The sequence below is a fragment of the Convolutriloba macropyga genome, chromosome 5, assembly GCF_964194025.1.
Source record: "Convolutriloba macropyga chromosome 5, txConMacr16.3, whole genome shotgun sequence".
In the NCBI taxonomy this organism is placed as follows: Eukaryota; Metazoa; Xenacoelomorpha; order Acoela; family Convolutidae; genus Convolutriloba; species Convolutriloba macropyga.
The window spans coordinates 25442811-25572311 of record NC_134472.1 but is presented as its reverse complement, the minus strand read 5'-3'; the positions used below and the strand labels follow the sequence as shown (position 1 = coordinate 25572311).

General features: G+C 34.5%; 1 protein-coding gene across 7 annotated transcripts; it reads right to left on the bottom strand.

Moving 5' to 3' along the window:
* Positions 1-10333: 10333 nt before the first annotated feature.
* On the bottom strand, positions 10334-92755 carry LOC142339900 (uncharacterized). 7 transcript variants are annotated; one of them, XM_075390250.1, is made up of 22 exons: positions 92643-92755; positions 90436-90569; positions 86914-87178; positions 81872-81983; positions 81130-81426; positions 80415-80657; positions 79674-79850; positions 74922-75188; positions 72527-72702; positions 59380-59502; positions 51899-52100; positions 47906-48123; positions 36886-37149; positions 35038-35786; positions 33941-34002; positions 32194-32346; positions 27736-27947; positions 19783-19876; positions 19059-19367; positions 18595-18734; positions 14764-14932; positions 10334-10631 (listed from the first exon to the last, which is right to left on the bottom strand). In XM_075390250.1, exons 1-22 carry the CDS (start codon positions 92662-92664, stop codon positions 10463-10465), a joined length of 4557 nt encoding a protein of 1518 aa, XP_075246365.1. In that variant the 5' UTR covers positions 92665-92755; the 3' UTR covers positions 10334-10462. The 7 variants fall into 7 exon arrangements, 5 of the variants coding, with proteins under 5 accessions (XP_075246365.1, XP_075246366.1, XP_075246368.1 ...); XM_075390251.1 differs by having other exon boundaries at positions 59380-59478; positions 72530-72702; XM_075390252.1 differs by having other exon boundaries at positions 10473-10631; positions 14753-14932.
* Between the last annotated feature and the right edge of the window lie 36746 nt (positions 92756-129501).

The window sequence follows — 129501 nt, the reverse complement described above, 5'->3', positions numbered from 1 at the left end:
CTTCACATGTACACTTATAAAATTTTTGATGTTTTAAATTAGTTTTTTGAAAATTGAAATGAACGAAGTTACACCATTTTTTTAAATTTTACGATTATAATTATCTCTAAGTTCGCTACTACGCTATGACGGTAGTTGCACAATTTTTTGGAACTCAATCTGAAATATTTAAAAAAACTTGTTCCATACTGTGAACGAATCAGAAAAAACGAATCAGTATATATATATATATATATATATATATAATATATATATATATATGTGTGTATGTATGTATGTATGTATGTATGTATACATTTTTTAACTTCACATGTACACTTATAAAATTTTTTGATGTTTTAAATTAGTTTTTGAAAATTGAAATGAATGAAGTTACACCATTTTTTTATGTTTTACGATTATAACTATCTCTAAGTTCGCTACTACGCTTTGACGGTAGTTGCACAATTTTTTGGAACTCAATCTGAAATTTTTAAAAAAAAACTTGTTCCATACTGTGAACGAATCAGTAAAAACAGGAATTCTTGGAGAATTTTACAAAGTTCTCCACAGTTTTATGTATCCATATATTGTAGAATAAGAGAATCCAAATTCCTTTTGGATAATTTTATGTGTTAATTCCAGTGTTTTTTCCCCATGATGTACTCGAATTTTGCTCCAGAAAAGTTTTAATCCTAAACTAATAACTGTAGTCGATTCAATTGTTTCACCATTGATTAAATCCTTGAACAAAAATGTGGCCATATCTATGTTTTTGGAATAGGAGATATGGTGAAACCTCTACTTCGAAAATGTCCATGAGTTCTCCCTGTTCATAATCAAACAGTTCTTTCTGGAACGTTCAATGAACACCATTAATAATTCTGTTTTTGTCTTGTCTTTATCTCCAAATTATGCTAATATTTTTTATTCTTCTTGTTTTTTGACAATTTTTTTTCCAGTAAGAAAATGACATTGAATTGATATTGAAAAGAAACATAAAAGTTTGATAAAATTACCGGTACGGTCAACTGAATTTTTTCAAAAAAATTCTGACATGCTTAGGATCTTAAATTTTTTTTGAGTTCTCATAGTCAGCTTGTTTGCGGCCATAATTTTGAATAATTTTTTCTATTGCATTGAATATAACTCTATATAGATCTCTTATTTAAAATGATTTTGTATTATTAATTAAACGTGAAGTTTACAAAATAAAATTGATTTAAAGTCATTTTATCTTTATAATTTTTGCAAGTGTGACGATGATCATTTAAGGCGATAAAAACACCTTGGGTGGCCCTGGGGGTATCAATTAAACGACTTCCCACTGGGCCTTCCTAGCATGAAAGTTTCTCATGACCGATTGCGCAGTTTTGATGTGCTATGCAAAATTGAATTACTTATTGGTTCATGATACCCTAAAACTACAAAATACTAAAACTTAATAGTCAATTAGACGTGGTGATTATCCAAGGCTTGGATCGGGTCCAATTTATCAAAAAATTCAGATATGATGACCTATTTCATTTCTGTGGTACGCAAATTTTCACATTTCCGACAATTGAACGCACTTTTCTGCCAGTCCTAATTGCTATTATACTTAGAGCAAAGAGAGATTTAGATGCGTCTCATACATTCGTATCCAGATGTGAATCTGTTTTCCAATATGTCGCTATGAGCCAGCTTGTTTGAAAAAACCTTCTTTCATCAGTTTCGTTGTTTGGCTTAGATACAACATTAGTTAAAAATTTGTTTCAAGCAAATTGTATGTGTGATGTTCAGTTTTTTTGTTGACTTAGATGTAGCAATTGTTGAACTGTTTACTTTAACCAAATTTTTTGTTTGATGGTTCAGTATCATTGGTGGGTACTTTTTTTACTTATATAAATTTATTGCACACGTCATTATTTAATTCAAATCAATTATTTGGTAAGTTTTTCTTTTATTTTCGTTAGAATCGTGTAAATTAATTGATTTTGCATTAAAAATATCCGAAGATTAGGTAGTTTTACGATTTAATTTTATAAAACTGAAAATCACGCAAACTACGCAATGGCTAAACAAAAGATCATCATGTCAAAAGAAATAGGCAAAAGGTCTCGAAGAATTGGCGCAAATAAGATAAAAATTCATAAAAAAATTTTCTTCTCTTATAACAAACACAACGAAAAATCAATGAGAACTAAATTAATAGATCAAACAATAAAAAAAAACTAACCTAAAACCAGCGAAAGACGAAAATTGCTATGAAAAACTGAAAAAGATTTTTAAAAGTGCTTGAAAGGCATTCAATGGGCAGAATGGCAAAAATAGCTCAATACATAATCTAAAGGATTAATATTTGCTTCACACATTAAAAATTGATACATACTTTTGTTAGCTAAAAAGATTGCGAGAGAAACAGTTTTGGCAGAAAAAATATTAGTTAAACTAAGAAACCAGTCTGGAAATGCCGCACGTGATCAAAAAATATAGCTCGCTTAGTGGAAATCTTTTCAATTACACTTCTCCCTTTCAGAACATTGCATGAACTAAGCAGCTCTCTCCATCGCTCTTCTTTTAGATTTCAATCAGCAGATTGATATGAAGCATTGTTTTCACGTGCGGCATATGACTTTACATCCTGTGAAAAACGAAGTCATCGATTATAGAAAATATAGCTCGACGAACTCCGGAAACGTTTCGAAGAAGACTTTGCCAAAAACCAACATGTCGAATGTCTAATTTCTGATTGCAATGAGCATCAAAGAAGAGAAGAAACTATCTTAATTGAAATAAACAAATTAAATAGAATAATTTAAAAAAATACAAAATATCAATTAATTTTTCAATTTTTTACAGATACAAATTTAAGAGGCAAACAAAGTTTCAAATAATCGAGAAAACCTAATTGCACAAACAAATCCAGACAAGCCAAAATAAGCGCGAAACATCTCTAAATTTGAACTAAAGCAAAAAATGATAGGAAATTAAGAATAATTGTACCATTTTTTGAAATTCAAAGAAAAAGTTGCTTGGTGCCAAAGAACCTGTATTTAATTTGTAATAAAAAAGACCCAAAAGTATTGAGCTTGCTTTCAGAAACAATTAAAGCAATACTACACAATAGTGTGCTAAAAATGCTAAAAAAGCCTTAAAACCGGAGATCTAGTTGAAAAACCTTCAAATTCGTGTAAAATTCTCTTTCATTGCCAATAAACATTTGCTATTAAAACAACCTCAAAACTATAACTTTTGTCTGAAATAATATTTCAGACCACAAAGAAGTTTCAAAAAACAAAAAAAATCGCTTGAAAAAGCAGCAAGTGAACAAAACAATTGCTGGCTTAGCAAAAATTTTTTCACACCTACATTTTTCGCAAAATACAAATATAGCTGGCAGATTGCCAGAAAATAGCCGCAATAGATTCGTAGATCAGCGTTCTAAAAAAACAGTAAAAAAGACAAACCCAAAAAAAATGGTCTTTTCATTGAATGCTGATCTGTTATATTTTGATTAAAAGTCTGCATAAGTTATTGCTGCCTCTATTAACTGATCTCAAATAACCTACATTTAGAGTGACACAAACCCATTTGACCTTATCTCTTTGAATTAAATTAAATAAAAGTCAATATAAAATGGAGGAAGTCATTTTTGAGATCGAGGTAAGTCAAGTGTGACCAAAAATTTAATCACGCGCATGAATAAAAAATTTGCTCCACAAAGAGCGAAAAATGACGTCTTACATGCAATTCAGTTGAAATTGCATGAACGAATGAACAAAAAGTGGCTGTGACGTCGTATGGTCGTAACAAAATTCATGACGACGAAATCAAAAAAAAACATAGCAGGACAAGTCCTGACGTACAATTCAAAGAATTTTCATTGACTAAACAAAAAAACTAGACCTAGAATGGACTCTGAGTGAATTAAGAAAACCATTTAAAAAATCAGATCAAAAAATAAGAAAATAAAACAAAAAAATCAATGTCAAAATGCCGCATGTGAACAAAAAAACACTAGCGAGAATTGAAAATTTAATTCAAACAAAAAAATAGGCCTAGAATGAGCTATGAATGGATTGAGAAAACAATTTAGAAAAAAATCCGATCCCAAAAACCGAGAAAAACAGTAAAAATCAGAGTGAAATTGATGCATGTGAACAAAAAACCACTACCGAGAAACCGAATTTTTGTTCAAACCCAATTAGAGCGAAAAAAATTCACGCCACAAAACCACTTGCTTTTTTGCTGCATTTCCTGTTTCGGCGTGACCAAAATCACTACTCCAATTCGACTTCAAAAATCATGAAAATGTGTGAACAGATCTTAAAAAAAACATAGCCGGAAGAAATCCGGAAACGACTCGAAGTGAAAATCCATTTAAACGCCATCCAACAAATCATCAAACAGAACGTGCCTTCACTAATTCATAATTATCTTGAAACAAAGTCTTGAAACAAAAAATTAAAAACAATAAAATCAAATCTGTTAAAATATGATAAAAAACTTGATCAAATTTTGTTATAATTTGAGATCCCGAAAAAACTATCACTGCCAAAATAACTTCATGAAAACAGCAAAACAACTAGTACTTAAAAAAACTACTTATGAGAATTTTGAAAACTACTCTAGGCTAAAATTATGGAAAAAAAAGCTCTTAAAAACAACTTTCACTGAAAAAACTGGAAAAAGTTTTCAAATTTTTTAATATTTCCAAAACATATAAATCCAAAGGAAAATTCCTTTTGGCAAATTAGGTATCCAGATGCTCGCAAAACAATGGGCAAGTCATAATAGGCCAAGAAACTTGAACTAATAACAGAAGCTAAAAACAGAAAAAAAAGAAAAACTGCAAAAAATTAAGAAAAATAGTGCCAATTTTCGCCATTTTTTTGTCATATTTCTCAACAAAAAAACGATTCTTACCCACAAAACTGTAACCATTTGTTATCATAAAATTGCTCAAGTAGAAGGGGTTTATTCAATACCCATTTGAGCCAGTAAAACAAAATAATAGTAAAAAAAAACGCAAAAAATTAGCCTGAAAACAAAAAAAGCCTCCGAATTATCATAAAATTCTTATTAATTTCCAAAAACCTTCAAACCACTACCGAAATTAGCCTAAAATTAAAACAAAAACATAACCAAGCCTCTTAACCAAAACAGATGAAAAAACTGCTTTAGAATGCCGCACGTGAACAAAAAAATTTCCCTCGCTTAGAGAAAATTTTTTCAAACATCAATTTCTCGCTCTTTCAAAAACAGCGGTATGAACAAAAACCACTCTCTTTTCGCTCTGCTCTACACTTTTGTTCAGCGCCAAAATCACTCCAATGTTTTCACGCGTTCCATTTCCCGCTTCAAAAATCACTCCAATAAAATTGATTGAAAAAAGGACTTCTCCAATACTCCTCTTCGAGTCGTAAAACGACAGCGCCCCAATACAATTCAAATTTTTCGAATTGTAAAATAAGAGAAGGCCAATAATAGCCCCAGATATCGCTGTGCGGCTATTAAAAAGAAGAAACAAACAAAAGAACCGTTTTTTTCTGCTCCTCGAATTTGTTCTCTGAAACAGCTTTTTCAACCTTTATTTACTCCCTGAACATCCGGTTTTCTTGCTGCCTTACCAAACAAACTTTGAGTCTCAAAAACAGATCACGATAACTCCTCTTCGAATTGTAAAAAGACAGCACTCCAATACAATTCATTTACTTTGAATTATAAACAAAAGGAGAGCGCCTAAATTGTTGACGTTGAGAGGCTGAATGCTGCTATTAAACATACCCGGCAGATTGGCGGAAAATAGCCGCCATTGATTCCAATAAGCATGATTGGGATTGAAATCACAGAAGATATTGAAAAAAAAGATTTTTGTACAAAAACATTTCTTTAAGTCCGATTTATTTTGATAGCATTTCGTAGTTGCACATACTTCTGTTTCTTAGAGAGAGGCTACAGGGACTATCAAAAACAATAAGCATTAGAGAGAGGTAACTAATATTTATAGGAACGACGTTCAAATAGCGGGCATCTAAAATTGGGCTTTATGGGTTTATCCCGTTTCTATTTCTGACTTCAATTTTTTATACTGACTCTGTTCATTTTGAATTGCTTTGCTGAGCAACTGATGTTTTTAAACTGAATTGCTTTTAGCAGAATGAGAGAAGAGAGAAACTAGTCTAAAGAAGTCAAAAAGATTTCACGCAAAATGTTGAAAAGGCGGCAAAATGAGGTAAAGCAAAACTTTTTTTATTCGACGAAGTAAAAAAAAAAATAGCAGGACAAGTCCTGACACACAATTCAAAGAATTTTCATTGACTAAACGGGAAACTAGACCAAGAACGGACTATGAATGGATTGGGAAAGCCATTTCAAAAAAAAAATCCGATAAAAAAAATCGAAAAAACTGTAAAAATCAAAGTTAAATTGCCGCATGTGAACAAAAAACCACTAGCGAGAAATCTATTTTTGTTCAAACACCGTTCTCTCACTCTACTTTAAAATTAGAGCGAAAAAAATTCACGCCGCAAAGCCGCTCGCGCTTTTTTGCTCCACTTCCTGTTTCGGCGTGACCAAAATCACTAATCCAATTTGACTTCAAAAATCACGAAAATGTGTGAACAGATCTTAAAAAAAACGTAGCAGGACAAGTCCTGACGTACAATTCAAAAAATTTTCATTGACTACACAGAAAAACTAGACCTAGAAAGGACTATCAGTGAATCAAAAAAACCATTTTAAAAAAATCAGAGCAAAAAAATAAGAAAAAAAAAACAGAAAATCAATATCAAAATGCCGCATGTGAACAAAAAACCGCTAACGAGAAATGAAAATTAAAATTCAAACAAAAACCTAGGTCTAGAATGAGCTGCGAATGGATAGAGAATCCATTTAGAAAAAAATCCGATACAAAAAATAAAAAAAAAACAGTAAAAATCAGAGTGAAATTGCCGCATGTGAACAAAAAACACTAGCGAGAAAGAGAATTTTTGTTCAAACACCGTTCTTCACTCTACTTTGAAATTAGAGTTAAAAAAAATCACACCACAAAACCACTTGCTTTTTTGCTCCACTTCATATTTCGCCGTGATCAAAATCACTACTCTTGTTTGACTTCAAAAATCGTGACAATGTATGAACAGATCTTAAAAAAAAGACAGCGCCCCAATACAATTCAAATTCTTTGAATTGTAATAAAAAACAGCGCCGACATGAAAATGCATAATGCATGGGATTTTTTCAACACATTATTTAATTTGTAGCAACGGCCTGTAGCCCAATAGTATAGACCTGCATCAAAAATGAAATTTTCAAATTGCTTCAATCTATATTGATGAGTCCCGTTTCTGTATAGCGAGTTCTTCTTATCATGGTAGACGTTTTCTCCTGTCAGCATTCGCATGATTTTCTTTCAGTGGTTAATCTGTTCCTATGCCCGTGGAGCCCGTAATATTGCTGTTGGAAAGTCCGCCTGTGTCTTAATTACGAACTCATGTATTTGGTTTCGATTTCGATTTTGCTCTCCAAATTTTGCTCCAAATCTTAATTTATAACTGTCCAATTTTTGTGATCGCAGTCAGTTAGGTTTTCGGAGCTGATATTGAAAATGGATCTGGTGCTTAAAAGTCCTTTCATTTCTATTACCTTTTTTTTTGCTCTACTATTGCTTTATTCACCTAAAAGTGATTTAAAAAAAACACATTTTTTGCACACCCTAAGCCCTTAACGAACAGTAGAGCAGAAGATAGTAATCTTTTCAGTCAAATCTCCGCCAATCAGAGAATGAGAAGACTCTGTCCTCTATTATATAGAGAATGCTTGTATTAGTCTTATATTACATTCACTTCCATGTGTACACCATGGACTTCGAAAACATTCAAATATCTTGTCGTATTAATTGAAGTTTATCTTCAGTGTTTGCCAGAGTCAGTTAGTCATATTGAGTAAGCCAAGTTTACTTCAGCCCACACCTTTAAATCTTCATTAGTAGGCATCAGTCGTGTGGTCAAAGCAAAATCTGCTCTGATTAGGTTAATTACAAGCTCAGAATCGTGGAATGGTGACTTTTATCCGCGAACACTAGTTTCAAAATGTAAGCTTTTTATAAGATAAAAGTTGTCTATTTTCACGTCACTCTTTTCCATCTTGAAAAATGGTTTCCCCCAAACGCGATGATTATTACAATTGGCTTTTGCGGACATTGTCCACTTAATGGTCCATAAAGCAGCTTTCGTAAAAGTCATTTGCTGTACATTAATTTCATCTGTCTCGTGCTTAAGAATCACACTGATCTACCCTAATGTTGCAAGACGTTTGATGATTTGTTGCATGATTTCTGTTACAGGTCTGGGCGGCTTTTTACTTTAGAACCTGCAAAATCCATTTGAACATCTCATTTTGTTCAACCAGAGTCTCGAGCACAGAACCGAATTGCATTCGTTTGATACAAGTCAAAATTTCACCAAACTCCAGCCAAGCCATACACCCTTCGGATTGAATGATGTCTTTTGTTCTCCGATTGTATCTCTCCGGTCGCCCAGACTATACAGAAAACTAGACATTGAACGGACTATGAATGGATTGGGAAAACCATTTAAAAATCCGATCCAAAAAATCGAAAAAACAGTAAAAATCAAAGTGAAATTGCCGCATGTGAACAAAAAACCACTAGCCAGAAAGCGAGTTTTTGTTCAAACACCGTTTTCTCACTCTACTTTAAAATTAGAGCGAAAAAACTCACTCTCGCTTTTTCGATGCATTTCCTGTTTCAGCGTGACCGAAATCACTACTCCAATTTGACTTCAAAAATCATGAAAATGTGTGAACAGATCTTAAAAAAAAACATAGCCTGAAGAATTCCGGAAACGATTCGAAGTAGAAATCTGACTATTCTCACTAATAAGATGCAACACCAGCATATTATCAATCCACAGACAGTGTAACCATTTCACAAATAAAAGACTGGAGAACTGGAAACTTGACAAAGGACCAAATCAAAAAATAATATTCTCTAAAGTTCCAAACAAAATTCTCTACAAAAAGATAACATGCAGCTTCCCATCCATAACTCATAGAAATCAAATAGTTATATATTTGGCTAGATCAATCGCCCACCTAGTACTTGCAGAGAAACGTTAAACAACAAACTAAAAAAAAGACTAAGAAAAACTCTTTAACGAATTAGAGATTTGTAGAATTTGTTTAATTGAAAACTACCCTGCTAAGCTCTTTATTGAGAAAAAGTTACCCACAAAAACATTAAATTGGAAGAAATAGGCAATAAACTTAGAAAAAAGACAAAAAGTGGCCAAATTTGCCCTGATTTACTCGATTTTCTTTAACAAAAACAACTCGAAACTAATATCAATCCAAATGAGAGACGTCCAAAAGAGCTACAACAACTGACTTCCACTAGAAAACTCACCAAATGCAATCAAAGGTTGAGTAAGAACAGAAACGACATTTAAAACCTAATTGAACAAATAAAAAACGAGAAAAAGTACAAATTTTTTAAGAAAAAATAAAGCCAAATAAAGTTACTTTGAGCAAATAGAGCAATGAAATGCTCGCGAAAAAATGGGCAAGTCATAACAAGCTAAAGAAATTGTCTACAATTAAAAAAAAAACGAAAAAAAAGCCAAAAATTTAAAAAAGTGGTTAAAAAATTCCTAATTTTTCTGCCATTTTTCTTCAGAAAAAATGTTTTATAACAACAAAATTGTAATCAGTTTGTATCCCTGATGATCCTTGAGTAACGAGCTTCTATGCAAATCGCACTTAAAGCAGTAAAACAAAACAAAAGGCCAAAATATATTAAATTGCGTCGAAAAATCCACAAAACTGATCAAAAACCTCCAAATTTGCATAAAACTCAAATTAACTACTTGAAACCTTCAATTCCTATCAGAACGAGCCCCAATCTAATACAATATCATAATCAAACCTCATAAACAAGAAAAATTGCAAAAAAACTGCTTTTAAAAGCCGCACGTGAACAAAAAAATTTCGCTCGCTCAGAGAAAATTTTTTCGCATATCAATTTCTCGCTCTCTCAAAAACAGCGGTATGAACAAAAAACCACTCTCTTTTCGCTCCGCTCTTCACTTTTGTTCAGCAACCAAATCACTCCAAATTTTTTCACGCGTTTCATTTCCCGCTTCAAAATTCACTCCAATAAAATTGATTAAAAAAAGGACTTCTCCAATACTCCTCTTCGAGTCGTAAAAAAAGACAGCGCCCCAATACAATTCAAATTCTTTGAATTATAAAAAAAATAGGAGCGCTATAATAGCCGGCTGAGAAGACGAGGGCGGCTATTAATAAACAACTTAGTGGCATTGACTTTCCTGAGAAAAAAATTCAATCAGGCAACTTGGTCTTGTTCAGCTTATATTACTTATTATTTATAGTTAAGTACAAGGTCTTAAGTACAAAAAACTCGATCGTCTTGCACAGAGGAAGGCAGCTACAAAATATATTTTTTCACAATTATTTAGAATTACAGCACAGTATGTCTTTTTCTGTAGAAGCCTTGTCGTTCTATAGGAAGCATCCGTCTCAGAGTCATTATTTCAGTCATCTCCAATGAGGGTAGTCCTCGTGATCCTACGGGAGGAACACTTGAAGACCTCCGACTCCACATCATGTCCACAAGTCCAGGAAAGTCTCTGTCCAGTTACAGTTTTGTTTCCATTTCCAGTTTTTTGTTTGAGCGGACCGGTTTTTGTGTTAATAACACTTTGATCAAATAAACAAACTGGTCACTCAAGTAAACGAAACTTTGCAGAGCTTTAAATGTCTTGAGAAAGCATGATTTACAATTCGAAACAGCGGGCCAAGGATTTGAAATATCGCTCGAAAAAGCGTGGTCGAAACATTTTTAGCGGGACACTAACGTAAGCACCAGTACCATGGGTGGGGCCAATATTGCATGGAGTATTGCCAAAATAGGCGTATGAATAAAAACGTCAATGATTTCAGGCTCACAGCAATAACATGACATCTGCAAATCAAATCATATAGCTTTTCGCCAATCTTTTAAAGAGAACAAAAAATTCGAACATAGTCGGCAGATTGCAAGAAAATAGCCGCGATAGACGCTTGTGGCCTTCCATGAATTGAAACAACTAAAGGAATAAGATAGACAGATCGACCACCAGTCCTTTGGTAGATCACTAAACTTTTTGGATTACATGCGGACTGTCAATTATATGACTCATACGGTCTCTAAGGAAAAAGCCCTAAAAGCGATTTTTCAAAATTAACATTCAAAATCAAAAACTCAAGACTAATAATCAAGCTTTAGGGCATAAAAGTTTGGCACTAATTAGATGCACACTATTAACTAGTAAATGCTCACAAATTTTAAAAATTCATAAGAGAGTTCAGAAGTTATTTTTTGAGTGAGGTAAGTTACGCAAATGACCTAAAAGCATAAAAGACGTTACGTACACAAACTTTAATTGCAAAGCAGTAGAAGTCAAAGAAGTCATTGAAAAAGTCAATTCCAAGAAGTCAGGTCGTAAGAAACATCGACGGAGACGAAGAAATTTAAAAAAAAACAATGTCCCCAATAAAAGCCGCTTTCGCTTCGCGGCTATTAAAAAAAGAAGAGATAAATTGACCAATTTTTTTCTAATTTTTTTCAGTGTCACAAAGTGTTCTAATTCGACGTGGTTTTGGTTGAATTCTAAAACTATACTTAATTCAGCTTCTAAACTGAAAACTTATAAGCTTATTACCAATGTCAGCTAGCAAACACTCTAATGAACTTTGATAACCTAATTCTCAAGGAATTATTGACCGGGCTTCATCGGTTTGTCCCGTTTCTTTGATTTTGTTCTTTTAACTTTGACTGTATTCACTATCTTGCGTAATTCATTGAGTGAATGAATTTAAAAACCACTCAGTTGACACAGTGGGTGAGGTAAGTCAGAAATCAAATGTAAAAGTGGTGACTTATGTAAAACGAAACACGTGATCAATAAATAAAGCGAATTAAAAAAGGAGAGCGGCTAAATAATAGCCAATTGAGAGGCTGACGGCGGCTATTAAAAAGACAGACAAATCGACCAATTTTTTTCTGTTTTTTTTTCAGTGTCAAAAAGTGTTCTAATTTGGCGTGCAGTTTCAGTTAGATTCTATAAATACACTTAATTCGGCTTCTAATTTGAAATCAAATAGAATAATACCCATATCAGCTAGCAAACACTCTAATGAACATTGATAACCTAATTCTCAATGACTTAGTGGTGGGGCTTTATCGCTTTATCACAATTTTTTGAATTTGCTCTTTTGACATTGACCGTATTCAATTTATTGCGTAATTCAATGAAATGATAAATGATGATTTGTGTAAAACGAAAAACCTGATCAAAAGGTAAAGTGAATCGTAAAAAAAGGAGAGCAGCTAAATAATAGCCATTGAGAGACTGACGACGGCTATTAATCAGCAGTAACTCTAAAATTTATAAAACATAGCCAGCAGATTGACGTAAAATAGCCGCGATAGACGCTTGGGGCGTTCCATGAATTGAAACATCTAAAGAGATTAGATAGACAGATCGACCACCAGTCCTTTAATAGACCACTAGATTTTTTGGGTTAACTTTGGACTCTCCTTTTTATGAGACACATAAGCTTTATAAGGAGAAAGCATTGATGAGGTTTTTCAAAATTAGGATTTTTTCCATTTGATTCTCAGCTGAGTGGGCTTATATTATTTGCCCACTGATATAAGTGGGCAAATAATATAAGTGGGCAAATATTATTAGCCCTTCTGATGCACGTGCAATATTTTTTACATAACGACTTACTATGTAATGGCACGTGCTCTGTAAGGGGGGGGCGCAAAACGCACTTGGCCTTACTTGGATGCGCACTATTGATTTTTAATAGGTTAATGTTCAAAAAATTTAAAGTTCCATAAGTGAGTCAATTCCAAGAAATCAGGGTAAGACGAAACAAAAATCTGTTAGACAAAGTAAAAAAAATATAGCAGGACAAGTCCTGAAATACAATTCAACGAATTGAATGAAAAACTCAGACGTACTCTACTTGAGCAGATCAGTTGAACAATGCCAGCCAGAATACAAATAAAATCATCTCAAAAAATTCAGAAACTAAAAGAATCAAAACTAAACAAAAATATACTCATTGCTAAAACTCTTGAAGCTTTTAAACCTCAGGCAGTATTTTTTCCCTTTATAAAATCTATTTCAAAAATATATTCAAAACCAATTTTTGTTTTTGAATTTGGTCCAGTATTATATCTGCAAGACCTGCAAACAAATTAATTGGCCCTTGAAGATCAATTAACTCGAAAATGAACAAAAAACATTAAAAAAAAACACCGGCCAATTATAAAGAACTGTTGCTGAAAATCGTGATATAAATATCTTCAGAATCATTTCTGTGTCTCTAGAGGCTATCCATTAGCCCAATTCCAAGCTGTAAAAAACTTATTGGCTCATAGATCGAGAGGCAATAATTTTTAGAAAAATCTCAAAATTCAAAAAATAGAAATTCGTTCTATTAAGATGTTGAAAATTGTTCAATTGTCCCCTAGCAGCTATCTAATAACAAATTATCAAACCCTGGATGAAGTTAGCTGGCTACTGAGGCAAGAAAAACTGAATATAAGACAAATTTTTTGAAAAAAACTTGAAAGAAGTAGCAAATTTCTATCAAAAAATTCCAAAATTCGAAAAGCTAAATTGTTGATAACAAATCCATTGAATCCCGCAAGCATGCAGTAACAACTTTTTTATCAGACTGTGGAGTAATTTTTCTGTCACTTGAGAATGAAAAATTATCAAAAATTGACAAAAGCTTTTGGAAGCCTTGAAAAAATTGCAAATTTTATATTAAAAAATTCCAAATTTCGAGACATTAAAATGTTGAAAACCAATCCATTTTTACCAGAAACCATGCAGTGCTCTATTGTTAAACCACAAAGGACAGGACATTTACTGGTCCATGAATATGGAAAAACAAAAAAATGACAAAAATTTTCAAAATATTTGAAAAAAATTGCAAAAATTAGTACCATTTTGCCTGTTTGTATTTGTAGTACCAAAACATATAGCTCATAAGAAGTTATTTTGTCTCGCAAAAGGCCTTCATCAGTTTTCAAAAACTTCAACGTATATCTAAAACAAAAAAATCAAAAAAATCACAAAAAACATGAAAAATTTCAACATTTTGAGCCCGAAAACTCCTAAAAATGACCTTTAGACCTTTAATTAAGGCCATCCCAGCACCTGCACCACTCGAAGCACTTGAAGGACTACTGAAGATCGCTTTGGGCCTCTAATGAAACTTAATGCCCGCTGAGCTTTACCTGTTTATCCCGTTTTGAAAGATCAAAGTCATTGAAAAATGTGTGAACACATCTTAAAAAAAAACACAGCTTTGAATTGTAAAAAATTTAGAAGCACTGTAATAGCCGCCTGGAATCGAGGACGCGGCTATTAATAATACCGAGCTGCTGCATGTCCCTTCCGATCAGACAACTGTTGCCATAAAATCGGGATCAAAGTGTTGGTACCCAAAATTACGGAGTGAAGGCCACTATTATCGTCGACCGTAATAGTGACGTTTAATCTGTGACGTCACCTTCTTTGAATGTTTTCAGATACGTGAAACTAGATCGAAAATAGCAGAGTAGAAGGTGAAATGTGCTCGCCTTTTCGCCTTTCCTTAACATAGTCTTTTTTAGCGAACATGCTAATACAATTTACATTTGTAAAGATCTTTAATGGTTTTGCGGGTTGCTAGGAAACATAACGGGAAAACTGCCTTCGATAGTCAGTGTGATGCTCAGTTTTACAGAAAGGAGAATTGAATTTGCGAATGAATGAATTGATGTCGCCAGCCCCCTCACAGCAGGACCCTGGAACAGTCTGGTTCGTTCCAGTGATATAGTTGGCACAAGGACAGCAGGGACTAGTGTTGTTGAGTTGGTTGCCTGGATACAACAATTAAAGGTCATCATTTTTGTTAACAGACATCTATTTTCCCTCATATTTTCCTAAATATGTTGTCTGTCGATGTATGTGACCTGTTGTCTGAATAGGGAGAAGGGACTGTTAGTGGAACAAAAATTCTCAAAACGGCTTGTCATTTTTTTCCAGCAGTTCCTAATTTCTATGTATTAGAACCTAAGCTACTGTTCAAATCCAATAATTGAAAAATGAAGTCAACCCTTTAAAACAGAAATCAACGTTCAAAAACTAAGGTCAAATGTACAAGTCATGAACAAACTTGTTTCAGCTAAAAAACAGCATAGCCAGTAGAATACCAGAGACAACTCGAAGCGTTCAAAAGAGACTAAGCAACAAAATTTGTTAGTCTAATAAACTTTAAAGTGTTCCATGTAAAAAATGCAGAATACCAACACTCCTCTTCAAGTCGTAAAAAATACAAGCACGTTTACAATAATTGCTTCTCCTCGAGAAAATGAACCATAACAGGAATGAACGTTAGGAAAGAAACATAGCCAGCAGATTGTCGGAAAATAGTGGAAACTTGCCGATTTCAATTGATTTTGCCCTTTCAATCTTGATGGTATTAAGATTACGTCTTAAAAGAAGCTTTGGGAACGGACCTAATCACACACGTACACTAACTGAAATTGCCTAGACATAAGTGAACAAAACATTTTTTTTTGGCAAAAATCTTTAAATAGCTATTAATCGAATCAAACGATCGCCAAGAATAAACATAACCCACTAACGTCGGAAGGATTGCTCTCGAACGACTACTGGGAATTTTTATCTATCATAGTCGGGGGAGGGGGAGTCTCTAAAATTACTAGGGCTTCAAAATTACTAGTCTCTAAATTACTAGGGGTGTTCAAATGACGTCCTTAGGGGTTTTTATATGCCACTAAAACCAATAATAAAATTAAAATTGCAAAAAGTGACACCAATTTCGGCGCACTTTTCATATGACTTTTAGTAGTGACCTGCCGCAACCGTTCAGCTGGTTAAAATTGTGAATGTGAGCAAAATTTAGACAAAAAAAAAACGAAAATGTCCAGGGCACAAAACTCTCCTGAAAAGTCAATTCGGTCATGCAAAAATTTTGCATAAAAACAACCCACACATTTACAATAATAGCTACAAGTTCATTCGAGAGAAAAAAATTGTTCAAATCCTCGTAGACTTTGTAAAAAAATATAACAAGTGATAATGTGTCTAATATGAGAAAATGACAAATTTTGCTCAAAATTTCATTTGAATCGCCAAATGTTCTCAAGATGGAATAAGAAGCTCCTAAGCGGTCAATTATTAAGGAACTTGTGTGCAAAAGATCACTTCGGCCGGAAAATTGAGAGTTGAAATGAGGATATTGTTATCGAAGGAACTGCACATGATGAAGAACCTTTGCTTAATGAGCACATACACGCACAATTTTAAACATAACCGACTAACGTCTAGTGAATTGCTCTCAAACGACCCGCGAGCGGTTGGCTTCATCAGTAGCTAGCCACAGGGGTGAGGGTGCTCCGTGGGGCTGGGGCAACAGTAGTTTGGGGGCAACAGCGGGGGGATGAATCAGTGGGGGGGGGGGGGGGGGGGGGGGGAGGTTCTACAACCTCTAAAAACCGCCCTTCACACCATAAGTTTTAGTCTCCACAACAGTTTCTATGAATAGCATACCTGGTGACTAGTGAGCTAAAAGGCTCTAAGATCACTTAATGCCCGCTGGGCGCTACCTGTTCATCTCGTTTTTGAGGACGAAAAGTCCAAAGCGTCAGACGAAAAATTGGTCAAGCGAAAAATTGCATAAAAAGAAGAGGACCGACAGGACTAATATAATTGCTACAAACTTCGCTTGAAAGCAATTAAACATTTCATTTTCTCATCTTTTATTTTTGTTCTGTCAAGTTCTAGAATAAACGTTTGAAGTTTGCATCAGAACCAATCGACTGGTTGAAGAAATGAATCACGACAACTCCTTCACATGTCTAAGAAATATTAGCACCTAATAAATAGCCGATTCAGTATATGATTGTGGCTATTGAAAATTAAATAATTAAAAAAGTTTTTTGATATGTTTTTAAGCATTTAAATAATGCTGGTAAGCAAGTACGGTATATATTTTTATAGCCAGCGTTGCATCATGCGTCAACTAGAGGGCTCAACTTCTCAACCTTTATGTTAAGTAACTCATTTTTTGTTATTGTCTTGATTGAGTTTCCCTTCCAGGCCTTGTCTTTCTATAAGCAAAAAGATCAAAATAGACAAATCTGGTACACAACAATTCGACTCGAGTTCGATTCTCGTAACCAGATAATACAACGATAATGACAATAAACACAGTCTCTATATATTTCATTTATGGAAGATGAAAGTAGAAATTTCCATATGAAACGCTAAACATGATGGCTTTGCAATAACTATTACTTTGCAAAAAATATTACCTTGCAATATTTTTTGTCACAATTTCTCAAAAGAAAGAATATTGCTCGCAAATAATTATTTTATCTGAGCATGTTTCAGAGATCAGTATATGACAACATAGGTGCTTTCAATCAGTTACTTTGGAGTTACTATGCGTCCTGCAGCTTGGTGGGCATATGACAACCCCTCGGGTGAACAAACTAGCACGGATTCCTCTTTTGTTTCAATTGAAAATTTTTACGTCAAAATAGTTGCAGCATTGAAATATCGGCACAAATCAACACATGAAGTATTTCAAAACCAAGAACGTAAAGAACAAAATTCAGAACGCCTTTCGAAATTTTGTTCACAAAAAATCAGAAAGGAACATAATTGTAAAGAAACGAAATGAAATAAATGAAGTGGAAAAATTCTTAGAAGATATAAAATATTTTCAAATTAGAAGAAAATTTTTCTCTAGTACTGCTCAATAGAGTATCAGCGAGTTATGCTAAGAAGGCTAAACTTAAGCCGTTTTTCTAAACGACTTTTAGATAAGCACGTTATTTCTTTCAAGTAATGGCGTTAAAAATTTAACTGTTACATGAGTAACTTCGGTACGGAAATAAAGTAAAGGAGGTTACGTGACTATGGCAGGAGTCACTAAAAGTTTCTGCGCTCAATCGGAGCCGCATAGCGGTTGGAGATGCGAAAACAGAGTTTCAAAGTTGATCCTACAGAGTCACATAACTTTACTTTAAACAAGCAACTTGCACGTTTGAAATTGCCGAAAGTTTCATGGAAGCCGACTTATGACTATCTGTAACTTTCTGCCATTTGAACTCATGGCACTGCAAACGTTAGAAATATGAAAGCAACAAAATTGCATCAAATCGTTGGATCAGTATAGCGCACATCTCAGAATTAGGCATATTAAAATGATTGCAATTTATTATTTGGTTATTCACGAGGCGTAAAGTGATTTTCCAAAAGATGATAAAAAGGACTGTGTAGAGTGAGCGAGTTGTTCACTCTTCAACAAATGTAAACGTTCAACTCTCAATTTACACTGAAAACTGCTTGCTTTTGAAGAGCATTTTCAGTACCATTTCTGTCGCTTCACATCAAAATTAAGGAAAAAGGAAACAGGAGTGGTAATAAAAATGCTCTTCAAATGCAGGCAGTCTTCTATAAATTGAGATTTGATCGTTTAAATTTGTTACCCACAGTAAGAGAACTTTACCACTGTTCTGTTGTCCTTTTCCCGTTGAAGTAAATGAGCTCATTTTACGACATTGTTGTTTGGTTGTTGCATTATTGTGACAGCAGCCAGAGCGCATGTTTGTAGATTGAGACATGTTCTTTAGACAAGCGTTTTCCAACCTTGTCCGAACATTTGTTTTGCTTTAACTATTCTGACTGGAACAATAATTTCAGAAATCTGGCAAAAAGACAATCGATCTGAGAGTTTAATATGTTGAAGACCAATTTTTATTCTGATATGGTGCTGGGTTTAATTGTAAATCAATTCAAAACAAATCAAATCAAGTTTTTCATGTACTTTAAATGCTTCCTTTGGCTAAAAAACATCTACTTTTTATTGTTTTTTTCCTGTACCGAAAGCCCTTAATGTAATTTACGTTCAAGACAGTGATTTTTTTTTGTATAAAAAACTATTGAGATATTCAACAAATGTTCGCACCGTACCCATTACCCCCATTTACACTACTATCGACACTTCTATTGAATGCAGTGTTGTTATATTCCGCAATTGCTGACAATGACCTTCCAGAACCATAAATCGTGTCCTCGTTCTCTTGTTCTGCAATCCTAGACGACATTGTCCTTTCCATTTGACTGTTTTCAAGGTTATTTGGTGTCTGGGTACTAGAACTTAGCGCCCGTGAGTTCTGCAGATTAGAACAATTACATCTACAGCAGTCATTACTAGTGCGCAGGATTGATCTGGCTGGCATGGTTTGAGAAGATGCAGTGACCACGTTTGAGCTTGGACACCTGTAGTTGAGATAACACAGGTTGTTGATAAAATTCAAGCATTTTTCAAAAAACTCTTATCATATAATCTAATACAGCAATGCTCTCCCGTTATTACAGCTCGTAAACTTACCACTATCAAATTATTTGTCAAACAGCTCTCAGACACCTCCCCAGCTACTAAAAATTACGTGTCATAAAATAGTTTATATTTATGTGAAAACAAGACATGTGCGGTGCCCTTGGTGGTTGCATATATTCTGCAGCCACTAAGCTGGGAGGAGAGAAAAACGAAAAGATCCGAATAGTATTCATGAGTCAATAGTTTGAGATTCATTGTGCAATATTTTTTGCACAAATATATCTGATATTTTGGAATCGGTTTTAAGTGGGTACTTATAAGTTCTTATAAGGTCTCGAAAGGTATAAAGTTTGCCTGCACGGAATGTTCGTAATTGCGTCTTCACTTGGCTGGGCTGTTTGAGATGTCTGATCATGTTTTAAGCCACCCGAGAATTGATCACCTTCCGCTGAAACAAACGTATGCTTTCTAACTAAAATTGACTCCTATAGCAAATTATGAAGGGATTTTTGAATTTGTGAGCCAAGGAAATCCCTATCGTAAATATGCATTTAAGCCAGATTATAAGTGAACTTTAACAATAATAATGATTTTATTGTCAACTCAGAAAACAGCCAGCCAGCAGCATTGAGCTAAAATAGGTTTACTACTGTCGGAAAAAATCACCAGTTGATCTAACGAACAACTTTGAGATTTTCCAGTATGTTTTGGGTGTGTTCCCCTCCTCCTTCTCTCAACCGGGCTGGGGACCGGCTACGGCGGAGTTACAAACAACTATAGGAGATTTTGAGAAGAGAGTTAGGTAAAAAAAACCAAGCTCAAACTCAATCTCCAAACACAACAAAGCATAATAAATAGCTAAATGACTATAAATGACTATGACTATAAAACAAATGACTAAAATTCGTTATTCGTGAAATTCGCAATTTTAAATTCGAAAACCCAACTTTTTTTTGCCAGGCAAGCTATACCAAAAATTCTTTTTGTTTTACACTCAAATTACACTGGCGATACTCCATAACGAGTTTGGTTTGATTTGGACAACTCCTTGACCCGATGAAAAAGACCTATTTTTAAAATTCGCAATTCACGAAATTCGCAAAATTCCGTATGAAAACTACCTTTTTTTCCTAGACAAGCTATAGCAATTTTTTTCTCCTACGCTCTACCTACACAGTAGACACTCCATACCAAGATTGGTTCAATTTGGACAAATTTCGGATCCAATCAGAAAACATGCCCGGGAGATTGCCGCAAATAGCCGCTGTTGATTCCAATAACTCTATTGGGATTGAAAGAAAAGAAAATATCAACAAAATTAGATTTTTGTATAAAAACATTTTTAATGCGATTTATTTTGATGTCATTTCGTAATTCAACATACTCCTGACTCTCAGTGAGAGGCAAAAGGGTCTCGTATCAGTATCAATAAGCATTATAGATAGTAGATAAAACTTATGAGAACGAAGTTCAAGTACCGGGTATCTAAAAATGGGCTTTATGGGTTTATCCCGTTTCTATTTCTGACTTTTATTTTTTTTAATACTGATTCTCTTCATTTTGAATTGCTTTGTTGAGAAGCTGCTGTTTAAAAGGAATTTGAGCAGAATGACAGAAAAGTGAAACTAGCCTAGAGAAGTCAAAAAGGTTTTACGCAAAATGTCGAAAAAACAGCAAAATGGGTAAAACGAAAATAAGTTCGACGATGTAAAAAAAAATAGGAGCGCTATAATAGCCGGCTGAGAAGTTGAGGGCGGCTATTAATTAGGAAAACTACGATCAAAAATAGCCTCGCTATCTCTTCGAAGCTAGTAATAAGTAATAGCTGTAATTATTTTTGGTAATCCATCAATGTTTAATCTATGGTATGCAGTTGAAAACTAATTGAGACAAAAACTTCCAAAAATTAGGGATGCTAGCATTGGGTTGGGGTGGTGGATGAGAGTGGTCAAACTCTTGAGAATAAGATCCATCCAGGCACCACCTGTTAATCCCATTTTTGATGACCAAAAGTGAAACGGTGAAACAAAAATAGCATAATAAACATAGCCAGTAGAAAATTGAAAACAACTCGTATTGAGTCATTCAATCTAAACCAGAAATTTATAAACTTAAAAAAATCATAGCTAAAAAATCAAAAAGAAGAATTAACAAAAACACTATCTGTTTAGTAGATCTGACTACAAAAAGTTTTTCAAAACAATTTTTAGTTCAGTGGTTTGATGTAGCGTCGGGATGGTAGGTGGGGGTGGTAGATTGGATTTTGGGTGAAGGAAGGTGTTGCGTGCTTTGTGTGGAGCGGTAGAAGTGTGTGTGTGTGCGTGCGTGAGTGTGTGTGTGTGTGTGTGTGGGGGGGGGGGGTCGGTAACGTGGGGGGTTGGTAACGTGGGGGGTTGATACGTGGGGTTGGGAAATAGCCTGGGAGGGGACCATAAATTTAGTGGATGGGCTGTGAAGAAGGAGGTGTGTGAGGTGCCTGTCGTTCGGAAAGCGAGGGGGAACCACTTTTATGGGATGTAAAATGCTCGAAATGTCTTTGACTTTTGGTATTACAAGTAGTCGCTAATTACTCTTTCTTAGTAACTAAGCAACTCAGGTTGAGACGGAAATAATTATTCCGGACAGTCCAAGACAGAACGCGTCCATACTTAGATTGTCTCAGACGGAAAGTTAAATACAGAATTGTGTGACTTTGTATAAATTTTCCGTGTTCATGTCCACTTTCAATCGTCACCAGTTTTTCGTTCGATTACCAGGTTTTTGTGAGCTCATCTCCTGTCTTTCGAACGTTCACCAGACCGCTTGTATTCTTTTTAAAAAGTAAAATTGATTGGGTCGATGATTTTCAGTGGACGTGAAGTTCAAAGAGCAAAGAGTTATTCTTCTAGAAAAGATTCATTTTTAAATTTTTTTTTTGGAATTTATTTGCCTGAAATGTCTAGAAAATAATTGTTTTGTTTTATATTTTTTTGGGAGGTTTTTGTTTCTTTCTTTTGAATTGAACCCAATGCTAAGTATCAAGAGAGACCAAACAAAGAAGCATGGTATGGAAATTGCCTATTGTAAATGTGTCGTGGTCGATAACACGGGTCAAAGAATTCAAGTTGAATTTTAAAATAATTTTTGAACTGAAAATAGACAAAAATTAGCTTGTATTTATAGTAGTTATGTATGCGAAAATATACAGAGATAGTTTAGATTAGCTAAAAATATTTTACAGGATTGGCATGTGAATAGATCCTAACTACGAATCCCGGAGTTGGTTTTCTTTTTTTATCAACATTTCATGAGAATCACATGTGGCTTGGGTACATTCGAGTTCATTAGTTGGAGGTCGCTGGATGTTAGAAATTTACTTCTGACATATGATTGATAGGTCAATAAAAATGATAGCGCCAAAACAAAAATAGAATTAAGTTTAGTTTTGTGGCCATTACTTGTCAACACAGCAAAAAAGTTCGTCAGTTAAATTTTTCTTTCGTTCTTTGAAACTTTACTAAAGAAAACTTCAAAGTTTCTTGATGTTTCTTTGAAACCATCACATCCTCCCTCCTTTTTTAAGCAAGTCTGCGGGTAGATGATCTACAATTCTGTCGGGTTGTCTTCTGTTTCTTGTTGATGCTCGTGAAGGCTCTGAAGTTTCGGTTTGTTGGTGCTCTGCAGATAATGTGGGTGCAGAAGCTTCATCTTGAAGTGAAGTTCCCACATCTGTGTTCTGAAGTTGTTGCTCTGATTGAGATATTGTCTCCTCCACTGCTGGTTCAGTTTTCACATTGTCCTCGTTTAGTCTCGCAATTTGGTTGCCGCTCATTAGAATAGTCAGTGCTGAGTTTTCGGTCTGTATGAAAGATGTGTTGAAGCCCTTCCTGATGATGAACGTAGCAGGAACTGTCTTTGTCTTTTCGTTGGCCTTGAATAGAATGGGTTCGCACAGGTCGAATTCTGCTACTGCTGGTAGTCTCACTCTGGGTCCCAACAAGAATTCAACTGGATTTTTGCCCCTAGTATTTGAAGTGTTGCGATGTGTCATCAGTGCCCTTTGCAGGAATGCTCCAAATGACACATCAAGCTCGGGACTCCACGCTTGAAGTGCCCGCTTCACTGTCTGAAATGCTCTTTCAGCTAGTCCATTAGCTTTTGGGTGATAGACAGGCGATTCCATTTTCTTAATTCCCAGTGATTTAAACCACTGTTTAAGGTCACTACTTACAAATGCAGGACTATTATCAGATGATAAAGGTTTTGGTATTCCGAATCTTGCAAAGATTTGACTAAGATATATTTTAACTGTTCCTGATGTTCTATTTCCAGCAGGGAAAGCTTCTATCCAACTAGAACCCGCGTCAACAATTACTGAGATATTACCTTGGTCCTTAACATAACCCCAGTCCATGTGGAGCCGTTCCCAAACATCGGCTTCTGGGCACGTAGAGACTGTTTTTCCCAGGCTAGGCCTATTCATTTGACAATTCTTACATTTAGTAACAAAGTGTTGAACGTCTTGGGTAATGCCAGGCAATCATGCTATCATTCTGATTGATGCATTCTTCCCGGGATGTGTCTCACGCGCTTTTGCCAAAAGCAAGTGTCGAAGTTTGGGTGGAATGAAAGGAACAACACCTCTGAAGATGATTCCATTATGTAAATTAAGTGCATCTTTCTGTTGTTCGTATCCTTTTTCCACTTCTGAACATTGTTTCCAATTGCCGCTTTTCGATTCGTTTCACTATGTCCTGGAAGAGTCTATTTTTTTTGCAAGCTCAGTTTTGATTTCTGCTTGGGTCACCAAATCACTCTGGGCGAAGAAGATGTTATTGATTGCGAAGCACACTCAATCGTTGTCTGATTCGTCTTCGTCAATCCATTCTGCTCAAAGCATCCGCATGGGTTACCAACTTAGTCGAAATCCATCTTGTGATTCTCGCTGATGCTGTCTTCGCGATCTCCTCGTCTGGTGCAAAGAGATGTTTTAGTGGTTTGTGGTCATTCTGTAGGGTAAATCGTCTTCCAGGAAGGAATTGCTTAAGTCTTGTGACCACAAACACAATTGCCGGTGCTTCCCGCTCTATGTTCAAGTAATTTTGCTCCGCTGGAGTCAATTTTCTGGATACATAAATGACTGGATGTCCTTCTTGCGAAAGAACCCCGCCAATGGCTTTTTCAGAGGCGTCAGTGCTAACTTTTGCGTCTTTTTGTAGACTATTTGGCTGTACTATTTGCTTATAGACTATTTGGGTTAGCACATAATTCAAAATTTATGTCTTCAGAGGCTTTTTGTTGCATTTTGCCTAATGCGAAATTGCTAATTCTCATGTTTTTTAGTGGTAGCATTTTTGTTGCAAAATCAGGAATTATTCTTCTGTAAAAGTTAGCTTGCCCAACAAACGATTCGATTTTTTTCTTGTCAGTTGGTGCTTTTGCAATTTTTCTTTTTCAACAAGTTTGGGATCTCCTGCTATTTCCTTCTTTGAAATGGAGTATCCAAAAAACTAATGCTATCGACTGGTTTTGAGTTAGATTTGTTTCATTAATAGTAAAATTTTTCTCACGTAGTCGACTCTTGACTGCAAGCATTCTCTCGTCGAACTGCTCCTTATAGTTCCATACACAAATACATCGACTGGAAAGATCACAACACCTTTGATTCCTTTGAGTGTTGATTCGATGCAATTCTGGAAGAATGAAGATGAGTTTTTCAATCCCTGAGGTAGTCGGCACATCTTGAACAGTCCCTGAGATGTGTTGATTGTGCATATATCTTTTGCTTCTTCGTCAAGTTAATTTCAATAGTAGGCATCTGACAGGTATGAGGCCCCATGTATTTTGTGGAAGAACGTCTCCATGTCTGGTATTGGGTAGTCCTCATCCATGAACTTGCCAATGATGTGCACTTTCAAGTCCACGCAAAGTCTCAGTTCTCTACTGTTCTTTCTCTGCCACACCACTGGAGATTCATTAGTGACTCCTCCTGATTGTACCGCTTCAAGGATGCATTGTCTGACCATTTGTTCCAGCTTCTCTGTGACCTTGTCATAAAGAGGTAGAGGTATTTTTCTGGCTTTGCAGAACATTGGCTGTGTTCCTGGTATCAGCTTCACATGAGCTTTGTTACCCTTCACAGCAGGTAGGTGCTTGGCTGTGATGTTGTTCACGCCGTGCTTGGGTAGAAGGTCTCTACCAAGTAGTCCAAATTCTTTATCAGACTGCACAACTGCTAGTTGTTTTTGCCTAAGCCTGCTTCCGTTCCACTCAAAGTCACAATAAGTGATCCCAGAAGCATTTATTGATGACTATCATAAGCTTCGAGATGTTTTATTTTACCATCCAACTGAGGTTTACCAAGCTCAGTCCCTATTTTTGATGATATCATTGTGCTATCTGCACACGTTTCTACCTGCTTTCTTACTTTGCAGTAATTTGTTGAGATATATTTGAAGTTGATATTGAAGTTTTGTTCTTCAGTATAAAACATTCCCATCTCCGAAAATGGAGATGCTTGCACTGAAGAAACATTTTCTTCTTCGCAAAAGCTATTCTGTTGATTGTACTTACCTGAATTTGGTTGGGGTTTGCTTCTACACTTTTTTGAGAAATGTCCCACCTTTTCACAGGTGTTGCATATTATACTTATCCCTGGACAGGGTCTGCTAGAGTGTGATTTACCTCCACACCTGGTGCACATGTTGTTGCTTTTAATGGCAGCACTATTTTTCATTTGGTTTTCGAAAGGTGTTTTTGAAGTTGAACCCAACTTCTTCTTTCACAGTAAAGGGCTTATTACCTGATGAAAAACTTGCAAAAGCCCTTGCTTGACTACTGAACTGTAAGCTCTAGGTCATTTCAGTAACCGACATTGCTGGTTTTGCTTTAATACCGTCTAGTAGTCTAGGTTTTGCTTCAGGTTTCCTCAAACCTGAGATAAACTATATTTTTACTAACTCCTCTTCGGGGCTGGCCGCTCTTTTCAGTTTTTCGAAGTCACAATAGCGTGCTTCTTCCAATAGGGTGGGCAGTCACAATAGAGTAGGCAGGATAATTGCATCTTGCCCGCACATACTAGGGAAGAGATAGGTTACCTGTAGATCCTGTACAGTACCATCGGTGTTGACCTTGTCCTCTTTCTTCTCTGCGTGACACTCCGCCGCAAAAGACATAATCCACGCAGTAGCTGATTCTGCATTGTGTAGATGCAAAAATTGTCTGTCTGTAGCTGGTCTGGACATCATTGTCGTGGTCCATAACACGGGTCAAAGAATATAATCAGTTGAATTTTAAATTAATTTTTGATCTGAAAATATACAAAAATTAGCTTGTATTTATAGTAGTTATCTATGCGACAAAATACAGACAAAATTTGGATTAGCTAAAAATATATTACATGATTGGCATGTGAATAGATCTTAACTCCGAATCCCGGAGTAGATTTTTTATTTTCATCAACATTCCACGAGAATCATATGTGGCTTGGGTATATTAGAGTTCATTAGTTGGAGGGCGGTGGATGTTAGAATCAGGTTTCTGTTGGTGGGAAAATTTACTTCTGACATATGATTGATTTGTCAATAAGATAATGATAGCGCCAAAACAAAATTAGAATTGAGTTTAGTTTTGTGGCCATTACTTGTCGACACAGCAATAAAGTTCGTCGGGTAAGTTCTTCTTTCGTTTTTTGAAACTTTAATAAAGAAAACTCCTAAGTTTCTTGATGTTTCTTTGAAGCCATCACAAATTGGAGTCTGAAATACCAACAATTATTCAGAGTTCACGTCCTGATTTTAGTGCGTCCAAGTTGTGACTTTCGCGCGTTAATGTCCAGACTTTCGTACGTTGACCAGACCTTCTTGCATTCAAATTCAGATTTTCGGGCGTTCACATCTCAACTTTTGTGCGTTCATGTTGAGACTTTAGTGCGTTTCTCGATGTTTCCAGACTACATCGAGACCCACTCGTGCGTTGATGTTAGCCTGAACATACTTGGTTCCGTCTGTAACATCAGCCTGGGCACTGCTAAAACCAATGTTCGAAAACAGAAGCCAACGTTCTAAAGGAAGTCAACGCTCGAAAACAAAGTCATGAGTTCAACTGATGAACAAACTTGCTTCAGCTAAAGGAAACCTTTTGATTACCATTACTCCTTGGAGATGAAAAAGTCCACGGGACTAACATAATTTCTTCAGACTTCGTTTAAGAGCAATAAATAATCTTATCAGGCACTTTATTTTTAAACCCATTTCTTAAGGTACCAATTAGCTTCAATGAGAATTTTGAACAAAATTAATGAGAATTTTGAACTTTAGCTATCCCAACCTTCTTTTGAGCCGTAGAGACTCTTTACAGGACAACACTTTTTGCATTCACATAAGACAGGTCTCTGAAAATTTGCCGAATTGATAATAGGTCTCTCGGCTGAGCTTCTAGGAGACTGCCGGCTCAATATGGCAGATGGTTCTTGCCTTCTGATCTGGGTTGTTTGACGAAAGTCACTAGAATTTCCACTGAAGCCTCTATTGTATTGATCTCTGTGATTGCGTTAACATTCAGTATTTCCAACTTATAGAAAATTCCAACAAAAGCTGTGATAATTTTGTAGACCTAAAGTTTCAAAAAATCACTAGAAAAGAACAAAACATAAAAAGGCACTGTGACTTCCCAATTCGACAAAGAATTAAGTCTTGTTCTCAAAAGCTTTTGGCTTTTGACAGTCAACCGAACACATGTCAGTACAAATACAAACAGAACAGTTTTGGATCATGGTGTACCAAAAGTGGGTGTACCAAAAAACGACCTAAAAAAGTTAAAAGTACATCTCATTTCTGAAGGAAAACTAGAAAACTAGTGCAAAACTAGTCAAAGTCATTAAAACCAATATCAAATTAATAGGCAAACGTTTACATTAGAGGATTTTATACAGAAAACACAGATTTTTTAGAACATAAATGAGAGTAAAAAGTAAAATGAGGGCAAATAAGGTTGCCAATGATTGAATTTTTCTAAAGGTCGTGGAAGAAAATGCCCCTATGTTCATTAAAACATATAACTAAATCGTCAGATCTTCTGACCATAAAAAACAATCAAAACTTTCGTGAATACAGCCAAAGGAGAATGTAAAGAAAGAAAAATATACTCATTGCCGGAAAATAGCCGCCTTTGACCTCACTGCCCGATTTATATGGGAATAATAAAGAGAAAAATATACGGCAGCCTAAATATCTCTAGGTTCCAAAGAATATTCTAAATTGGTTTGCAGTTTCATTACACTCATTGTTTTCAAAATTTTAAAAAGCGTTATAATTTGGTCCTGATTTGTAGCACTCAATATGATGAATTCAACCTCTAAATTGGAAGACTATAAGCGTAGTACTAGAACCAATTCACAGTACAATTCACGAAATTCGATATATATATATATATATATATATATATATATATATATATATATATATAAACATATACATATATATATATATATATATATATATATATATATATATATATATATAAGGTCGTCAAACATTAGGCCCTAGTGCAGTGGTATCATTGGTTTATAGCGTTTATAGCGTAAATTTGATGTATCAGTTACAAATTCCATTCAGTTGAAACAGGGGGTGAACTATGGCAGAAGTCATTTGTGAAAATGTTGCCTTCTCTAATACGAACAGCAGCTGAATCAAATATAAAAGGGAGAGCGCCTAAATAATAGTCGTTGACAGGTTTGCAGCAGTTATTAATAGGTAATATCAAAAATTAGTCTGAAGGCACGAAAAAATTTTTGTTGTGAACCGGAACAATTAAACTTGGCCGGCAAATTGCCGGAAAATAGCCACCGCTGACACACTTGATGCACATCGGGATTGAAACGGAAAAAGAAAAAAAAGAAAAGATGGAAATTGATCGAATTTTTTTCTGTTTTGTTTTCAGCGTCAAAAAGTCGTCAAATTTGGCACGCAGTTTCAGTTAGATTCTAATTGTATACTTAAATTCAACTTGTAAACTGAAAGCTAAATGGCTTACTACCAACTTCAACTAGCAAGCACTCTAATGAACTTTGATAGCATACTGCACTATGACTTAATGACCGGGTTTTATCGGTTTTTTTCATTGACCGTATTCACCATATTGAGTAAGTCAATGCGAGAAAAAAAATTAAAATCCATTCAGTGAAGTGAGGTTGAAACAGTGAGTGAGGTTAGTCAGAAGTCAAGCGTCAAAATCGTGACTTATGTAAAACGAACAGCGTGATCAAAAGGTAAAGCGAATTAAAAAAGATAGCAGGACAAGTCTTGATGAAAAATCGAAAGAATTTTTATTGAATAGAATTTTTATTGACGAAAACAAGACCTAGAACGAACTATGAGTGAATTGGGATAACCATTTCCAAAAAATCAGATCAAAGACCACTAGCTGGAAAAAGAAATTTGTTTCAAACAAAAAACTAGACCTAGAACGAACAATGAATGGATTGGGAAAACCATTTAGATAAAAAATACGATCTAAGAAATAAAAAAACAGGAGAAATCAAAGTGAAATTGCTTCATGTGAACAAAAAACACTAGCGAGAAAGAGAATTTTTGTTCAAACACCGTTCTTCACTCTACTTTGAAATTAGAGTTAAAAAAAATCACACCACAAAACCACTTGCTTTTTTGCTCCACTTCATATTTCGCCGTGATCAAAATCACTACTCTTGTTTGACTTCAAAAATCGTGACAATGTATGAACAGATCTTAAAAAAAACATAGCAGGACAAGCCTTGACGTACAATTCAAAAACTTCCATTGACTAAACAAAAAGCTAGATCTATTAGTGACTATAAGTGAACTGGGAAATCCATTTCTAAAAAATTCAGATAAAAAATTTAAAAAAAACAGAAAATCAAAGTTAAAATGCCACTTGTCAACAAAAAAGCACGAGCGAAAAAAGGAAAATTGGTTTAAACAAAAAATCTAGGCCTAAAATGAACTATGAAATGATTGGGAAAACTATTAAAAAAATCCGATTCAAAAAATAAAAACAGTAAAAATTAAATTGAAATTGCCGCATGTGAACAAAAAATCACAAGCGAGAAAGCGAATTTTTGCTCAAACACCGTTTTCTCACTCTACTTTGAAATCAGAAGTAAAACATTTCACACCCCAAAACCTCGCTTTTTTGCTCCTTTTCATGTTTTGGCATGATCAAAATCACTATTCCAATTTGATTTCAAAAATCAAGAAAATGTGTGAACAGATCTTAGAAAAAAGACAGCGCCCCAGTACAGTACAAATTTTTTGTATCATAAAAAGGAGAACATCTAAATAATAGCCGTTGAGAGGCTGACGGCAACCATTAAATAGATTTAATTTAGTCTCAAGAAAGGACCTGTTGGGGGCCTCAATGAGACCTGTTAATCAAGATACTAAAAGATTGGAGACAACTAAGAGACAGAAAATCAGTAAACAGATTAACAAAGCAAATGTTGTCGAAATCCTTAAAACCCTGCAAAATGTTATACATGATTGAACATAAAAAATGCATCTACTAATTTTTAGTGAGAAACAACGTGGTATTCATTGACCAGTCTAAGTAATGTCACAACAAAAAAACTTTCAAAACAGTTAGAACTGAAACAACTGGCTGTCAGCAATTGAAAAGATTGGGCATCAGAGTCCTTTAAAACGCTAGAAATAAAATCAAAATCTCAAAATGCTTCAATTATTTAATATGAAATTTTTAAGAACTATCATTCACACAATGAGTTTATCTCTGCTAAACAAGTTTAAATTTATTAAAAATGCTTTCAAACTTACAATTCAATAATGATTGATTAATCAGGAGGATTTTAAATCAGAAAACTACTCAGCAGAAAGCCTTTTTACACCAACTCTTCCCGCTCTCTCTCTCTCTCTCTCTCTCTCTCTCTCTCCCTCGCTTTCTCTCTCTCGCATTGTCTCTGTCTCTCTCTCTCTCTCTCTCTCTCTCTCTCTCTCTCTCTCTCTCGAGGAAATTCTAGATCAGACTCAAAATAATTTCAGTATTTTTGCAACAATTGAATCTGCCCAATTGTCAACTGCCCAATTGATTCATCCGTTTATTTCACTAAGCCAATCAGAAAAAAAAGGTTAATGATTATAATTGAAGCTAAAAATTTATAGATATATATATATATATATATATATATATATATATATATATATATATATATATATATATTTCGTAAATCATCCGAATTTGCCCATCCAAATTAATTGTTTTCCACAGCCAATATTATATCGAATCTCTTCAATCAATGAACTACTACACAACAGACAAACAAAAAATATAAAGATCTAAAGAAAGACGAAAAAGAAGAAAGTAAGAAAAAGATTGCAAATAGATTGCGTATCGTTTTGCAAAATTGTCTACAGTCATATATACGCTTTGACTAAATGTGTCATCCCAAACATTTGTTCATTGAAATTTTCCTATGACATCTGTTTGTAATCAGTGAATTCCAATTCGTCACAAGAAACGTCAAAGATCAAAAGATAACCAGAAAGACAAAAATACCAAAATGAGTTTAGAAAAAGACAAAAACTTATTTTGTGTCTGTAAATACTGCCTATGTAACATTCAAGTATGTAACATTCACTGAGCATCTTGAGATTTAAAATTAAAATTTAAGACTGAAAGAGGACTGAAAAAGCGTAAAGTATATTTTTTGTGCAAAGTATAAGAATAGAAGACATTTCAGAAGACTCACAAAACGCTTTAAATATTCATTGAATTGGATAAACTGAATGCGATTACTGAAAACGAGGAGTGTTTCCGACAGATTGAAGGTTGCTTGGTGATCGTGGGGAGCGATAACTCTCGTTTCGGTTTTGAAAAGCGTTGTCTCTTTTGTAGGTTGCATCACTGCAAGGCGGCCCAAATTTGCCCGATCGGGAAGGAAAGCTGCGACTAAAAATGAAAACATGACCGACTAAGGTCGGGCGCATTACTCTCAAAGTACTGGCAGGCGTTCCGCTTCGTCAGTACCTACTCGCTGCAGTTTAGTAGAGGGGCTACCTTAAGTTTAATTGAGGGGGAGGGGCTGAGCGGAGTGGGAGGGGGTGTCAAGAACGTGCGGAGTTACGGTTACAATGAGTGGTGGAGGTGGAAGAGGGGGGATTGGGAGGTGGAAATGAAATATAGGAAGGGGGTGTGTGAGGAAGGGGTGGAAGATGGGTGGTTACCCATCTTCCACCCCTTCCTCACACACCACTCAGGGGGGGGGGGGGTGGGTGCTTGTCATCGTCACTCTAACAATCGATTTTGTTTGAACAACAAGCCTTTTTTCGGAGTGAGAGCAATTGAAATCACTCCAAATCCAAAAGAAGTGAGTGCGTGAAAAAGTCACTTGAGAAGTCAAAGATTATTGCGTAAAATTGACAAACAAATTTTCAATAATTGCTTCTCATTCGAGAGCAATTATTCATGAATTTATTTCTGATCATTAGTTTTGGTGGATTGTGTACTTAGAGACTAATGAGCCGCAAAGCTCTAAGAGAGCTGCAAAGCAGCCTAATGAGTGGATTTTGCCAGTTTATCTTTCTGATAATCAAAAATTTAAATCTCTCCTATTAAAAAACAATCAAAGAAAAAAACTGCATAGAAAGCCAACACAGACGATATTAAATGTTACATTGTTTGTGGAAGAGAAATTAATCAAGTTTGCTGCATAAAATTGCGATAAAATTCTGCGATGTTCTAATTAAATAATAATGTTGTCATCTGTATTCTTGAAAATTTCATTGAGCTAGCTTTTTGCATTATTCCTTCCGAGTTTTCTTTCAAATTTTTCAGCATTCTTTTGAATTGTTTTTAAAAAATCGGCATAAATTTTCAGAACCCAAGTTGCCCATTCTATACAGAACTTTGCAAATTTACAGATGGTTTTTCATTAATATTGCTGTCTTTGTAGTGGAAAACTGTACAGGTCCTGTTTAATCCACGAACGAAGGTCTCAAGCCTGAAATGGAAAAGGAGGAAAAACGGACTTTCAATAGTGCACTGGAATTTTTTCCAAAAGTTGACCATATTTAGAGTTAACTGGGGAGCTTTCCCACAGGTGTCTGGCTATTCAAGATATTGTTCAAGATTGAATGCCGGCTTCTTCTTAGAATGGTACGTGCAACATTTTTCCACGTTTAGTCAACCTGGAATTAGTTATTATGTAGATGGAGTGATCCAGCTAAAAATTTTGGATGGAGAAATAGGGGGTCCGAACCGCCAAAACTGCCAGTTACACCATGATTTGATGTCTTCTCAGCAGCTTCGATGAATTTCACTCTTAGACTGGTAGAGCTCTAACTGTCTGCGCAGCGACTCAATGTCCTTCGGGTTAAAATTGTGAGATGAAAAATCGCTTAAAAAGGCCGCAGGAGTAATATAATTGCTACAAAATTAGTTTGAGAGTTAGTTAATCACTACAGAAAAGACGTACATCTGGCTACTTAAGTAATGGTATCATTTAGGCTTAATATGGAATAGCATTGAGATTCTATAGACTTACACACATATTTGCGAGCTTCGCGGCGTCAGCGTACATCTGCAAGGGCTTGAATGACCTGCACTTGAACAAAAATTGACAGAGTTTTTACGTAACATTTTTTGAACCGCTTTAATTCCTGGTAATTGGAAAAAATTGGAAGTAATGTATATCTCCTCCAAGAGGGAGCTTTGATATCCAGTTATGTCTGAACTAGAGCTCAAGAAGGCCTCAAAAAAGAGGAAAGAGTTTTTCCGGTTACACCCCCAACGAAACCCGGGTCGAGAAAAAATTGGAAAAATATGTAAGATAAGCGGTTAAAAGTTAGTTTTTTCACCGCAAACTTCGTACATAATTTTGCGGTGAAATGCGGTGAATGCGGTGAAATTATGTAAGTTCACCGCTAGAGTAAGCGGTGATCTTACAAAAATTCACCTCAATTCACCGCTAAAATATGTAATTTCACCACCCATACAAGGGTTCAAGCCTCTCACCTCCTGCATGTCATCCACTTCTTCTTCCACTGCGCCATCTCTCACTAACTTCTAATTCTTTTGTTTTGAATATAAATCAAATTAATTCAACTTTCTGTAAAACATGCGCGGTGAATTTTTGTAAGTTTTTTAGCGGTGAAATTACATATTTCAGCGGTGAAATGTGGTGATTTTTGGTAAGTTCACCGCTTACTCTAGTGGTGAAATTACATAAATTCACCGCTTAGAAAAAAGTGTCAAAAATGTAAGACTAAGGGGTAGTTTTAGTGGCATGGTAAATCTAACAATTCCTCCCTTACTCCCCATTAATTTCACCGCATTTTTTGCCGATCTCACACAAATTTAACAATTTTTTCCAAGCGGTGAATTTATGTAAGTTCACCGCATTCACCGCTTTTCTTATAAAAACTTCCGCAGTCACCGCTTATCTTACATAATTTTCTGCTGAATGGCGGTGACACTTCGACCCGCGAAAGTAGCCATAAAATGCAGATATCCTTTAAGCATACGAATACGTATGAACTATAATCTGATGGCTCTTTCTCCAGGGCATTTATTGAGAGAGTCTCAATTAGCAATGATAAATTGTATCTATATGCTTGATTGTTCAAAATAAAGTCACTCACTGTTTGAGGCGTTGACTCGAGGAGAGCTCGGATAGCGCGGAGTAGCAGTTGTGTCCTGAAATGTTATCCTAGTATTACGGCTTGTATCCCCATTTGATCCATGAGTGTCCATCGAACCCATCTTAGCACAAGAGCCAGAGCAGTAATTTCGACGACAACATTCGAAATCTGCAGCAGTGGATCTTTCGGTATCAACTTTACCATCGGTGGACCTCCTCTGAGCGCACATGCTTTGACAATTATTTTGACGACAACACTCAAACTGATTTGATCCATTCGTTCTAAACCCGTCAGCAGCGGAGGCGCGCTGGGCGCACATATTTCGGCAATTATTTATACGACAACATTCAAATTGGTTTCCATCCGATTGAAAGTTTGTACTCCTGTCAGTTACAGAGTCCCCTATAGCGCACAAGCTTTGACAGTTATTTGTACGACAACATTCAAATCGCTTTCCATTTGATTCGAAACTTTTTGGCCTGCCATCAACCGAGTCCCTTTGAGCACACAAGATTTGACAACCATTTTGGCGACAGCATTCAAACTGGGTTCCAATTGATCTCATTTCTCGGAACTGAGGTTCTTGTCGAGAGACACAGAGGGAATTAAGACGAGAGTTTGAAGGATCGCTAAACGAGTTTGGGTTATTAGTCGGGTATTTTGATTGGGGTTGTTGGTTGTTGGGTCGATTGAAAGGGTTTGTGCTACAGAAACAGTTTCCCTCCGATGTGCCGCTGAGAGACTCAGATGCTGAAACATTTGGTGAAATTACTAAAAGATAAAAGGGCGATATTGATAACAGTGAGTTGATTTTCGTTTTTAGTCCTGAACGCGCCTAATGTCCCTAGTTACTACCAAGACTGATGCCCCCGACGGAAATCAAAATAACTTTTGATTAGGTCGTCATAGACCAAAATGATCTCCAGTCAGACTACCTTTTCAATCAAAACGAACGTCGTGTCTGCGAGTAGTTGAGTTGAATCCGACTTAAAAACAAACTATACTGCAATTGGAAGGCATGCGCTCGAGTGTGGGTCTGAACATAGTTTATATAAGCTGGGCTATACAACCTGGGTACAGCGATTTAGTTTTAAGCAGCCTAGTCTTGAAAGATATCAAAATTTGATGAATGGGACTGCTCAAAATTCAATTTTCATTAAAAGTTGATTTTGAAGTGCAAAATTTTGCGCCAACCATAATCTGATAATCTTGAATATTGTGGGAGGCATGAAGACTTTCCCAAGCAGTTAAGTAAAACTGTTGAAGATATTGGTTGCTATTTAAATTTAGCATTCGTTAAAACAGATTACTGCTTCCACAAAGCCACAGAGGTGGATTATGTACCATATATATAACAGAAAAAAAGTACTAAAGCCAATTGAATCGTCAAAATTAGACAAACTGATCCGCAATATTTTATCTAGGTCAAGTATTTTTTAAGCCAACGACTTTTAATCCGAATTGACTTGCAGGACATGTGTGCGCAGTCACTGCTTGCCCTTGTCGGGCTCGGGTGAGCGGTTGGCTTTGTCAGTAGCTGGCTACGGTTTGGAGAGGCTAGCTTTAACCTAAATGAACGAGGCGTTTGGTGAGCCAGCGGGGATGGGGAGCTCACCGGTTGGTGGCGGGGGCGCGGGTGTGAAGGAGGAAACTCTAAGAACCGCCCTTCCGACCATAAATTTATGTCTCCAAAACTGTTTTGGTAAATTGCATACTTATAAAAAGAACTTACAAAAGAGCCAGACGAAAATTCGGTCAATCGAAACATTGCATAAAAAAGACCACAGGAATAATATAACAGCTACAACCTTCGTTTGAGAGGATTTAAATAAATTTATTGTATTCATACTTTGGGTTGAACAATCGCAACAGTTGCAACTGTTCATAGTTGCACTAATTTTAGTTGCATCACTATAGTCTCCGTCAGTGTCCTCCCGGACGCCACAGAAGCAGCGTCCATTGCTGTCAAAACCAATTTCATCAGAGTTCACTTGTGTACTGGTGGTAGCCGTTGCTGTTGAGCAAATGCACGCTGCACTTTTGTGAATAAAACCTAGGTCTTCTTGATGATCCAATTCATTGCACTGACAGCAATCACACCGCAAATTCTGGTCTAAATATGTATGAAGGAATATGTATGGAAAAGTGCTGCGAACAAACTATAGAAATGAACAAATTAGATCTGAGCGATCATTGGAGTCTTCAACCACGTCTTGTCAAATGCCTCATCGTTTCTGCATCAAAAAGCAAAAGTTCTTCAAAATAGAATGAAACGACCGGCTTAAAACTCTAACTCTCGTAATAACATGTACCCTAAAAACAGCCTAAAAATTATTGAAAATTGATTTTGAGAGGCGAGTACAGCAAGGAGGCTCGTTAATGTGCTTATCTAAATTTTTGACTTAACTGTCTTTTGACTCACAATTTTGACAAAAAGATAATCATAAATAGATGTTTGAGTAAAAAAAAAATCGTTACACAACCAAACTAATAATTGAACTAAATAATGTCATGCCTCATTACAACGAGATTGCATTGAAAAGGCCAGGATAAAAACAACAACAAAAAAAGCAAAAACAAAATTTTCACGGCGAAAACTCAAAATCTAAATTTAAAAGCAACTAGCAACAACGTCAAATTACAATCAGACAAAATTCTAAAGACACAAATTTAATTTTTCCTGACTACTTAGCAGATGGGATTTTTCTTCAATGAGTCTAGGTAACAAGTTGACAAAAAGAAGAAATAATGAGGTGAAATTCAAAAATCAATCAACATTTTTTAAAACAAATAATTTCAAGTCTTAAAGATCATTAGCTCTTAATGAAATGATTCGTAATAAAATTGCTAAAAAATCGTAATGGAACCAATAATATCTGTCTTTGGTTAGACTAAGCCATGGGAACGGACTTTAGATGCAGAAAAACTCAAAAAATTACGAACAACAAATTGCAAACACTGCGAAAACACAAATTAGTGAAGCCATTAAAATCATTAGCTTTTATCTGAAAATTAGGTGTTTTTATTTCTTTTTCCATTCATACTAAATCAGCTAAAAAAACCGAATGAACAAAAAGTTCAATTGAGCCACATTTAAAAATCATTGGGATCTCTTAATACGCGATAGTGATAAAGGTGGAGAAAAAGAAACACCAATACACCACTCACATAAATTTTTATGAAAACGCATATTGTCCGCATAACCAAAACATAAGTTACGTCACAGTATCAAATAATCATGAATAATGTCATAGTACCATGTTAATTTTTAAAATACGGGGAATGGTATGGGACCTATCAATGATGAGAATAAGTTACAAGTTGACCAAAACGACAAAAAACCGAAAAAATTGAGAAATCCTTCAAAATGCGTAATAATATAAACTTTAAGACTATTCCCTATATACTGACTGCTTCAGGTAACATTATTCAATCAATCTTCAATTACAACCTAATGAGACCGGTCGGCATTTTACGGCTACCTAAATAATAAAAAACAGGCTAAAACAGCAAATTCAGAAAAAAAATTGAGCAAAAAGTGTGGAAGCCATGTAAATATGAACGTTTAAGCATAAAAAATTTTGTACTTTAATTTCTTTTAATAGCATTGTAATTCGTTTTTAAGAATTTGACTCCAATAAACATGAACAAATACATTAAAACAACGAAATTTATTGAAGAAACCCATAATATCAAGGCCATTAAAATCAATAGCTTTCAACGGAAGCTAATAAATATGCTAAGTTATGCCTCAATAACACAACGTGAGCGTTTGTCATTCAAAATTTATCATTAAGACAGTACAAAAGGTCATTGACTATGAAAATACCAACAAAAACAAACAAACAAACCAATTCCAAAAAGTAAATAGAAAAGTGCGAAAATAAATTGTCGAAGCCGTTTAAACCGTAAGTTTTTTTCTGATAGATTTATGTAGGATTTATTGGACGTCCTCTGTAAGTCAATGCAACTAAAAATATGAGGATAACGTGTTAAGATGCCAAAAGGAACCATTATTACAAAAAAATCTAAAAATTGAACAAAAAAAATTATTAAAACTCGTGCATCGAAATCATAACACCAATAGTTAGAACATGAAACCGCTAACTAGATTCATTTTGGTTGAACTAAAAAATTTGGTTTGGTCATTACTTTGACTGACTTACAGTTCTAGAGAAAAATTTTATTATCGGTTAATAAAAAAAAGCATCTCGAAAAAGCATTTTTAAAGTCTCAACAAATATTAAATTCAATAGCTTTCAACGAAAGTCAATGAGTACGCCCAGCTGTCTCTCAATTGGCGAAAAAAGATATTTCATATGCATATGTAATCAATAAGACATAAGAATAACTATTGGCTATGGAAACAACAATAAATGCAGGCAAAAACAAAAAAAAATCAGTGGAAAAATGTCCGAAGATAGTGTCGAAGCCATTTAAGCCAGAAGGCTTTCTCTGAAAACTTTATCCATTATCCATTGAACATCTCCTCTAAATTATTGGGAGATATAAAGGTCAGGATAACGTGATAACATTTCAAGAGGGATCAATGGTACGAAAAGATCCAAAAAAATTTTTTTTAAAATTTTGAAATCATGTGGCAATGAAGTCAGATAACAAATAGTTAGAAGATGAAAACACTAACCTGATTAATTTATATTGCAGTAGAAAATAAGTGAGTCCTGTTATTACTGAAACTGACTTACTATTCACGAAAAGAAGTTTATGATCGGCTAATTTTCAAAAATTTTCTCTAAAAATCATTTTTTAAGTCTTAACTGCCATGAAATTCAATAAAACATGAGCAATTCCTTGGAAACTACTTTGTTCATTGGTTTTTATTAGACTGTAAATCCAGTTTGTCATTAATGGACCCTCGGTTTGAAAAGTGACTGGTCTCTAGATGACTTTAAAAAAGAAAAAATTTGAAAAGTTTTCTAAAAAAAAGCTCTTCAATAGATTTCGAATTTTTTTGATAGTAATTTTACCTGTAAGACCAGAACTAGATTTTTTATCGCCTTTCGTGTTCTAGGAATTCAAATTGGACTCTTTTTGTGGCGTGAATTATTAGTTTTATTCAATATTTTTTATAAAAATTTTCTTAATTTGAAGAAAAATTACACTAAAAATGAACAAAATCCTGGTCGGAACAATAATAATCAAGGGACCGTAATTGATTCCAGTAGGCAAACTTAAACAAAATCCATTTAGCTGGAAACCGGGATAGCTTGACAAGAAACAGGCAAAAACAAGGTAAAACTTGCCAAGATAATGAGATGGGACTTGCTATGAAAACATTAAGGTATGTACGAACTTGCAAAATCTTTCAATGGGTATCAAGAAACAGGATCCTGGCAAGATAACCAAGAAAAATTAACCATGGCACGACAAAAGATAACAAGCTGTAAGAAATTGGAAAGCAGTTTCAGAAAGATTTAGCACAAAATCATAAGATTCAGCAAGAACTATAAATATTTATAAGGAATTGTCCAAAAATTTTGAAAAATTCCGCACACGTTAGTTTAATATCAAATAATTGAGCCTAATTTTTCCATTAAAATTAAACGCTAAATGGATGCAAGCTCAGTATGTACATAGTACATTTCCTAAACGGAACCTCCACCAAGAACGACCCAATTAAATTTCATAAAAAATTGAAGAAAAACACCTATCAGATTGTCGGAAAAAAGACGATGTTGACCTCCTTGACCACCGTTGAGATCAAAACAGTTAAAAAAATTAAATAAAAACTTCAAAAAGTCTAATGTTTTTTTTTCGGATACTTAATATTTCGCTTAATGGACATATGAAATAAAACCCCCCTTGCACACTTCTTTTTTAAACATAGTAATGTGGTAAGATGCTGTATAACAGCGCACAAACATTAATTGGCGTATAAAAACAGTTTAAGTGCTTGAAAGTGTTCTTATTTCTCCTGCAGTTTCATTATATTTAAAGAACGCTAAATTGGAGAACGAGAAAATTAATACTAAAATCATTTAGCAAAACATTTCAAGGAACTTGGACAACTTTATGCTTGAAATCTTTTTAATTATTGGTTAATACCATTTCTCCGTTCTGCCTTTTGATTTTGAAGTTAGTCGAGTAAACTTGCAGAGAATTAGGAAAACAAAGATGGACTAAACATGAATTAAAATCCAAAGCCTTAAATATACTAAGGATCTGATCATCAGCTGTTTTTCAGCAAGATCCACCTACATAACTAAGCAGTGCATATGATTCTATATATCCAACAAGGAGGCTCGGTAATGTGCGTACGCACATAATGTTCCGACCCCGCTCATCCACATTCTTGACTAAATTTGCTACCAATTGATGAAGAGATAGAAAACTTTCAAAACCATACAAATCGTTCAATAAACAGCCAATGAAATACGGAAATACGACGCAATGCAAAAGGGCCGATGGAAAATATTGATAAGAGGATTACTAGGAAGGACCAAAAATAAAAATCAAATAACAAACATTATTTACGACCAGAACTATAATAAAATCTTTGATAAAATATAATAACCAAATCTAAAACAAAAAAAATCATAACAAAATTAATCTTGAATCAGATAAAAATAAAAAAATAAAAAAACTTAAACTATACTTCATTAGAAGAAATATGGGACTGGTTATCAGGTCGACAAAAAGAGCAAATAGGTGCGAAGTTCAAAAATACTTTTCCGTTTTTGAAAAAAATTAATTTCAGTTATTAATGTCAATAGATTTTAACTGAAACCACTAAAATGTTAATTTATATCTACATAGGAAGCAATTGAGACATCATTATCCAATGTTTGATTGCGCCATATTTCAAAGCCAATGGGATCAACAGTTATTGTTTTAATTTAAAAAGAAACCAAAATTCCTTTGAAAGGTACAAATGTATAAAAATCTAACATTTTATGAAATCTCGTAGTAACAGTAGTAATAAAAGCTGGGAAACAAGTGTTTGAAAATAAATACGTTATATGTTTTAGCTCACTTTAAGTGGGTTGTGACTTATGTTGACTGAGACTGCGCTACAAATCGAACAAAAAACTTTAAAAAAGACGAAGCTCAAAAACCCGAACTTATTTTTGAAAACTAATATTTTCAAAAATCAAAACAGACTTAGGATTACAACAAAAAATTAATTAATCTTAAACACCTCAGGAAGCCCTTTGGGCCTGTCAAAAATGAGACTAAGTCACCAGCCCACAAAAAAACAAATTCACAAAGAAATCAAAACTAAAAACAATTTTACGACATGACACTGTTCATGGCACTCTAATTATAAGATGTTCCCTGCAAGAACTGTAAAGCATCATTTTCCTTTCATCTAAACATCCATGAGTTTTTCTCATAAAATGAGTACTTAGACATGACAACGAAAACCCCAAAAATTGAACAGTAGAGAAATCTCCAAAATTTGTTATGAAAATAAACTGTCGAAGCAATCGGTCACAACGTATAAACAAGCGCAAAAAATTGTTTGAATTAACAAAAGTAATTGAGACTTCTGATGATTGAGATACATAATGACAAAAATAAAAGGAAAAAGGAGACAGGTGAAAAAAATCTTTGAATTCAATTTGAAATCATTCTTTTTTTTGTTTAATTTAATTTGAAAGTCATTAAATCAAACCGCTACAAACTAAAATCTTTTACTAGGTTGAGTTATTTGTCTTAGGGAAGCAATTAAGATCTATCGTTATCGAGTATATGGCGTACAACAACGAAAATAAAGACAAATTTAGGCAAAATCAAAAAACCACAAAGTTTTGCGAGATAATTGTTTATCAGCCAAAAAAGCATAAAATTTTCAACAAAAACAATTAACATATCAAGATACGCCTATGCCAACGTTTTGCAATTTCCATACGATGCCTTTTTTTAACAGGACTTGTCAATATTGTGATAATTTGACAAGGACACAAAATGAACTCATAAAAATTGCAATTATGACATACAATAAAAGAAAAATTGAAAATGCATAGTACCAAAATAAAGAAACCTTTAGTTGAATATAAAACTGTTACCGAAATTAATTTAAAAATCTTGGATTCTGCCTGTTTTCACTGAGACTGCCTCGGAAGTTGAGAGAAAAAAGAAAAAAGTGGCAAAGTTCAAAAATCATTGAGATTTTCTCAAAAAAATATATATTCAAATTCATAACAGAAATTAGAAATTAACTGGAAAAATTGTGTAGGTTCTTTTATACAATCTAATAATTAACTGGATGTTTGATTGGGCACACTAAGTTACTGAACTACGAAAATCATAAGAAATGAAGACAAAACGCAAGAAGTCCATACAAATTTTACGAAAACAATTGGTCAGAGCCATGAAAACCTTGAGCTTAATTCTAAAACCAAAATACAATCTCGTTGGGTCTCGTTTATTTTAAACAGTGTCTGTCATTAATAGCCCTGATTCGATTTTCTTGTCCCTAATTTACGTAAAAAAAACATTTACATAGCGGAAATTTTTCGAAAAAAAGGTCGCGCCCCTTAAAAATCTAAAAAAAATTTATCATATGGATCCATGGTGAGATGAAGATCAACCCAGATTTTGCTGCGCGTCAGGAAAAACACTTACTTGTTCAATTCATCGGTTTTGAACCAAAATTTTCCAATATATCAAAAACAAATAATGAATTTTGTATAATTATTGAGTTTATATTTCCAAAAACTGGCAAAATTATAGTTCCAGAAGTTCTTAAAGCGAGTGAGAGTACATTGAGCTCTCTTTCTGAGATCACGAGGGATTCGTACGCAGTTTTTAGGTGTCTACGTCCAGCAAATTAAAAGGAAGACTAACATAGAAAAACTGAAAAACTACAAAAGCAGAAATATTCAGAAAAAAATTGCTCTGCCCAATTAAAACCTAGTTTTTTTACTGTAATGATTTATGGTGAGATCAACCTTATGGTGCACGTCTACGAAGAAAACAATTAATTGTTGAAATGGTTGCGAAATAGACTAATTCTATACAAAATTTTTCAGTTTGTCAAAAAAAATGCGTTTTGTATAATTATCGATTTAAAATTTGCAAAAGATGGCAAAATTGTAATTTCAGAAGTTTCCTAAAGCCAACGACGGGAGTACAACCAGCTCTTTTTTGAGCTGAAGACGAATATGAGTGTAGTTTAAAGGTGTCTACTTAAACCAAATTTAAAGCAAGTGGTCTAAAAAGCCATTTTTCGACGAAAAATGTCTGAATTTTGAAAATTTTGGCATAACTTCTAGCCAAAGAACTCGGATCCAACAGTTCATCAACCCTCCTCTGTCTTTGGAGATCAAATGAATAACAATGCAGTTAACAATTTTAACATGTTTAAGCAAAATTGACGAAAATTTTGTCAGAATTGACGAAAATTTGGCAAAAAGGTGAATAAAAACGGGTGAATTACGTCTAATATTCACAAAATTTTAAACCTCGATAACTCCCTATGAAAAACGAAAATTAAAAAAATCTTTTTAATTCCATATTCTACGCCGGACGAGCTTTCTGATGATACCAGTCTCAACTCTCTACGATGAATATATCGATCGGCGAAAATTGACTGAACAGAAAAAAAACCCATTTGAGTATATAGTTCCTCCCTCCTCAGAGAGGGGTCGGAACAAAAATAGACAAAAAACAATCAACATCAAAGACATTTTAAAAGTTCGTTTTCAAAAACTAATTTTACAGCATTTTATATAGAGTTGACACTGCGCGTCCGTAGAGTTAGTGCCCACTGAATAACGCTGATGGAAATGAATAAAAGACATTGACAAATGCGCAGAAACTGCATTTTAGCTAAAGCAATTTTTTTTGAAAATTAGGGGCCTTAAAGTAAGAAAAAACACCAAACTACGTACTATACTTCTTTATCACGGCATAAAATACATTTTTCAACAAATTGTCAATAAAAATCACAGCTAAAAAAAGAATCTGATAAATTGACAACAATTAAGTTACAAAAAAGTCAATGAGAACAGTTGATTTCAAGACTAAGCAATAAGATCACAAGAAAAACTACGAAAACAGGCTTGACACAAAGTTCCAAGAAATTCCTTGAAAAGGAATAATTTCAAGTCATAAAAATAAATGCTGTGAACTGAAAACTATTATCAAATTCATTCATGATTAAATGGTAGCGATATAAAACAACGGGACTGATTTATATGCAAGCATTGCAAAAAAAGTGTGCTAAACTCATAACATCGCTATAAATTCAAGAGAACAATTTTAGTCAAATGATGGGCGTAGGGTTGAGGGATTGACGAGTGAAGGAGAGTGGACGCGTTTAGTACTAAAGGATAATGAGTGCGCGGGGGAATGAGGGGGGAATTGACAGAGGGGTCAAAATCTTTAGATAAAGAACAGCATTTCACATCATTAAACTGTCTCTTCAAAACAGTTTTGGTTAATTGCATAGTTAGAGGCTAGCAAGGCTCTATGAGAGCTGCTCAGCCACTTAATACTCTCCGAAATTTCTCTGTTCATCCCGTTTTTGAAAATAAGATGTCAAAAGGGTCAGACGAAAAATCAGTCAAGCAAAAAATCGTATCAAAAGAACACAGGTATAATCAGTGTCTACTTTAGTCCACTTCGTTTGAGAGCATTTAAAAACGCTAACTGTGAAAGCCCATCAGATGTTGCCTCAATAGTAATCGATGAGAATTTCCATTAATGAGACTAAGTTAATATAAAACAGGACTTCTAAACTTTGCAAGATCCAGAGAAACACTGATATTTTTCCGGGAAAAAACGTAAAAAAAACGTAAAAAAAATTTTTCCGGGAAAAAACGTAAAAAAAACGTAAAAAAAGCTAAACTCTCTTCAAACGAGTTGAAACTATTACATAGCTTCTTTCAGGCGTCATTAGAGAGCCAATGCGACCTGTCATTGACGAGGTTAAGAGAGAGTACAACAAAAAGAACTACAGAATCGGGCAAAAGAAAAAATCACTGATATTTTTTGGTTGGTGATAGATTTGATTTGTTTTTGGCGTCTAGAGACGGTGACTTTAAAATTTTGTAATTCATATAAATGAGAAAAAATTGGGCTTTGAAATTATATTATATGGCTAATTTCCGAAAAATCGAGTTTACCTACGATTTTCCGGGACTTTTTCACGACTCTGTTTATTGTTCACAAGAGCAATTAAGTCTTTGAAATGGGCCCTAACTACTTACAAATAAAGTTCGGGCAATAAAGTTATAGGTTAATAACATGTTCAAAATAGTGGAAAAACTTTACTCTTATCCGCGAACAATCGTGACATAATTTAAGTTCTTTCCACAATATAAAACATAGCCGACAGATTGCCCGAAAATAGCCGCGATAGATGCTTGTGCCCTACCATGAATTGAAACAACTAAAGAAATAAGATTGACAGATCAACTACCAGCATTTTAAAAGACCTTTAGATTTTTTGGGTTAAATTCGGACTGTCATTATTATGAGAAACATTTGCTCTACAACGAAAAAGCCCTAATGGAGTTTTATTTTCAAAATTAATGTTCGATATTAAAACTCAAGGGTCTATTTCTCAGGAATTAGGGCATATAAGTTTAACACTACTTAGATGCACACTACTGACCTTTAATTAGTAAATGTTCATAAAACTTAAAGTTCCACAATAAATGAGTTCAGAAATCATTTTCTTGAGTGAGGTAAGCCACGCAATTGATCTAAAACCAGAAATGACGTCAAGAACACAAATTTTCACTTCAAAGCAGTAGAAGTCACTGAAGTTATTGAAGACAAAACAAAAATATGTAAGACGAAGTAAAAAAAACATAGCAAAACAAGTCCTGACGTACAATTCAAAGAATTTTCATTGACTACACAAAATTTTAGACCTAGAACGGACTATGAGTGATTTGAGAAAACCATTTCTAAAAACATCAGATAGAAAAAATTTTAAAAAATCAGAAAATCAATGTTAAAATGTCGCATTGAAAAAAAAAACAAACCAATAGCCATAAATTGAAATTTGAATCAAATAAAAAACTAGGCCTAGAATGAACGATGAATGGATTGGGAAAACCATTTAGAAAAAATTCCAGTCCAAAAAATCGAAAAGGAGTAAAAATTAAAGTCAATTTGCCGAATTTTTGTTCCAACACCGTTTTCTCACTCTATTTTAATATTACAGCAAAAAATTTTCACGCCGCAAAACCACTCGCTTTTTCGCTCCACTTCCTGTTCCAGCGTGACCAAAATCATTACTCCAATTTGAATTCAAAAATTATAAAAATTTGTGAACAGATCTTAAAAAAAGACAGCGCCCCAATACAATTCAAGTTCTTTGAATTGTAAAAAAGATTAGGAGCGCAATAATAGCCGCCTGGAATTGCTGACGCGCCTATTAATAACCACTTTTCATTGTCAAAAGTGGTAGTATTTGAATCCTGAAAAATGGGGACACATTTTGGTCACTTGATTTCATAAAAAAATTTTTTTTGAAACTTTCTCGACATTGGCCACCTAATGTTCTATTTTATCTGCAAATTTTTGATATCAGTTAATTTTATGCCATTGATTCCTGGCGAGAGTTTTTGCTTTATACTTTTAGATTTCTTGTTGCACAGTTGGCCGCATTGAACAGATTTTGCTTTCAATGCAGCCCAACGAAAGAAAATGACGAATAACGGTTTCCCTCATCTTTACACATTTGCAATATAACAATTAAATGTAACTAACTAACTACTGGAATGGCTAAATTCTGATTAGACTGGGCAAACCATTATTTGCGCTTAAATTTACACTAGTTTGTCCAAGTATGCCTATCAGGACCAGGAATTTGGTTTTAAGATGGAGAGGAGGGTTCCTGATTACAGGTCTCTAGGAGAAAAGAAAAAGATTTTAGTCTTTTACTTAACCTGTTCTGAAATCTCCATCACCTGCCACAAACGTCTTGTTGTAACTGAAGTGGTACCAGGACATTCCTGTGCTGTCATCGAACACTCGTGTTACTTTTGGCTCCATTCTGTAGGTTGTACTACCCCCTCTGTTTGTACCCAAATTACCTCCTGAGCATTTACAGTCACTCATTCGGCAACAAGGAGGGGCCGCTTCTGTCACTGATGAGTTGTTCGTCCTAAATTATTCAATACTTGGTTAGCTGGAAATTAGAAAATGCTTTGAATGCAAAGAAAATTTAATAACCAAATGAAATGTTGAGCAAATTGCATTTAAAACCACGTCGGGAAACTCAGAACAGTTATGTTTACCCAGTTTGAGGCCTCAGACAGAAACTCGCTTTGTCCAGACTCAGATGAACTCACGGCGGGGGTATCGTGCGTTCAAATTTACATAGTCCGGAAACACGGAATAACGCACGAACTAAAGTCTGGACATAGGTTTTTTCCGTCTGGGATCTTCCGTACATAGACATTTTTCGTCTGGGACGGTCTGGGTCTTGTCATATCGACTTTCCGTCTGGGACCTCAACCTGGGTATTCTTTTCCAAATTGCAAAACATAGTCGTCATAGCATTTATGGTAAATCATGTCATTTGGGGGTAGGGTTGGAAGGGCTGGACGAGGTGGGTTAATATAGCCAGCTGAAGGAGGATGGAATGGAGGAGTGGGGTGGGGGGGGGGGGGGGGGGGGGTGGGACTGCCCTTCACTCTAAGAAATTTTTCTTAAAGAACAGACTCAGTCAATCGCATAATTAGAGTCTAGTAGGGACGTAAGGCTATGAAAGAGTTGCTCGGCCACGTAACGCTTATTTGTTCGAGGCGCTACCTGCTTATTTGTTTTTCGAGGACGAAAAGTCAAATAGGTCAGATGAAAAAACCGTCTGGCGGAAATTTGCAGAAAAAAGACCATATGACTAAGATAATTGCTAGAGACTTTGTTTGATAGCAATTTAAAAAAATAATCTCACGGGAACAAAAAAAGACAATCCTGGAAGCCAAATTTTGTTCAAACGTCGTTCTATCATTCTACGTAAGAATTCGAGTAACTTAAAACTTCACGGCGTAAGTTTGCCATCTTCATTGCTCTACTTCTTTTGTTTGTAGACGTCACGAAAATAATCACTCAAGCATTTAGAACGAACCCGACACAGAACCCAAAAAAGTAAGAACAGAAGTCAAAATGCCGTACGTAAGAAAATAATCGCAATTCAGAGAGCAAGTTTTTGTTCTTCTTATCACTTCAGCTCAAAGTTAGAGTAAAAAAAAAATTGGCCAAAAATTTATCTTTTTTTTCGCGCCACATTCCTTTTTTGCGTGACCAAAATCACAACTCAAATTTGAATTCCAAAATCGTTAACATCGCAAAGATATGTTAAAAAAACAGAGCTGAATGGTTCTGAAGATGACTAGAACAGTCCTTTCTATCAAGAAAACTACATTCTGAGTGAACTATTACCTAAAAAACCACCCAAAAACTGAGAAAACTTAAGTCAGAAAATCAAAAAAATAACCCCTACAGCCACTTACTAAAGAGCTTACTAAAGCTTTGTAGTTCTCAAGCAAAAACATAACCAACTAACTTCGGGCGAATTGCTCTCAAACGACCGGCGAGCGGTTGGCTTCGTCAGTAGCTAGCCACGGTTTATTGAAACTGGCGCTAGCTTGATTCGACTTTTCAATTTTTAGTTTTCTAGCTTTGTTAAACAAATCAAATAGAAAACTGATATTTGCAAAATATTGCAAAATTTAAAATAAAAGCTTCCAGATTTCGCAGTGAAAATGTTAAAAACTAATTTTTATCTCCTGAGTTATGTCAAGTAACCCATCTGCAAGACTTGAAAAACTTCGTTGGCCAGTAATGATAGTTAAACTCAGAAAAGGACAAAAACACTCAAAATTTTGAAAACAATAGCAAATTTTAACAAAACCTTGCAAAAATTCAAGACTTAAAAATCTTCAAAACCATTTAATTGTCTCAAGATACTATCCACTATCACTATTTCAAGCTTTAATTAGTTTTCCTGGCTCAAAAACATCCATAAACTTGGAACATGATAATAATTTTTCGAAAATTTAAAAAAAAATAAATTTAATCAAAAAAGTGCTAAAACTGGAGTCATTAAAATATTGATAACAAATCCATGAGTCTAGAAAAAATGCGACAGTTTTACATGAAGCCTTGGAGGAGGTCCCTAGGACCCTGGTGCCGGAAAAAATGATAAAAATGCAAAAAGATTCAAAAAAATTGAAAAAATTGCAAATAGTTTTAAAAATTGCTGACATTAAAATCTTGAAAAACCTTCCATTACATTTGGAAGCTATGCAGTAACCTCAGCTCAAACTCTAGAGGAGGTTATGTGCCTGTTGATGTTGTAGAAACCCAGAAAATGGCGAAAAATTAGAAGTTGCAAAAAAACTGCTAAAATTTGTGATAAAAGTTGTACCTAATCCATGGCCAACAAACATTTTTCAGTAACTCATTATCAAACCCTAACGCAGATTTTGTTTCATGCTGAAAAACTTGAATACATGAAAATAATGACAAATAAACTGTCAATAGCGATAATAAACTGACAATATATGCTAAAAAAAATTAAAAATTGCAATGTTTGTCAAGAAAAATGCCAAATTTCGTGGTGTTAATTCTCGAAAAAGAATTCATTAAATTTAGAATTTATACAGTACCTACTTTTGAATGCTAGAGTAGGTTTCTCGAGTCTTGAAAAACCTAAAAACCAACAAAAACATGACAAAAATGCAAGTTTTACAAAAAAAAATGATAAAATTTGTCAAATTAAAATATTGAAAGCTATTCCATGGCAAACAAAATTGTTTCAGTATCTTATTATCAAACCCTTGAGGACATTTTCTGAACTATGCGTCCAGAGAGAAGTGGATAATAAAATTTACATGTCAAAAATTGGAAAAAATTGCACGTTTTGTCAAAAAAAGTCTAAAATTCGTGATGTTAAAATGCTGAAACCATTCCACTACCACTAGAAACAATGCAGTAACCTAATATAAAACCCTAGAGGAGGTTTCTTGACACCTATTGGTGTGTTTCTGATGGGGAGGGGGTGGGCAACAGGGGTGGGGGACAACAGCGCGGTGGGGGGTGGGGGCAATAGGGGGGGGGGGTGGTCAACAGTGGGGGTGTCGTCAACCTCTGAGAACCGCCCTTCACAGCATAAGTATAAGTCTCCAAAACAGTTTGAGCTGAAACAGAGCTGAAATGCTGTAAGAGCACTTAATGCCCGCTGGGCGCTACCTGTTTATCCCGTTTTTGAGGACGAAAAGTCAAAAGCGTCAGATGAAATATCGGTCAAGCAAAAAATCGCATGAAAAAAAGACCGACAGGACTAATATAATTGCTACAAACTTCGGCTGAGAGCAAATAAAAATGGAAAATGTCAAGAAGTAGGTCTAAAAACTGTCACCAAATTTAACAAACTCTGCCATACTTCTCAACAAAAACACTGTTGGATAGAATTTTTTTTATCAATTTGCAAATAATAATTGCTAAAATCAATTAAAAAAGCCTATAATACGCAAAGCAGTGTAAAAACTAGCTTAAAGCTCCCATTAATTAACTATAAACTTCAACGCACTATTAAAATCAGCCGAAAAATTATTTCTATATCCAATTGAAACCTAACGGAAAAAGCGTTAACACAACAAAAAGTGCGTTAAGAAGCCGCAAAAAATTTTTCGCGCCTGTTTCTGGCTCTCTCAAAAACAGCAGTTTGAACAAAAAACTACTCTCATATCCATCCACTCTTTAATTTAATTTTTTCAACACTCAAACCACTCAGAATCTTTATAGGCATTTCATTTCCTGCTTCAAAATTATTCCAAAAAAAGATAATAAAATAAACACTTAAAGATAGCGCTCTAATATAATTAAATTTCTAACAATATCCTTGCTACTATTAATGATATGAATGCACAAACCATCTCCTTCTGTCACGTGGGATTGTGTTATTTTCGTCCAATTTGGAGCTTAATCTTCGATCTGAACCGACATTTCCACGTGACCAAAGTGACGCACTGTTTCTGTTACTTTTTGCCGTTGTCCGGCGTGCATTCGACTGACGTGCTATACTGCTAGGACTGGATTTTCTTCCAGTGTCTCGGACAGAACTATGTCTACGACCTAGAATGTCGCAAAACTGCTTCCTGTTTTTCAGCCACCAAATTGAAGTTGAATGTATTTTTTTGCCCTAATTTATAACTCATTTTTTTCATATAGTTTAATTTCGTCGAAACTTATTTCACAGGTCTGCGAAGTCAGGTCTGATCGGATCGAACTCGACTGAACCGGGGCGTTAATATATCAAAATTAGGGGATCTGGAAAGCAGTTTGAGCAAACGAAAGTCCTCCCAGGCTGTGGTGCCAGACCGAAAGTAGATGTCCAGACCGAAATTAAGTCACAAAAGGGGCGTAGTGCGTTCAAAATTACACGGTCTGAAAACATGAATGAACGATATAAAGTCTGGAATTTTCTCTATATATTTGCATGGATGTATGCATATAGATGTATGCATATATCGATCTATGAAATACATGAGCGACATAGTGAGATGACCTACAATTTCCATTTACTAAGCAATAAAGCTAAAAGACATCTAAGAAGTTGAACTGAAATTGCCCATTTTGAACAAAAACCAACTATCGGAACTTTTAGCTTAAAAAAGTAATGCACCTTAGAATTCAAATGAGAAAAACCGTTCTTCTCCACGTCCTATTTCAAAGCAAAACTCAAAGCAATACCTCATGCTTACGGTTCTAAAGAAGAAACTAAGGAATATTAAATGAGCCAGCTCATTTTGTTCTCTACAATATGCTCGAAGAAAATTTTTCAAAAAAAGCAAGAAACTACTACCTGTAATTCAGAATAAAACGAAATTTCGTCGTTTAGTTGGTCAGTAAACCCCTCAATGCCTGGCAGAAATTTATTGAACAACAATTAGAAAAAGCAAAGAAAGAACAAATAGCCTGTTTTTTATCCCTTATTTCAATGTAATGTGCCCTGTCAAGCTTCCAAGTGGCGCTTCTTGGTAGCAACAACTCTAAAATGGATTTTAATTGAGGGCTCAACAAGAAAATCTTTATAGCAAAAAATATAATTACACGAAACGGAAAAAAATACAAAATATTTGGTATAAGTTTAAACTCTTGAAGAAAATCAACTGTAAATATAAAATAAAGCAAATCAAAAAACAACCAAATTTGACAAAACAATTAATTCCAACTTAGAAGTCCCTAAAAAGTACACAAAACGAATCGAAGAATGTAAAATTGGATTCAGATGGCCTCCAAGGCAACAAACCTAATACTAGTTGAGATAGTTATGACAATCACATTTGACTGGAACAAATAGAGCTAAAACTAAAGAAAGCTGCTTTGAAATGCCGTACTTACTTTTCACCCTATTTTATTCACCTTTACATAGACGGCAGATTGCCGGAAAATAGCCCCGAGAGGGCCTTATGGCCTTGCATTGTATTGAAACAACTAGAGAAATAAGATAGACAGATTGACCGCTAGTCACTTAATAGACAATTAGACCTTTGGTTAGATATGGGTTTTCATTCCTATGAGACACATACGCTCCCTAAGGAAAAAGCTTTAATATAATTTTTCGATAAACTCAAGACTCTAATACTCAAGAATAAGTGCATATACGTTAGATGCACACTACTTATCTTTAACTAGTAAATGTTCAAAAAGTTGAAAGTTCATTAAATAAGTTCAGAGGCCATTTTGTTGTGTGAAGTAAACACGCAATTGACTGAAGAACAGAAAAAATGACATCTCGCACACACATTTTAACTGCAAAGCAGTAGAAGTTGAAAAAGTCAGTGATCGAAACGATCATCGATGGAGACGAAAAATATGAAAATTATTGCAGGGAAAGTCCTAAAATAAAATCCAAAGAAATTAGATAGCTTTAATCTGACAAAAAAGTTAGCTGCGTCAGATGTCCAAGGAGAAGAATAGGTTTGATACCTTTGAGATTAAGCAATTTTACCACAAGAACAAACAAAAACAAGCAGGACTAAAAAATCATATACAATTTTGTTTACACGGTCATTATCAAAATAAAACTTCTATGAGCTCATGCCACTAATTAAAATACATTATTTCTGGTTATCAACCTATGAAACCTGTCATTAATGAGGCTGAGTGATGAGACAGCAATGAGTTCAAAAAATACTCGCAAAATTAAAAAAAAATTCACTAGAAGTTTTTTTTTAAAATGGGCAGCGTATAAGTAAAAAAACCAAAAATTATGAATTAAAAAGATTTTGAAAAATAAAACTTAGAAAAAATTAAACAAATCAATGAAAACTGTCATTATTGAGACAAAGATATGAGAAATTAAAGTTAACAACTAAAACTCGCAAAACTCAAAAAGTCTATGATATTTGAAATCATTCGTTGTCAGAGTCATAGAAGGCATCATCTTCGAACAGAATTATTTTAATCCACTAAATTAACCCCTATCAGCAACCTATGAGGCCTGTTATTAATGAGAATAATTGAGAAGACAACAAAATAACAAAAGTACAAAAAAACTAAAAAAATTAACTCATAAATTTTGAGAAAGGTAGTGTCAAAGTCATGAAAACTAATAAGCTATTAACTCGAACCATTAATTAGGTTCTTTCGCGCCTGGTTTTCAACCAATGACACCTTTCTTCGATGATACTAAGTGATAAGAAAACAGAACAATTTTTTGAAAGTGGGCAAAATCAAATAATCTCTAATGTTTTTTGACAAAAAAGTGTTCAGGTCATAAGACGTTTCAGCTGCCCCTTGAAGAATTCAACTGGGCGCAATTTCAACTAGGCGCAACTAGAACACATTTGTATCGTATTGAACTCACTCAAGGAAAAGAAACTCTGAAAACAGAAGTAAAATTGACGCACGCGAAAAAAAATCACGCATTAAATCTACTCTAATTTTTGCTCCCTTTAGTACTTCAGCGTGATTAAAATCCCCACTCTAATTTGACTTATCACTAACTTGAAAAAATTGATAAAAAAGTGAAAACATTAATAAAAGACAGCACACCAATACAGTTCAAATTCATAGGATTGTAAAGAACCTCGATGTTCCAATAATAGCCGCTATTGCTTCGTGGAATTTAAAAATGCGTCATGAACAGATAAAAAATTTTTAGTTTCTCTGCTCTTCAGCAGTTTGACCTAACCATTTTATGTTCACCAATTTCTTTTCCTTGTTCAAATACGCTCCAAAAAAATTGCAATAAAATATACGTTCCACCATTACTTCTCTTGGAATCGTAAAAAGAAAGCGTGAAAATGCAAATCAAATTCTGTAAATTATTCAAAAAAGAGCGTCTAAAGAATAGCATATGAGAAGCAGATGGTGGCTAATAAAATTAAAAAAAAACCTGAGTGAAGTCTGCCGCAGAAAATTTTAGTTAAAGAAGTAGCGAGGGAAATATTTCGGTTTACTAAGCATGAACAGAAACAGGAAGAAATTTAGACTTTGTCCACCGAGTTGAGTGTTTGAACGTGTAGAAGCTCTCGTTGGCACTGAGAAGCGGTTGTCATCATCATCATCAACATCACCACCACTATCATCATCATCTAAATAATTGACTCATGTCAACACAGCCGCAAAAACGCTAGGAGTGGACGAAAGCGTAAGCCGACTGTCAATATAAGCCGTTCGTATTGAGATTCGGAAATGTATTACACAAAGGACCGAATAAAATGGGCTTAACTGATTCATTGAAACCCGGGTCGACGTTTTTGGTTGAATTTTTGTAAATAATGCGGTGAATGCAGTGAATTTTTGTAAGAAAATATTTCTTCGCTTTTCTTATATAAATTCACCGCATTTCATACAAAAATTCATTGCACCATCTTTTTTATTAAATTAATGGAAGAAATGCGGTGAAAGCACCGAATGTGGTGAAAAAAAAAATTCGCCGCATTTCACCGCCTTTCATACAAAAATTCACCGCATTTCTTACCGAATTTCACCGCTTTTGCTTTCAACGTTTACTCAATCTGGTTTAAATTCACAAAAATTCAAAGAACTCAGTTGTCGCAGTAGAATAAGGAGTTGACGGCATTCAGGAGGTCAGAGGTTCGAACCCGTGTAAGGACAATTCCTTTTTGTAAGCATACTGAGAACGCGGTGAAAAGAAATAATTCAACGCGATTCACCGTATTCACCGCAAAAAGATGTAAGAAATACGCAAAGAAACTTTTTTTTCACCGCATTTCACCGCATATCTTACAAAAGTTAACCGTAAAACCTCGACTCGAGTTAGATAAATTTTTAGCGGAATCACAAGTAACAATTTTATTGGGCTCGTAAGGCGTCTAAGTATTCCATGTTAAGGATGAATATGATCATCAAATTGAAACAATTCAGCTAATGTAGATTAGAATTGTGTCCCAGCTTTTCAAAGAACATCTGGATTACCTCTAAAAATTAAAAAAGAAAAAAAGAAAACAGTCTTTCTGGCTATCAACGTTTTGTTCTAAGATGTTAGAAAAAAGAGGCTAGCCGCTATAAAGACTGGAAATCCTGAACTACAAAACTTCAATGCCAAAAAAACGATGAATTTCAATACAAAATATAAATATGCTTGTTGCGAACTGAAAGCCCATTCCATAAGATGTGGCGGAGCACGTTGTAAAAAATTGAGTGCAGTCAAGAATTGAGCACATCAGATTAAACTTTTTTAATATCAGGTCGAAATAAATAATTTAGGTTCATCAATTTTGTCTGTGACAAAAAGGTGTTTTATCTTGTTTGTAGAAATGACTGATTTATGTAGAGAGCTTGGTTTTGCTTATAGGTAGCTCCAGAGGGCAATGTTGAACAAGCCACGAAAATATTCGGTCTCGAACGTTCTTCAGGCGCTTTGCTAAAAAGCTCACAATTTGTTGAACCCGTTTTTGAAGACCAGAAGTCAACTGAAATCTGCCAACAGGGAAAAGGAACCCTCTTAAATATTTTGGCTGAAAAATAAAGAAAATCAGGCACAAATTTATATGAATGAAATCATAGCCTGTGGAAAAACGGAAACATCACGAAGAGTCGTCCAGTGCAATGTATTTTCTAAACAATCGTTACCTAAGTCAAACGTTTAAAAAAGAAAAAAGATACAATAAAAAGATAATTTTCTAACTACACAAACTGCGCTATTGATAAACAGAAGTTCGGAAACAGAAACCAGAGCTCTCAAGCAGAAATGAACATTTGAAAAAATTGACGTCAAAGTTCAAGTCTCAACTCATGAACAAAAATGCTTCAGTTAGGACACTTTTTCTTAAACTTTTTTGTTGAAAATGTTCTGACAGAAACATTCAAGAATTTAAATGCCGATAAGACAGAGATGTTATTCTTTACAAATCATACTAATTCGGATCCTTTTTGAAGGCTTTGAAGGCTACCTCGGAGTTTTCTTCTGAAGGCGAAGTTATCAGACCAGCTCATGCATGTGATTATCTGGGATTACAAATTGATTCAAACCTAAACTTTGAAAATCACCTAAACTCAGTTTTAAGCAAAATGGCCAATGTAATTCATTCTTTGTATCTTGTAAGAAATCAAGTACCTTTGAAAGAAAAAAATTGATGTTTTCAAGTCAGTTGTACTCTCTCATCTTTCTTTCGGTGCAGTATTCCTTCAAACTCCTACAGTGAAAAACATACACCGCATAAACAGGCAAAAAAACTGGGGAATAAAAATTTGTTACTTTCGTCAAAAATTTGACCACTCCATTGATCTTCTCATTAAGGATCGTATCCTGCCAGGCGAAATGTTTATCTCAAAAGTTAGCCTAATGAAGCTACAAACAGATATAAGACAATGGGAAACATCCGAAAATTTTATAATGTTTACTAGTTGCCATAACGCTAGACAAAACAAGAGAACAAATCAAATTATTATAAAAAGGAAAACGAAAACGAAGTGGAGTAACAAATCTTTTTTCTTGAAAAGCGTTCAAAAATGGAACAAATTGCCCTCTTCAATAAGAACCTTTTACAGTAAAACTTGCTTTAAAAATGTTTTAACCGAGTTTTTGCTCGATCAACACAAGAAGATACCCGTTAATAGACAAATAGGAGCCTTTAAATCTTTTTTTTACCTATGAAAACGAACAGCCACAATTTGAAGAGTATTATATTAATAACAATGCTGATTAATTTATTTAACATTTTAGAGCATGTAGATATTTGACTTTAGGGTTATAGTCTGAGTAATTTACATTTATGTTTTGCTATCAGCAGTGTTAATTGAGCTGAAGAAAAAATTTACGGTCGTGAAATGTTAAAAAAATCGCGCAAAACTCAAAAAGTCTATTATATTTCAAATCATTTGTTGTCAGAGCCATAGAAGGCATCATCTTCGAACAGAAACAATGTAATCCACTAAAATAACCCCTATCAGCAACATATGAGGCCTGTTATTAATGAGAAGAATTGAGAAGACAACAAAATTACAAAAGTACAACAAAACTAAAAAAATTAACTCGCAATTTTTGGAGAAAAGTAGAGTCAAAGTCATGAAAACTAAAAAACTATAAACTTGAAGCATTGATAGGTTCTTCCGCGCCTCGTTTTCAACCAATGACACCTTCTTGATGATACTAAGTGATATGAAAACAACAATTTTTTGAAAGTGGGAAAAATCAAATACTCTGTAATGTTTTTTGACAAAAAAGTGTTCAGGTCATAAAACGTTTCAGCTGCCCCTTGAAGGATTCAACTGGGCGCAGTTTCAACTAGGCGCAATTAGAACACATATGTATCATATTGAAAGCAGTCAAGGAAAAGAAACTCTGAAAACAGAAGTCAAAATGACGCACGTGAAAAAAACTGACGCCTTAAATCTACTCTAATTTTTGCTCCCTTTAGTACTTCAGCGTGACTAAAATCCCCAATCTCATTTGACTTATCACTGACCTGAAAAAGCTGAAAAAAGTGTGAACACATTAAAAAAAGACAGCACACCAATACAATCCAAATTCATAGGATTGTAAAGAACCTCGATGTCCCAATAATAGCCGCTATTGCTTCGCGGCTATTAAAAATGCGTTATGAACAGATAAAAAAATTTTATTTCCTCTGCTCTTCAGCAATTTGACCGAACCATTTTATGTTGACCACTTTCTTTTCCTGTTTCAAATACGCTCCAAAAATTTTGCAATAAAAAATACGTTCCACCATTACTTCTCTTGGAATCGTAACAATGCAATTCAAATTCTGTTAATTGTTAAAAAAAGAGCGTCTAAATAATAGCATATGAGAGGCAAATGGTGGCTATTAAAATTAAGTAAAAACCTGAATGAAGTCTGACAGAAAATTTTAGTTAAAGAAGTAGCGAGGGAAATATTTCGGGTTACTAAGCATGAACAGAAACAGGAAGCAATTTAGACTTTGTCCTCCGAGTTGAGTGTTTGAAAGTGTAGAAGCTCTCGTTGGCACAGAGAAGCGGTTGTCAACATCATCATCACCACCACTATCATCATCATCATCATCATCATCATCATCATCATCATCTAAATAATTGACTCATGTCAACACAGCCGCAATAACGCTAAGAGAGTGGACGAAAGCGTAACCGTCGGATGACCAAAAGCCTACTCTCAATATAAGCCGTTCGTATTGAGATTAGGAAATTTATCACACAAAGGACCGAATGAAATGGGCTTAATTGAATCATTGATTCCCGGGTCGAGGTTTTTGGGTGAATTTTTGTAAGAAATGCGGTGAATGCGGTGAATTTTTGTAAGAAAATATTTCACCGCATTTCTTACATAAATTCACCGCATTTCTTACAAAAATTCACTGCATCAATTTTTGTGTCAAATTAATGAAAGAAATGCGGTGAAAGCGCTGAATGCGGTGAAAAAAATAATTCACCGCATTTCACCGCATTTCGTACAAAAATTCACCGCAGTGGAATAAGGAGTTGACGGCATTCAGGAGGTCAGAGGTTGGAACCCGTGTAAGGACAATTCTTTTTTGTAAGCATACTGAGAAATAAATAATTCAACGCGATTCACCGCATTCACCGCATTTCATACAAAAATTCACCGTAAAACCTCGACCCGAGATAGATAAATTTTTACCGAAATCACACGTAACAATTTTATTGGGCTCGTAAGGCGTCCTAAACAATTAAATCAACATGGGATTTAAAAATCTAAGTATTCCATGTTAAGGATGCAAATGATTCTCAAATTGAAACAATTCAGCTAATGTAGATCAAAACTGTGTCCCAGTTTTTCAAAGAACATCTGGATTACCTCTAAAAATTGAAAACGAAAAAAGAAATCAGTCTTTCTGGCCTTCAACGTTTTGTTCTAAGATGTTCGAAAAAAGAGGCTAGCCGCTATAAAGACTGGAACTCCTGAACAACAAAGTTTGAATGTCAGAAAAGTCTATGAATTTCCATATAAAAAATAAATATGCTTGTTGCGATCTGAAAGCGCATTCCATAAAATGTGGCGAAGCACGTTGTAAAAAAAAGTGCAGTCGAGAATTGAGCACATCAGATTAAACTTCTTTCATATCAGGTCGAAATAAGAAATTTAGGTTTATTATTTCCGTCTGTGAAGAAAAAGGTATTTTCTCTTGTTTGTAGAAATAACTGATTAATGTATAAAGCCTGGTTTTGTTTATAGGTAGCTCCAGAGGGCAATGTTGAACAAACCATGAAAATATTCGGTCTTGAGCGTTATTCAGGCGCTTTGCTAAAAAATTCACGATTTGTTGAACCCGTTTTTGAAGGCCAGAAGTCAACTGAAATCCGCCAACAGAGAGAAGGAACCCTCCTGAATATTTTGACTGAAAAATAAAGAAAATCAAGCAAAAATTTGTATGAATGAAATCATAGCCGGTAGAAAAACGGACACATCTCGAAGAGTCATCCAATGCAATGTATTTTCTAAACAATCATTACCTGAATCAAACGTTTAAAAGAGAAAAAAGATACAATAAACAGATAATTTTCTAACTACGCAAACTGCGCTATTGATAAACAGAAGTTCGGAAACAGAAACCAGAGCTCTCAAAGAGAATTGAAAATTTGAAAAAATTGACGTCCAAGTTCAAGTCTCAACTCATAAAGAAAATTGCTTCAGTTAAGACACTTTTTCTTACACTTTCTTGTTGAAAGCGTTCTGACAGAAACATTCAAGAATTTTCCGATAAAACAGAGATGTTATTCGTTGCAAATCATACTAATTCGGATCCAGAGTTTTCTTTTAAAGACGAAGTTATCAAACCAGCTAATGCATGTCATTATCTGGGATTACAAATTGATTCAAACCTAACCTTTGAAAATCACCTGAACTCAGTGTCAAGCAAAATGGCTAATGCAATTCATTCTTTGTATCTTGTAAGAAATCAAATACCTTTGAAAGTAAAAATTGATGTTTTCAAGTCAGTTGTACTCTCTCATATTTCTTTCCTTCAGTGGAGTATTCCTTCAAACTCCTACAGTGAAAAACATAAACCGCATAAACAGGCAAATTAACTGGGGAAAAAAAGTTTGGATTTTCGTCAAAAATATGCCAGCCGAATTGTTTATTTCAAAAGTTAGCCTGATGAAGCTACAAACAGATAAAATAACCGACTAACGTCGGGCGAATTGCTCTCAAACAACCGGCGAGTGGTTGGCTTTGTCAGTAGCTAGCCAAGTTTTTATGAAGCTAGCGCTAGCTTGAATCGACTCTTAAACTTTTAATTTTCTAGCTTTATTAGAAAACAAATCATTAGTCAAAAATTTGCAGATATTGAAAATTTAAATAAAAAACTTCCAGATTTTGCAGTAAAAATGTTCAAAACTGTTTTTTTCTCCTGAGTTATGTCCAGTAACTCATCTGCAAGACTTGAAAAACTTCGCTGGCCAGTAATGATAGTTAAACTGAGAAAAGGACAAAAACACTCAAACATTTTGAAAACAATTGCAAATGTTAACAAAATCTTGTTAAAATTCAACACATTAAAATCTTCGAAAACATTCCATTGTCTTAAAAGACTATCCAGTATCACTATTTCAAGATTTAAATTTTTTAATGGCTCAAAAACATCCATAAACTTGGAACATGATAATAATTTTTGGAAAATTTAAAAAATTATATTTTATCAAAAAAAGTGCTAAAGCTGGAGTCATTAAAATATTGATAACAATTCCATGAATCTTGAAACTATGCGACAGCTTTTCTTGAAGCCTTGGAGGAGGTCCCTAGGATCCTGGTGCCTGATAAAAAGTCATAGACTCAAAAAATTGAAAAAAATGGAAGTAATTTTAAAAATTGCTGATCATAAAATCTTGAAAACCTTTTGCATTACATCTAGAAGCTATGTAGTAACCTAAGCTCAAACTCTAGAGGAGGTTATGTGTTTATGTGGCTGTTGAGGTTGGAGAAACCAAGAAAATGACAAAAAATTTCAAAAAACTTGAAAAAAATTAGAACTTGCAAAAAAAACTGCTAAAATTTGTGATAAAAGTTGAAACTTATCCATGGCCAACAAACATTTTTCAGTAACTCGTTATCAAACCCTAACGGAGAATTTTTGTTAGGCTGAAAAACCTGAATAAATGACAATAATGACAAATAAACTGACAATAGCGATAATAAACTGACAATAAATTCAAAAATTTGCAAGTTTTTTAAAAAAAAATGCTGAAATACGTGGTGCTGAAATCTGGAAAAACATTTCATTACATCTAGAAGCTATGCAGTAACCTAAGCTCAAACTCTAGAGGAGGTTATGTGTTTATGTGGCTGTTGAGGTTGGAAAAACCAAGAAAATGACAAAAAATTTCAAAAAACTTGAAAAAAATTAGAAGTTGCAAAAAAAACTGCTAAAATTTGTGATAAAAGTTGAAACTTATCCATGGCCAACAAACATTTTTAAGTAACTCGTTATCAAACCCTAACGGAGAATTTTTGTTAGGCTGAAAAACCTGAATAAATGACAATAATGACAAATAAACTGACAATAGCGATAATAAACTGACAATAAATTCAAAAATTTGCAATTTTTGTAAAAAAAAAATGCTGAAATACGTGGAGCTGAAATCTGCAAAAACATTTCATTACATTTAGAAGTCATACAGTAACTACTTTTGAACCCTAGAGGAGGTTTCTTGAGTCTTGAGGCTGGAGAAACCTAAAAACCAACTAAAATTTGAAATTGCAAGTTTTATCAAAAAAATTGATAAAAATTGTCATATTAAAAAACTGAAAGCTATTCCATAGCAAATAAAAGTGTTTCAGTAACTTATTATCATACCTATAAGGACGTTCTCTGTCCTCTGCTTCAGGAAAGAAGTGGATAATAAAATATAAATATCAAAAAAATTGGAAAAATTAGCACGATTTGTCAAAAAAATTCGTGATGTTAAAATGTTGAAACCGTTCCACTACCACTAGAAACTATGCAGTAACGTAATATAAAACCCTTGAGGAGGTTTTGTGACACCTAGGGCTGAAAAAACGCAAAAAATTGACAAAAAATTTTCAAAAAACTTGAAAGAATTTGTGAAAATTAATATAAAGTTCCGTGTTTTTAGCGATCGGTTGTTCGTCAGTAGCCACGGGAGGCGCGCGGGGGGGCTGTACACTGGGGGTCTGATGGTGAAGGTGGGCGTGAAACAGTGGGGTGGGGGGGCAACAGCGCCGTGAGGGGGGGGGGGTGGGGGCATCAGGGGGGGGGGGGTTACTAGTGTGGGTGTCGTCAACCTCTAAGAACCGCCCTTCACAACATAAGTATTAAGTCTCCAAAACAGTTTGAGCGGAAACAGAGCTGAAAGGCTCTAAGAGCACTTACTGCCCGCTGGGCGCTACCTGTTTATCCCGTTTTTGAGGACGAAAAGTCAAAAGCGTCAGACGAAAAATCGGTCAAGCGAAAAGTCGAATAAAAAAAGACCGACAGGACTAATATAATTGCTACAAACTTCGTTTGACAGCAATTAATAAGACAAAGGGAAACATCCGAAAATTTCAAAATGTTTACTAGTCGCCATAACGCTTGACAGAACAAGAGAACAAATCAAATTATTATAAAAAATAAAACGAAAACGAAGTGGATTAACAAATCTTTAACCTTGAAAAGCGTTCAAAAATGGAACAAATTGCCCTCTTCAATAAGAATTTTTTACAATAAACTTGCTTTAAAATTTTTTAAGCGAGTTTTTGCTCGATCAACACAAGAAAGTACCCGTTAATAGACAAATAGGAGCCTTCAAATCCTTTTTTTACCTATGAAAACGAACAGCCACAATTTGAAGATTATTATATTAATAACAATGCTAATTAATTTATTTAACATTTTAGAGCATGTAGATATTTAACCTTAGGGTTATAGTCTGAGTATTTTACGTACTTATGTTTTGCTATCAGCAGGTTTAGTTGAGCTGAATAAAAAAATTACGGTCGTGAAATGCATTCCATATTACGTAATATCTGTGAAATCTGTACAGATAAGAACTAAACCTAGGAAAAGGCTGAACAGGGTTTATTTATAGGGCTGTATATAGTAGAATTTTCAGTACAAACAATTTTTATAAAAAAACGGAAGAAAAGTTTCGCTCGTCAGTGATCGATTAAATCATTGATGGAACCGCCAGCACCCACTTAGAAGTAACTAAAACCAGCAGTGGTTAGAACTACTTCATAGAATGGATATACATCAGCAGAAAAACAACATTTTGATTAGAACAAATTTTCTCAACTGTGTCTGGTTTGTGCATTACAACGGTTATATTTTTGCGGCTAAACGTAATTGTTGTTTTTCATTATTACAACAAATTAGTTGAGTTGAAGCACATTTTACACTGAACATGCCTCTAATTAACGGTTCACGTATTGCCCACCATCATTTTAACTAATTTTTTAAAAATGTTTCCGACGTGTGCTTAATGTGTGGGTTGAGAATTCAACTAAAGGAACCTCAAACTTCAATTTGATGCCGATTGAGGATTTGACAATTGAGGATGCCGATTGAAGTAAATTGCTGCCGATTGAGGTGTTCATTGCAATGCGTATCTTTTCCACAATTCCCGTCTAGATTGTTATCAAATGAGAAAAAGTTTTTTGCAATCGACGCGCGCACTAATCTTATAAACATAACCGACTAACGTCGGGCGAATTGCTCTCAAACGACCGGCGAGCGGTTGGCTTGGTCAGTAGCTAGCCACGGGGGGGGGGGGGGGGGGGTGCACCGGGGGCTGATGGGGGCAGCACTGGGTGGGGGGGGGAGCGCGGCGGTGGGGGGGGGGGTGGAGCCAATAGTGGGCGTGGGGGGTCAACAAGGGGGGGTGTCAACCTCTAAGAACCGCCCCTCACACCACATAAGTATAAGTATAAGTCTCCAAGACAGTTTGAGCTGAAACAGACCTGAAAGGCTCTAAGAGCACATAATGCCCGCGGGGCGCTACCTGTTTATCCCGTTTTTGAGGACGAAAAGTCAAAAGCGTCAGACGAAAAATTGGTCAAGCGAAAAATCGCATAAAAAAAAAGACCGACAGGACTAATATAATTGCTGCAAACTTCGTTTGAGAGCAATTAATAAAGCTTATAATAAACTCCCAATTCAACTGCACTTAATGCCACAATTAAATAAACATAAGTTTCAATAATTGAAACTGAACGCACCAAAAGGAAACTTTCTGCGACCAACCATGAAGCAGCATGTGTGAGGAGATGACCTCATACTTAACTGTATAATAAAGGTCTAAAAATACTCAGGAGAAAAGTGGAAATAGTCACCACTGTTTCCCATGATGCCAACTGAGATCAAACTCCGTAAATCGCCGAAAAACATCTGCCATTGATTGCCATTAACCCCGATCGGGATAAACAGAAAACGAGAAAACTGAACAAATTATTGCTCTACAAAATATTTTTAAAGTGCGAGCTAATATAAGCTACTTTAATTGGATTTCGTAGTAAAATCAAACTCATGTTTCCTGAGCAGATACAGCTGTTAGTATGAATACCATTACAGAGTAGACCAGGTAACTAAGACTGATTAGAACGAAGTTCAAATATTTGGCATCTAAAACTGGACTTTATTGGTTTATCCAGTTTCTATTCTTGGTTTCATTTTTCGCTTTCATTTTAGATTGCTTTGTTGAGCAAATGCTGTTTAGAACTACTTTGAAAAGAATTAGCGAAGAAAAAATAGCCTAGAGAAGTCAAACACAAGCGCCAAACGTTTGGTGAATTGCAATCTAACGCCGGACGAATGGGTGGGGGCAGCAGGTGTTCGGGATTACGTGTTGAATGAGGCGCAGAGAGTGAAATGGGCGGAGTGGGGCAACACAGGGAGGAATTAAGGAGAAGGGAATTCAAACCTTAAAACCGCCTTCACACAATGTGTTTATGACTAAATGTTGGCTTATTAGTGGTGGATAGGGGTTGGTGGTTAAATGGGAGGACGGTCAAATTTTCAGAACAGCTCTTCAAAACATCAATGTATGTCTCATGATCCGTTTCGATGAGTTCTATAGGTAGTGCTCCCTAAGGCTCTAAGAGAACTCAATGTTCTGCGGGCCTTAACTGTTTATCCCTTTTATGAGGAAGAAGAGTCAAATGATCAGATGAAAACTTGGATCCGAATCAAGCAAAAAATTGCAAAAAACGACAGGACTAATATATATGCTACGAACTTTGCTTGAAAGCAATAAAAATGGTCTCACGCAAAAAATTTTGGTTAAGCACAACATTTTTTGTTCGACCAATTAGAAAGAACATGGCACAAAAGTCCATAACATAAGGAACTTTTACTTATTCAAAATGTAGACTTAAAAGTGACAAGGAATTTGGGAAACAATTTAAACCAATTCGATCAAAAAATGCCGGAAAATGAATTTGAATTCAAGTACCGTTTTTCAAATCTAACTTAAAATTGGAATCAAAGCTACTCACTCCATAAATCCAATCGCTTTTTGCTCCTTTTTTAGTATTGGTGCGCACCAATGTGTTATTTTAAAAATAGGATCACTCAAAATTGATGAATCTTGATTCAATTTGAAGTCGTACTTCAACGTTCATCAGTATGTGTGATAAGATTTTAAAAATAACATCGATAGAAGATTCCAGTTTTGGTTTGAAAAAACCTGATTCAGCTGGAAAAAATCGAAGTATGCAAGCTTTGATAAAATTTTCCTGAATTTTCGGAGACAGATGCAATTCCGGAAAAGAAATTATAGGTAAGAACATTAAAAGGCAAAAGTAACTTATATTATTTTAACAATGTTTAAAATTGGGGCGTCACAAAAAACATTCAATCAGTTCATCTCTGAGTTCACATATCTAATGTTTTTGCGTTTTCTCTATAATAACAGCTTTCAAAAAAGAGTTTATTAGCAATTTAATGATAACAACGACAACAAAAAAATCAAAAACCAAACAAATAGCACAAATCCTGGAACTGATTAAGGCATCTAAAGAATCAGTTTAAAAAATAATCCGATTAACAGTCATCATTTCTCTGTGGCCTTTAAAAATTGAATACAATTTTTAAAAAATAGATACCAGAGCATCCAAAACAGCAAGTGCAAAATGTCAAGTTCAGAATAATGAGTTCGCCACAGAATTAATCTTAAAAGCAAAAACAGTAAAAAAAAATTAGAAAAATTTCTGAAAAAAGGTAAAATAGGTAAAATGAGGTTAATTTATTCATTTTTTCATAAAAATAATCAAAAATTGTAAATCATCAACTCAGACGTTGCCTTAGTTAATACAGTTTCTAGGTACAACCATACATACCTCAATACAGTGCAAAAACTTGTATTACATTACGGCATACTGATGTAAGTATGCTTTGTAAATTATACAAAAATTGCTAAAAGTGCTTCCAACACGGTAAAACAAGGAAACTGCGTAGGAAGAACTGCTTTAAGTTTAATGACGAGTATTTGGCTTTTTCAGTAGCTATCTGAGGTTTAGCGAGGCTCTTTCAGTCTAAATGAGGGGGGTGTGAGGTGAGCGGGGGGAAGGGGGAGGTGGTGACATGTGATAGCAGGTAGGTGAAAAAGTGCAGGTGGAATGAGTCGGAGTTTTTGGAGTGGGCTTGGGGTGAGGTAGTGGCTGATGGGTTAGTGGTTAAATGGGAAGACAATCAATATGCCAGAACAGCCCTTTTCACCGTAATGTATGTCTCATGAAATCTTTCGATGATGCCTATACTTATAGGTACTAAGAGACTAGAGCGCCGTAAGGCTCTATAATAACTCAATGTTCTCTGAGCCTTAACTATTCATCCCGTTTGTGAGGATGTAAAGTCAAATAGTCAGACCAACAATTTGTCAAAAGAAAAATTGCATACAAAACGACAACAGGACAAATATAATATCTCTTCGAAATTTGTCTGAGAACAATTAAAAAGGTTCAAATATTTTAACCTCTATCTCAATGAGAATAGCATTCAAATAGCTCTGCTGAGCAACAACATCTTTGCACTAGATTTTAAATGATCAAATGTTGGTAGCAAAAAATTGTGTATACAAACAGCAACAAAACTAACGTAATTGCCGCCAGAAGCATAAAATAGTCAAAAGTTTTTGCGAAATTGTTTCGATAAGTGTTTTTGCAAGTACTGTTATCGTTGTGTTTTACAATCCCGCATGAACAAAATCTGAACTCTGCTGTCCAATTTTTGTCAGCAATAAAAAATGATTTTTTTCACGTGCTGTTTGACTATTCTGTCTTATTTTTAAACATCAACATCGGAAAAGAAAATAGATCATAGTAAGTCATCTTCGACTCGGGCAGCACATCAATACAAGTCAAATTTCAAAAAATTGTAAAAATAAGTTAAGACCGTATTGATAGCTGCCTTAGAAGATGACATCTCGACTTTAATAGTGGTTTCAAGTGATAGCTGCAGACACAAAATTTGCAAAAATCACAAATAAAAATAGATTTTTTGGCTGCAGTTTCAAAACAAAAATTAAAAACCACAAGAAAAAAGAAAATTATTTTTGCTTTATTAATTTTTTTTTCATTATCGCTTCTCTATTAACCGACGATATTTTATTAATTGCTCTGATAATAAATCTAAATAATCTTTTGTTGATTTTATTAGCTATTTTCAAGTAATTGTCAATTAGAGTGGAACACAATCAGTAAAAGGTTCATTTTCATAGTGAGGCAGGTCATTTTTGAACACATATGATCATTAACTTAATCAAACCAACAAAAAAATTACTCCAGTAATGTTGAAAATGACGACTGGCAGCAATTTCTCTGGAGTTGCACGAATATCTGAAGAAAAAGCAGATTTGATGTTACCATGACGTCACATTGTTGTGACAAATATCTTGAAAAACAATTAAAAAACGCAAGTTTTTGAGTTAACAAAAAATTCAAATCTAGAAGCGACTAAGAACTGATCCGGATAACAATTAGAAAACATAACCGACTAACGTCGGGCGAATTGCTCTCAAACGACCGGCAAGCGGTTGGCTTCGTCAGTAGCTAGCCACGGTTTATTGAACCCGGCGCTAGCTTGATTCGATTCTTCAACTTTTAGTTTTCTAGCTTTGTTAGCAAACAAATCAAATAGAAAACAATTAAAAAATTTGCAAATTATTGCAAAATTTGAAAAAGCTTCCAGATTTCGCAGTGAAAATGTTCAGAACTATTTTTTCCTTCCTGAATTATGTCAAGTAACCCATCTAAGAGACTTGAAAAACTTCATTGGCCAGTAATGAAAGTTAAACACAGAAAAGGACAAAAACACTCAAAAATTTTGAAAACAATCACAATTTTTAACTAAATCTTTCTAGAATTCAAGACATTAAAATCTTCAAAACCATTTCATAGTCTCAAGAAACCATCCAGCATCACTATTTCAAGCTTTAACTAGTTTTACTGGCTCAAAAACATACATAAACTCGGACATAATAATTTTTCGAAAAGTTAAAATTAGTTTTATCAAAAAAGTGCTAAAGCTGGAGTCATTAAAATATTGATAAAATATCCATGAATCTAGAAACTATGCGACAGCTTTTCAAGAAGCCTTGGTGGAGGACACTGATGCCGGAAAAAAATGATAAAAGAGTAAAAAAGACTAAAAAAAACTTGAAAAATTGCAAATAATTTTAAAAATTGCTGATCTTAAAATCTTGAAAACCCTCCGTTACATCCAGAAGCTATGCAGTAACCTCAGCTCAAACTCTAGAGGAGGTTATGTGGCCATTGAGTTTGGAGAAACCAAGAAATTGACAAAAAAATTTCAAAAAACTAAAAAATTAGAAAATGCAAAAAAACTGCTAAAATTTGTGATAAAAGTTGTAACTAATCCATGGCCAACAAACATTTTTCAGTAACTCATTATCAAACCCTAACGGAGATTTTCTGTTGGGCTGAAAAACCTGAAAAATGGCAATAATGACAAATAAACTGATAATAGCGATAATAAACTGACAATAAATGTTAAAAAAAATTTAAAAATCGCAGATTTTATTTTAAAAAAGCTGAAATTCGTGGTGTTGAAATCTGGAAAAACAATTCATTACATTTAGAAATTATACAGTAACTACCTTTGACCCCTAGAGGAGGTTTCTCGAGTCTTGAGGCTGGAGAAAACTAAAAACCAACAAAAACTTGAAAAAAAATGCAAATTTTATCAAAATAAATTGATAAAATTTGTCAAATTAAAAAATTGAAAGCTATTCCATGGCAAAAAAATTGTTTCAGTAACTTATTATCAAACCCATAAGGACCTTTTCTGGCCCCTGCATCGGGAAAGAAGTATATAATTAGAAATAAATGTCAAAAAGTTTGAAAAAAATGCACGTTTTTTCATAAAAAGGCTAAAATTCGGGTTGTTAAAATGTTGAAACCATTCCACTACCACTCGAAACTATGCAGTAACGTAATATAAAACTCTAGAGGAGTTTTTTCGATACCTAGGGTTGAAAAAACACAAAAAATGACAAAAGTTTTCAAAAAACTTGAAAAAATTTGTGGAAATTAGTATAAAATGGCGTGTTATTAGCGATTGATTGTTCGTCAGTAGCCACGGGAGGCGGGTGGGTGGGGGGGGGGTTACTTCGGGGTTCTGATGTGGAGGGGGTGGGCAACAGTGGGCTGGGGGGGGCAACAGCGCGGTGACGGGGGGGCAACAGCGCGGTGACGGGGGGGGGGGTGAGGGCAATAGGGGGGGGGGGGGGGTGTCAACAGTGGGGGTATCGTCAACCTCTAAGAACCGCCCTTCACAACCTAAGTATAAGTCTCCAAAACAGTTTGAGCTGAAAGGCTCTAAGAGCAGTTAATGACCGCTGGGCGCTACCTGTTTATCCCGTTTTTGAGGACGAAAAGTCAAAAGCGTCAGACGAAAAATCGGTCAAGCGAAAAATCGCATAAAAAAAAAGACCGACAGGACTAATATAATTGCTACAAACTTCGTTTGAGAGCAATTAAAAACAATCAACAACATGTAAAAATTAAAATTAAAATGCAGCTCTTGAACAAAAAAAGAAATCACAACTGACAAACGCTCTTGTAAGACACAATCTTCTGGTTTTTAGCTCCATTTCTTGTTTTGAGGTGACCAAATTCTCTACTCCATTTTGACTTCAAAAATTACAAATATATGTGATCATATCATAAGAAATACCCGGAAAATGTCAGAAACGACCCGAAGTTAGAAAACTAACTATTCACCTTGAATTGCACGTTTTTGTTTTTTTATACTGCTACTATATTACTTTATCATTCGAAACATTAACAGAAACATAACCGACTAACGTCGGGCGAATTGCTATCAAACGACCGGCGAGCGGTTGGTTTCGTCAGCAGCTAGGCACGAATTAGTGAGTCTAGCTTTAGCTTAATTGAAGGGCGCAGCGGGGAGGGGGGTTGCACCGGGTTGAACCACTCACTCTTCCGCAGTTCGACCGAATACGCTTTATTTTCACGCATTGCACTTCGTGTTTCAATTACACTCCAACAAAATTACCGATCTTTGAGTCGTAACAAAAGACAGCGTACCAATGCAATTCAAATCCTTTTAATTGAAAAAAAAACAAGAAGGCCAACAATAGCCCCAGCTATCGCTTTGAGGTTGTTAAAAACACAATTGACCCCTTCCACTTACGCAATTTTAATGGTCTGTTTTGCTAAAGCCCCTATTGTGCAAAAGCTTTCATAATTCACACGTTGCCTCAGATCAATACTGCGAGTGTGCTAGAATTTGTGTGTTCCACCGCTTTTTAAGACCAACATTGCTAGATTGTGACAACGTAACTGTAGCATTACTTGACTCTGTTTCTTATAACTGTTATAGAATTTGAAGCTCACACCAGATCTCAGCACATAAAATCTACAGATCCGTGGCCAGGCACGCTATCGTTGTTCCTAAGCTCTTCTAAACTAGCAATTTTGCCAGCTCTTGCGAGATAAAGCTGATGTGATAATTAACAAGATTCTTGCATGATATTGCAAGATTATTTCGACATAACTTTTGCTAAGAGTTTATACGACCATCTGAGCCATTAACTTGTATAGACCTTGTGATCTGGGACAAAAAACTAGGGCAGATCAAAACTATTCTTACCATTACTTGTATCTTCGTACTCGCTATCCTCTACGAAAACATTATCATCACTGTCGATGTTTGACTCTTCCTCGGGTTCATCTTCATAAAATGTTTCGCTTCTTTTGGCTGTGCTACTCGTCATCTGGCTGCTTCTCAAGCCTCCACTCTCAAACGGCGAAGAGTTGCGCGTATTACTAAAAGTTTTTTCATTAAAGTTTTTTCAATAAAGTTTTTCAACTCTGCTCATAATATTCGTTTGCGTAAAAGGAAGGATAGGATTTTTTTTATAAAATAAAGAACACCTTGTTTCAGAGATAAATAATTAGAGATATAATAAGTACATCATGCATGTAGTCTATATTCAAATATTTTTATGTAAATTGTAAACAAATAAAAAGTCAAGAGCAAATTGTTACTACGGCAAAATCAAGAAACAAATTTGAATTCGCGCCAGTTCAATAGATCGAATCGAATATCTAGGTCCCTTCTAACTTTTTCTTGTTTTTGCCAGTTACAGAAGATTTGGACAGTTTTACTTGCAATTGGAATTTCACTTTGAATGTCCACTTTCCTTAAAATTTTTTTAGTTTGGTACTAGGGAATGGTTGTAATGCGGAAAAACGTTAATTCACCAGTTCTTAGGAGTGGAAACAATGTAAAGATGACGGAAAGATTACAAAAAGTTGGATTCATTAGAGGAAATTTTGCACTTTGCAGAGAAAAGAACTGTGAAAAAAATTTGTTTTGACACAAAAAATTGTCTTGAAGAAAGATTCGAACTATATTCTGTGGAACAAAGCGCACAATTTTCACAATTTTCCTCTAAAGTAAGAAAAAATAAAGACTAACGTCCGAAGAATTACTCTCGATCGACTAGTGGGACATCTTATCAAATGTAGCTTGCCTCAGTCGGGAAGGGGGGTGGTGTAGCCTGAATGGGACTAAAAAAATGCTCAAATAACGTCATCAGAAGTTATTATATACCACTATTAAACATTTAAGTGAAAACATGACAATTGCAGCGCCCTTTAGTATAAAATTAGTGTATCATTTGACTTTTAGTATAAAATTGCTGCAAGTTGAGTTCAGCTGCTTGAAAGAACATTTTAAATCACGTAAAACGCAAAAGTCAATAGCGAAAAGTCAAAAAGAGGCCAAGCATTAAAAAGAAAGCGAGTAGAATACCGGAAACGACTCGAAAAGTCGTGCAATATAATCTCTAAATCGTGTTGAAACATCAAAAGAACTGTTATGGGAAGATAGTTTCGCAAAATTTCGACCTTACCAGCAGTACCTAATCACTATGATTATTTATTAGTACTTAAGCTACTCTTGAACTCCAATGTTCAAAAACAGAAGTCTACGTTCTAAAACAGAAGAAGTTTATGTTTGAAACAGAAGTCAAAAGTCCAAGTCATGAAGAAACTCGCCTCTGCCAAAAAAAACCTGAAGGATCCCAACACTTCTCTTCGATTCGTAAAAAGACACACACGTTTACAATAATTGCCTCGCTTCGTTTATTCCACTAAGAAAAAATCCCGCTTTAACCCAGAATTTTTAGCAGTGGAATAAGTTCCAAGCATCGACCAGGGTTGCTGGAAGCTTGAAAACAATGAATTCACACCTGAGCCAAACTTGACAATACAAAAAACAGGCAAAATAACCATATAACATGGGCGAATTGCTCTCAAACGACTGACAAGCGGTTGGTTTCGTCAGTAGATAACTAGATACAGGAGGGCTGTTTTTAGCTTAATTGGAGGGGGCAATGGATGGCAAAAAACGATCTGGCAAAAAGTCGCCAGCACGAGAAATTGCAAACATAACCAACTAACGTCGGAAGAATTGCTCTCGAACGGCTAGTGGGAGCTCTAATCAATTGCAGCCTGCTTCAGTGATGAGGGAGAGGAGGGGGTGTGGCCTGATTGGGATTAGAATTTTCAAATGTGGCGTCAAATAAACTCATTTGAGTTTAATATATACCAATATTAAGATTTAAAGTAAAAAAAGGCACCAATTTTGTCGCATTTTTTGATTTTTTAATGTATTAAATTGACGCCAATTGAGTTCAGCTGCTGGAAATTGTGAATGAGAGAGAACTTTAGATCACGCAAAACGCAGAAAGTCAAGGGCGTAATATTGTCACTCGAAAAATTAAGAAACGGTCAAGCGAAATTTTCGCAAAAAATGCACACGTTTACATTAATTGCTTCTCTTCGAGATCAATTAAAAAACCACCAGGACTAATGTAATTGCTATATACTTCGTTTGAGAGCAATGGAAAAATCGTCTTGAGTTAGTACAGATTTATAATCGCGCAGTACAGATTTATAGTAGAGATTTATAAGTCCCAGGATTGGTAGATAATTGGAGCTCGGTTTGAGCATGTTTTGTATCAATTCAGTGTCAAAACCTGATTCCGGAAGATCTCCCTAGCGCATCACCTTTCCCCGTTCCCGAACCACGACCACTGTCCAATCTTTGGTTGTTTTGTGAGAAACGAACTGATTTACTTCCTCTAGGTCCACTGCCTCTACCTTTACTTCCACTGGACAGTCTTACTGCACTCCCCGAAGGATTGACAGGATTCGTTTCTGTTCTATTTCGCAAACTTTTGCTGGCTCTTTGCCCCTCAGGCATATTGTTTTGACTGCGATTCTGACTATTTGACTGCGAACCTCTAAAAACAGGGTCGTTACCTCAATGAATTTTCAGTTCTGAGTTAAACGGTGACTATATAACAAAAAGGATTTATATATGATGCGTCTTTTTATGGGATAAGAGCTGTAGAATGAATCACGCAAATTCTGAAAATCCTGTGAGAACATTCAGATCTTACACAGAATATTCGGAAAATCTTGGTGGTAAGAATCTCAGAGAAAATATGAACATCGATCTTAAATACATGTATGAAGCGTTTTGAAACTGATAGGACAGTTTTTTGCTTATAATTGAAGATTGCCCTTATCTAACACAAATTGCTCCCTACACTGAATCTGTTGTTCTTAGTTGTCGATTTCATTTCTTTTGTACTAATTAGTCCTCAAATCAACCCAGACAATAATTTTAAGAAAAACAATGTCGTTGATATTTCTGTTACAAATTGCTAAATATATGCAAATAAGCTGTTAAGTCGTTAAAAAAAGTTTTATGTACTCTCTTTACATTTTTTAAACCAGCAAAATTTTCGAATAATTCGAATCAATTGCAGCCTGTATCAGTTGTTGCAGTGGTCCAAAAATCACTAAGTTGCTTCAAATAACGCCATTGCAGCTTACTATATACTGCTATAGAGACTTTAGTTCGCAAAATGACACCAACTTCGGAACACTTGTCATTCAACTTTTAGTAGTAAACTGCCCCAAACTGAGTTCAGGTGCATAAAATTATGAATAGAGAAAAATTGGCATTACACAAAACTCGAAACAACATGGTAGTAAAATTCACTCTAAAAGAGAAAATGGTCATTTAAAAATTTCGAATCAAAAGACACAAAATATTATAATATTTGCTTTAAACTTCCTTTGAGGGAAATTAAAAAAGGGCCGAACGAAAACATAACCAACTACCGTCAGAAAAATTGCTCTGAAAAAAAAACAGTGAGAGCCCTAATCATTTGCAACCGGCTTCAATGGAAGGATAGCCTGATTCGGACACAAAATTGATTAAGGGGCGTCAAATAACGTTATTAGAGGTCAATATATACCACAATTAAGATTTAAAGTGTATAAATTTCACCAGTTTCTTTCGACAGTCATCTCCCATTTAACTTTTAGTTTTAAATTGCGGACAATTGATTTCAGTTGCTTGAAAATGTGAATGTGAGAGAACTTTAGATCACGTAAAAGGCAGAAAGTCAAGGGCGTAAAAGACCACCGAAAAGTCAAAAAACTGTCCTGTGAAAATTTTTGCATACAAAAATTCAAACACGTGTACAATAATTGCTTCTCTTCGAAAGCATTTAAAAACGGCGAGCGAGAGAGAGAGAGAGAAAGAGAGACAATTTTTTTTACATAATGTCCCATAGAATTAAACTTAAAGATTAGTATCCGAGTGTTTGCAAAATTTTCATATTAACTGAATAATTTTGAATAACCATAATCGATTAACGTCGGATGAATTGCTCTCAAACGACTGGCGGGGGAAATTTATTTTTTGGTCACAGCTTTGATTTCTTTCTTGCAGGAACTGTGATCTGACAGGGTTTAGGCGACCCAATAACCTCTAATGTAGCTAACAGACATCTTAATCAACTCGCCACAACCGCGTATTCATTGAACAGCTAACGATCATTTATATTAGTAACAAACTTCACTTCAGAATGAGAGCGATTGAAATCACAAAAATTATGAATTGAAGCGTGAAATAGCCACTTGAGAAGTCACACATTTTTCTGGAACAAATGCGCAAAAATTGTCAAGCACAATTTATGCATAAAAAGACTAACACGTTTACCTTAATTGCTTCAAACTTCATTCGAGAGCAATTGAAAATGTGAACGAACTTAAACATTAGGCATCCTTCAAATGTATTCTTTCTTGGTAGAAACCGATTATTGATTTGCTGTGCAAAATTGTGAAAGAATCTCGTAACCTTATAAAGGTCTTTTGCAATTTATTGAACATAGCCGACTGACGTCGGGCGAATGGATCTCACACGACCGGTGAGCGTTTGGCTTCGTCAGTAGCTAGCCTCGGTTAAGTGAAGTTAGCTTTAGATTAATTGAAGGGGCGTAAGGTGAACGCAGCGGGGGTGCACCACAGCGGGTTAGCAAAACTGGTTTGTGGGGACTGATGTGGGGCTGGTGGGTGGGTGGGGTGTGGTATAAATTTCTGAGAACCGCCCTTCACAACATAATTATGTCTTCAAAACAATTTCTGTTAATCTCATACTTGAAGACAAGTGGGCTGAACGACTCTAAGAGAACATAATTTAAACGGAGCTAGCTCTTTTTCCCGCTTCTGAAAACTAAATTAAAATGGGTCAGGGGAAAAATCGGCCAAGCGAAAAATTGCACAAAAGAGACAAACAGTATAAACATATTTACTACGAATTGCTTTTGAGAGCAATTAACAATGTTTTCTCAAAATATCCTGCTCAGTGATTAAAAATAAAAACATTTATACTATAATTCATTGTTAATTAGGATCAAAGGTGATGATATTAGGCCAAATAACAGCAGCTGAATTGCGACATCAAAAAAGAGATAGAGAGGGGGAGAGAGAGAGAGAGAGCGATAGAGTGAGAGAGAGAGAGAGAGAGAGAGAGAGAGAGAGCGAGAGGGATAAATGTTTTCAACTTCGCGGTAGAAAAAGTTGTCTCAAATTTCTGTCAAGTAACCCATCTCAAAGACCTAAAATTATTCGTTGGCCAGTAATGGTCGTTAAACTCAGAAAAGGACAAAAAAATATTGAAAAATTTTGGAATCAATTGCAAATTTTAAAAAAATCTTGCTAAAATTTAAAACATAATATTCTTAAGAACCCTTTCATTGTCTCAAAAGACTATTCAGTATCCCTGTTTTAAGCGTTTAAAAGTTTCACTGGCTCATAAATATCCATACACTTGGAACATGATAAAAATTTCCCGAAAAGTCGAAAAAGTTTTAAACTCTATCCATAAATTACAAAGAAAACAAAATGGAGGCACAAAAAATTGATCACCAATCCATTGAAACTAAAAATTACACTGCAGTCTCAAATCATCTTGGAGGAGGTCCCTGGGCCCATGGTGCAGGAGAAAATTCAAAATCATGAAAAAATTGCAAATATTTTAAAAAATTGCTTAAATTCGTGATATTATAACTTTGAGAAACCCGCCATTACATCAACTAATTTTGCGGTAATTTAATATTAAACCCTAGATGAAGTTCCGTGGCCCTTAAGGCTAGAGAAACTTAAATAATGACAAAAAGTCTCAAAAAAATGCAAAAAACATTCAAAAAATTTGCCAGTGAAAAAAAAAATTCTTAAATTTGTGATGTTAAAAAAGTGGAAATTAGTCCATGACCAACAACAATTTTCAACAAAATTTTTCAGTAGCTTACGTTTAAAATCTAGCGGAAGTTTTCTGACCCTTGAGGCTCAAAAATCCTGAACAATGTCAAAAAATTGGAAAAGTATGGCAAAAACTGTCAAAAATAAGAGCTAAAATTCGTGTTAATAAATCTTGCAAAACATTCCATTACATCTTGAAACTAAGCAGTAGCCTATTTTCAAACTCCTGAAGAGTTGCCTTGGCTATTGAGGCTGAAAAAACCTAAAAAAAAAATGACACAAATTTTTCAAAAAACTTGAAAAAAGCTATTTTTATCAAAAATTGCTAACATTTGTGACTATTCCATGGCCTATAGAAAAATTGTCAGTAACTTATTATCAAAACTCTTTGAAGGTTTTCTGGCCCTTGGGTCTGGAAAGACGTGAATAAGGTAAAATAAATGTCAAAAATTTTCTAAATAATCGCACGTTTTATCAAGAAATGCTAAAATTCGTGACGTTATAATGTTGACACCATTCCGTTACCACTAGAAAATATGCAGTAATCTGTTAATAAAACCTAGCAGAAATTTCTTTACACCTAGGGCTAATAAAAATCAAAAATTGTCAAAAACTGTCAGGAAGCTTGAAAAAAATTGTGCAAAAAAAGTATAATTTTGCGTGTTTTTAGCGAGCGGTTGTTCGCCAGTAGCTAGAAACTGGGGGGATGAACCGGGGGGTTGATGGAGGGGTGCGGGCAACAGTGGGGCGGGAGGGGGATGACAGCGCACGGGGGGCAATAGTGGGGGAGGGGGGTCAACAGTGGAGGGGTCTTCAACCTCTAAGAACCGGCATTCACGCCATAAGTGTAAGTCTCTAAATCAGTTTGAGCTGAAACAGAGCTGAAAGGCTCTAAGAGCACTTAATGCCCGCTGGGCGCTACCTGTTTATCCCTTTTTACGACAAAAAAGTCAAAATCGGTCAAGCGGAAAATCGCATTAACAAAGACCGACAGGACTAACTTCGTACAAACTTCGTTTGATACAAACTTCGTTTGAGAGCAATGAATCACCTCTTAGAAGAATCTAGAATCTTACAAATTAACCATAGTTTGTAGAGTTCTTACAAGATCTTGCGCGTTTGACTTGAATGTTTTTGAATGTTTTACAATCTTCTGCAGCCTCGTGTACCTTGGATTTTCTCGATAATCAGAAGAATGATCTTCGTATAAGGAATACTTGGCCCCTCCTCCTCCGATTGAGAACCCTGTGTGACTGAATCTGTTCTTGGAGTCGCCCACATCACTGATATTGCGCCTTTTGCCACCACTGAGATCACTAGGTCTGCTCTCTGAGAATCCAGATATTCTAAAAAATGTCCCCATTCAGTACCTCATATGCGACCATTTGTGACTTTTCCAAACGTACATTAGGATTATCTCCAATAGTACTTTTTGTCACAGCACTTTCAGGATCAATTATTTATCACGTGCTTTGTTTTTTTTTGAAAAAAATGATGACTTGATTTGTTTCAAAGCTGGTATTCAAAGGAATTTTCTCAAAACCGCAATTAATGACAAAATTACAATCCAGAACCCCTACCAAATGTGGAACACGCCGTGCTGTAAATTGTAAATAAGAGAACTTTTTCCATCACACAAGATGAATAAGTGAAGAGTGATGAAAATCACTCGAAATGATCAAGAAAAAATATATGCAAAAAATAGGCACACAAACACTGGACTACAATTGCTTTATACCTCGTTGAAGGGCAATTAATGATCAATAATTTCAGGAATTTATGAAAGACGAGAAATTTAGTTCCCTATTCCATGAAGATTGAGATTTACTTCTTATCAATTTTGAGCGCAGTTTTTTCCGTGTCCGCTTATTTCATAATTCCTTTCATATACTTTTACTCTTTCAACTTACCTGGGCACTTTAATGCTATCCCTCTCAGGTCCCTCCCAGTAAGGATTCCAAATAGGTACGGATGGTTCGTGACAAGTTGCTATCTTCTTTCTGATTGGATACTTGTAAGGCCGATGCCAGGCCTTTCTGAAGAGTGGATTCTTCCCAAATGCAATCAGATGGTCACCGTCATCTCCGGTGTTCTCTATATCTTTTGCGTCTGTCATTGGCATTGCATATCTCACCTTCTGTTTGCCTTTTGATCTTATGATTGGGTTTTGGATCATGTTAATTGTGAAAAAGGACTTGTTCCTCTTGTTTTAAAATCATTCAATACATATAATTACTATGATTAGGGATTATTTTATATTAAGAATTGTTCTACCGATTGATACTAATTAATAACAAGTTTTACAATTAATAAACTTAAACTGTTGCTCTTATATATTTGAAAAACAGGATCTACTTGCCCCCCACCCCCAGTCTATTTTATGATCCTCCCCCTTTAAAGTTTTCAAGACGACATTACGATTTTCATGATCCCCCCATGACAATCTCATTTTAATCCTAGTAGATATTATTTTATGCCTCAGACTATCTTGAAAACATTTTACAATATCCAGGCATGGATGCTGTAATCTATACTCTCAATGCATCGCAGTACAAGAAGAGGCGGAAAAAGTTCAAAAATCTTTTCGAATGTCAAAAAATTTCCTTTTAGTTATTAAGATCCAACCTCTCTACAGTTCCACTGCCGGAGGATTGGCCAGACTTGGATTTTCCTAGTAACCGGCTCGATCCTGTCGATCCTGATCCGCTGAGTTTGCCTGACTTTCCAGATGACGACTTTTTTGACGATTTTCTAGACATCACAGATCCAGTTGAGTTGACGTTTGAACTTGTAGATTTGGATCCCAATTCAAACGATTGTGAATCCTTATCTCCCATTGCTGTGGATCTGAAAGGATTTGGAGCGATTGAGGGTTCGCTGTCTTGAGGGTTTTCTCTGATCGAAGATCCCTTTGAGCCAGATCTTTCCGAGACAGCTGGTTATTATTTGATTATAGAAATCATTCAAGCATTAAACGTTTCTACGGTGGCTAGTTAGTAGAAACTTTCCTCCCCGTTGCGTAGAGAACCATGATTTTGAAAACTATTTTTTTGCCTAGATTAAGCCATTGTTAAGTATTTGTTCTCGTAATCATCAATAGCGTGCCCATTAGAGCATTCGCTGGTTGATTTTTATGTACGCTGCTTTGAATCACTAGGCGTTTCTTTCAAAGGACGGGGACACAAATTCACAATGAACATTTCAAAAATTTTGAGCAAATCGTCAGAGAATCCTCCTTTCCCCTCATTACCGTAAATATACCATAATGGGGGCTATTAATTCGTGGAGGTGGACTGCAATGGGAAAACAAAATCTTTCCAAATCAAGCAAATCGAAGCAACGAAGTTGTTAAAAATCGAGCAGCTGCCTCGTGTCATCAGCTTGTGATGAGACAACAGATTTGCTGTAGGGATCTTTATTCTTTGTGGAACCCAGACTACCAATCACTGATGACGCGTCTGAATTCGGATGTTCTTCCGCTAAAGCAAACAACAATCGTTCTTTGATTTTTGATTTTCAGATTGCTTGATAGAGCTTTGTTTTGTACTGAAAAATGCCGCGAAGAAATAGTTACACAGAGAAATAATCGTTCGGAGAACTAATTTAGATAATATGAACTGAATAGTATAACGGTAAGAGTCAAGGCAAGGCAGAACCTAGTGGAAATGAAGCCCGAAGCGTCAAAAATAGTTCTCTAAGTAATCGTTAGTGAACTACTTTTGCATGTCAAATGATTAGTGGAGACGAGTTGAGATGAAATGATGCCCACCACTAATCAAATTGGAAAATTTTCAAGTTATTTTGGTTACAAAGCTGGTGAGAGCAGTACAACGAATCTAAAAATGGTTTCAGTTGAACATTGAAGTTTCCGCTTTTATTTTCAGTGAGAATTGAATCAAAGAGAAAGTTTAAAGAATTCGTCAGCAAAATTACTTCAAAATAGTACTAAAGTTCAAGTTGACTACAAGACGACTACTTAACTGCCACAATCAATTATGAAGTCTGTTTGATCATGATTTTTCTTTTAGCTAAAGTAACCATGTATTGGTAAAAAAAAATGGTTTCCATTTATATAGTTGTCTTAGAGTACTATTAGGAGAGCTCGAACAAATAATTAAACTACCGATTGCTCTATGGGCTGTTTTTATTAGAGTATTGATAATCCATATATGTATATTGTCTAATTGCTAGTTAATAATAAAGGTAAAGATAGCCGAAACCTTGAAGGACAGAAGGAAAAAAATGGACTTGATGACCTCTTAAATTTTTGAAAACACCATCATAAAAAATGTGATTTAATAAAAGAGAATCTAATTCCAGCTTTTTTGCCTAATTTTAAATCAAATCCCAAACAATTTATGTTTCTAGCAATTTAATCGCATTACTTTGGAGTTTTTTCATCTCTTTCAATTTCAGTCGAAATACGTGCACGATATGAAAGCATTTTTGAGCAACCTATACTTAAGGTTTCCAATCTCAAAATAATTAGTCAGGTGAGCGCAATAACTTGCGATTGAGGAGAGCCAACGATGCCAAAACAATTGAACTCTTTTGATTTCAACTCATAGAAAGCACAGATGTAAACGAAGAAACGCACGAGGGTTCAGTTCTGAGTGGTAGACGACGACAAGTGAAAAGATATATCAGAACAACTGTTCTAAGATCAGTTCTTCATATGCTTTTTACCCTTGATTATATGAATTTTACCAAACCCCAAACAACATAAGTCGACTAACGTCAGACAAATTGTTTTCGAACGACTAGTGAGGCAATTAGTTTTAGAAGGGGAAAAGCTACAAAATTCTAGGGAGAAAAAGACTAGGGAGGCAGGGAGTCGAACCCGTCACCTCCCAAATTAGAGTAATGAGTAGTTATGGCTAAACGGCTAAACTATTCGGACTATCAACTGTTGTCTCGGACAATCGGTTTCATTTTCAGCAACCTTTTAATTCTTGAATACTGGCAAATGAAAACATCAAAAAATCTAAAAATCGAGCGTGAAAGACTCACACAGCAATTGATATTGAAAACATGTCCGAGAAGCAAAAAGTACAACAAGAAAACTTTGCACAAAAACACACACATTTACAATATTTGCTTCAAAATAGGTTCAAGTGCTAATCGAGATAGTCGGCAGATTACAGGTCAGCAGCGACTCCAGGACTGCTAATTTTCGGAAAAAATCTTCATAAAAAGTAGTATTTATTGAAGAAGAATCTGATTGCAACCTGTTTGGCTATTTTCAAATCAAATATCAGTTTATTCATTTTTCCAGTAAATTGATCAAAATTTTTTTTAATCTCTTTCTTTTTTGGTTAAAACGCGCATGTGTGTGGCATGTAAAGCCAAATAACTGCAATGATTGAAGTCAGCATTGTCGTGTAACCTATACTCGAGATTTGCAATCTCGAATTAGAATTGTTGAGTTAGTGCAGAAGATTGCAGGTTAGGTGAGCCAATGATGCTGGAAAACGTTTTGATCTAAATCCTTTCGGAGTGCAAAAGAAGTTAAACCCGAAAGTTCAGATGAGAGCGGTACAAGAGCGGTACATTAATGGAATGAGATATCAAAACAACTGCTGTAATGTTCCTCCGATCAAGGACATTCTACCCAACTCCATGTAACGAACACAAACCAAATTTTTGGACGAATTAATCTCGAACGACTGGTGAGGCAATGAGTTTAGAAGGAACCTAGGCCAGGGAAACTTTTCTGATGCAAAAACTTCTGACTAGAGAGAGGTTAGGACCATCAATCTGCCTGTTGGGCGTCCTGGATAAATACTACAAAGCTACTTGGCGTGAAAAAACAGCTTAAAACCATATTAGCTTAATTACTACAAAGTTTGGGAGTCAAAAACAATGGAAAGAAGAAAAAAAGAAACATTAAATAAATGTTTAATAAAACTTTTGTTTTTAGATGCTTTTATAAATCTAAAAATAATAGTTTTGAATCAACCAAACAGAAAAAAATTGTCAGCCAATAAATTTTTATGTTAGCCCAAGTACTTGAATTATAGACAAACGATCTTCGAAATAGCTGAAATTTTCCAACAAAATGCTGGTTTAAATATTTTTTGAGATTAATTTGAGATTTTTACAGAAGAACTATAGAATAACTGTAGGAAGACTGAGTTGATTTCTTATAAAGTTGATTTGTATAAAGCCAAAAAGAGGCTAATGCTCTGAAATCTTTGCAAAAAGGTACCAGAAATTGTGAATTGCGCTAACTCGTTTAACCGTTAGGGAAAAAACATGAAAACAACTTTAGTAAAAAGTAAGTAAAATATTAGATTGGCTTAACTTAAAAAATATTGCAACCAAATCACGTAAAAGTAAAAAGATATTGTTTAGCTACAAACGACAGAGTTTTGAACCAGATTTATTCAATGGTTTTGAGCCAAGTCAACTTCGAATGTTTTCGAAAAACAAAGCAATGAGAACAAAGCAATGATTGAATCTCTGTTTGAAATTAATGCCTTGGGATTTGCCCTATTTAGCCGTGTCAATAGCTTTTTAAGCGTTTTTAAGAGCTTTTTAAGCGATTGAGGCTGCCATTTTTTTAGTCATTTATACCCAAAACTAGCATGATTTTGAACGAAAAATCCCCGTACAGACGTTAAATTACAATTAACGCAACACACGCAAATTCAACTACAAAATGGAAGGGTGAAAACAAATAGCAGAATAAAATTTTCACTGCAAAAATCAAAGAAGAATTTTCATTTGACCTTGATTTTCTGTTGACCCTTAAACTTAGATAGAGTTCAAAATTTTAAAAAACAGACAAAAAAAAACAAAAACATTGTTTTGAAATGCTAACAAACTTGGTTTCAAAGCAGAAAATGGATCTATTCTGTTTCTGTGTTTCGGCCCCCAGTGTTTTTTATGACCCCAGTTACAAATTATATGTTGTTATATAGCACGTTAATATGTAAGAAAATAGCACGTGCCACTGGGGCTCATAAAAGATTTCTGCTCACTAAGCTGGGGAGGGGGGGGGGGAACAGAATAGATCCGAGAAAACTATCATCAAAACTATAACCATATAGGGAAAAATTCAGATAAAACAAAAACTGCTTGACTCACTGGCGGGAACTATTAACAGAGAAGTAGCTCGCTAATAATGAGAGGAAATGATGAAAAAGAAAGACTTCTAATCTCGAAAAAACTTCTTTTTCTAATTTGTTTAACACTAAAATCGTCAACAGCAATGTGCACAATGACGCAACTCCTCGCTGACATAACATTTTTTGTGCCTCCTAAAAGTCGAACTCAATAAGACTACAAAAGAAAGCAATAGTTTAGATTAAAAGATACAAAACTTGCAATATACTATTTCGTTGATGGTTATAATGACTTGAAAACCAGCTTTCATCAGTTTGTCTTAATTTAAAAAACAAGCATTTTTGATAATCATTAAAATCACACTTTGTTGATCTCAATACTTCGAGCATTGACAAAGTTGACAAAATTATCGACACACTTTAAAAATTTGTATTATTACAGTTTTTACGTATATATCTCTCAAGACGAGTTTTCCTTGTCAAATGCTACGATGGAGTAAATCAACAAGATAATAGTGAGAACCTTTTGTTGACATCCAAAAAACATAGAGAATCAAGAAAGAAGCAAAATCTGTTGGAAGCAAACATTTGAAACATCGCGTAAAAATAAATATTTTATGCAGACGGCCTTCATGAGTTTTAACAGCAGTCAAGTGAAAAACAAATTGAATAACCTTTGAGAGCAGAAAAATTAACGTTTGCCCAAAAAAGAATGTCGAAAACTGACTCTTTTTCTACGTTCGATTGATTTCTTCCTCAAAAAATTGCAAAAATAAGTATAGGAAATCCGTTGAAACTCAATGCTTAGAATTTTAAGCGTACATTCCGTTGCTCTTGACAATGTTTTTATTTTCAATGGGCAATACAACAGAACAAACCAAAGTATTTGCCCAAACCAATTCGAATTTTTTTAGAACAAACCAATTCGAATTTTTTTAAAAACAGAATCAACGGATATCTAGCATTCAGATTGTTTGAAAGTCCCAGAATTGCGCGAACAGAAATTATGAACTCAATGAAACTTCGCTTTTTAAGCAGATTCGTCTAATTTTCGTAGTGGTTCTCGCAGTTATTTTAACTGAGTCACAGTACATAGTTGCCCTCTCCCAGAAATTTTGTCACTTTCTCAAACCTATTTTAATGTGATATATAATCTTTTTTAGAAACCCTTCATTTAATGTAGTCAAGGGTTGTTGTTGTTCAAAACCCTATTTCGGGGGAGAAAATTTGTATAATCTTCTACTTTCTCAATCTACGTCATCCGGCTGTTTGGTTTTTCAGTCATTCAAATAAGAAAAAAAGGTGTTTTGAAATCACGCAGCTTGAAGGAATTATAACTGACTTTTTGTGGTTGTTAAAGTGCGAGCTTTGCCTCCTGCTTTACTTCTGCTCTCCTTTGATGCTGATCCATAACTGCTGGCGCGGCCTTGAGATGGTGGTTTGTTTCCAGACACCCTAGTAGACGCCCTACTTGATGTCTTGTACAATGGTTCCTGAGTACTTTTGCTCGCATCGTACTCATCGTTGCTGACCTTTCCCCCTTCCTCGGCAGAGTGATCAAAGTTACTTCCTGTATGTTTTGATGGATCACCTTTTCCGAGAACACTCTGCAAAATAATTGCTATTTCTCAAATAATTGAGATGTTAGTTACGCATATAAGATCAACTACTCAGTAAAAATTTCACAGGGCACATAAAATGGCGAAAACATAGCGGGCATATTGGTAGAAAATAGCTGCGATGGCTTCTGTAGACTTGTAGTGAATTGACATAAAAATCTCAACTCGATTTAGGTTCAAGACTTGTTTTGAGAAGCTGCATTTGGTAAATCTTCAATCAAATTTGGAATCAACTCCAAAAATTGAGGTAACTCGATTCATTTTGAGAGTGAGGAAGGGAATTCTGAGAGTGAGCTGAGTCACTTGTGATCAATAAACAACTCACACGCATAAACAAAAAGACTGACACCCATGAGAGTGATAAAATACGTCATATACTTAACTCTGTTGATTCTCATAAACCTCCACATAGAATGAAGGAAAGCTGATTTAACTTGAGCGTGACGTCACAAGTTGTACGAAATCATAAAATTAAAGATGGAAAATCATAAAATTAAAGATGGGTGTTATGACCCAAAATTGGATTTGAGTAAACTATCGACATGAAGTATGACTATTTTACAATAGAAATAATTTTTGATAATCAACAAAGCGGTATGACCCAACATACTTGGAAGCAAACAAAAATGAAATGAAGTACCGAAAGAAAAAAACTAATCAAAAACTGCCTTTCAAAATTATGAAAAACAAAAACAATTGTTATTTACTTACTGATGATATGCGTCCTTAGAATGCATGCACCCAATTAATGGAGATCAATGAGAGACGAAGTATAAAAAATTTACAACATAGGCGGCAGATTACCGGAAAATAGCCGCTGTAGACTCTCGTGGCCTTCCATGAAATTGAAACAACTAAAGAAATAAGATAGACAGATTGACCTCCAGTCCATTAACAGACCAATAGATTTTTTGGGTCAAATTCGCACTGTGATTTTTTGAGACACATACACTCTATAAGGAAAAAGCCCTAAAAGCGCTTTTTCAAAATTAATAATAAAAATCAAAAACTCAAGACTCTTATACTCAAGAATTAGGGCATATGAGTTTTTTATTGGCCTTTAACTAGTAAATTTTCTGAAAATTTAAAGTTCATTACATGAGTTCAGCAGTCTCAAGAAAACAATCATCGATGCAGATGACAAATTAAAAAAAACATGGTTTCCCCAATAATAGCTGCTATCGCCTCGTGGCTATTAAAAAAACAAAGAATTTGGGTAAAAAACAAATAACAGCATATTGAAATTCTTAACTAAATTATTTTTTCCAGGCTAGAAATTGTACATCATATTGTTTTTTGATTTCATGAAGGAAAATTGAAGAAAACAAGAACAATTAAAGTAAAGATTTAAAAGTGACAAAACAGTGATTTAAACTGTCTAAGCGCCAAAAATATCCTACCAAAATTAAATGTCATCGTTACAATTGCAAATAAATATAAACAAAATATTCGTAAAAATTTTATTTTGCGAATACTAATTCCAGCAGGTTCTTAATTTTTTCCTATCTGATGTACTGCTATTTGTAGGCCCTGGCGACACCTTTTATGCAGTTTATCACTGTTGATGAAGATCAAAATTCAATTTTCCCCCATTTTAGCAAGATTTAGCAGTAGTTCATACAATATTATGGTCTGATAGTTGGATTGATTTTGACCACGTCACAACAGGTGGAAGAACAAAAATAATTTCCAGTCATTTTTCTTCTCACTTTTTGTTTTCAAGTAGAACTAGAAAATAGTGTTTGAACAAATTTTCACTATTCGAGAGCTATTTTTTTCAGTCACAGAAATTTCAACTTTTCGCACTCCTTCCTGTAATTTAAATCTTTTAGTAAGCATTGGATAGTGGTTTAAAAACTGGTTTCTGGACTAAGACTACTATTGGCATGGTTTCCAATTTTTTCGGCTATGTATTTCAGCTTCGGATTGAAATTTCAATTTTAAACGTCTCATCGTTTTTTTGTGCAATACATTGAATCTAACACTTTTTTTCTGTTTGATTTCGTTTTGGTTTGAACTTGAACTTTTTTATCAAACATAGTAGTCGAGTTTTTTGTCGTGGTCAACCTTGTTTATCAGTTCATCTTGCAAAGTAAAGCCCTTAATGTACTGTAACAAACCTGTTCAATGTCGCAACTCGGACTGGAGTCTCAGATCTTTTAAGCACTGAACGTGCAAATTTCAAGAGTAAACACTTTATTCAGTTCTGAATTATTGCATCTCCAGAATATTTTAATTTTCTGTATGTGCAGTTTTTCATCAATATCATTATATTGAGGTCAAAGAGTTCGCCCAGGCTAAACTTATCTTGTATAGTCCGAATACCTGAAAACTAGTCATACCCCAAAACAAGGTCTAAGCAGAATAGAAGTATACACACTATTTATATGTAAGCTATTTTGTAGGCAATGGCCACAAAGCCCATTTAGCTTAGTGGTTACTACTTGTTACGCAGATTTAATGTTACAAATACCCACGCGGAAGTTCGAATCGCATGTAATGCAAACCTTGTTGGTGAGAGTTAAGCTGAACATATTTTTTTCCTGGAGTAAACTTTACCCAAAATTCAGACTGGCCGTTGTAAATTGTGACATGAACAGAGTACTGGCCATCCTAAAAAACGGAATGTCTCTAAACTGATTCAGTGTTGATTTGCTCTGCCACCAAACTCCGTGAAGTAAAATGGAATCCATCACAAGCTGAACGTGCAATTATATCTTCAGGAATTAGCTTTGCTGTTCATGTGTTTTGAGTTTATATTTAGCAGTGCATTAAATAATGCACAAAAGATGCGCACTGGATGCCCAAAAAGATGAAATTTAGTTGTGTGAGAGCTTATTCTTTGAGAGCTTATATTTAGTTTGCGTGAGAGAGTATACACTCATCACATGGTCTACTATTAAAACACAAGTAGGAAAACTGTCACTTATAAAAGACTAAAAATCAAAATGGATCCCATATTTTGACTTACCTTGAATGTCCTCGTTATCAGAAATTACGCCATCCAACGATTTCGCCTCCAATTTTTTTCTATTTCGTTTGTGTTGTAGGTCAAATTTTGGCTCAACGAGCTGTCAATGGTCGTTTCACTTTATTGCTAATTTTTTTTCAGGAAAATGTTTCTAAATTAAATATGATTGCTAAGTTTTAAAATGACAAAAGTCGCAATGAAAAACGACTTCTGCCTATGCATAGAGCAACGTCTTGCATTTTGACTTGTGAATTGAGCTCTTAAAAAGTAACACCTGATGTGACTGGCTGGGTTCATAAGAGCCACGTTCATCCGTCAGTCTCTTTCTTGCCGATTGTGCCTTGTAGGTGGTGGCGTCCTCTGGGTCTGGAGAGAAAGCAACCGAGTCGTACGAGGAGTAGTAGGAACCTATTAAAGTTACACGCCTAATTCAGATTCTTGCATAGGATCTTCAGGATTAGTTTTCTGGAAAAATAATAGATTTAAGGTTTATATAGTTATATATAGTATTTAATATAAAATTTCTGTTACCTCAGTTATCTCAAACACTTCTGTGCACTATTAAACCGTTCAAATTGGAAAAAAAGTTTAAAGATTTTTACGGTTTTAAAATGCACAGTTTGAAAAAGAATTAAGCTGTATACGTCATTAATTATTGCAATAAAATGACAGAAAACAATGTTCTCTTCTTTTTCTAAGGCTGCTCAAACGCATTCTCATGAATTGAAATTTGCAATATGGGGGGTTACATTTTGAACATGATACACGATAATCATTCAAAATAGACTTGGGAGGATCACTCTTTCTCTCTCTCTCTCTCAGACACACACACACACACTCTCTCTCTCTCACACACACACACATACAAACACACGTACACATATCCACACACACACACAAACACACACACACATATATATATATATATATATATATATATATATATATAGATATATATAATATATATTATATATACATATATATATATATATATATATATATATATATATATAAATATATATGTGTATGTATTTAGTTCTATTTTTTTGGAAACTGTACATATTAAAACAGTACAAAACTGAATTGTTTTTTCTTTCCATTTAAAAGTTTAATAGTACGAAAAAGTGGTATAGATTTCTGGAGAAGCAGAATCAATAATTGCGTTATCAAAAAAACAATAGAAAAATATGTCTGTAAAGTCCCCAAAAAATTTTATTTGCAGGCCTCAATGTGTGATTTGCAGATTTTTAGTTTTTAATAATGACCAACGATTTCTGCACAGTTTTTATTAATTTCTGGTTTAAAATTCCAGTTATGAAAATTCCTCTACTACACTGTTTGAAACAAAAGCAATTTTTTTGAAGAAATTTTATAAAAAATTGAATGATACAAATTACCCCAAAAACAAGTTTATGCAGAAAAACTGATTTTTCTCTGGATTCCCAGTTCATTTTTCCACCACCTCACTCCGGGTTTCTAGGAAACAAATATTTCTATATGTCAAGAATTATCAAGATCTTATCAAGTTACGCCAACAAAAGTTCTTGACATGTCTTGATAAGATCTTGCCAAGATCTTATCAAGGTGTTCCAAGAAACTTTGTCTATCAAGATCTTGGCAAGATGTGTCAAGTTTTGCACGAGTTGGCAAGATCTTGCATGGCATGGCAAGGTGTATCAAGTTTCGTTTCACTGGGTCCTGGCAAAGCGGAAGCATGCTTCGAAAATACGGTTGTTCAAATTAAACACCTACAAACTCAATTTTTTTAACAGTCTATTGTTCAACGAAATCAATGTTTTAATTTTTTTCTTGGATTGTTTTTTTCTGAGTTTAGTGGACATAGATTCAATAATTCTTTTTCCAGTTTTTTAATACAGAAGCAGTGTTGTGGTTTAAAATTATGTGTTCGTTGCAATCAGCTCCTCTATAGGAAAAGGACGATACGATGGTGTTCTATCAATCCTTATTCAAAATTTTTTGTCAGATCAACTAATATTGCACATTTCGGTTTGTGCTCTCTTTAATTGTCTGCAAAACTCATGGTGAGCCTTGATTTACTTCCATAAGTTTTCTCAGCTGAAATGAAATATTTCCCAATCAATAAAAAATTCTTGTTAGTCCTTCTCAAATGAATTTTTTGTTTTTCTTGTCAGCAGATTCCAAATATTAACCTAATGAGTTCATTCATATTTGTTTACAGTGAAATGGCTAACATGATTTTCGTATCGAAAAAAATCACCGGTTAAGCCACGCATGGTTTATAAGCTTGGAATTTATATTTATTTAAACAGTTCTTAAAAAATCAACTCACTTGCAAAAAACAACAAAGAAAACTTGATTATGTTTAGTGATCAGCAGTGATTGTTTACTATGTTGAATCAACTCGCGCACAAGTGACTAGTAACTTTTTAAGAGCACCTTTAAAAATGGGCATTCTTAAAAGTAAAATATGTTATATTTAAAGTAGTAAACAGATATAACCTTCACTTGGTGTCTTCGCCATACTGTTCAAAAATAATTGAAACTTTTTTTAGATCTGAACCACGAGAGTTTAAACACCAGTAAAATATATGTAAACAAGTAAAGAATTTAAAGATAAAATCAAAAATGAGGTTGATTGTTCTTCAAAACGGAAATCCAGTTAGAAAATAATTAGTGAGATTTGATTATTAATTATTAGACCACCTGTATTGAATATATATCAGTACTCTAAGAAAACAATGAACAATCCTACTGGTACTCAAACAATTTTACCGTCCTCTAGGATGTATGTCTATATTAAGCTCTGCATGCATTAATCGACTTACTCGCGTTTTTTAGAAGACTTAACTTAGCGGCTTCAGCTACATTGAAGATTGAGTTTCCTATCCGAAACTGGTGACATGAAGCGTAGCATCTCAAATTTGAAACATCCATAATGAAAAGTTCATTGTACAGATTGACATGGAACTTTATAGCAGCATTAACGCCGCTCATTAAATTGAACCCAAAGACCAAATAAGGGTATCAAAGTTTTAATGATGAGTTAATTTTGATATATGTGTATCCCTTGGCTCTCTATTTGTTCTAGAACATAAACCGAAGCACTCTCGGAAACTCTACCCAGTTCTAGGGATCAAGCGTTCTTGCCTCAAGGCATTAAGGTCCTCGTGCCGATAAAAATTTGTGCTCTAACTTATATTTTTCACTCTGATATATTTTTCTGCAGCTCGGTGTTGCCCTGGATTTTGAAAAAATTGACGGTGAGTATAAACTTGTAGCAAAGTGAGTTATATTCTCCTGGTTTAGTACTCAATAATTTTTCAACTCTTTAATACTTAATCAATCATACAGATGTTTAGATGTTGAAAACAAAAAAGCAGCTGAAATTTGTTAATTAAAATGACCTTAAGTCATGGAAACGAGGAAAATTGTGTGAACACTTTCAACGAGGATTTATTTTTGCCACAAATCCCCTATATATTCCCCTATTCGGAAAAAAAACCTGCCCCTTGACGTATTTGAAGATTTTTTCCATTTGAGACAAAACGAATGCCATAGCAAGCACTCACCGCGTTCTGTTTCCCTTACTAATGAATATCCTTACAAGGAATCAACAGCAATTTGATAGCTTTATTACCTGTTATGTTTAAGATATATAGGTCATCAATGGCCTTGCGGAGTGTACGCAGAATTTTTTCTTCAGTGATAGCTGCGTTTCAATAGAATTACGTGGACAATGGTCTAAATGGAAAATTTTAGCGCTTTGTTAAAAATGGGGGCACATATAACCAATTATGAAGAAACATTAAGCTATATTAGCCAGTGTTAGTGTTTTAATTACACGCTTACAACTCTAATATTAAAACATGGGTCGTGAAAACCCCCGACAAAATCGAGTATGTATACTGGTTTTCTAAGACATTGGCCACGTATTGAAGTTTCTTGTAAAGCTTCTACAGACCGCCACGGTTAATTGCTCAGCATGTAACACGCTGTAACTTTGATTTTCTCAAAGAAATTTTTAATGCCTCAGTTTTGCTAAGAATAATGGACGTCTCCGGACGTAACTGATTATTTATGCCACCCTGTTGCTCTGAGTCGTCAAAAACAGTTACCATACCTCTATTTTGCTGATAATCATGGACGATCACAAACGTGCATCTTTAATTCATCAGTTTATTTCACGCTGTGGCACGCTGAGTTTTTTTACCAAGAAAACTTTCAAATCTGCGAACAAAAAGCAAAAATTTTAAAATTTCATCTCTGAAGAAGTCAAGTGCATTTTTTTTTCAAATTTTCTCAAATTGATTTACTTTTTTGAACAACTACAGCATTGCTTAATGACGTTTTGTTTCGAAATCCATAAATTTAGAGCAAAATTCACCTTCACTCGTGTTTTGTGTTATCTGTACTTTTTTTGCGTCTGTCAAATAATATTTATGGTTGGAGAATTGTTAAAAGAAACTGTAATGCTGGTGAGCTGTTTCAACTGACAACTACCAATAATAAAATTATTTTCCAATATTGATTTTGTAAAATCAGTCTCCTGAGTTTTCGTTTAAAAATATGAAGTTACAAAGGAAATAACAAAACAGTCAACCTCAAGACTCTCTTTAAAAAATTTTTTCTTAGAAACACAGAAAACTTAAGTAATTTTTTTGTCTTCATCAGATTTTAGTGATACTGATTTCAGCAAAATTATTCAGAACAAATTCACAACTCGTTTGTTTTAACTCCTCTTTAATGAATACAAAAAAGCATCTCAGAGTTAATTATGTCTCCGTGAAAACATACATAAATAAAGTAACGTTCTAGATAGACTAAGATGAATATTTTAATCAAAATAAATTTTGAATTAAATTGTTCAACAATTATATTGCCTGCTTGGTAACTTGAAACAAAACTTTAATTTATATTGATAATGAAAGTGCTAGTAATCAATGGAAGAAATTAAACAATAAACATGCTTAAAAGCCCAATACTTTTCAGCAAAAAAATTTACATTGATTTAAACATATATTTTTTGACAAAGCATGTGGATTGTTGTTCACATTGCACCCATCGTTTTTTTAATATTGACTTTATATCAATTGAAGCCGGAGGATCCTACAATCTGCATGCATTAATCGACTTACTCGCGTTTTTTAGAAGATTTAACTTTTGCGGCTTCAGCTACATTGAAGATTGAGTTTCCTATTCGAAACTGGTGACATGAAACGTAGCATCTCAAATTTGAAACATCCATAACGAAAAGTTCATTGTACAGATTGACATGGAAATTTATAGCAGCATAAACGCCGCTCATTAAATTGAACCCAAAGACCAAATAAGGGTATCAAAGTTTTAATGATGAGTTAATTTTGATATATGTGTATCTCTTGGTTCTCTATTTGTTCTAGAACATAAACCGAAGCACTCTCGGAAACTCTACCCAGTTCTAGGGATCAAGCGTTCTTTATTCAAGGCATTAAGGTCCTCGTACCGATAAAAATTTGTGCTCTAACTTATATTTTTCACACTGATATATTTTTCTGCAGCTCGGTGTTGCCCTGGATTTTGAAAAAATTGACGGTGAGTATAAACTTGTAGCAAAGTGAGTTATGTTCTCCTGGTTTAGTACTCAATAGTTTTTCAACTCTTTAATACTTAATCAATCATACAGATATTTAGATGTTGAAAACAAAAAAGCAGCTGAAATTTGTTAATTAAAATGACCTTAAGTCATGGAAACGAGGAAAACTGTGTAAACACTTTCAACGAGGATTTATTTTTGCCACAAATCCCCTATATATTCCCCTATTCGGACAAAAACCTGCCCCTTGACGTATTTGAAGATTTTTTCCATTTGAGACAAAAATAATGCCATAGCAAGCACTCACCGCTTTCTGTTTCCCTTACTAATGAATATCCTTACAAGGAATCAACAGCAATTTGATAGCTTTATTACCTGTTATGTTTAAGATATATAGGTCATCAATGGCCTTGCGGAGTGTACGCAGAATTTTTTCTTCAGTGATAGCTGCGTTTCAATAGAATTACGTGGACAATGGTCTAAATGGAAATTTTTAGCGCTTTGTTAAAAATGGGGGCACATATAACCAATTATGAAGAAACATTAAGCTATATTAGCCAGTGTCAGTGTTTTAATTACACGCTTACAACTCTAATATTAAAACACGGGTCGTGAAAACCCCCGACAAAATCGAGTATGTATACTGGTTTTCTAAGACATTGGCCACGTATTGAAGTTTCTTGTAAGGCTTCTACAGACCGCCACGGTTAATTGCTCAGCATGTAACACGCTGTTACTTTGATTTTCTCAAAGAAATTTTTAATGCCTCAGTTTTGCTAAGAATAATGGACGTCTCCGGACGTAACTGATTATTTATGCCACCCTGTTGCTCTGAGTCGTCAAAAACAGTTACTATACATCTATTTTGCTGATAATCATGGACGATCACAAACGTGCATCATTAATTCTTCAGTTTATTTCACGCTGTGGCACGCTGAGTTTTTTTACCAAGAAAACCTTCAAATCTGCGAACAAAAAGCAAAAATTTTAAAATTTTATCTCTGAAGAAGTCAAGTGCATTTTTTTTCAAATTTTCTCAAATTGATTTACTTTTTTGAACAACTACAGCATTGCTTAATGACGTTTTGTTTCGAAATCCATAAATTTAGAGCAAAACTCACCTTCACTCGTGTTTTGTGTTATCTGTACATTTTTTGCGTCTGTCAAATAATATTTATGTTTGGAGAATTGTTAAAAGAAACTGTAATGCTGGTGAGCTGTTTCAACTGACAAATACCAATAATAAAATTATTTTCCAATATTGATTTTGTAAAATCAGTCTCCTGAGTTTTTGTTTAAAAATATGAAGTTACTAAGGAAATAACAAAACAGTCAACCTCAAGACTCTCTTTAAAAATTTTTTTCTTAGAAACACAGAAAACTTAAATAATTTTTTTGGCTTCATCAGATTTTAGTGATACTGATTTCAGCAAAATTATTCAGAACAAATTCACAACTCGTCTGTTTTAACTCCTCTTTAATGAATACAAAAAAAGCATCTCAGAGTTGATTATGTCTCCGGGAAAACATACATAAATAAAGTAACGTTCTAGATAGACTAAGATGAATATTTTAATCAAAATAAATTTTGAATTAAATTGTTCAACAACAATTTAATTATATTGCCTGCTTGGTAACTTGAAACAAAACTTTAATATATATTGACAATGAAAGTGCTAGTAATCAATGGAAGAAATTAAACAATAAACATGCTTAAAAGCCCAATACTTTTCAGCAAAAAAAATCTACATTGATTTAAACATATATTTTTTTGACAAAGCATGTGGATTGTTGTTCACATTGCACCCATCGTTTTTTTAATTTTGACTTTATATCAATTGAAGCCGGAGGATCCTACAATCGGCATAAATTTTTTCGATGTTGGATATTTTGTTTCAGTTAATATTTCATACGAAAACATAACAAAAACAAGAGACACCGCAATTTTTACTTCAAATCGGCAAACAACTGTTTCACTGATAAAATAAAGGTAACAGATTGTCGGAAACAGTTGGGAGTGGTTCTCATGAATTTCGATTGGACTTAAAGAAGCAAAATAAAAATTGTGAGAATTTTCAATACTTTTACTAAAAGCGTTGTTTTGATAGGATTCTATGAATTTGGTATTTGAACTACTGCGTCATTAAGCGAATACTAAAGAGGGAAAACATCGCAATACAAATTTATATTAGTATTAGCCCTGAAAATTGAAACCAATTAAAGCAAAGTTTAGGCAATGGTAGAATTAATTAAAGCAAAAATCAAAGTCCCAGTGTCCATAATGGGCCAGGAGGTTTTACGCTTCTATTTCAATTTTTGAGTAGGCTCCAAATTTTTTCGCTTTCTTTTGAAAATAGATATCAATTGTTGAGTAGGCAGCAAATGTAGGTAAAGCAATACATATTTCTGTCTGACAAAGTAAATAAACCTCTTAAAAAGGTGTGCGAAAGTTACCAGTAAAAACGTGGCTTAAAATGAATGTTATTGATCTTTTAAATTGAAGGCTAAAATTTGATGATGGTTATAAGGTAAGAGCAAATGAACTTTGTGAAAACACTTTTTTTTCTCAATTTCCCACAGAAATCGATGCAGTTGTTGATCCATAACTAATTTTTCAGAGACTCAAAATCCCAACGATCATCGTCCTAATGTATTAGAATCAAATGTAATTTTGAAGTCAATAATTGAGATATGCACAAAAATTTTAGAATTTTGGACCTCAATATTTCCTCGATAAATTAAAAATTTGAAAAAGTTTTTTCAACAATCGATTCAGTTTTTCAAGGCCTTTCTAATGGCAAAAATATTTACATTTCTCTGCAAAAAAGATTAATCGGCAAAATTTAGCTTTAAAAAAGTAGGGCTGGTAAAATTTCCCAAACCCCAAATGAGCTTGGAGAGTTGGAACAATGCTTGATTTTATTATTGGCAAGTTGATCGTTTTGAATGTTCAAGTAATATTCGTAGGCTTAAAATCACTAGGTTTGCCATGCGATGAGATGGTTTTTCTTTTTTATTTAGATAATGGCGGTGATATGAGTTTAAGATAAAAAGAGCGGCCTTTGAATTTAAACGTAAATTTAGGGGTGGTCGCAAATTAAATATAAGAAGGAAGATGTTAATATTTCATAATAATTTCTTTCAATTTTTCCCAGGTGCCACAACTCATAATTATTATTTGCAATTCTTTATTACATTCGTACGAGCTCAAAAATACAACAATGGGATTTCACTCAGGATTCCATGGAAATATTTTGGGGGTAGTTAAAAACTTTTCAACGAATAGTTCTCTTCATGGCTTTGTTTATTTGTTCACAAACCGAAGTTTCATGGTTAAAAAGCTCTGGATAGTTGCAATTAGCTTTACTATTGCTGTTTGTTTGTATAATATGGTTCTTACAGGCTGCGATCATCTTATTACAAAGCCTTCCGTTACAACTTTAACTTACAAACCAAGAGAGGTCGTCCAATTTCCTGCAATTACAATCTGTCCTAACTACCTCAGTCAAAAAGCAGTTTTGGAAGCTATGGCCGTGCAGAAATACTCAGCGGCCATACATACTTATATTGGTTATTTGCACCACAACCCTATTTATTCTGATTTCAGAAAGTTAATTTCTGAGAATTTGACGCAGACATTTATGAAGTACCCGAAATTGGAACATTCATATAAATTGATGATGGAAAAATTCAATCAAGAATTGGGAGCTCGGAGAGGTGATTTTTTTTATTAGACCTTTTCGAGTTGCACGACCACGGCTCGAGTTGAACGCTTAATTCGAGCTAAAGTCTTTTCATGGCTGTAAGAGTCGAGCATGGTGTCTTTTCAAACTACTTTTCGGTCGAGCATGGCATTTTCATAACCCAAGATCTAAGTAGGAAAATAGTAAATTCTATCGTAGATAGGCTATCGAAAACGCATTACAGCTGAGAATATGTTTTCAATAGCCCACGGTCTAAACTAGGTAAAGGATTAATTGCATACGTGAAGGGATTTTAGATACGTGCAGAATGTACAAAAAAAGATTCAGTTCATTAGCTATAAAAAATTTTTAAAATTTTGAATTTAATACTGCTGATTACGCGCGGTGTTAGCTAGAAAAAAATCATTCAGGTCATTAATTGTCTTACTGTTTTTTATCCTCCGTCCGACCACACCTATAGCGAGATGATCATTAACTGGTGCTGATTTGATATTTATGTTCTAATTTTGACAAAAATTTTTGACGTCATTGCCTATTGAACATTTCGCTGGTTCTGTGCGCATTTTTCACTTTGAGTGTGAGTGTGAGTCTTTCAGTATGAGTGTATGTACTTGGTTTAAGTTTTCACATCGTTCCTCATCGTTACATAGTCTCTTATTTCCTTTAAGACTGCGTTTTTCGATGCAGTGAACGCAAGCATGTGCTTGTTGTACACACTATCTAATTAAATCAGGATATTAGTTCCTGTTGATTGGTTGGCCGATGTGTTTGCTCTGTCTTCAGAGATGTTGAGCAAAATACTTGGACCAAATTATCTTGTGATGTCTTTCTGTGTTGTCAAAAATTGAGGGTCAACATTAGATAATGACAATCAGTAGTTCTTGGTGGACTTTTTGTACCAGATGAATAGACATTTCTTTTAACCTTTTAGATGCGAGGCGATGAATCTTAAGATTTGTTTTGAATACATGAAGATCTGCTACTCTCAAACGTTTAACTAATTTGAGCAACATCTGAGCGCAACTAAATTTTTCTACGCAGAAATCCGTTATGTTCAATTTTGACTTAGTATTTGCTGTATTGTGTGCCCGGACCTAGCTTCAAGTGTAAATCAGTACTGAATCTTTTTAACTCCATCATGTTTTTTACTCTGTCAAGTTAACTGTTCATGGCACTTATTAGACACTTCATTGTAAATTACAGGACAAATAAAATCTTTTCTCGGTTATTCTTATGCCCAGCATGAATTTTGTACGGCGAATAATCTGCGCATTATGCCTTTTAAGCGGGTAATTATATGCGCATTATGCGCTTTAAGCGGGTAATTATATGCGCAGGATGCGCGTTTTCAGCATTCTTTTGCAAATTATGACTCAGGCATAGACAGATACATGTAAATCTATTTATACGCGCTACTCAATGCTACGCTCTACTCAATGCTATGCTCACTCAATGCTATGCACTCAATGCTATAATTATGCTCTACTCAAAAGGTTGTTTTGAATTGACAAATGAATTAAGAAATGAATATCCCAAAAACATGCAGCGGGAAATGAACAGATTCACAGAGTTTAAATGTTTGAGTTTAAATGAAATTGGTATTGTGCGCTATTTCCCCTTCAGTTGATTTCCCGAATTGATTCCCTCCGCCTCCGATCTACTCCGTCTCCGCCTGTCTTAACTGTCTGCTCTGTCTGCTCCATCTTAACTGTCTGCTCTGTCTGCTCCATCTTAGCAACAACGATAACAACGATAACAACGATAACAACGATAACAACAACGACAACTTGACAACAACGATAACAACGTTCAATCAATCTGAAAAACACAACATATGATGAGCATTGAGTCTTTTATTCAGACACTGGAAAAAGATAAACTGAAATAGACTGATAAACAAACACTTGGATTGACACCCCACGGGCGAAGCCCGAAGCTTGTACTACTACTACTACTACTACTACCAATACACCACAATTAATTCTGACTCGCACATCAAATTCCGCCTCCGCCTCCACCTCCGAACTTCGCTTCCACCTCCGCCTCCTAGCCCCGCCTCCACCTCCGACTCCCCCCTCCACCTCCGACTCCCGCCTCCACCTCCGAACTCCACTTCTACCGCACAGATGCGCCAATATGGTATAGTTCGAGCTAGAATAGCTTTTGTGGGTATCGCCATTTTAATAGTTTTAAGCATGATATCAGCTATTCGAAATTTTCAAAACTTGCTATGTTCGTTGTATGTACAGTCTGATGATGTGAAACGTTCTGTGCAGTGTACCCCAATGATGTAAATTAGGCTGCGAAGAAAAGGGACAGAGTGAGATCCTTCTTAATCGACTCTGGGCAGACTGGCAGAAGCATTTACACTTGTATCTGTCTGGTTCAGTAATGGTTACTATTGAAAGTCAATGGTTCAGCAATGAAACGCACTGTGAGCAAGGTCCGGGTGATAATTTCAACCCCATGCACGTTAAGACGTTTTTTCCTATCAGTCATTGGTGACCATCCAAGACAACCAATTTTTTGCTGGACTCGGCTAAAATTTTCAGTGAAAAAAAATTGTTAGACTTTCTGTTCAAATTTTTTAGATTAGTTGAGTTGCCATCAATTCAAATAGTAATGGCTGACTTTGTTTTAAATTTTTGGGTTAATGATTTGTCAAGGTTTTTACATGTGCTGCAAGAATCTGATAAGAATTTTCTTTACTTTTTTAATTGATTAATTTTGGTTGGTTTTGATCTCGGACGTCTTTTCTTTCAGGCATATAACTCATGTAGACAAATCAAAAAAATCAAATTTATTGCATTTCGATGCAACTATCGCGTTAACATTTTCTGGACCTGCAATACTGCTGCTCCGTTAACGTGTTTTACGTTTCAATGTTTTCAAACTTCTTTGTTCTCCCGCAAAGTGATCGTTAAGTTTGGATTAATGGCACTTTGAACATTGACTGGACATTGAGTTATACTATTTTTGTCACAAGCAATACACAATTATTGCTTTTCTCCTTCAAATTTGCAGCCGGTGATGTGTTCTCTGTATTGTGGGTTTCTTTTGAAACCTGATGGTTGCGTTTCTAGTGCCAAAACGGCATCAACTTGGAATGCTTATGTGTTCACAAAATTTTTTGGGTTGCTCTGTATGAGGGTTTGGTTTTTCAATTTTTTTTTTGCTATTTGAAGGATTTTCAGGAATTCTTATTGATTTTTTCGGTCGTTTATGTGAAGATTGAAAGTGTCCCAAATCAATCATATTTTAATTGGTGCCATTTTGCTGTTGTCCGCAATTTGACCGTACAGCTTATCCATTGAATCGTCTTGTCTCTTGTTTTCTACTCGACATTGTGAATCTATCAAAACTTATTTTTCTCATAGTACTAAACATGCGTCAGAAAAGGTTCCAAAGTTCTTTAATCTTGATTAATTCAATGTTCGCTGGTGAGTCCTGTCTGTTTGATTGTTTTCAGTCTGTTTCAAAGGCTAAGAATAATTAGTGAACAAATTTTGTGATATCCTTATCTCCACAGTTTTTCATCACTTTACCCCAGTCTCAATGTTTTTCTTAAACTGTTTTGCCAATTCATTCTTCGCTGCATGTTTTTAGAACGACTCTCTCTCTCTCATTTGTTTGAATCTGGTTGTAAAGTGGTTTCTTTTCAAAAAAAATTTCTAAAGTAACAACGACATCCTTTGGATTTGGGCTCAATAGTATAGCTAAGTCAAAATTGGCCTTAGCCAACGAGGCGAGTTTCATGTTTGCTTTCCATCTTTTCCATGGAACCGGAGGTTCGTTGTAGATCCTGTAGAATAATTCTATTCTTAACGTTGTTCTGGAAGAGAATGTGATGCTTCACTGCGCTATGTCATACGCCAGTCTTATGTTCCATACCAGATGATTGCGTATTTTCAAGAATAATATTTTTAATATTTGAATAATTCCAAGAGTAAAGAAGAAAACAGTAAAAAGGACGATTTATTTTACCGTCTGACATGTTTTTTCGATGCTCAAAAGAATGTTGCTCTTTAAAATAAAGCAACACAAAAAGTATAACTACCCATGCATGGTCAAAAGTAATTACATCAAATTTAAGACCATAACGTAACATATAATAATCAGTGAACATTGAAGATCGAAGTATCCACTGTATTTATGACAAGGTACCCGAGTATCCCGTCTCGTCGACTCCCGAACCACAAGTCCCCTGCTCGTTTCTTTTGCCATTTTTTCTGTTCAAATTCATTTTTTGTCACGCATATTGAAGCTTGTTTGCAGATAATTATTGTTCCGACCCCACTTGCGGGGGGGGGGGGGGAGAACTATATACTCAAATGGGTTTTTTGTTCAGTCAATTTTGGCCGATCGATATATTCATCGCAGAGAAATGTGAGTGGTATCATTAAAAAGCTGGTCCAGCGTAGAATTCAAAATTAAAAAGATTTTTTTTTGATTTTCGTTTTTTTCGAGTAGTTATCGAGGATTGAAGTTTTGTGTGAACAACGGGATATTTGTTGTTAATTTCTTGCCAAAAATGAACCAATTTCGTGTTCCTAATAGACTAAAGGCGATAAAAAAGACTAGTTCTGGTCTCATAGGGAGCTTCAATATCAAAAGAATTCGAAATTTTTTGAGAGCTCTTTTTTTATAAAACTTTTCTAGCTTTTATGCTTTTTTAAGTCACCTAGAGACAAGTCACTTTTCATATCAAGGTTCCATTAATGAACAAAAAATCGTTTTCAAGGAATTGCCCAAGTTTATTTTAAATTCGACTCTGAGTTTTCGTAACTTTAATTGAAATTTGGATTTTTTTTGAGGTTTTACTAAACTTTGGCATGAACTCATTGACTAACAGTGCAAAATGTTCCGTAATGAGATTTAAGAAAAATATCTAGTGCTTTGAATGGACAGCTAAATGCTGTTGAGAATTTAAAATTAATTTTTCGAAAATTTTTTTGAAAGTTAACCAATCATAAACTTATTATCGTGAACTGTAAGTCAGTCTCTGTGATGAAATCACCCTCCTCCGTACTACTGTTACTAAATTTGGTCTAGCTGGCGATTTTATCTTCTAACTTTTAGTAATCTGATTTCAATGACACAAGATTTGAATTTTGGTTTTTGCATGTTTTTGTTGTTGTTTTTATAGTCTTAAGACTTATTGTGATCTCTTATTGATTATCTATGCATGACAAACATTTTTTTCTTGCCATGGTGTTATTTCTGAGCGTAGTTATTGACCTCCGTTAAAAACTTTTGAGTTTAATGGCTGTTAAGTCTTTAAAAAAAGATTTTTTGAATCTTAACCGACCGTAAACATTTTTCGTCGGCTCTTAGTCGGTCTTAGTACTTACAACATCCCTTTTTTTCTAATGCAGCCAAAACTACTCTGGTTAGTGGTTTTTATCTTCTCCCTATTAGTTTTAAAATTTCAATGCAACTAGTTTTCATTTTTTTTAAATTTTCGGGCATATTTAATTTTTGGATCCTATTGAGATCTTATCACATTAACATTATCCTGATACTAATAGTTCCCATTGGTTTAGGGAAGACGTTCAACAGATTATGAATAAAATTTTCAGAGAAGAACGTATGATTTAAATTGCTTCAACACTTTCTTCTGGCACTTTTCTAATCAAATTTTGGTTGTTGCCTGTCTTTGTTGCTGTTGTTTTCGTCTTCAATAACTTTTTGTAAGGTCTTATTGACTAAATTTGAATGGCCAATAAACTTGTTGTCCCATGGAGGCATAATTTAGCGTATTTAATGGATTCTGTTGAAAGCTAATGAAACTAATGGCGTTGATACTACGAGATTTCTCAAAATTTTCGTGGTACTAAAGTGTTTGTTCATATTTGACTTTTTGAAACTATATTGATAAAAAAGAAGAATTCCAATGCTGTTAAAAAATAAATTGAACATAGAAAATTTTTAATTAAAAGTTCAATTTTAAATGCCTTCGACACATTTCTCGCTCAATTTTTTTCTTGAAATTGCTGTTTTTGCCTGTGTTTGTTCTTTAGGAAGCCGTAAATTGCTGACAAGTCTCTTAGGCTTGTAACTGAGGATTGAATTAATGATATTACTCTAATCAGGTAGTCAGTTTATGGCATTTAGTCTTAAAGTTTATGATATACGTTTTCAAACATTTTTCAAACTTTTTAGTTTTTGTTGTTCTTTTCGTCAAATTGTAACTTATTTTCATCAATGAGAGGTCGCATCCAATTTCTTGTATTCCAAAAAATAACATATAAACTGATATTATTTGTCACCCATGCTTTGTTTGTTGGACAATATGCGTTTTTGTAAACGTTTTTTGAGTGGTCATTTGTGCGCTTCTTTTTCTCTTATTTCAGAACAATCGCGTAGTAACAGATCCCAAGGTTTACAAATGTGGCCAAAATAAACTTATCTAATCTCTCAGTATAATTCCTGCAGCTGAATTAGTAGATATAAGAACTGAATCAGAACTACATAATATTCAGATAGTAGCTAATGATTTTAATGGTAGCAATAGTTTGTGTTTTCGCAAATCGTTTCTATTTTTGTACGTTTTTCTTTAGTTCGGTTCTAAGGCTTAAACTACCCATAGACAAGGCCTTTGTGTTTTGTAGTAACTTTTTAGTAATTTATCATGGATTATTTAGTTAAAAGCTAAAGATTTTTAAGACTTTTGAAATTTCTTAATTTAAAAAATGTTGATTAATTTTTGAGTTTCGCCTCATTGATCGTAACATAGCCTCATTAAGAAAACAGTGTGTAGTTAGGACAAATTAAATTTGAGTAGGTAAGGTTTCATCTGATTGCTTTTTGCATGATGTGCTTTTAAATTTAGATATTCAGTTTTTGCCGTGAAGTTTTTGTTTTTGCTATTTTTTTGTTGTTTTTTGTCTCGTAGTCTCTTTAAGGTCAGATCTCATTGGCGCTGTAATAAGGCATGGCATTATGTAATTCAATTAGTAGATAGGTTGTGTAACGATTGTTTTAAGCTCAAGCATCTATTTTTGTTATTTCTTCATTTGGGTGACAATTAAGTCAAAAATGTAGATGAGCTCGGGTCGGAACATCATGTGCGAACGCACATTAACGATCCGCAAAAATGAAATCGTATCCTAAGTAATTGTTCTCTTGATTGTAAAAAAGGTAATAGATTGTAAAAAAGGTAGGAGTTAAATTGAACTATTTCAAAATTTCTTTTTGATACGAAATCTACTAAACCTTAGTAAAGTTTTTGATACAGGCTGGAAAAAGAAGTCGGCCTGCAGAGTAATTCCTTACATGTTCTTTGAAAATGTTGGTGCAATAAAGATGGTGGCAAAATAAAAGGTCTAGGCCAGGGGGCAGGAGATGTAATGGAATTTCAGTATAAAAGACTGAAATCATCCTACGAAACCCAACGTTACCTGGAACCGCAACAGCAAATATTTCCGTAAAACTGTAATCTATATATTCTCAGCAAGTTTCTCTCTGGGATCCAGCGACTGAAATGTCTTCAACATCCACGAAGGACTTAATGCACCTAGTAATCTTTCGTGAAAGTTGAGTCACACGTGAGAAAGACCCTCACGGCACTCCGAGGGGATGCCCTAATTCGGAGAGATTTCCACTGGAAGGAAGTTTAACTCTAAGACAGCTAGAACTGGATATTAAAATTCCATTATTGAGCTTGAGCTTGGTTTAGGATTGGAATTTTTAAACCACATTTCAATCATTAGTTCATATTTCATTGTTTCATGTAATCCTCTGCCGATGTGGGAATGTCATGGCCTCCAGCCAGTCTGATATTCCGTATGACCATCAATGTTGTACCCATTTGAACATGAAATATATTATATTTATTCCGCAAAAGTTTAATGCTTGAACAACAGCTATTTAAACCACTTTGTAATTGAGTTTAATCTGAATTCTCAACAGCGGCTTTTGAACATACGAAAATCCATTACCACATGCATCCTTCAACGGTCAAGATTTGTTATGGGGTGGGGCTGTTCATCTCTAAAAGATATATGATTTGACAAAAAATGCCGGAAACTTTTGTATGAATATCGCGACATTCACGGGCGATTCTGTTTAAAAAGTAATCCATCGCTTTGTTCAAAAATGTTGCATTAATTTGCAATGAAAGATTATCAATTTCATAGCCATCAAGGTCTGAACACATCCACGAGCTGTACTTCAATTTGGAAAGAATTGGTAACGATTTTTTGATATACATTTAAAAAATCACATTTCCTTTAAATTTTAGATTCCTACGGGAATGCTTCCTTGGAGGACATACTGAGAAAGCACATGGACAATGACAATAAATCTCTCGTACAAATCAAAGCAGATATCATGGGTATCTACGCAGCTACACTTGACAATCACATACTCTATTGTCTATGGAAAGGTTTGTAGACTAATAAGGTACACAACTACATTTTTGCATCTATAGTGCTCCCCCAGCTTAATGGGCATATAAATTTTGAGTTCCTGTGGCCCACAAGCTATTTATTTACATAAGTGTCTAACGTTCTATACGTTCTATATAACAACACCCAACACCGACGTGCTTTTCTGGAAAAGAACACTTTTTTAATGCATCATGATGTATGTTATCGATAGAGAAAACGGATTATAAATTTTTATCTTATATTTATTATAAATTATTATCTTTGCTCCCATTTATTTTTTCATTCAGTTCAAGATACAACAACAATGAGGTTTTTTGAGTATGAAGACAATTTTTAAAGCAATATGAATACTGTCTAGAAAAATTACGCTTTCGCTTCATTTTGTTAGGTCCTCGGGTCGAATTCGAATTGCTATCTAGTAAGAACTTGCAATTTTCTTGTACGTTCTTACAAGAGGATGCGTCGTCATACAATTTTTTCTCCCAAGTTAAGCAATCGATTTACCAAGCTCTTTAAAATTGACCTCTCAATTGACAAAATTCCTCCAAGTAAACCATTTAAATTATAACATATGTTCGTCCAAGAAAACAGTTCTGCCTATACTGTAGCAAAAAGCAATAAAACGTCGCAGGATGTGACTGTGCGCATATTCTAAACATCAACAAAAGAAAAAAATTAATCGGGCTCCAAAAAATCTCATTGCAGCAAAGGTGTTGGCCATGAAATTTAGATGAAAAAGCTCTTTGAGACCTAGCATTAATTAACTCAATTGCAAAATTATTTCGACTTTTTGTCTGATAAAAATTTAAAACAAAAAATTTTGTCAAACTAGTTCTAATTGTGTTAAATTATACAAACTGAGCAACTAAATCACACGCGCTTTCCGCTCTAATTTCAGATTCATCAAGGTCTGAACACATCCACGAGCTGTACTTCAATTTGGAAACAATTGGTAACAACTATTTGATATACATTAAAAAATCCCATTTCCTTTAAATTTTAAATTCCTACGGGAATGCTTCTTCGGAGGACATACTGAGAAAGCACATGGACATTGACAATATATCTCTCGTACAAATCAAAGCAGATATCATGGGCATCTACACCGCTACAATTGACGATCACATACTCTATTGTCTATGGAAAGGTTTGTAGACTAACAAGGTACACAACTACATTTTTGCATCTATAGTGCTCCCCCCAGCTTAATGGGCATATAAACTTTGAGCTCCTGTGGCCCACAAGCTATTTATTTACATAAGTGACTAATCTTTTATACGGTCTATAAAACAACACCCAACACTGACGTGCTTTTCTGGAAGAGAACACTTTTTTAATGCATTATGATGTGTGTCATCGACAGAGAAAGCGGATTATAAATTTTTATTTTATATTTATCATAAATTTTTTATCTTTGCTCCCATTTACTTTTTCATTCAGTTCAAGATACAACAACAATGAGGTTTTTTGAGTATGAAGACAATTTTTAAAGCAATATGAACAAGGTCTCGAAAAATTACGCTTTTGCTTCATACTGTTAAGTCCTCGGGTCGAATTGGAATTGCTATCTAGTAAGAACTTGCAATCTTCTTGTACGTTCTTACAAGAGGATGCGTCGTCATAAAATTTTTTCTCCCAAGTTAAGCAATCGATTTACAAAGCTCTTTAAAATTAACCACCCAATTGACAAAATTCCTCAAAGTAAACCATTTAAACTATAACATATGTTTTTCTAAGGAAACAGTTCTGCCTATACTGTAGCAAAAAACAATAAAACGTCGCAGGATGTGACTGTGCGCATATTCTAAACATCAACAAAAGAAAAAAATCAATCGGGCTCCAAAAAATCTCATTGCAGCAAACGTGTTGGCCATGAAATTTAGATGAAAAAGCTCTTTGAGACCTAGCATTAATTAACTCAATTGCAAAAACCCTTCGACTTTTTGCCTGATAAAAATTTAAAACAAAATGTTTTGTTAAATTAGTTCTAAATGTGTTAAATTATACAAACTGAGCAACTAAATCACACGCGCTTTCCGCTTTAATTTCAGATTCATCAAGGTCTGAACACATCCACGAGCTGTACTTCAATTTGGAAAAAAATGGTAACAACTTTTTGATAGACATTAAAAAAATCCCTTTTCCTTTAAATTTTAAATTCCTACGGGAATGTTTCCTCGGAGGACATACTGAGAAAGCACAAGGACAATGACAATATACTTCTCGTACAAATCAAAGCAGATATCATGGGTATCTACACCGCTACACTTGACGATCACATACTCTATTGTCTTTGAAAAGGTTTGTAGACTAACAAGGTACACAACTACATTTTTGCATCTATAGTGCTCCCCCCAGTTTAATGGGCATATAAATTTTGAGCTCCTGTGGCCCACAAGCTATTTATTTACATAAGTGACTAATCTTTTATACGGTCTATAAAACAACACCCAACACCGACGTGCTTTTCTGGAAAAGAACAATTTTTAATGCATTATGATGTATGTCATCGACATAGAAAGCAGATTATGAATTTTTATTTTATATTTATTATAAGTTATCATCTTTGCTCCCATTTTTTTTTCATTCAGTTCAAGATACAACAACAATGCGGTTTTTGAGCATGAAGACAATTTTTAAAGCAATATGAATAATGTCTCGAAAAATTACGCTTTTGCTTCATACTGTTAAGTCCTCGGGTCGAATTGGAATTGCTATCTAGTAAGAACTTTAATTTACTTGTACAATTTTACAAGACGATGCGTCGTCATACAATTTTTTCTCCCAAGTTAAGCAATCGATTTACAAAGCTCTTTAAAATTAAACACCCAATTGACAAAATTCCTCAAAGTAAATCATTTAAACTATAACATATGTTTTTCTAAGGAAACAGTTCTGCCTATACTGTAGCAAAAAGCAATAAAACGTCGCAGGATGTGACTGTGCGCATATTCTAAACATCAACAAAAGAAAAAAATCAATCGGGCTCCACAAAATCTCATTGCGGCAAACGTGTTGGCCTTGAAATTTAGATGAAAAAGCTCTTTGAGACCTAGCATTAATTAACTCAATTGCAAAAACGTTTCGAGCTTTTGTCTGATAAAATTTTAAAACAAAGTTTTTTGTCAACCTAGTTCTAATTGTGTTAAAATATACAAACTGAGCAACTAAATCACACGTGCTTTCCGCTGTAATTGAAAAAATGTTATATTGAATGAGCAAAATGGAGTTGAGCTCGATTGGACGAAATTCAACAGTTTGCCATTCGACTTGAAAGGGAATCTAATTTTAACAATTCGACTTGCAAGTTTTTACAAGATAATCCTTGTTTGCAGGAAACTTCCAATTTCTTTCAAGTTTAGCAGTATATTCGATTTTGTTGTTTGTGGACAGAGCCAGAAATTTACAAAGATGGTTTTTTGGCAATTTGTGAAAGACGATATCCCTAATCTCAATTGTCCACGTTGTTTGTACGCAACTTTTTGTGCAGCAACAAAAGTCTTTAGTGTTTATTGTCGAATAGAGGAAAGAGCCGAGAGAAAAAAACAAAACTTATGACGTCTTAGATCATGAAATCTCAGACTAAATTTTTTTGGAAATCTTTTCACAACTTTAAACTAGCTGTCTTAACATTTGCTGTTTGAAAAGAGGTCTGAATGACCCGTAAGTTTTTTTCTAATTTAAAAGTTAAACTGTAATTTTATATGTTTTTCATCAGTTTTCATTGAATATTTCTGTGCAGATTTTTACATTGATGTTTTCAAAATTGTCGTATCAAGCATAATTTTGTTGTGTTTTGTTGCAGATTCCATTATTAATTGTTTCAATATGTTTTATTTATTCTCAAGTTATTTATCGCACCAAGAATAATGGTTTCTTTTACCAAATAATGTCATTGTAATTATCAATGAATTTGTAACTCGGTTCAAAGATTTCTGGTTTAATTTTACTTGCTCAAAAGCTGAAAAAGTAGTTTTTCACTTACAAAATATAGTCTTTGCTATCTCACTCAGTAGTTTTTTGTAGAAAGTTGTTTTTTTTTCTAATATCAAATTAATTATAAACGGTAAAAGGAGAAAGAAGTGACAACTTTCACCCCTGAGCAGCTTTGAAATGATTTGAATTTTTTAAAAAGTGAATCATATTATATTGAAAGCGAAGCTGTCACATTTGGACAGATTTAGACAAATGAATGCGAAACAAGGGTTTTGATTAGTCAATGTCTAGCAGGAGTTTTTTTTCAAAAAAGAGACGGTTTTTGAATTTGCTATTTGAGCTTTTTTCACAACATCAGTGAAGAAATCTTTTTTCTCATTACCTTTTGATATCAATTTTTGAAAATTTTTTTGTAACTTTGCATAGAAAACGGTCGTCTACAAAATTCTATCGGAGTTACATAACTTTTGGGATTAGATGCTTTTTTCATCGTTCTTTTCATTGTTTCTGTGGAATCTTTTAAACTGTACTTGTTCAAGCTTACTTTGTTACGAACTCTTATTGCAACAAATCATAGAAAAGAAACTCCGGAAATAAAAATCGTACTCGTTCAATTGTATATAAATGGTTTTAATGGTAGCCAGTGGTTTCTGTTTTGTGCCCTTAAATGAAAACAAAGTTGGTTAAAAAAAGTGCTCAAAATTTATATAATTAAACAGCAGCAATAAGTTGACTTTTTTCCATCCCAGGGATAGCTGAACAGAAAAAAGCAAGCCCTTCTTTCGTATACAGGGTACACCTTTTACTAAGTTTGCACAATAAATAAAAGATGTTTGGTTAAAAAATTCAGACAGAATAAGAGAAAATCAATTAAAACACAAAACGATTGAAAACTAGAGAACGATATTGAAAGCTAAGCACCGAGAAAGCAAAGCTGTTGCACAAAAAGAAACGCAAACACAAAAATTTTGTTCAAATTCTGCAGTGAGTGTCTCGATACTTAAGAAAACTTCTTGCACAACATTTTATATTTTGTTTAATATCGATACGATATTTTTCTAGTTTTTTAGATTTTGCTTTTATTTATGCAAAATGTGAATTTATTATATATATATATATATATATATATATATACATATATATATATATATATATATATAATTACATACATACATATATATATATATTTATAAATATATATATATATATATATATATATATATATATATATATATATATATATATATATATGTATATATATAAATATATATATTATATATATATATATACAAATATACATATATATATACATATATATATATATATTTCTAGACAACTCTTTATTGACTTTTTTTCAGTGATTGCTTTGACTATGTCAACTGATTTGACGCGAGGCTTGTGAAACGTTTTGAGTTGACTTTTTATATAAATGTCATGAGATGACGTTTTTAAGGTCTACACTAGTTAAGATATCAGCCAGTCAGCATGAATGAAACGAGAGGAATTGGTATTGAGGGATCTTTCGTTATGTTTCACCCCGACATATCCTTGTTTGCAGGAACCTTCCAATTTCTTTCAAGTTTTGGCAGTATATTCGATTTAGTTGTTTGTGGACCGAGCCAGAAATTTACAAAGATGGTTTTTTGGCAATTTGTGAAAGACCATATCCATAATCTCAATTGTCCACGTTTTTTGTACGCAATTTTTTGTGCAGCAACAGAAATCTTTAGTTTTTATTGTAGAATAGAAGACAGAGTCGAGAGAAAAAACAATCTTATGACGATAGATCATGAAATTTCAGACTAAAATTTTTTGGAAATCTTTTCACAACCTTAAACTAGCTGTCTTAACGTTTGCTGTTTGAAAAGAAGTCTCATTGACCCGTAAGTTTTTTTCAGATTTAAAAGTTAAACTGTAATTTTATATGTTTTTCATCAGTTTTCATTGAATATTTCTGTGCAGATTTTTACATTGATGTTTTCAAAACTGTCGTATCAAGCATATTTTGTTGTGTTTTGTTGCAGATTCCATTATTAATTGTTTCAATATGTTTTATTTATTCTCAAGTTATTTATCGCACCAAGAATAATGGTTTCTTTTACCAAATAATGTCATTGTAATTATCAATGAATTAACTCGGTTCAAAGACTTCTGGTTTAATTTTACTTGCTCAAAAGCTGAAAAAGTAGTTTTTCACTTACAAAAAAAATATAGTCTTTGCTATCTCACTCAGTAGTTTTTTGTAGAAAGTTGTTTTTTTCTAATATCAAATTAATTATAAACAGTAAAAGGAAAAAGAAGTGACAACTTTCACCCCTGAGGAGCTTTAAGAAATGATCTGAATTTTTTTAAAAGAGAATCATTTTATATTGAAATCGAAGCTGTCACATTTGGACAGATTTAGGCAAATGAATGGAAAACAAGGGTTTTAATTACTCAATGTCTAGCAGGAGTTTTTTTTTCAAAAAAAGAGACGGTTTTTGAATTTTGTTCAAATTCTGTAGTGAGTGTCTTGATACTTAAGAAAACTGCTTGCACAACATTTTATATGTTGTTCAATATCGATATGACAGTTTTCTAGTTTTTTAGATTTTACTTTTATTTGTGCAAAATGTGAATTTAATATATATACATATATATATATATATATATATATATATATATATATATATATATATATATATATGTATACATATATATATATATATATATATATATATATATATATATATATTATATATTATATATATATATATATATATATACATACACACACACATATATATATATATATATATATATATATTTCCAGACAACTCTTTTTTGACTTTTTTCAGTGATTGCTTTGACTATGTCAACTGATTTGACGCAAGGCTTGTGAAATGTTTTGAGTTGACTTTTTATATAAATGTCATGATATGACGTTTTTAAGGTCTATACTAGTTAAGATATCAGCAAGTCAGCATGAATGAAACGAGTACAAGGAATCGGTATTGAGGGATCTTTCGTTATGTTTCACCCCGACATATGCCATACAAGGTATCGAACTCATAATTCAGAATTAGTGCATATCCTCATGTTTTGCATTAAAGCTTAGTCGTTTCGTTCATTGTCACTTTTTTTTGTTTTCAGGCTCTCCTTTCATTCAGAATGATAGCATTTTCATCGAAAGATTTTCTTTATACTGTAAATTTTTCCCGCAAATTGTCTCTAAGATCGAGATACCAGTAAAAAGTGCAGATAAAAATTGCAATAATGTCTCATCAGAAAAACAAAAAATGCGACAAAACTGATATCGACACAGAAGATTACCAAAAATCACAGAAAAGAAAGCGTCAACTTTCTATTGAACAACTTGTCCAAAATCATTTTTCATTATTTGATAATTATTTGTTACTTAATTCTGATCTCACATGACCAGGGTCAATGAGGATAAGTAGAATATGGGTTAGAAGTCTGAAAAACCAGAGCAAAAAGCAGATAACTCCTGAGTTTCGGTCCTTTAGCTCTCTGAAACGACAACTACTCAACTTAGTTTCGACTGATAGCTTAGATCTCTGACTGTCATTAAAAATTCCGAGAAAAGGTAACAATATATTAATTTTTTAAGTGCTTTTGCATAGACTTGGCTACAAGTCATCGTAGATTAAACGAACAGGTTTTTGCTTTAATTTAACCAAATAATGACAATTGTTAAATAAAAGACTAACCTGCAAAAACCAGAAGTAATGATATATAATTATAAGTAATAGTAAAAATTGCGTAAGAAAAATTTCATTCATATCTTAGCTGGGGTGGCAGCTCTGAAAAAGTTTTCACCGAGGAACAAAAATTGACGTCTCGTTTCAATTCTTGGGTCGAGACCGAATGGTTAACTTGTAAGAATTTGTAAGTGTCTTCGAAAGATGGTTAACATGTAAGAATTTGCAAATTTCTCGGAAAAGATGGTTAACATGTAAGAACATGCAAGTCGAATGGTTAATTTGTAAGAGCTTGCAAGTCAAACGGCTAACTTGTAAGTTTCCTCCGAGTTCGTTCTCAACTCGAGCTCAACTCTCATTGGTTAGTTCCATATAACATTTACCGCGAGTGAGAGTTAGTTTCTCAGTTTGGATAAAATAAAATGCGGCTTAAGTTGACAAAATGTTTACTTCTCAATTTTATTAACCCAAGAGGTCTTTTGCAATTCCATTATTAAATAGTAGATCTCAATAAGTTTCTTCTTGATTGATTTTTTAATAAAATTTCTAGAATTATTTACTCTTCATGCATTTGATTGAAGTTTCAACTTCATACGGCAGAATTTTTTCTCTAATAACTTATTTACCCTTCATTTTAAAAAAATTTCTGGGTTCTTGTTCTCTTGTACAAACTTTTAAGTCGAATGGTTAACTTGTGAATACTTGCAAGTCAAATGGTTAACTTGTAAAGAATTTGACAATTTTTGGAAGAAAAAAGTGCAAGGCGATGCATCGCCTTGTAAGAACTTGGAGGAAACCTGCAAGTTCTTAAAAACTAACCATTCGATTTCGACCCGGGATTACTTAATTTTTATGCTAGAACTGGATAATGATAGTAAAAGAGAGCTTCCAAAGAGATGTTCTCAAAGTTTTGGCAAGGTGGTAAAAAAATGATTTTTCCCCACGAAAGAAAAAAAAACAAAATTTCATATAAGTAAAAAGATAAGTTGCACCAAATACAAAACAATTGTTTTTAGCGAGAAATATTTTGATTGAAATTTTGCTTTCATTTTCTTCCAGAACTTATAATTTAAAAAAAAAACAATGAGATCGCTCCTGGTTCTCATGTAATTGAAAGTTATACTGAAAAAATGTAGTTCAATCTTTTCCAATTTGTCCTTACCTTTTGTTACTCTTTTTTCCCCTGCATTTTCCTAAAAGTGTTTACATAACTTTGATTGATTGATGTAAGGTTTTCTACATCTACATTTTTGTAGTGCCTCAGCTTATAATTGTAAAAATTCTGAAAAACTGATTTATTGTTCTCAGAATCAAGGTCAATCGTCTCATATTAACGAGCACGATTATTTATAGAGAGAATAGCATACTAAAATTTGCTAAACAACTATTTTAAGTGAGTTTATTCAATCTCACGGTGAAAAAGAAAAATTTTGAACAATTTAAGCCTCATTATTTTCTAAACAGGAAACGAATAGATTTTCAAGACCTTTTTAATAATATCGACGAGCTGAAATTGGCTTCGTAAAGAAGCCGGTCTGGTATGAAGTTCCTAACCCCCAATTAAATTTAGAGGGTTGGAAAAATAGCCTCTTTTTTCATTTCACTACTGTTGAATTTCAGGTCAGAACTGTGCTGATCACTGGCTGAAATACCACAACTGTCTAATATTCAACCCTGAAAGCCCACAGTTTGTGCACACCCCTTATGAGTCACTTAGGATGGTACTGACGCTAAATTCATCAGACAGTGCTCCACATTTAAGCAACGCTGTAAGTTTCGTCGTTGGCATAACTGATCTCTTCAGCTTCTGGGATGACAAAGCCAATGTGGACGTAATGCCTGGATTCTCGTACACTCTGGCATTGGAAACTATGACTCTGGACGAGAGATCCGGCAAAACCGATTGCATTCCAACCGGCGAGTATTTGCTGTTCAAAAACTGCTAAAAAGCAAAAAGCATAGATATATTTTGTTGCGAACAAGCATAGATATTTTTCGACAAAAAGCAAGAATATTTTCCTTACCATTTTGTTTGTTTTTTTGGGAAACTTGATATATCCAAACAAAAATTATGTCATGGGATGATGCGGTTAACACTCGAAATTTACGAGAATGTTTTCTGTTTTTTATCTGATTCTCCAGTTTAAATAGAAAAACCACATGAAGATACTGATAAAAAGAGTTTTCTGTTCATTAAACAAATGTTCGGCCAGAATATATGCAAAACAAAATCAGGTATATCAACAGCGTAACAAAAAAACCTAAAAACTTATTGAGAATAGGAACTAATTGGGTTTCAATTCCGATACAGCTTAAAAGAAACAGGGAGATTGAAAAATTTTGGTAGCAAACGATAAGGCATGGATTAACCGAAATGATTAGTCACAGAAGCAATGAAAAACTCAACGTTGGCTAAAGTCCGATACCAGAAAACGAAATTATTACAACTGTTGAAAATCAATTAGTTTTGCAGCCTCCATTAACATCAATTTCAGAACGCTATTATCATAAACACTGATTTTCAAGTGTATTTAAAGTGTATCCTCGAAAATTTATTGTCCGATTTAATTGACCGATTACGTGAGACCCAATTCAGAGACTTAATTGTTACTGTGAACCAAGATAATCAAAGTTGCCAAACTTTTTGCTGTCTTCTTAATGCGCATTTACAAGTTATGCTTTCTTTCAATTCGCTCAAATCGATGCGTCGCTAACTATCGTGGAAATAGATACTGTAATCGTAGACAACAGTGGTTGTTTGCCAGCGAATATAGCTAAAAACTCAGTGTCATTGTTGTCTACACTAGCTGGTCGTTCATAACATTGACGGTTTCAATTAAAAATACTCCATCAAAGAAGCATTTGCAACGTAATGGTCAAATCTGGCCAATATCTGCTAAAAATTCATGACAAAAGAATTACCTGTAGATTTTTTTTTGCTGAAGGTCAATTGGGTCACTTCCAACATGTTCCTATTTGGGCGGATATCAATATTTAGCCTGCGTGTTTGAGTGCCAACAAGTTCTGGGCGATAAAACTTGTAATTGCACGAGAGTTGAGTCAGCTTTATTCGATCCCGAAGTTGGAGAGGCATGTAATGAGTTTGACTCACTCTTCTGCTCCTATGCACGACAACAAGCTAAGGGTACGTGAAGCAACGTAATCAGTATATTTAAGTGTTAAGGCGTCGGTTAGAGTGTTTTCGTTACAATGTATTATATAGGTTTTGTAACTTCACGCCAAGAAAATGATCAAATAATATCAAAACCAAAAAATGTCTAACAAGTTGATCGGCTCTGATCAGATATCATATGATTTTGTGATTACTTCGGGAGCTTAAGACACTGACGCTATTTTTTACGTAGATCTTGTTTCACAATTAGCATTCCGATGGTCTGTCTTCTCAACTTTTAAGTGCAAATTATTCCTCTCAAAAAGATTTCTTGTCTGCAATAAATCAGATTTGGTTTCCTATTTGAAGTCTGGTAAACCAAGTAATTTCTCAATTGCTTGGAAAGTGCAAAGCAATCTCCAAACTACAAAGCTAACAACGAATAAGGCAGACCCGAGTTGGGCTCCTTTTACAGCCTTAAGGTATAAAGAGCCAGGGATATTCATTTCTGCGCGCGAAGTAGGCCTACCTATATCTCTAAGACTAACCAACTCAATAAGGCACAGAAGATAAACTTCTATTAATACGGTCGTGTTACAGTATAGCACCGGAGTCAAGTATATACACTTGCTGTATCTAAACTAACATTCTGACTAGAGTTAGTTAAGCATGCGCTCTATATAAGAGAATTGTGTCTTCTCAGTCTCTGATTGGTTAGAGGAGTACATCCAGTATTTCTACTGCTACATCCATCCGGGGTTAAGAGTTTTAAATCCGATTTTGTGAGATGTAGCAAAAATACGCTGGATGTATCATCCTCGTTTCATAGTGAGATGGAGAGTTGTGTTTTCGTCAAAGTGGGGTTGTGACTTGCGCCGTCGTCTGAAGTCGTTGTCAGTAGAGTCTTGACTAGTGTCGTCAGTAGGTAGTACACTTCAATTGTGGAGTCAGTAGAAGTGTCAGTTACAGGTATTGTTCATGCTCATGGATCCAACAAAATAGTATTTTCCTTTAATAATGGTCAAAAGGGATGGAAAAGTTGGGACAAATTAGGTATAAATTTACCTAGCTGTTGAACAGATCCCATAAAAGATCGCAACTTTTTAAAGTTTGTTGGTGATGTGAGTTGTTGAATTGCATCGGTTTTATTTGATAATGGAGCTATGACCAACTGTGTGATACGATGATCGAGCTTTTCAATTTGGTCTTTTGCGAAATAACATTTGCCAAATTGATGCGAAGATTTTTTTGATCGAGTTTAATTAAACAGTTTCTTAGAAGATCTAAATGACCGTAGATTCGACCTCTACTCACTATTAATATATCGTCCAGAAAACAAAATGTATTATTCAGACCAGCCAGCGTACAATCTATAGCTTTCCTAAATTTGGCCGACATATCAGTCAACCCATAGAAGCCTCTTTTGAAACGATAAGTGTCTGTCATATCACTGCTGACAATATTGAAATCGCAATGGCGGGCCGTATCAGCATGGAGGTTAAGTTGCCTGTATGCTTATTGCAAATATAATGTTGCAAAATAAGCCGTCTCTTGCGGCGCGGTTGACAGTGTTTGAGAGATAGTGTTTGAATTGGTGGGTCAATAGTGGGCATTTGGTATTTGTTCTTGTGAATTGCTTTATTTAGAATTTTTGAATCCAAAGCCATTTTGTTTGAGTGGTCTTTCTTGACAGTAATGACAATCGGGGAGATGAAAAATTGATAAGAACAGTTGGATAAAATTTCAATATGTCCTTCATTTAGAAATTTTTCGAGTTCAATTTTTACTTTCGGTTGAAAATGAATGGGTACTTTTCTTCTCTTTTGATGAATTACACGATAATTTTTGAAATTTTGAGTTAACCGGTTGGTGTTAAGATTTTCTAATTCTGAGATTAAGTATGAAATTTTTTTTGCTAATAATTGTTTTAACAAACAAGGTGTTTCAATAGCATTTACCTCAGTTTTTGGACAATAGCATTTACCTCAAATTTTTATTCCAGGCTGATCGAACAAATCCAATAATAAGATGAGCCGAAAACCGTCAGCAACTACTGTTAGTTTTGCTTTTGGGATTTTCCAATCATTACAACATACTGAAGTTTTCAAAGTTCCTAACGTTTCCACAATATCATTTGAGATAGATTTAAGTTAGAGTATTTTTTCTCTCACCAGTGTGCTTGAATGCAGTTTAACATTATTTGCTTGGCAAGGGACATATTTATTATGGTACACCCACTGCCGGAATCGAGGAGCAAATGACAGTCTGTGTTGCCAATTGTTACTGTCATGTTTTGCAGAGCGATTGGGGTGAGATTATTATGTTCTATCTTTGCAACATAATTGTCGTATGACAAATCTTATTCAGAATTATACTGTTTATTATAGTTTATGAAATTTACATTTTGATTTTCTGAATGTTTCTGTGGTTTCTATATTTTCGACATTATTGATGCGATTACTTTGTTGAGAATTTTTAGAATTATTCTGTTTTTTTCCGACATACCTTTGCAAAATGAATGAGCAGGGCACAATGATTACGAGGCGTTGATGTCCAATTTTGCCCACAACCTCTACATAGGCCGGTTGATTCGCGATTGAATGTTTTTCTGTATTCGAGCATTCACTGTGTTGTATGAATGAATTGTTGTATTGCTTTAACTCTGTTGCTAATGTTGTTGTTGGACGAGATTCTTTGCTAATTTTGATGGCCCGTCTCCATGTTGACAGCAACGCTAAGAGCTCTTACGGGTTCCACTGTGTCTCTTAGAAGTTCTCTTTGTATGTCGTCATCAAGCATTTTGGTGATGACAATGACCTGAATGTTTACCTCCTCTCGGTTTTCGAAGTCACAGTTCTCTGCCAGCTCCTTGAGGACACTGTAGAGTTGCGCCATCATTTCCTACTTCTGTTGTTTTCTTGAGATTGTGATCAAAAATGATATTTCTAGGCCGAATGAAAGCTTTTTCTATCATTTCCCAGAGTTACAGAATTGAAAGATCGTAAATATTGTCGCGTGGAAATTTCTGCGTCAAGAAACGACGTTCTTCAGTTCTAATGCTGTGATAGAGAAGAAAGACACACTTCTGGTCACATAGTTCCAACGGTCTTTCATCACTCATAATGCCTGCTTCAGTAATTTTCTGACATTTAAATTCCCAAAGAAGTTTCAACTGATTATTATGAATTTGATCATGTCGCTCTGTATGTTCGGTTGCGTCCTCAATAGCCAATTCGTATTTTGGTTTGGGTGGCAATCTAACGTGAGACGGCTTTGTTTGAAGCAAAGTATCTAACGTGATGTTTTCCCTAACAAGAATTGCTAAATTCACCTGAATTCGCCATTTTTCTCATCGCATCGGTGGGTCTGATGTAGCTCTGTTTCGAAAATGGTTTGGTTGAGAGTAGACTGACTGCACCATGTCATACAGAACACGTTTTCTGTATTAGTTATTTGATTTAAAAGGAGATTTGCTAAAACTGTTTGTTACGATTTTATTGTGTAATCGCGACGCGAATTCACACTTATTTTTGTTGGGGGAATTAATTCTACTCGCGTACCAGTTTTTAATGGTATGCGCTCTGCAAATACAGGTTTTAAATTTAGTCTAAGGGTTCGCTTAGCGGATATCAAATTTAAGTAGCTGTTTTAGTTTGAGCGTTTTGCGGAGCGAAATTTGAATAAAAGAGATTCAACTGAAAACTGTATTAGGATTAGCAGGAATGAATATCAAAGTTTAACTATGGTAGACAATATAAACAGACAGTATATCACAACATTAAGCAAGCAAATTGAAAACGACATGAACGACACGATTTGAGCTTCAAATTGGAAGTGAATAAATTTAACAATGGAAATGAACTAGAAAAAGAAATAAATTAGAATTAAAAGAGATTAATGAATTTAGCGCCGCAAAATGATACCATGAAATATCCATCTATACCACATCTTCGTCTTCCACCTCACATAAAAAAACGCCTACCGTTACCAGCTCCCCACAAAATCAATAAACTTGCACTTATTCAGTTTTTTTTGAAGTCAAATTGCATAACCTTAATTATATCCACTTGAACCACAATGAAAGTGGACAACTTCTCAGCAAATCATGTGCTTTTTGACTGTTGCTCATTGAATTTTAGGTTGGAGGTTGCGCGAGACACTACCAATTTTTTCCCGATAGGCTCACTTGAGCAAAATTTTCCACATTTTTTGCATCACTGCAAATTTGAGTAAAAAGCCCCGAATTGTTTCTTCCAACCACATACACAAAACTTTGAAGAAACAACGCCATGAGAGCTTCCGACATAAAGTAGAGATGAAACTGGATCGCTGACATGAAAATATGGCCGAATTGATAATACGTTCGTAAAAAAACAAACAGACATGATTTTAAATGACACTCCCTTCTACAATTTTGTGGGTTAACAGTGTGATTTGATATATTTTTCAGTTTCGTTTCTTATTTTGTTCCTTATCGTCAATGTTAAATACGATGTGTTAAAATTCATTATTTTTTTTACAAAAATTGTGTTATGATTTTCAAAGCAGGAACAAAGATTGGTCATTGTTTCTTTGAGCGACTCTTTGTTTCTTAGAGTGAGTTCAGTAGAGCGTGATTTTAACTAGAGCGAGTATTTTAATTGCATTTGAGTAAATTTAAAACAGCCGGTAATTAACAACAGATCAAATTCAGCCGCATTTAGAAGTACGCATCTAACATTGAGCCGCGCTTTTTTCATGCTCAGTTATTCGGTAATCATCCACGCACATAAATTAAATTTCATGCCCCTTCATTCTTTAGCCTGGGATGACCCTTCTTAGATACCATATAATGTTTCGTCTGTTCTCCTTAACAAGTTGTAAAAAATTTTTTGGAGGCAAAAAATGAAGCTGCACAAAAAAGTTTAATGATCTTAGATGGACCATAAAATTCTATGGTAATGGATATGATATCCAAGACACTATAAAATTTGAGTAATTTTTAGGTCTCCATTTTTTCGTCGGAAGCCCTCACAGGATGTTACGAAAATCGTTTTTGAGTAAAAAAATGAGGTTCCACGAAAAAAGTTTAAGGCATAAAAACAAGCGAGATAATGATTTTTCAATGGTTCAGTAATGATTTTTCAATGGTTCAGTAATGATTTTAACTGATAACACCGTACGGGAACTAAAATCAAATGTCTTAGACAGGAAAAATTTATTTTTAAATCGATTACTGAAATAACATCAAATTCTTAAACTTCGTTGCTATTTTTTAATAATTATCAGATTTAGATTTTACCCTCTTCCTTTTCATTCAGCGCTTGGGGGATCCGTGCCCGAGTAACAATTTTATTGAAGGCAAATGGAGTTAGGTAAATACTGAGTAAGGTAAATACTAAAAAGCTCTCTGCGTCCTTAGTCGCTATGATAAGTACCACATTTCAGCTTTTCCAAGAAATTCAGTTTTGAAATTCGATTTTTACGTTAAAGATGCAGCCTTAAAAGAACATTGATGGCTAATTCCTTCTTGCAACGCCCTCTGTCAAAAAATTGTGAAAATTGGATTCCTAGATTTGATGTTTTTGCTGCAGTCGAGTAACAATGTGAAATTTATTAATATTTATATAATTTGACAGAATAATTCATATTTAATAAATATTTTAAAATCCGCTTCTCATAATCCATTATTCATAAGCTTTTATAAATCTGGAGGGGGTGAAAAAGGTTTGACAGAATACAATTCTTTGACAGCTATTGCACTGGAAAACGCCAGTCGTAGGTATCCCGGCACCATTCAACTCTGCCCAATGATTCGAGGAAACCACCCGGGTTGACCAAAAGTTTCAATCATAGAACTTCGCTTAAAACTAAATTTTTCAATTTTTTAGGTTAGTTTTTTGAAACATATTTTTTCCCTACTTTTCATGATGTATTAAAAATTTTCATAAAAATTTAATTTCATAGAATTCCCTTTTATGAAAGTTCATACTACAACTTTTCATAGAAGCCATAATATAAAGTAATTTTATAAATTTTTGAATTATGGCGTCAACCCGGGCATTCACAACATTGTTACTGCAGATGTTTTTGGCTGATGTACTCCTTTCAGATATTTAAATATAAGAAAGTTTTGGCTAATGTCTTGATTCGAAACCGCTTGTTATTAGACTCTCATGAGACTCTCTTCTGGGTCTCATCTGATCAGACCCTCCTAGGTGAAAACAAACCCAGGTTATGAAAGTTCCAACTCATCTTTCAGACTTTATTGCCATGAAAGTAAAAGTTCAGATTCTCGATGGTCTGATCAAAGTAATTATGGTCTTGGATCTCGACCAGGATTGTTTTTTGTTCAGATTCTTGCTATCGGACATGCAAACCTCAGTGCACATACACCTACAATAAAGTTTCTCTAAAGATGTCCAAATTCCCCAGTAAACGAGCCTATTACAGCGGGTCCCTACGCGTGAACAGATCCAAGTACAGCTACGAATACCTGAGACAGAATGCAGTTGAGCTGAACCTCCACTTCAGGACGCTTGCAGAAATTAAACTGGTCATTACCCTCAAGTATTCATTCATTGATACCATATCTGCATTTGGGGGACTAGGGGGACTGATGGTCGGTGCTAGTTTGGTCACATCTGTCGAAATTCTTTTCGGATTGAGTGATGTTATGTTTTGTTTCTTTCATGCTATAAACTTTTCAAAATGACTAATCATTGACCTTGAAAATAATAAACAAGATTATTTGCTTTCTTGAACTAACGAGACCAGGGAGGAATTCTCGTCGGGGACAAAATTAAGAACTGCGATGAAGCGCCCGGGCTGAGAAAATTTGCCAAATTTATGTAAGATAAGCGGCAACTAGCGTTTACACGTCGGAAATGTCACTGCAATATTCTCACACAGTTTTGCGCCGATTGCGTTGCATTTACAGACATAAATTCAACGCATTCAACGCGAATTTTTGGAAGAAAATTGCGATGATATTTCAGACTTGTCAACGCTAGTTACCGCTTATCTAACATAATTTAACGTCCTACTTACTCGAACCACTGACCTCCTACTTACCTCTACTTACTGACCTCGTGCTTACTTGTCCTAATTACCCCCTACTTACCACTGTGCCACAGATCCTTAGTTTGCTTAAGATCTTCACTCTTTACCAATCAGACGGCTCTATTTGTTTTGCCCCCCCCCCCCGCTCAGCTTAATGGGCTTATATCTTTTACGCCCCCAGGCGCATGTGCTTTTTCAAATAGTAACGTGCTATATAACAACATATATAAATTGTTAGTGGGGGGCGTAAAACACACTGGGGGAAAACAAAATAGATCCAATCGGACTGTAACATTATGTTTCACATAAATTTGGAGTTTGTATGCGTTATTATCAGCGCAAAATTATATAAGATTCACGCTCAATTCAACTAAACAATATTTAAGATCAACGCTAAACTCAAGACAAAAATATGTAAGATCTACTCTGGATTCAGCGCAAAATTGTTTAAGATCAAGGCAAAGCTTAAATTAAAGTTGTCAAAGATCTACGCTAAATTCAACGCAAAATTATGTAAGATCTACGCCAAATTCAATGCAAAATTATGCAAGAATTACGTTCAATTCAACGCAAAATTACGTAAAATCTACGCCAATTTCAATGCAATATTATGAAAGATCTACCATTACGCCTCAGAGGTACAGACAATTCGTCAGGGGTAAATTTGTCCCATCTTCTATTATCTTGTTCGTTTTTCCTATGTTAATAGATTGAAATTGCAACAAAAATGCGAGTAAAAGATACTTATGGAAAAACAGGCAAAGTTGAAGCGAATTGTGCAACCGGTGTTCGCAAAAGAGTCCCACTTTTAACCGCGAAATTAAGATACAATCTGTGGATCTTACTTTTTGCGCGCTACGTATCACAAATCTGCTCGAATTATGCATCTCTTTTTCGCAAGCATGGTAAATCTATTTTGCACTGAATGCATTTAATTTTTGCCCTAAACGTATATATAATTCGCAATTAAGCCTTATTTAATGCGCGTTCATTAATCGACAGCAATTAAGTGATTAAATGCGGTGTACAGGTTTATAATATACCATATAGGGCAGAAATTCATCACAGTGTTTTTATTTCATTAGAGTTGTGGATAGGGTAATGAAATTGGCATCACCTAAAGCCTATTTTAGGGATTGTTCAGAAAATTTGACAAATGAATTATTTTCTGAAAAAAAAAATCTTTTTCTTTTCAAGTTGGTTGAAAATAAAAATAGCGTCAACTGACATTCATGATTGTTGCCCCAGGCTTTTTTTTATGCCGTCCTTTTTTATGGTTCTTCATGTTTTTATTTGTATTCAAGTATCATTTTTAGAGATAAATTTATTTAATTTGACAAATAAATTAACTTCTGAAAAATTCTACAGTTTCAAATTTTTCTTTTTTAATGCTCTATGGTTGAATTGGCTACTTCATCAAAAAACCTCGCATTGAGGTAAATTTTTCTAAAATACGAAAATTTGTCCTTTAGCAATCAATGTGTTCCCTATTCTTATTTGTATTTGCAACGTAGGATTGAAAGAAAAAAATTTTGGTAAAAAATCACATGTGAATTGGTTGCTGTTTTTTTAATTGCTAAATTTGTTTTAATGACTGATTTGCATTTAAATTCATGAAGTGAATTTTTAATATAAGTTTGTTTGAAATTTTTGCTTTTTTTATTGTTCACAGGTAACTAGCATTTTTTTCCTGAAAAATCCCTCAATTCTATGTCTATTTTGGATGTCCATCATTTTTTTTAATGAATTTTCCCTCCATTGCTGGACCGATTTTTGCGTCTTTTTACTGATTTACAGGGTCTTTTACTTTTTTAAGTAACTTTTTTGTGCCTATTTACAGATTTATAGGTGTCTATTTTTTTCGTCTACTTAGAGGTTTACAGTTGTGCAAGAATTTTTTAGAGTTCGTCCTGGTGGTGTTTCTGCTGCAATGGTATTTGAAAGGAAAAGGCTGTATATCACATATGAAATGACTGCAACTAAAAAAAACAACACACAAAGTTCTCAATAAATATAATTGGTCGCGTCATTAATTCTGTCTTCAAATCACTTTAAAAGCTTCAAATCATTTTTGCATGCTCAATTGATAAAGCTTTAAATTTCTTTTGCATGCTCGCTTTTAATTAGGCTCAATTGCGAATTAGAGACAAACTTATTGCGAAAAACAGATGCCTTAAATGAGCGGAAACGTGCTATAAGACTTGTCACCTATTTTGCAATTTAAACTGTCTCAACTTCGCGAAAACGGCGTAAGTCCTTTTTGCAAAAAATAAGACCCAAAGCTTGTCTCCTATTTTTGTTCATATTATATATCTATTTTTCGCGCGAATTTTACTTAGGCAAAAATTTTCGCTATACCTCGCGTTGTAATGGCACTAAATCCAACGTTAACTATGTGAGGCCTTCGATTAATTCAACGCAAAATTATTTAGATCTATGCTTTAAAAATCTAAATTATGTAAGATTGTTTATGAATGCATTCAATTTACATAAGATTTTCGTTAAATTCAACACAAATTTATGTAAGATCTACGATAAATTCATCTGAAAATTATGTAAGATCTACACTAAATACAACGAGAAGTTATGTAAGATCTACGCTAAATTGGGCGCAAAATTGTGCAAAATCTACGCTTAGAAAAGCAAAATTATGTAAGATTGGTGGTGAGTGCGTTCAATTTATGTATGATCTACGTTTTAATTCATTGCAATTTTATGTAAAATCTACGTTTAATTCAACGCAAAGTATTGAAAGATTGGCGGTGAATGCGTTGAATTTATGTAGGATCTACTCTTGAGCGTAGATCTTACATAAAATCAACGCATTCAACGCCAATGTTTCATAATTTTGCGGTTTTAGCATTGACGGCTCGGCTAGGGCGGGTGATTTTTTCGCCACATTTTCCTCTAACCATTTGAACTCATGGCGCGTTGAAAAACTCTTCTGACCACTACTAAAGCATATAACCGCAAATTTTACACAATGCAACCCATTTCGAAAATACCCTCTGATTACCACCCAAACTTATGTAAGAGTAAGGGGATAGTGGGTTATTTTTACATCAAAAAAACTTGCATTCAGAAACAAATTAAGCTGTAAATAATTGTTTGAGCAGATAGGAGCATATTATAAGATTAAATAATGACCCTGACAATACTGCCGATGGATTATGTAGTCGTCTGATGGTGCGTGGCATTATTGAAAAGCTTTCTGTGGGTGATTTGTGCCCTTGTCGAGGTGTCACCGCCATTCAACGAAAAATTTTGTAAGATAAGCGTTGAATGTGAAAAATTTTGTAAGATAAGCTGTGAATGCGGTGATACTACATAAAGCAGGCGGTGAATGCGGTGAAGAAAAACTTTATCGCCTGGCAGGTAACGATAAAATTACATAATTTCACCGATGAATTTAGCTGTGAAATTACATCAATTTACCGCTTGGAAAAAAGTATCCAAATTATGTGATAAGTGGTGAATATGGTGAAATCACATAAATTCACCGCTGAGAAAACGCTCCGAATTGTTTTTTGTTCAACGAACTTTTGATACTTTTTTTTAAAAGACTCACGGAAAATTTACCCACGAATAAACATTCATCTTTTTGAAACTTTTTATAAGCGGTGAATTTATGTAATTTTACCACTAGAGTAAGCGGTGAACTTATAAAAAATCAGCACATTTCATCGCTAAAATTTGTAGTTTCACCGCTAATCCTAGAAAAATCCAACGCGCATGTTTTACAGAAAGTCGAGTGAATTTGATTTAAATTCAAAACAAACCTGCTAGACTTTAGTGAGATGTGGCGCACTGGAAGAAGAAGTGCCGGCCATGCAGGAGGTGAGAGGTTTCAATCCGTGTAATTTGTAGTAAGAGGTAAAATGCGGTGAACTTTTATAAGTTCA

Bases quoted from the DNA above. Each gene is read 5' to 3' on its own strand.
- LOC142339900 (XM_075390250.1), bottom strand. From the start codon at position 92,664: ATGGCGAAGACACCAAGTGAAG. The intron at 59,503-72,526 runs GTAAGAATAGTT...TCAATTATTTAG, and splicing joins GTACGAAGATACAAGTAATG to ATGATGATGATGATGATGAT. The intron at 19,368-19,782 runs GCAAACTTTATA...TCTCAACTACAG, and splicing joins ATTACGAACATTCCGTGCAG to GTGTCCAAGCTCAAACGTGG.